This window comes from Pezoporus flaviventris, unplaced genomic scaffold (assembly GCF_033815535.1).
Source record: "Pezoporus flaviventris isolate CSIRO_AGI_PZ_B2104156 unplaced genomic scaffold, CSIRO_AGI_Pfla_v1 ptg000013l, whole genome shotgun sequence".
Classification (NCBI taxonomy): domain Eukaryota; kingdom Metazoa; phylum Chordata; class Aves; order Psittaciformes; family Psittacidae; genus Pezoporus; species Pezoporus flaviventris.
In genome coordinates this window covers 26,944,368-27,078,538 of record NW_026892561.1, presented here as the reverse complement: position 1 = coordinate 27,078,538, position 134,171 = coordinate 26,944,368, and the positions used below count along the sequence as shown (strand labels likewise).

At 40.5% G+C, this 134,171-nt stretch overlaps 4 protein-coding genes across 7 annotated transcripts; 3 read left to right on the top strand and 1 right to left on the bottom strand.

The window, feature by feature from the left end:
• Positions 1-49,410: 49,410 nt before the first annotated feature.
• On the top strand, positions 49,411-58,408 carry ACTL6A (actin like 6A). Of its 3 annotated transcripts, none has more exons than XM_061452433.1 (14): positions 49,411-49,499; positions 50,438-50,514; positions 50,709-50,883; positions 51,252-51,352; positions 52,678-52,775; positions 53,468-53,562; positions 53,798-53,904; positions 53,988-54,077; positions 54,249-54,310; positions 54,631-54,745; positions 55,145-55,225; positions 56,207-56,302; positions 57,355-57,441; positions 57,973-58,408. In XM_061452433.1, the coding sequence occupies exons 1-14, from the start codon at positions 49,475-49,477 to the stop codon at positions 58,051-58,053; spliced, it is 1,290 nt and encodes a 429-aa protein (XP_061308417.1). In that variant the 5' UTR covers positions 49,411-49,474; the 3' UTR covers positions 58,054-58,408. The 3 variants fall into 3 exon arrangements, with proteins under 3 accessions (XP_061308417.1, XP_061308418.1, XP_061308419.1); XM_061452435.1 differs by lacking the exon at positions 49,411-49,499 and adding an exon at positions 49,984-50,091; XM_061452434.1 differs by lacking the exon at positions 50,438-50,514 and having other exon boundaries at positions 49,429-49,499.
• Positions 58,409-60,527: 2,119 nt separating this feature from the next.
• MRPL47 (mitochondrial ribosomal protein L47) lies at positions 60,528-67,490 on the bottom strand. Its single transcript, XM_061452431.1, has 7 exons — positions 67,390-67,490; positions 66,703-66,848; positions 66,056-66,116; positions 64,792-64,888; positions 63,088-63,218; positions 61,214-61,309; positions 60,528-60,825 (listed from the first exon to the last, which is right to left on the bottom strand). The coding sequence occupies exons 1-7, from the start codon at positions 67,488-67,490 to the stop codon at positions 60,708-60,710; spliced, it is 750 nt and encodes a 249-aa protein (XP_061308415.1). The 3' UTR covers positions 60,528-60,707.
• A 61-nt stretch (positions 67,491-67,551) lies between these two features.
• NDUFB5 (NADH:ubiquinone oxidoreductase subunit B5) lies at positions 67,552-72,677 on the top strand. The gene is made up of 6 exons (XM_061452432.1): positions 67,552-67,776; positions 68,373-68,461; positions 69,362-69,428; positions 70,150-70,211; positions 71,224-71,330; positions 72,218-72,677. The coding sequence occupies exons 1-6, from the start codon at positions 67,650-67,652 to the stop codon at positions 72,336-72,338; spliced, it is 573 nt and encodes a 190-aa protein (XP_061308416.1). The 5' UTR covers positions 67,552-67,649; the 3' UTR covers positions 72,339-72,677.
• Positions 72,678-75,404: 2,727 nt separating this feature from the next.
• USP13 (ubiquitin specific peptidase 13) lies at positions 75,405-133,622 on the top strand. 2 transcript variants are annotated; one of them, XM_061452454.1, is made up of 21 exons: positions 75,409-75,797; positions 87,419-87,544; positions 91,953-92,013; positions 100,099-100,220; positions 100,634-100,776; positions 100,975-101,159; positions 105,039-105,133; positions 108,049-108,236; positions 110,302-110,373; positions 110,631-110,724; positions 115,306-115,431; positions 116,727-116,880; positions 121,370-121,544; positions 123,507-123,595; positions 123,968-124,090; positions 126,346-126,372; positions 127,135-127,278; positions 128,249-128,415; positions 128,933-129,092; positions 130,682-130,766; positions 131,407-133,622. In XM_061452454.1, the coding sequence occupies exons 1-21, from the start codon at positions 75,645-75,647 to the stop codon at positions 131,498-131,500; spliced, it is 2,583 nt and encodes an 860-aa protein (XP_061308438.1). In that variant the 5' UTR covers positions 75,409-75,644; the 3' UTR covers positions 131,501-133,622. The 2 variants fall into 2 exon arrangements, with proteins under 2 accessions (XP_061308439.1, XP_061308438.1); XM_061452455.1 differs by lacking the exons at positions 128,933-129,092; positions 130,682-130,766; positions 131,407-133,622 and adding an exon at positions 127,561-127,599 and having other exon boundaries at positions 75,405-75,797.
• The last annotated feature ends 549 nt before the right edge of the window (positions 133,623-134,171 follow it).

Here is a 134,171-nt window from a genome sequence, read left to right as displayed (position 1 = left end):
GAGTGCAAGGCAGGGCTGGGAACAAGCTGGCGGAGCAAACGGCATCCCGCGGGGCGGCGGCTGGCCCACGGGTGTCCGCCGGATCGGCAATCAGCTGCGACCAGAACGGCTCCTTCCCTTCGGCACATGGGGAACACACGTTTTCCATAAAGCCCTCAACCCCCCGAGCACTCAGCGCGTTTTTCTACAGCGGCCCCCGATACTCGGTGGCCACATCGCCTCGCTTCGCTGCATTGACCTGGGAGGAGCGGGAGGACCTGACCAAGCCTGGCCGGGACGGGACGGGAGGTGTAGCCCGGGGCTGCAGGGACCCCGTGAGCTGCTCACCGGTGTCAGGAAGCGGCACTGGCTGAGTCCCCAAACTCCACGTTTTCATTACCTCCTCGTGAGCAGCCCTGACCTCGGTGGGCATGATCAATAAAAGTCATATCTCGCCTTTTGTGCCCAGTAGGGCACGTGTTTCTCCTTGGTTAGTAGCAAGGAGTAAGTCCACTGACCTTTGCAGGGCAGTTAGAAGGTAGAAGTGATGTGTGTGAACGGGTACTCAAATCTCATGTATTCCTCTCAACACTGCAATGCTGCATCCCTTAATCGTGCACTCAAACATGCATGTGGGAAGCAGAAAGACCTTTAGGTACCGCCTGCCAAGGGTGTATCAGTCCTGGTGTGTCTGTCTCCCCTTCCACATCTGATGCTCAAATTGCAGTCAAACTGCCAAACTACACTCACAGCCGACATGAGCCCTAAGAACATATGGAATAGCTAACTTGTGGATGCTGTGGCCATGCTGGAACACACAGTACGTACTACAGTGAAACAGCTCATTGCTCACCTTAAATCAGTTGTACAGAACATGTATGCACTTCCCTTAACTGACTCAAACCTACTATTTTAATAGCTTTGTCCTGGTTGCAAAGTCTGCTTTGTGCTCTCCTGCACTGCAATACATCTGTCCTCTGTTTATTCAAAGGACGGCTGTCATTCAGCAATGTGTTTACTTTGCATTTAATGAGTGATCACATAGCAAAAATCAACAAGGAACGGATTTGATTTTGTTGACCATACCTGAAGAAGAAAAAAACAGCTCTCTCAGAGTCACTATATCACTGTATAAGTTGGTTAACTTATTATAAAAGGAGAAATTTGCACAAGGATAGTGTTACCTTATATATTTCTTAATTCAATCTTCAGAACTCTTGAGGAGTGATTACTGACAAGATACAGCCCCAGAATAAGCACATAATTTCTCATCTTATGTTTTGAAACAGCTCTGGAAAATAGCAGGCAGTAAGCAAAGCACCAGAAAAGTTCAGATGGTATTTAGGATGATATTTAGGTAGTTACATATTATGTAATTATCAGTCTTTGTCCTTCCAGTGCAGCAAATTAAAACATTTTATAAAAATTACATCATTTATCCTCATGACTCATTTGGAAGTCAAGGAAGTTCCCGCAGTTGCAGACTGGGAAAATAAAGCACACAGGACATGGTTCTCAGCAAGGGAACTCATCTTGCAGGGGTGGCATTGCTGCCACCACAGTGGTCCAAGGCTAATAGCAAAGCTGAGTTTGCAAGGAGCAGCATCTTTTCTTAGGCCAACAATACAAATAAAAGTAATTGCCTCTCCTTATAAAACTCATCTTACCCATTGTGTAGTCTGTCTAGTCATTTATTACACAAAGAAGTTATGAATTCCTACTCCAACAGAAATCACCAGTCTGGCTACTGGCAATATTTTACAACCAGTTTTTACCCAGTTCTGCTTCTGATCACTGGTTTCATATGCGCCAAACCCCACTCTGCAAAATCAGAGCTACCTCTAATAGAGCTATTCTTATGCCAATTCAGCAATATGCTTTGTATTATTTTAGAATTTATATAAGGAATCCATTTGTTCTGCAGGGAAAGAGAAATGCTGAGATACAGTGCCAGACGAGTTTTTAAAATCAATATCTAGATCAGTTTCTCTAACATGTTCTCTTTGAATTATGAGTTACTGCAGCCAACACAGCAACTTTGGTTTCTGATAGATTAAATGTTACTGGAGGCCTCCAGAGCCTGGATTCCTGCCCGATGAGTCTGAAACATCTCCAAAGAGAAGGTAGAGGAAGGGAACCTGTTAGGAGGTTGTACTGATTTCACTGTAACTGCAAACCTTAGCCAGGTGCACCATAAACACCCTTTGGATTTCGGATAGAAATTTTGTGAATCACTACATGTCAGAACAGTGAATGGGTAAGAGGAAGTAAGGAGATACTTGCTAAAAAACTCCCCTGTCCTGGCAAAGTCTGAGACCAAAAGGCATAAAGACGGACAGCACACATATAATCTCAATGGCTAAAAATACCACTAAACTTTATGCATGTCTTTTCTTGGTTCAAGAGAAATGCAGAGTTCATTGTCAGACCGGTACTTTCCATGTTCCAGAAAGCCCCTACATTTCATCAGCTCATTATCTAATCACTTCCCAAAACACTTCAGGATCACGTTGTTCAGGAGACAAGTTAAAGTGAAAATAAACCCAATGAACCAACAGACAAACCAGGTAACTATGAGACAAAGATCCAGAGGGAATCCCCTCCACTGGTGTGACTGAATCACACCACCCCTTTGACTGGCTTTAGTATAACAAAAGAAAAACATAAATTGCTCATTCAGACTTCAGAATTAATTTATCAGTGTGGCAATCCACTTTCTTGACACCTCTGTAGTGGCAACACTGGTTTTCTTTCATGATTATTTTTTTTCACTGATTAAATCAGACCCTTCGGCAGTACATACACTTCTGTTTTGTTTTATCGTCATTCTTTGTTTATGTCTGACAGCATTTCTGCTGCTGTAATCCACACAGATATTTGGGTGAGGTGCTAATCTACATAATTTTCCCCTTGCCTTTCCATTAAAAATTAAAATGATACCCCTTACTAATAAATGAGGAATCTCACATCTTTCTTTATTCAAGTTTTATGAAGAGACAGAGACTTGAAAGTTCATTTAATTTACTGATATATTTTAGTTACTGTGCTAAGCAGGATTACACATATTATCTTCATATCCCATTATCCATGATGGGAAAACATATGCACATTCAGATACCCCTTCCTGAATTCATTCCTAAATATGAAAGCAAATATTTTACTGCTTTACCTTCAATCTGCTGGTTTTATTCTTAATCAAGTCCAACATTCACTTATTCCAGGACCCCCCAACTTGATCAGCTGCATGACTGAAGCATGAGAGATCACCTTTTGTCATTCTGTCAGTGGCCTGCTTACATATGGACAACCTTTCACAGCACAAAGCAGCAGTGATCTCTGCACACCAGCTGATGCTCTACATGAAATGCATCTAAGGCAGCAGTTTAGTTCACATTGCGTACGTGTCTCTCCAGAAGTCCAAGAATGAATGCATACAGCAACTGCACTAGCTGCTCACCACCGGCTATGGTCTGTGGATCACTCTTTAACTGGGCAGCTGGAGGAGAGTATCCTCACTGTGTTTTACTAGTATCTACTAAGAAACAGTGAGCTTTAGTTTCTAGGGCTGCCAATCCAGCATAATTCAGTTCCTTTTATTTCCATATGCTAATTCTCTAATACTTAATTCAAAGGAAAAAAAAGAACAAGCAAAAAGAATATCAGGAGAAACAGTAGTCATATTTTTCTTGTTTATTTAGAAGATTGAAGAAACAGTGGGTTTCAGAGAGTACATTTACTTTCTGAGGTCCAGTAAAATAACTGATGAAGCTACACAGTTGGATTGTTGTGCAGCTACAGCTTTGAGTCTAGAGTCCTGATTCCAGAATGAGCCAGGTGATTCATCCTTTGAAGAAAATTGAACAATCAGTGAACACTATTCAAACAGGAGAAAGGGGAGTGCGCATGTATGCAAATATGCTTTATGTATGGCCTTATGTATGAGTGTATTTATGAATAATATATTAATATTTCTTTCAGGCAAAATGATGAAGGATACTCGTGGAACTGCTGCAAATGCTCATCATAGAAAAACGGTAACAACAATCAAACAGGCTGAAAAAGACATCTGATCTACACTGTTCCCTTCAAAGGCCAGTTGCAACATTGAGATCAGTAGCAGGTTTCATGCACTTACGGTAATTTGCAGGGTATTTCACCAGTGTTTAAGATCACTAAGTGAGGCAGAGGAAGGAGAATCTGTATTTAAGACCTACATAGAAAAAATTAAGAGTCTGCCTACAAATCCCAGACTCAGAGGATGAAGCCTCACATCAGCTGTAATTCTCTGGCAATGATTTTGCTTGAAATGGCCAGGGAGAAGGCTCCTTTCTACCAAGGGTGTGGGTGTGGAATTGTAATAGACGCTTCCATAAACTGCTGTCTGCTCAAATGTCATGATGTTGGCTTTCTGCCTCATTTTCAGCTGCAGAGAACAGCAGATGGGAGGGGCAGAAACAATGAAGATCCCTTTTTAACTCTCAATTTGACAGATCTCCCAACCCTTTTCATCCAAATAGCTCTTCTCCAAACTATTAGGAATGGTATTTTCTAGATCCTGCTTTGGAAATTACAATTACTTTACTGTATTCCTAGCCTGATCTTAAACCCCAAGAATTTTACAGTGTTGGCAATAGGGAGCAAACAAGGATTAATTAACTGCACATAGAACAGCAAGTGATCAGTTTTGGTGAGTTTTCAGTTACTTCAACAAATAAAGAGCAGAATGTACATTAAAGTTGTGTTCCAGGTACTAAGTGGTATGAACAGAGACAAAAGAGAAAATGAGAATAGTCATGAAAGAATCTTAATAAAGGATTCAGTAAGTGACATGGGCAGTAAAATACTGTAGAATTAGGAAGAAAGAAGTATTGAAGAAGTGTTATTCTGTTCAGTCTGTCCAGAGATTGTTTGGCCCTTTTATGGAACAAGACAGGAAGCCAAGCGAAGAAGCATGATCAGATCCACTAATTAGCTTTAGAACTTCTTACAGATGTAAGCTACTTTTCAATCACAACAAAACCTACTGTTTCACATTTTAAATGACAGATTCTTGCATTCCACTGCTACCCAGCATCTTAGAAAATAATGGTGTAACAATTTTTTAGTGTATGTATTCACATAGTGCCACGAACAAATGAAAGCACTTACAGAGCCAAACCCCCCTGTATTGTCCCACTGAGCACAGATAAATGTTGCTAATTGCAGACTGCACAATACCGAGCTATTGGGTGTCATACTGCAAATGCTTTGAAGATCAGTAAACTGTGAGTTGCAGTTGCATTACTGTCAAGATGGCAAAAGCTGCTTATTCTTCAGTTTTGGAACCTAAGCTAACCTCCAGGTGTAGCACAGCAAGAAATTTTCACTACAGTTGGTGTTGCATATTAGAAGGATTACAGATATATTTCATCTTCTTCTGAACTTCGAGTCTTAGCTTATGCTGAGATGTCAGGGGTATTATTCAAGCTGGGTAAATTTTAAGTTTTGCCATTTAACTTACAGAATTTTTGGTACCAGAAGAGTTTTATGGTCATGAATGAAGAGATCTGATAAAACAGGCTGGGTTTCCAGGTCTACAGAGGGACAGAAACAATTACTAGTAGTCTTTTCAGCATACTGCTGCTGCTGGCTCTTAACCTGCATCAGCGTTGTTGCTATGACCCCAGCCTTTCCTGAGGGAACAGTGTTTCAGTTATAGTGACTTAACAATACTGGAAATGGCACCGGGACCTAGGCAGAGAAACGACACTGTTTCTGTTGTTATCTGCAACAGTTTAAAAGACTGTAATACAAAATTATACAGCAATACATACTCTGTGCAGTGCGAATTCAGATCTGTACTGTAACTGTGTTTCACTAGCTACTAAGATTTGCTATTTGCAGGTCACACCTGTTAAATGGGCTGGAGGATCTGGAACATTTTTGACTTTTTACGGTTTGAAAACTAAGGTGTCTGTGGTGGTTTGGATGTGTACACTGATGATGACTCAACATTTAGACCTAATTCAGGAAAGGAAAATGAAGAGCAGAGTCTGGGTTTAATCAACTCACTCTTTAAGGAGCAAATGGAATAAAATAATTGGTTTCATTTCTGTTTTCCTTCAGTAAATAGAACTCATAGATGCATAGATTTCTCTTTTGTCAAAGATTTTAAACTGTTCTTCAACTATGAGTCTCTTTCTGTGGGGAAGTAAGGCACAGAGTGGTGTAAAAAGCCTGCCAAGCAACCAGGGGCAGAGCCAAAGTCATAATTCAGATTGCCTGCCCACCTGCATTCCTTCTACTCTTGCTGCTGAGCAAGTTACCAAATATGAGAGCTGTACAGATGGAAGAACAAACGAGGAAACAAAGGAGTGTAATTAATTATGAGCAAAGTGAACAGGACCAGTACAAGAGTCTGAATAACAAAAATGTTAAATGAAAAAGAAACAGAAAAAAAAAAAATTACAGTAAAGAAGTAATTTTTAACACGACTGCTAATGGTGTGCTAATGATTTTCCTCATATACACAGGGCTTCGGTGCAAAACTCTGAATGAAACCATTCATAGTCTTCTGTGTATTGTTTACCAGAAGGTATCAGTGCTCCTTAGCTGAGGCGCTCCTTATTTTTGTTCATTTTGCTTGCCTGTTTTCACTGTGTGTCATTTCAACGCTGGGGAAAGCATCAGCTTGACAGCTTCGCAGGCTAATGTTCTTTCTTCACAGAGAAGGGAAAGATGTGGAGGAAGCTGGCTACAACAGCACTCAGCTGCATGCCTCAGCTCAGCTCTGCCCTGAATGAACCCACTGGCAAGGCTCCGGCCCCCTTTGCTTGCAGAGAGAGTCAGTTAGGGACAATGGCAATACTGGTTTCTGTGATGTTTTTCCTGCTAGAAACTGGACTCCAGCACAGTTCACATCATCCATCAGACTGTGTTAACGTGGTAACAGTTTCTAGTCACTAATGACCTGGGCTAGATTTGACTGGGCAACAGGCCACAATAAGAAAGCCTCTGTTACCCATTACCAGCTCCTCTGAACCATTCAAACCTCTGTAATGCTAGCAACAAAAGAGGCACTTTTTAAAACAAAGCTTCTCACAACTGACAGAGATGCAGTCGCCCCCACACACACCTTTTTCACTCACTGCACTGAACTGGCATTCCTTCAAGAGTTGGGAAGGGCCCAGAGCTGCTGATTCAAAGACATTTTGAACAATTGAAGGCTTTTGTGCCTTCCTGGCTTCTTGCTTCTTTCCTTGGCCTGCTCTGCCTGCCCATGCTGAACGTCAATCAGCAGAGCAGTAGCACCTTTGCAAAGAAGTCCCTAGAATCTTAGCAAGTACATTAACAAGCATGTTGAAAAAAACCAAGGTTTCCACTACTTCAGAGAATAAAAGGCTGGTTTAGAGTGATGGAGCTAAGCAACAGACAGGGTCAAAGGGCTAGGGGGTCGATAAAGTTATATAACCTTGTCTAAACTACAGCAGACACAGAGGTGCATCTTTCAGAAAAGACTTCTGAATGACCCACGTAGTGTGCCCACAGCCTATTTTCAGAGACATCTGCTTACGTCAAATACCCCTGGAAAAACTGTCACAAGGAAATTGCCAGAATCAGTTGCTATTTGCACTTGCAGAGAACTGCATCTTATGTCAAAGTGGTTGTGATCAAGCCAAAGCATTTCTCAAAAAAGGCAGTTGCATCTTTATTCAAGTCTCTGCAGTCTTACAGCTGATGGGTATTTGATGTTCAGTGCCATCTTGGAATGAGTAACAGCTCAAACGTTTATTATGAATTAGTTATGAAGCTGTGGTTAGGACCAGCCTAAGTGAGCAAACAGAAAAAAAATGATTTGAATTCAACAAATTCAAGTCTCCCTCTTTGCTGGTCTGATTAAACTGGATCATCTCAATCTTTTGTAACTACTGAATAGCTGAGAATCTGTTTCTTTTGCAACCTGTCAGTTCGACAGCTACATTTAAAAAAGGAGCTGTTTTCCTGATGATTACCATGTGAAGCTCTAAATGACTGAGCATATCATCTTTCCATTTTAGAAAGCAAATGTTGTATTTACTGTTTAATAACACTTTCAAGGTCAATATAACAGGATATTCCCTGCAATTGTTTTAAATAAATATAAAATTTTAAATTGAAAATAATGGTTTTAAGGTGGCTAGTGAAATTCTGAGGCTACATTGATTAAAATCCCAAACAATTCCATTCATTTCATAAAATTCATTGCAGTTTCAAGTAACATGGAAGAGAATTTACTTTTTTTACGCATCGCTAAAACAAAAAAGAGAACACAAGAGCACTCTGTAGTGCTAATAGGAACCAAATACTGTCTCCATTTGGATGAGGCATACTACAATAAAAATATATTTAATTTTTTAAGCCTAAATCATGTTCAACTATCCCTGTTCAATAGGCATGGTAAGCCTCTCAGAGCAACTATGAAAAGAGATTTGACTGTTCCTTGGATTTCTTCAAGTTTCCTGCTAGATCCCACCGCAACAGGAAACTGGGGAGTTGAGTGATAGACCTGGCACAATGACCTCATTGATCTCTCAATTATTTCTGCTTGAAGAAAAAAAAATAAAGATAGCAAAAGGAACCGGAGAAAGAGGGATATACTGGCTTGTGTGCGCACTGTAGAAATTATTAGCTGAAGAATATCAAATGGGATAATGTCCCTGCATGATTATCTTCAGACTACTCTGATTAGTGACAAATAGCAGAGGGCTGGAGATCTATACAAATGTCATTAGACCAAGGGTTGTAATATAATTTAGTGACATGGCTACAGTGATAGCTGGTTCCCTTTGCACAGCAAAACATACAGTGTTTTAGCACTGTAGATTCACTACTGTGTGCATCTAACTACTGCAGCTGTGTGCATTCACTACTGCAAGCATCCAACACAAATGTGTGGTTGTACAAGCAGGCAAGCAAGGGGTTGATGCTTATTTGCATTACTGTGTATTAAACTGATGACTTAAATTGGCAGTGAGTCAGGTCCTAGGACAAAACGTACTTCCAAACACTGCAACAGTGAAATGCGGTTTGATCTTTCCAGCACACAAAGATTAATTCCTTTTCCCACTACTCCCATTCACCTTGCTTCATCTTTGACTCTCACAGGCCAGGCTGTCACTGGCTTCTTTAGGTGGCACCTGCTGGGGATGCTTTCTGCAGCAGCAGCAGGCAGAGTCTCTGCTGCAGTCTTGTTTCAGGGAATCACCAATGACAAGCATATCGGTTGGGCTCCAGCTGCCCATGCTAGTTCTCAGATTGCTTTTTCTGGGTATCTATTGAACAGTTCTCCTCCCACAATAGGGCAATTTTTAACTCTTCTCTCTAGAGAAGTAGTGAGAAATGAAACTTCTTTGGGATAATGAAAGATAATATTGCTTGTAATCCCATAAAACTTTTGGGGTTGTTTTTGTAATCTTAATTATATCCTGGTTAACTTAACCCAGTGGTCTATGTGAGATAGCAGCATCTCATCTATTTCAGGGCATCACACCAGGAAAGCCAGAAAAAAGTCTGTAGGAAATTGCCCCAGTCCTTTTCTACTCTTCCACCAGTAAAGAAGGACAGATCCTTTTTGATGACTGGAGGATAGGAGTCTGGGTATGTTCAGTGCAGCAATCTAAATGCATTCATAAGCAAATGAGTATTTGTTATTAAATGATACAGTTTTATGAATAACTGTATGTTAGACAATCATTTCCAACTAATTTCCAACCACCAATAAAATCAACCCCAAAAGGCATTCTTAGTAAGTATATAGGACAGAATGAAGTTAACTATTTGAAGTCTTGGTTTTCAAATTCATATTGGTGATTAGGTTCTTTGTAGACTAATTGCAGCTGATCTCTTTTTTAGCGTTTTAAAGTATGCCTGTCATTGTTAATCTACAAAGCATGTGAACGCAATTTTCGGTTTTACAGCCCTGATTTAATCTCATTTGTAAACTCTAGAAAACAAACTTAGCAGTACCATAAAACTGATGAGCAGGGCCCTGAAATATAGTGCACAAAACCATATTCCCTCTAACTTATATCTGTCTTCTGAAGGACATAATGCAGTTACTGTTTGCCTTCTTTCATGGTCATATTGTTCATACCAGTGGGAGGACGCTCGCTTGTGACATATGACTGGCAAAACATCAGCATGCGTTGAAAACAGATACTCTGCAACAGTCTTCAGACACTCTGCATCTAAGCAGAGATGAATAGAATGAAAATATTCTTAGCTTAAGATAGGAAAGGGGGGAGATGTCTCATAGGCTGAAGCACTTCCTTGAAGGCCTTCACAACATAAATAGTAAATTGTGTAACTGATACACTTGAACAGATTGACAAAGCAAGGAACTAAATCCTCAGCACTAGTTTTGAGTGATCATTTAACAAAATGCTATTTCTGTGAACATGTTGTTTTTTTTTTTTCTACAGTATTTGTAAATTCACAAGGGAAAGAGAGAGTTTATGCACAGAAGACAGTACCATGCTTTCTGTTTATTCTGGACACAAAATAAGACCCAGAGCTTCCTCTAAGAGCCTGCTGAGAACATAGACTAAAAGAAAGCCTCCAAGAGGAAGTACTGAAAAGCAAATGGGCAGTGCAGGCAAAGCAGGAGACTCATGACAGAAAGTCAGTCAGTGCGTCAAGAGTTTTGGTTAGTACCTTGAACATATAAATTAAACTCTTTGTCTTTTTTCCTTTTTGATAAAGAGGAAATAATTCATTTCCAGGAATATAAATGGCTTTAATTCACTTGGATCAAGCCTCTTTCTTTTTTCTTTTCCCCTCTGATTCAGTGCTTGACTCAGAACTGTCGTTCTTACAGCTTTTGTCATACTATACCACACTTCCCGGTGGTTTTTACTCCTGCAGTCTGGAGGCACTCTTTGTTCTTATAGTCCCAGTGCCTACTAAGGCTTTTCTTTTCATGTCCTTTGACATTTATTCCCTTGTGTCTTACACATGAGCCAAATCTCCCAATGAATTTGCAAACATGCAGGATCAGCAACTAAAACAGTTTATTTGTTCTTCAGGGTTCTCTGTGTTCACAGGGAAAAGGATGCCTATAGGCAAACACTGCGCTGCTAGGTTTCATCTTCACAAAAAGGAAGCTTAGAGAGGAAAGAAGGCACAAGAGTGCAAAGTTAAAGATTAAAAAACAAAAAAATAGCCTGAGAGACTGGTGGTTACAGATGGAGTTACAGGACACTGAACTTACACGTTTCTTGAAATACATCAAAAGACTCCTTCACTGGGTTGGCAGAGTGTCAACACGAATAACTGATTCCAGCATGTTGTCAGAATAATATGTATCTTTGGATGTATTTTTGAGACATCTTTCAACTTGGATATCTATGCTACATCTACACTTAGGAACCTGAATTGTCTAATGTCCTGGCACCTCAGGCTGGAAAGCACTGCCTGTTCCCATTTACTTCAGCTTTGGTATCTGCATCAGAGAATGCTGTCCTGGCATGATAGAAAATGTAATGTATTCAATTTATGTCCTGCATAAAAGCTGGGATCAGCATCAATGAATAGACCAAATCTGAAGCTTTAATTCAAACCAAAAGCACTGCTGACTATTTCTCTGGATTAGGACTCTATCTTACAAACTTACGTATTAGACGATCTTCAAACTTCACGTTAATGCAGATGTCCCTTTTCTGATGTCAGAAATGTCATGGCAAGTATTCTTGGTGATGAGGAAGGATTTGACATGATCTAACAATCTTATCATTAAAATTAATGGTGGGACAGTGCTGTTAATATATTCTTATCCAGCAGAATGGAAATCTCCTCTTGTTTTCTATCTGCTGTGCACATATAGGACAGAGCTATTGCTATAGATGCATGTATTTTCCAGCCAGATAGATTATTCTAATCTTTTAGTCTGATATTTTAGAGCAATAGTCAACCATGTTCCCTAAGTAGTTCATATATCAGATCCTTTAACTTGTCAGTGTTAATTTGAATTCCATGTGTGAAGACAAGCCCTCGATTACTGTGCATGTGAAACATCACGTTTCTCGTCTAGATATGCTAATGTTTAATGACCCACACTAACAGGCATCGTATGCTTCATTTCCAGTCTGAATCTATCTCGACTCAGCTTCCTGCTATTGGACCTTAATACTTTCCAGGCACATATTTTGTTGAATTGTCCATTGTTTCAGTGTGATCTAGCTTGGGTTATGTAAAACTGATAAATATGTAATTCCGCAAGTGTTTTATTAAGACTTTTACCCTAATTTTATTGATTATTTAAGTCCACCACCCTTAGATTTTTCACAAAAATCCAAAGAGTAGATCCATTCATAGTCATTTACATAGTACATTTTTCTACCTTGCTACTACTTACAGTGAGACAACTTCCATAGACAGTAGGTCCATTTGCACACAAGAAGCATTGCACAAGGGTTTGAAGGCTCAGCTAAAGTCAGAAGACCTAAGGCTCAGGTAGATCTACCTCTCAGTGAGAGTTATTTTGTACACGCCTTTGTTTAACCTTGAAAACAGAACATGCAAGCTGGTGCCACCACCTACATATGATGCAGTAAGTATATGCCACATCAGCACCACTTTGCAAACATTCCAACAGGAAATTATATTCTGTAGAGGATATTTACTCTATTGCCATTATAATCAGTGATGTACTGGTGAAAGCATTAAGCAGACAGAGTCTGCCAGAAGATCACAGTTGTCCGTGCTTTTGCATGTGCCTTTATCCCTGATGGTATCCCCCAAACCAAGAGATAATAATATTTTTATGAATAAATCACTCTACATTCAGATGAATGCATGCTAGAGTAGTGAGATGCTCTGGGATACTGAAACAGCTTGTGAATGAAAAATCATTCACTAGTACAAAATAAGGGCGTTGCTGCATTGTCTGCAGGAGATAACAAAATTCAGCCTTCTGGAAGATATAGCAAAGAAAATTTGATGCAGCAGGGAATCTTTCTAAACAAGAAGTTGGCCATCTGCTAAAAACTGTATACATTTTATGTTGTAAAAACTTCTCTGTATTTTTATTTCTTCAGATGCTACTCCTTCAGGTAGTTTTAAGGAGATACCTAAAAACACTCCTCTTCCTAAAAAAACAAAATAAATAAAACTTAATCTCACAAAAACTGTATAGATGAAAAATTTATCAATAAAAGGTTTTTATTATGTTATGTTATATTCTACTACATTTTGCCACTCCAGCCACCACCACTGAATACAGAATTTCTTCAGTTTTTTTTCCTTTTTTTTTGTGCCTGTTTTGCAGACTGAAGAAAATGACTGTAAATCAGTTTGCATTCAAAACACCACACCCGCAACTAAAAGGACAGGATATTATACCATTAAAAATAAGATTCAGTACAATGGTAAAAATTCTGTGACTGACAGCAGAACACCTTTTGAGTCATAAATTCTCATTTTTAAAGGACAAAAGGGACTGTCACAATCACAGTCTGAATTCCTACATAGAAGAGACAACGTAATTTCACAAAACAATTACCTACAACAGTCCCCTGCCTTCTGATCTGCAAAAAATCTTCTGCTTTACATGTAACACCCCATAAGCAAAGGACTCAGGGATTCTTCAGCTATACTCATGACAATTATCAGATTTACAAAAAGCATTATCAGCAAAAAGGCAGAATCAAATCCTTGGCTCCAAACAACCTCAAACACAGATGAATCAGCACAAGGAAATAATGATGGGATGGAAATATCTTTTAGAGACATCTTCTTTTACAGGATGAACACAGGGTAAAATCAAACTATTTTATACTTCACAAAGTTCCTGTAATTGGATCTTGTAAAATGGATAATTACTGTAATGGATCTGTTGCTTCCTTAGCATGCACTCTGATAACCTGCAGTACAACATCCATCAAGCAATTCATTCCCTGTGGGGAAGGCTCCTGCAAGTGGTTTACAGAGACATGAGTCAGGCTCTGTAGGATCAGCAGACTTGTGTTTATAGCTTGTGTACTGGCTGCAAAGAGGATACCAGGCAGTTTGGGCCCAGGGTGCAAAAGCTGGAGGGAGAACAGGCTGTTCTCCCTGATAAGGGACAAGTGCTAGTTACAAGTGATTTCTGATGTTTCTGAATCACCATAAAGCTGAGTCCAAAGACGTGAGGAAAAGATTATACTTTGGCCTATTTGATTAGCATTTGCAGCTTGAAATAAGAATCTCTGCCACTTGTCGGGAAGAGTCACAACTTCATATTTCTACCCCTGCCTGCTCTAAGACAGTAAGTTAAGAAGTATAGAAAAGACCGTTATGAGTAGATCAGGTTAGAAAACCATCTCACAGCACTGATATGCCTAGTTGAACATTTCTGTCCATGGCCTAATTAGTATAAACAACCCAGGATGAGATGTTTTCCAAGGCTGTGAGACGCCTTGTCCAACCTTAATCTTAACTTCCATGTTATATTGCTTTTGTATTTATATGTGTTTTCCTTATTAGATAAGCTTTTATTTGGAGCAGTTTAGTATCTGAAGCACCTTGCTAGTACCACAGAACCGTTAAACAGAAATACATTACAGAACTGGAATTAAGATAAAGCCTGAAAATGTGACTTTTGTCTTCAATCCTGTCTTAGCTCTTAGATCATGGCCTAAAGGTCATAACTGGTGACAAAAGAATTTGCACCAAATAGCCCCAAAACACATGCAGAGCAGGATACTTTCCTGAACTTGGAGACTAGAGGCACCATTTACACCTGCATATAGCTTTTAGTGTACATTATTTCTTAGCCTTTGAACACTTCATTTTACAATATGAATATTGCTTTGTGTTTTTTAGTTGAACAGTGATTATACTGGCAGTAACACTGACATCCTCATGCTATGAATCCCACAGCTACACTTACATTAAGAACTGCAAAACACAGATTACTCAGATCAGATAACCTAACCAGTGGGAAATAAACACAAAAAAGCTCACTTACCATGACAGTTTTGGAATTGCACCAGGGATGAACTTGTCTCCGTGGGCTCTCCCAGCTCACGAGTCCTTAAGGCATCATCTGCAACATTTGCCACGATCGCAGCCCAGTGTCATCCTTGCATTCAAATAAAAGAGGCCCTCGCCTGAGCTCTATCTCTTTACCTTCCCATTCACCGGTGGTTTAAACAGACATTTGATTTTTCTATTCTATGCTTGCCTGTATCTATTTTTAGCAGATAATAACTGACACCCTAGGGAGCATGATGTCATCACACTTCGCACTTATGGAGCTCTCGAAAGTCAAAACCAGACAGCAGCAGCTGTCATCATGGTGAGCTGGCTCATTAGGCAAGGGTGAGGGAGTGACACCACCAGATCTGAGTTCAAAAGACCAAACAGAAGGAAGTTCAGTAAGATCTCAAAAAAATAAGTAACTGTAAGTAATCTGCAGATCAGATTTGAAACACGGCATGTATTTTCTAAGGCTGCTGAATACTTTTGATGGTACTACAACAACCACAACCACCCCATGCAATGCTACAGGCCTGGGGAAGAGTGGCTGGAAAGCTGCTCCGTGGAAAAGGATCCAGGCATGCTGATTGATGGAGTTGAATATGAGCCAGCTTATGCTCAGGCAGCCAAGAAGGCCAGTGGCATTCTGACCTGTATCAGAAACTGGGGGGCCAGCAGGGCCAGGAAAGTGATCATCCCCCTGAGCAGCACTGGGCACTGGTGAGTCTACACTTTGAATCCTGTGTTCCGTTCTGAGCCCCTCATTACAAGAGAGACATTGAGGTGCTGAAGCAAGTCCAAAGAAGGGCAATGGAGCTGGTGAAGGGCCTGAAGCACAAGTGTTATGAGGAACAGCTGAGGGATCTGTGGTTGCCCAGCCTGGAGAGAGAAGGCTGCGTAGAGACCTCATAGCAGCCTTCCAGTATCTGAAGGGGCTTACAAGGATGCTGGAGAAGTACTCTTCATCAGCAACTGTAGCAATAGGACAAGGGGTAATGAGTTTAAACTTAAGCATATAGGTTAGCTATAAGGAAGAAGTTCTTTCCTGTGAGGGTAGTGAGGCACTGGAACAGGTTGCCTGAAGAAGTGGTAAATGCTCCATCCGTGGCAGTGTTCAAGGCCAGGTTGGACAGAGCCTTGGGCGACATGGTCTAGGCTGAGGTGTGGGGGTCGAGCTCTCCTTCCAAGTCATAAGTGATAGGACATGAGGTAATGGCCTCAAGCTGCGCCAGGGGAGGCTCAGATTGGATATTAGGAAAAATCTCTTTGTAGAGAGGGTGATCAGGCATTGAAACAGGCTTCCCAGGGAAGTGGTGGAATCACCATCCCTGCTCAAAATCAGTGTAGATGAGGCCCTTAGTGACATGGGTTAGTGGTGGACTTGGCAGTCCTGGGGTAAAGGTTGGACTTGATAGTCTGAAAGGTCTTTTCCAACCTGGTTGATTCTATGATTGCATAATAAAAATACAGTCTTACTGGCAAACACCTTGTCAGTGTTACGTGGAAATTGTGTTTTGCAGATTTCTGGAATTAACACCAGTTGACTATCCCCATCACAAAAGAAAACTTCTGAACATGTCTTGAACAGTTGACATGGAACCTATCTATTTACCAATATTTGCTCTCAGTATATTTTAGTTCATTGCCCTGGAAAACTCCATTTGGTTGGGTATATGAGGCATTTCTAATTTCCCTTCAAAATATGGAGCTTCATTCCCTTTCTCATCCTGTAGCTCTCTTATTTGTCTCAAGATGGCTAAACACAACTGTAGAAATACTCCAGAGGAGTCAACATGCCGTGTAAGATGGTATTTTCTTCTACCTGTGAAAAAAACTTGCACTTTCCAGGACTGCATTATCTTTTCTACCATTATTATGTTCCATTTTCTAAACTTATTCATTCTTCCACTTACAAGTACACTCAGATTTATTTCCACCTCTGTTAATTGCAGTTCATAAACCCCCAACTTATAGATGAAATTACTGAACTCAAAGTGTATGGCTTCATACAGTATGCTACTTATATGACATTACCAGCAAGTTAGTAAAGAAGTTAGTCTAATTCTTTTTGAACAAAACCCTGTCCTCCTCAGAATTGGCAGTACCTCACAACTTCTCTTACCTAGGGATTTCACCTCAACACACCAGTAAATGTATTAAATACAACAGGTCCCCAGACTAACCCCAGAGAAACACCACTAGTAATGTTTGTCCAGCCTTGTCACTTTCTTTTGAATATTACTTTTAGTCAGCACTTTAGCCAGCTCACAATTCCTGTGTTCACCACCATAATTCCCAAATTCAAGAACAGTTTCCTGTGGGATATCAGTTACTGGAATCTAAGTGGACGAAGATCACTTTAATTGCTCCTTAAAAAACCCATTATCATATTGAAATATATTGAGCATTATGATCTACCTTTGATAAAACAATGTTTTGATTTATTCTAAAATAGGTCCACACTTAGAGCAGCCAACATGGCTTTACCAAGGGGAGATCATGTTTGACCAACCTTATAGCCTTCTATGAGCAAGTAACTAGGTGGATGGATGATGGTAGAGCAGTAGATGTGGTTTTTCTTGATTTCAGTAAGGCATTTGATACTATCTCCCACAGCATCCTCATAGATAAGCTAAGGAAGTGTGGGCTTGATGATCAGGTGGTGAGGTGGATCAAGAACTGGTTGGAAGGAAGAAGGCAGAGAGTTGTGGTCAATGGGGCAGAATCTAGCTGGAGGTCTGTGACTAGTGCAGTCCCTCAGGGGTCGGTGCTGGGACCAGTGCTGTTTAACATTTTCATCAACGACCTGGATGAGGGAACTGAATGTACCCTCAGCAAGTTCGCTGATGATACTGAACTGGGAGGAGTGGCTGACACACCAGAGGGCTGTGTTGCCATTCAGCGAGACCTGGACAGGCTGGAGAGTTGAGCAGGGAGAAACTTGATGAAATTCAACAGAGCCAAGTGTAGATACTTGCATCTGGGGAAGAACAACCCCACGTGCCAGTACAGGCTGGGGGCTGACCTGCTGGACAGTAGCGAAGGGGAAAGGGACCTGGGGGTCCTGGTGGATAGGAGGATGACCATGAGCCAGCAATGTGCCCTTGTGGCCAAGAAGGCCAATGGCATCCTAGGGTGCATTAGAAAGGGTGTGGTTAGATCAAGAGAAGTTCTCCTCCCCCTCTACTTTGCCTTGGTGAGGCCGCATCTGGATTATTGTGTCCAGTTCTGGGCCCCTCAGTTCAAGAAGGACAGGGAATTGCTTGAAAGAGTCCAGCGCAGAGCCACAAAGATGATTAAGGGAATGGAACATCTCCCTTATGAGGAGAGGCTGAGGGAGCTGGGTCTTTTTAGCTTGGAGAAGAGGAGACTGAGGGGTGACCTCATCAATGTTTACAGATATGTAAAGGGTGAGTGTCAGGATGATGGAGCTAGGTTTTTTTTCAGTGATGTCCAGTGATAGGACAAGGGGCAATGGGTGTAAACTGGAGCATAGGAGGTTCCATGTGAACATCAGGAAAAATTTCTTTACTGTGAGAGTGACAGAGCACTGGAACGGGTTGCCCAGGGGGGTTGTGGAGTCTCCTACATTGGAGATATTCAAGGCCCGCCTGGACAAGTTCCTGTGTGATGTACTCTAGGTTACCCTGCTCTTACAGGGGGGGTTGGACTAGATGATCTTTTGAGGTCCCTTCCAACCCTTAGGATTCTGTGATTCTGTGACTTGCCAGACATAGGAAAAAAACCACAACAAACTAACTTCCCAAAGAAGCCCAACAAAACAAAACAAAACAAAAACCCAGACTCACTACAAACCTCACATTACTGCAGTTTCATCAGCATTCTGGAAATTACCTGCATCACCTGAATTTGTTTTACCAAGAAGCTTTGCTGCCATGCCAGCAGCTGTAATTTACACATATGTATCATCATAATTTGCATGACAGAATTATCATAGATCTCATCAACTATACTAAAAACTGAGACTTAAAATTCATTTGATATGTGGGTCATAGCTACCAAACTGTTAATCTGTATCCTGGCCTTTGTATGAGGTGTCCCACTTCCTTCTTACTTGACACCAAATCTACATTTTATATGCATACAATACACCTTCTTTTGTATGTGTACACAAGTTGTAACAGTTTCTTTACGCAAAAGACAAGTACCAATACAGTGACCAAACCAGGAATATCAATTACTAATGAAATTGTGTGTGTTATTTTCATTTATGAATATCCTTTCATTAACACTTATCTTTTTTCTCGCTTTACACACTTGACACCTTGAGCACCTGGAATCTCACCCACATGGCTGAAATTAATGTGAAGCATTTTCTTCTCCATGAAGAATTAAACACTTAGAATTTATGTTGGATTTTGTTCATTCTTAACTACTGGACAGTAATCTCCAAAGGCAAAAAAAAATCTAAGCAAGGATGTTCTAAATCTCCTTAGCATGTTGGGCGCAGTCTCTCAAAGCCCAAGATTGAAAGGGCCTTTTCAAGTATCAAAAATGATGTCCCCTAGAGAATCATGCTGTGCTTCTTTTGCCCATTCTTTTGAAAGGCTGTACCAGGAAACCTCCTGTTATCAGTCACATGAAAAACACCAACTAGACCTCAAAGCTGAGCTGATGTCAGAGGGACATTTAAAGGGTCTGTCTAAATGCAGCTGAAAGGCTTGCTACAAGCCACAGTATAGGCGCACTCACATCAGACAAGAACAGGGGAATTGCTGGCACCAGAAATAATGGGATGACACAGCAGTAGGCCTAGAGATGTGGAAGCATGATGCTCAGCAAGAGTTTTGCCCAGAGAACATGTTTGTAACTACGATTACTTATTCTCTACTCAGTCAAAAAGTACAAAAAAAATATAAAAATAGACTTAAAAGAATAGTAAAGCTTAACAAAGGTGCAACGAGTAGACTTATAAGTGTGTCTGTCTTCTTTGGCATTGGAAGAGTTTAGCATCAACACAGATAAGTTGCATGAATTTAAGGACTTGGATTAATTCATTGTTTATAGATATACATCAGGGAAACAGAAATTTTCTCTCTACAAAACACGCATCCATGTTAGTGCTAGTGTTAGTGTATTTTTCCATTGAATTCACGGCATTTCTCAGCCACAAGGTTGAAGATATTTTGTGTGTCTACTTATAATTTTCCAGAATCATTTATTAAAGTAGTTGCATTTAGAAGTTAAAGTCTACTTTCTAGAATTTTAAAATGCATTTCCCTTTAGCTGTCTTTGTTACCATAAAGTCTACTTTCTAGAATTTTAAAATGCATTTCCCTTTAGCTGTCTTTGTTACCACTTTGTTCATTTCTTACAAATGCTTGAGTGGTTCACTGAACAAGTCTTGCTTTACATATTTAAATAATTTCTTTGTTTGTCCTTGTGCCCTTCCCCTGACATTTTCTTTTAGTCCAATTTTTTTAATACATATTTACCTTTAATTACATATTCAAGAAAATAATACTCAGATTTCTAATACCAAAAACTTGTCTTCATTCTTTTGTCATCTCCAAGGCTGAATTACCATACAGCTCTAAAGTCTGTTTCTTTGTTCAATTCCTAATTTTTCAGTTTAGGGGAATATACCCACTCTGATTTTGCTATTCCATGCTAAGTATGTGTCGTGGTTTAAACCCAGTCAGGTAACTCGTTCACTCACTCCTCCCCTCTTCTTTCCCTCCCCCTACTCCCTGAGGGACGGAGAGGAGAATCGAAAAGAATGCAACTCCCACGGGTTGAGATAAGAACAGTTTAGTAACTAAGGTATAACACAAATCACTACTGCTACCACCAATGATAATAATGATAAAGGAAATAACAAGGGAACAGAATACAACACCTCACCACCCGCTGACCGATAACTCGCCCCCCAAGCCCGACCAAGCTCCGACCGATACCTCCTCCAACCCTGCAGTCTCCCAGCCCTTCCGGGTAACTCCCAGTTACATCCTGGGCACGACGTGCTGTGGTATGGAATACCTCTTTGGTCAGTTTGGGTCAGGTGTCCTGTCTCTGCTTCCTCCTGGCTTCCCCTCCTCCCTGGCAGAGCATGAGGCTCACAAAGTCCTTGGCCAAACCAAAACATCTCTATCAGCTCTGTTCCCGAGCTGAAAGTCAAAACACTGCACTGCACCAGCTACCAAGGAGGAGAAACATGACTGCTACTGCTGAACCCAGGACATTATCCACCCCTTATTCCATACCACTCATGTCATGCTCAGATCCCACATTTTCAATATACCATCACTCTTATCTTAATGCATGGACCAGTCCCTATAAAGCTGCTGAGTCCATCTGGTCCATGATGCCAGGCTCCATCTCTTGTAAGTCTTTCAGAGCAGGAGAGACTGTGTGCAGTGCTCACTCTTGTGAATAATCTGGGCAATAGTGTCCATTGCTAAGTCCACCCCTCGATCATGAGTCCATCTCTATGTTGCATCTGTACCCTGTTGGCCTGACGTGCCACGGGCCCACCAGGCTTAAAATAATTCACTGTCCCCTTAAGCAGTTTCTGCAGCTTGTTGCTGGGGACTCCATACAGCTGCCTTCCATCTCCGATGCTTCCAAAGCACTGGAGGGGCCCAGTGGACTAGATACTTGCCCATACTGTCCCACATGCCCTGCCACTCATGACTGTCCAGCCTTGGAGAAAACCTCTTCGTCCCCCTATATCGTTGTCTAACCCCAGACAAGACCCAAACCTGACTTGGCTTAACTTCTGAGATCAGACAAAATGGTTGTGGGTAGAACACAGCCTGTATGTGTGCCAACATGCTGATCCCCATCACAATCAGCAGGCAGGTCCCAAGGATACCCAAAGGCCATTCAAAACCTTCAGAACTCTCAGTTGATGCTGCTGTACTTGTCACTGGGGCTGGTGTAGCTGCTGTGCTTGCCGGCTCTCCCACCACCGGCTTCTCTTTTCCTGAGTCCAGCTCTTCCTCCTCTGCCTTGCTGGGAAATGCTGCGTGGTCTCCTGCATCCTCCTGGGGCTCGGCTGGCGGCTTCCGGGAAACGCTCTCGGACGCCGCGGGGCTCGGCTCCTCCGCCGCCTTCTCCCCCTGCTCGGCAGCCGCCTCCTTCCGCTCCTCGACCGCCCCGGCCTCCTCCACCGGCAGCCGTCCCCTCGCTGCATCCGGCCCCGCTCCCGCCGCCGGTTGCTCCCCGGGGCCGCTCTCCCGGGCCGCTTCAGCAGCCGCCGGCTCCCGGGGCCGCTCCCCCTCGGCTCCCCGCAGCCTCACAAAGATGGAGGCGAGGGCGAGGGCCAGGACGGTGAAGAGCAGCCGGACGGCCAGGTACGAGTCCACGGCCACGTCCGTCCCGCCCTGCTGCTGGAGCCCGCCCGTATTACAAGTCATTGCCATAAAATACAGTGAGACAAGAGCCTTAGCCCAAGCCCCACACTTGATAAACACTAACACAGCAAATACCGGCTCTAACAGAAAGTTACAACATTCTGAAGCTGTGAGATCAAGGGGAACAACTCTGAGAGCCAATAAATCAGCATTGTGACGAATGACTATTAATCCAGTCAAATCTGTCGTTATCTCAACCCTTCGTGCCCCACGTTGGGCGCCAAAAAGAACTGTCGTGGTTTAAACCCAGTCAGGTAACTCGTTCACTCACTCCTCCCCTCTTCTTTCCCTCCCCCTACTCCCTGAGGGACGGAGAGGAGAATCGAAAAGAATGCAACTCCCACGGGTTGAGATAAGAACAGTTTAGTAACTAAGGTATAACACAAATCACTACTGCTACCACCAATGATAATAATGATAAAGGAAATAACAAGGGAACAGAATACAACACCTCACCACCCGCTGACCGATAACTCGCCCCCCAAGCCCGACCAAGCTCCGACCGATACCTCCTCCAACCCTGCAGTCTCCCAGCCCTTCCGGCTAACTCCCAGTTACATCCTGGGCACGACGTGCTGTGGTATGGAATACCTCTTTGGTCAGTTTGGGTCAGGTGTCCTGTCTCTGCTTCCTCCTGGCTTCCCCTCCTCCCTGGCAGAGCATGAGGCTCACAAAGTCCTTGGCCAAACCAAAACATCTCTATCAGCTCTGTTCCCGAGCTGAAAGTCAAAACACTGCACTGCACCAGCTACCAAGGAGGAGAAACATGACTGCTACTGCTGAACCCAGGACAGTATGAGTGATTTCATTTCCTAATTTTCTGGTTGAGGGCAACTCTGCTCAGTGTTTCTATATTTTTACTTCAACTGAAATGATTTCTCTCTGCTCTGTATCATGGAATACTGTAAGGCCACAGATGGTCTGTTTAATCAACTGACCTTACAACCAAAACTGACAATGAGAAACGACCTGACCACACAAGAACTAAACATGAAATCTAAAAAAAGTTACAGAAAATAATTAACATATTCCTATTTCGTCCTTCAGCTAATGTGAAATTGTTAACATACATTACATATTTTCTGTCCAGTAACTGGCCTTTCACTAAGCCATTTTAGAGAGTCAGTCTAGCAACAGGGTTTCATAATGGCTTTGTGGTGTTCAGCACATAAAATTCTTTCTCAGATTCTCTCCCATAACTCTTAATCTAACACTGACCATATACTGGCAAAATCTCTAACCAATGGGTCTGTGCTTAATTCTGTCATAGGACCAAACTAAAATTCGTAACACCATTTCCGAGGCAAACTGACACTTTTTTCTTCTGTAGCAGTATCATAACAATACCAGGTTGGAAGGGACCTCAAAGATCATCTGGTCCAGACTTTCTTGGCAAAAGCACAGTCTAGAAAGGTGGCTCAGCTCCCTGTCCAGCTGAATCTTAGGTGTCCAATGTTGGGAAATCCACAACTTCCCTGGGAAGATTATTCCAGTGGTTGATTACTCTTGCTGTGAAAAATTTTCCTTGTGTCCAGCTAGAATCTCTCTGTAACTTGTACCCATTACCCCTTGTCTTTCCTTGTGAAAACAGCCTCCAGCTTCTTTGTAGCCACCCTTTGAATACTGGAACATGGTGGTCAGATCTCCCCTGAGCCTTCTTTTCTCTAGGCTGAACAAACTCAGTTACCTCAGTCTTTCCTCATATGCAAGCTTCTCAGTCCTTTTATAATCTTTGTGCCCCTTTTCTGGACCCTCTTCAGCCTTTTTTCCAGAGCAGAGGCCAAAAAACTGAACACAGTATTCCAGGTGTGGCCTGACAAATGCTGAGTGGGATGCTGACTTCTTTATCTTTGCTTTCTCTCTTTACCTTTGATGCAACCCAGCATCCTGTTGGCTTTCTTTGCCACAGCAGTGCACTGTTCACTCATATTGAGCTTGCTGTACACCAGGATCCCTAGGTTCCCTCCCCCAGCCGCGTAGATCCCAGCCTGTGCTGCACTCCTAGATCAGGCGCAAGACCCTACGCTAGACCTTGTTGAACTTTATAAGGTTATTTTTAGCTGACTACTCCAGCCTATCCAGGCCTTCCTGCAGGGCAGCTCTTCCTTACAAAATGTCCACTTACCCACTCAGTTTGGTATCACCAGCAAACTTCACCAGGGTACACTTGATCCCATCATCTGGATCACTTATGAAGATATTGAACAGTGTTGGGCCCAGTATCAATCCCTGGGGGACCCCACTTGTGACAAGTTGCCAGTTTGAAGAGGAGCTATTCACCACCACCCTCCTGTCAGCCAGTTGCCCCTCACTAGGCAGACCACTTGTTTAGACCATATCATATCAGTTTCTCCAGGAGAAGGCTGTAGGAAATCATACTGAAAGCCTTGGAGAAATTCAGGTAGACAATGTCCACCACTCACCTCACATTAACTGAGTAGGTTACTTTGTTGGAAGGTAATCAGTTTGTCAAACATAATTTGCCCTTGGTGAATACATGATGGCCCTTCCCAATCACATGCTTCATTTGACTTGTGATAGCCCTCAGGCAGAACTAGCCTTCCCAGGAACTAAAATAAGACTAACGGGCCTATAATTTCCTGGGTCCTCCTTTGAGCCCTTCTTGTAGATGTGGGTGAAATTAGCATTCTTCCAGTCTTCTAGGACGTCCCCCGTGTCCATGACTTCTCAAAGGTTATGAAGAGTGGCCTCACAAATGACATCAGCCAGGTCTTTTAACACCTAAAGCAGATATTGTCAGGGCCCACCAATCTGTTAGGGTCAAGCTCCTGCAGTGGTTCATACACCAACTCTTCCTTCCTTGATGGTGGGCCAGTGTTTGCATCAACCAGGATTTTTGTTCCCAGCGCCTAGGGCCCAACAGTGCTGGTAAGGACAGAGGTGAAGAAAGTGTTGAGAACCTCTGCCTTTTCAGCATATTCGGTGACTAATTCATCTCTCCTGCTTAACAGTGGGCCAATATTTGCCTTCTGTTTCTGCTTGTTGTTTACATACCTGAAGAACCCTTTCTTGTAGTTTTTGACATCTCTGGCAAATTTCAATTCAAGTTGAGCTTTTGCTTTTCTAACTGCATCTCTGCAAGCCCTGGCAGTGCCCTTGTAGTCCTCAATGGTTATTTGTCCGCTTTTCCATCTCTAGTATGCTTCTCCTTTGGTTTTGAAAAGATTCAGAAGCCCACAGTTAAGCCAAGGGGGTGTCTTGCTCTGTGTACTTCCCTTACCTTTAATGGGGATGAATTGGTTTTGTGATTCCAGGAGAGCGTTTTTGGAAATCCCCCAGCACTCCTACTGCACAAACTGTGGCGCTTTCTCCAAGGCTGTTTGTGATGCTTCTGGCTGCTTGCACTCCCCAGGACCATTTCAATCCCCTGCAGTTGCTCCTGGTTGTGCCCAAGCTGCATCAGCCTCTCTTGCAAGGCCAGCCAGCACCTGGCAGGGCTCTCAGCTTTTCCTCTGGGTCCCCTGGCTGCAGGAACCCCCAGGATACCTCCATGTAGCACCCAGCAACATGACCTACCACTGGTACCACAGCACGCTTGCCCAGCAGAGTTATTTACACTACCAGCTGGATTTTAAACATTGTGCATACTTCCTGGTGACATTATTAGCTAAATTCGATCTTCTCTGTATAAAGGGCCACTTAATAGGAGGAGGAAGTTTCCTCTTACTACTTTATATGCTATGATGAATGCTCATGCAAGAACTGGTGATTAGTGTCGACCAAAATGAAGAAATCCTTTCTTGCTCCATGAAACATATTAATGTCACTGTCCCCATGCTTCATTTAGGCTAAAAATAATTTATTTTTTCTTATAATTTTCTTAAATCAGAACAGGCATTTTTATGGAGATATATACAGGAAAAAAGATGGCGTTTATATTTTTAAGTCCTGGCTGCAGCAGTAAGTAAAACACACAGTGTGTATCAGGATCAAATAGTAGCATCTGTCTGTAAAGATTTGTTGGTATAGAGCTGTCACCCACATGGCTTCTTGTCTTGTATTAAACAAGACAAGTGCAACAAGGAAACATGAAAAGTGTTGATAGTGCTGCAAGTCAGATGCAAAGGACAGAGAATTCAACAGATCTTCTGAAGCTAGGCCTTGGATGCAAAATTTTCAGAAACAACTTTTTGTTTCTTTTTTTTTAAAGCATTTTTAACCATAAATAAAAAAATTAATCCTTTTTGAATTAAAAAAACATCCATTTTAATGAAAAGCCAAGTTTTATGTATATTGCTTTTCAATACATGATGCTTTCTTACTAAATCAGATATGGCACAAAAAGTATTGCTCTTGTTCTGAGTACAAACTTTTCTCTATTTTCAGAGATCTTATTGAACTAAACAGCACAATTTACACTTTTGCCAGGGACTTTTACAAAAGTCAATTCTATCTAGAGAAATAACCTCCCATCTCTAGGAAGGAACACAGAAGAGGAGAGTCCTTGAGTCTGTCTGACTTTAGATTCGGTTACAGATGCAATGCGCAGATCTAAGGTACTCTCTTACATTGACTTTGTCTTTCAGACAAACTATACAGCCTTCACATACGTGATCTGAATGTCATATAAAGAACAGAAAGTCTTATGGGAAAATTGAAGTTTCCCAAGGCGATGATACAAGGAAAGAATATTATCAGTATTAGGTTTGTAGCCCTGGGTACAAAGTTGCTTTTGCAGTGACTCTACATGGACTGGGTTTTTACTACTGCGTGAGTTTAATACCTAACTCAGGGGCTTAAGGTGGTTAGTTAGTTTAACTAAGTCTTCAACATAATGAGTGAGGAGTGTCAGGCTCCTTCAGAGGTGCTTCAGAGCAGAAGTAGTACTTGTGGATTCTGAATTACTTTTGTAATTCAGAACATCCTCTGCATTTAATCTTCCAATAGCCAGGAAAACTTATCTTCCTCATTGCCCTGGGTTCAGCAGTAGCAGACATTTTTTCTCCTTCTTAGTAGCTGGTGCAGTGCTGTGTTTTTGACTTTCAGCCTGGGAACAGCGCTGATAACACCGATGTTTTTAGTTGGTGCTCAGTAATGTTTAGTCTGACCAAGGACATGCTCTGCCAGGGAGGAGGGGAAGCCAGGAGGAAGCAGAGACAGGACACCTGACCCAAACTGACCAAAGAGGTATACCATACCACAGCACGTCATGCCCACTATATAAACTGGAACTGGAGGCAGCTATCCGGAAGGGTTAGATCACTGCTCGGGTCGGGCTGGGTATCGGTTGGCGGGTGGTGAGAGGGTGTATTCTCTTCCCTTGTTACTCCCCTCATCATTATTATTATTGGTGGTAGCAGCAGTGGTTTGTGTTATACCTTAGTTACAGGACTGTTCTTATCTCAACCTGTGGGAGTTACATTCTTTCGATTCTCCTTCCCATCCCTCCTGGAGCTGGGGGGAGGAAGGGGGGGGGAGTGAGAGATAGGCTCAGTGGTTCTGATTTATGGCTGGGCTTAAACCACGACACTCATTTAGGCACTTACGTTAGGCATGTAAGATTAGGCAATGGAAACTGCTTTACACATCTCTTTCCCTGTGTTTCTGTACTCCATTTCTGTGCCACAATTTTTGCTGAAGCTAGAAGCAGCAGATTTTATCAGTGCAGTAACTGGTTCAACCACACTCTTTCCTGCTCTAATATTTCTGGTTGTTTGCATGTCTAAACATCATCTGGATCTTTGATCCCCTCTATGGAGTGTGCACTCTTAAATTTGACTATTTTTAGTATCTCACCCATGACTATCTTCTCCAAGATGAAAGATGTCCCTATCTATATAACACAGGACGATGCCGCCTACGTGTGTTTGTGAACAGCTTACTTACTGATTGTGAAAATCCCTATGCAGGCATAGCATATTGCATTTTTATAATTAGATACACAGTATGACTGTTTCAGTCTTCTGTATTCACCTGAATATCAATTTACTTCTTGTAATTTGTCACACTTCGAGAAAATCAATTTTCCATTTCTGAGAAGACAGCATTCTGATTAACAGAAACTCAGTCCACTGCACGTCCTCCCTCCCGTGTTTCGTGGACATGGAAAATACTAACATGTTTTCTTTGACGAGTGAAAAAAATTCTGTGACAAGTGATACAGAAGAGGAGGCTTGAATTTTTTTAAACACAAAATTATAATAAAATTCTTATGGAAAGGCCAGTACATTAAGCATGTGATTCCCTGACAACAGAAGTAAGTATACACAGATTATATAGACAGAGAGCAAAAGTGTAATGACTGGTTTGGGATCAGGCAGAGATACAAGTCAGGAGGCTTCAGAGGTCTTGTTCCACCTCTCCCAGAGTCCCTGGATGGGGTCTGAATCCAGCCTGCAGGTTATAGCACGGAACACTACCACATCTTTTAAAAGTAGCCCAGTCTCAGTAGCTGGTAGCTACCTAGAGGAGGAAAGGCAGAGTAAACCAGGCTTGCTTTACTGTGGAGCAAATGTCAGTATCTCTCAGGGAAATCAGAGATGTAAATGGCTGCAGAAAATATTTCCAGCTCCACAGCAGTCACTTTACAACAGGAAATGTGAATTGTCATGCTAAGAGTTTATAAAAGGGTAAAGACACAGAATATACAGAGTACCATATATTCAGGAATCTGCATCTCTGTCCTTCTGGGGACAAAGTTAAGAATTTGTATGTTAGTGAAAAGTCTTAGGGGGCTGCTCATGAAACCCTGTGGGTATTCTATCCAGCCATCCTCCTATGTAGGAATTTTTTAGCAGGGTAGTACCTGAATGCCTGCTTGGATTACTGATGTTTCTGGAACACAAATCTATCTGGACATTCAGGCAGAAATCTTGTAGGAAACTCTGAGGTAGGAAAATCCAAGCCTGGGTGCTGTTTGGTTTGGGTTTTTGAATTTCCTTTCTCAATTATAACATCACCATCCGAAACTACTAGAAATCCAAGTCAAAACCATGATAAAGCTGGCTTCAGATTCCAAGATGAAAATATAAATACTGCTTTGGTTTGATAGATGGGGAGAACATAAAACCTGGGCCTGGGTTATAAGATGTGGGTCTGTTCTTAAGCCTGTTACCAAGCTGCTCATCAATCTTAGGTACTCACTTCCTCTTTCTGTGCTTTCATTTCTATAAAACAAGGCCATGATATTGACAGTCATTATAAACCACTTAGAGATCTGTGGATGCAAACTACTAAATAAGAAGGAATTATTATCATTAGGTTGGATACAGAAACAAAAGTCATCAGTTTTCTAATTCAGCCTTACTAGTGATTGTAATTATAATCTCATCAGAAGAGTTTGGCCTGAAATGGCAGGAATCTCATAAGGATAAATCAGAGTATTTTATCACTGTTCTATTAGAAACCCTAGCTTTGCTTGAAACTCAAGTCTCAAAGTCTAGCCTTACTTAAGCCTCATCATCTGTGCGTCACCTTAATTCTTCATAGCTGCATTGTGCTAGTAAAGTGTTAGAATGCCTGAAAACAGAACTACTACTTGCTCTCAAAATAGTTTTTTCCTCTGTACTACAAGCTAAATGAAAACACAGCAGATACAAATGGACAGTTACCATTTTAAGCCAATTAGATTTTATAAAGCCATTCAGAAAATTATTTTCAAAATATCCTGTGTGTCTTTAAGACCAAAATTATTACCCACAATTCCATAAAATTTCAGTTTTTTTCTTGACAACCCCACTACTCCTTTTGGATGGTTTTTAGTCTTTTTTTTAAACCTCTTTAACAGGCAAACTGTATCCTGCCCCTTGTCAGCATGCTAACATACCTAGCCAAGTACGTGTGTTGAAAGTTTCTTTTGCTGCAAGGTTCAGATCATGCCTTTGATAAGAAAAACACATTCTCTTTTTAAAGTTGAAACACTTCAGCAAATAGTGGTGCAATATATCTGCTTTATTATAAAGAAAATCCTCTTTAAGAAAGGGCTTTGGATTTATATTCCCAGTCCAAACTGTGCATCACACACTGAATTTCATAGTCTGATAGCACTAGTAAAACACCTCCCAGAGACTAAATTCATCATTAATTCAGGTTTTTCTGGCCAGCAGAGAATTAACAAAATCCCACTGCAGAGTCTAATGCCTCTAACAGCTTCTTTGCTAAATCCCATATTCCCTCCACATAGTAAGTAGCTGGGGAAAATAGCATTCCTAAAAAACAGATGTTTAAGAGGAAGATGAGAGAATACCCATCCAAAGTGGGCAATTCAGGAGCAGTCCAGCTCTACATGCTATTTATTTTTAACCTCCATTGAACATTAATGAATATAAGTCTAAATTTCGAACTTGATTTATGATGTTCTTACTACATTACCTCATGCTATCCTGTGCATAAAACAATGGAATCAAAGGCCCCAATTTTAGCTGTCATAAGTTAAAGAATAAATGGCAGCAGAAGCTTTCACTTATAAGTGCAGGATTTTAGGTAACTACAGAAAAAGTGATCTTTTCTGTATGTGAACAAACGCTCAACCGTTTAAGCAAAATTTCAGAAATGGTGAGAAGTTGTATGCGCTTAAGAGTTAACAGTGAAGGTGTCACTATGCTCAGAAATAGAGCCGACTTCCATGTCACATTCAGCTTATTAGTAACCAAGTTATTTCTGTTGCAATGGCACATGTCTCTCTCTGCTTTTTGTTATTGTTATGCAACTAGAATAGCTTTCAGAATCACTTTTGGCTGAGCTGGAAGAGGTAAATTACAAAATTCAGCTAGACTAAGTTTTATGCTGAAATGCCACTGCAATTCAATAGATGAATGTTGAGTGACATAGAGTATGTAATTATGCAAGAAGACTGTTTGCAACAAGCCATCTTGGAAGTACTTCCATTTGTAAGAGGATTTTTCCATATTCTGAATCTGAATATATTAAAAAGCCTGTAATCAATTAATAGAGTAAAATCTGCAATTCTTAATTCTGAGTATCTTCTGTAACAAGATGAGCTTCTCTATTCTCATGATTAACGTGGAAACAAAGCCAAATACAAGAAGCTGGTTCCCAAAAATCAATGCAGGGAATCAGTGCCAGTTTTCTCATAAATATTTCTCCTTAGAAACCACTGAAATTTACACTTCCTTTATCATGTGTTGTATATAACTATATGCAATTACAACACTTCCTACATAAAATAATGCAGATCTTGGTAAGATCTTGCACAAATGGATATAAAAATTATATGCAACATTATGACAAATTGCCAAAGTGGCCCTTATGCTTACAAAATAGTGCATCAATCTGATCTAATCTCTGTGTTTATACACGTATGACAATTTTGCTGGAAATCTGCTTTGTTTAGCTATGTATCTTCATGACCTTGCAGCTCAGGATAATGTATTTTTTATTCTACTCAGTATCTTCACACAAGGATATCTACAGTCATTGTAAAAAAATTTCCAGTTGGAGGAGTAGGGAAAAAAAAGGAACTTCAACTGCTCAGTTTCTAAATTAAGCTACATCTGAAGTTAAAAATAGCCCTTCCGCCTGAAGATGCTATGCTGCCTGACTTTAAATAGCCTGTTTCTTTCCCTGACAGATAGCATTTATTGTGCTCACTGCTACAGCAAAAAAAAAAATGCCTTCTATAAGGAGGCTACCTCTTTTTTTTCCACCTAAGGCTACCTTTCACTTCACCTAAGATGACAGAATAGCCAGCGTTCTAGCCAGGATATGTATCAATTTTCTCATTGATAAATTTCTCAAATTTTACCAAATAGACCTAAAGATATGCATTTGTGTATGTGTGACTTTCCCTAGCTCTTTCTGCAGATTTCTCTGGGAAGATCTATGGTAAGAATATATTGCATGAAATGCAATCAGATTTCTACAGTACATGTCCTAAAAGTGCTTATGCCCATTTCTAGTACCTCTTTTGTTTTCATTTACTTTCATATATATGTTTCTAGACATTTCTTTGCTGTATTAAATGCAATTATACACGCTATATGTGAAATGGTTTACTCACTGTTTTCCCCCAAAGCACTGAATGGAAAAGAGTAGAAACTGTATTCCATTTCTTTCTGGGGCCAACACAGAGCCAGCATAAGTGTATCATCTGTCCTACCCATATTCCTACTGTGACCACAGGCTGGTCAGAATTAAGTTACACGAGGCCTGCTTGTGCTACTCATGTAGAGTATCTCAGGCACTGATTTTACCTTGCATCCACATTAGAAAGATGGAAATTCTATTAAGCCATCCAGCCCCTTCTTGCCAAAGCAGGTTATCTCTTTCTGCTAATATTTCTAGTGCTACAACCAGTGTAGTTTTAAAATTTCAAGAACTGTATCCTGCTTACCCCTGGGAAACTGTTAATTTTCCTCAATATTCATTCTAAATTTACTGTGCCTTAATTTCATCATTTTATGAGAATTGAAATTAATCAGATTCACTTCTACATTTTAGGCAGGAAAATAAGAAAGGCATACTTCTAATGTGCAGAAATGAAACTTGAATCTTGCTATACTGAGACAACTCTACTTTTCCCCTCTTTGTTAAATTGCGTATTTTATATGAGCACTCCCAAAGGAATAGCACAGAAAGACTCAGGAATAAGTAAATGAAAGATGAGATGGATATAAGTACTTTTAGCCTCAAGCAAGACTTTCGCATTGCAGTCAATTTGTGGACTAAAAGCCTGAAAGATCCCTGAAAGCTTTATAAGCATCACTAATATTTGCAATGATGTAAGCCAAAGGCAATGATCTAAATTCTGCAGTCCCTAATTGATTAAAACACCTATCGAAGTCAACAGAAATTGCACTCAATTAAGCTGTTCAGTATTTCAGGTCTGTAGCATTTTACATAACATTACCACATAGAACTTAACGAGTAGTTTTATTTGCATAGGGCAATGTTTGTGGATGCAAGCCTGTGTGAAAGAAGGCAGAACTGTAACATCCATATGTATTTCAGTTGAACTGAACTGCAGTCACCGATCAGCAGCACATTAAGGTAGGATGCTTGTTCATTTGTCCAGGTGAGGCTATAAGGCTCCTTTGATTTGTAGGCCTGAAATAGCAAGGTCAATCATGTTACAGGGAGACTGAATTTAACTCAAATCTTAGATAAAACGGGAAGTAAAATTAAGTCTTTGTGAAATCTGATGTGCATGTCCATAGCCCATAATACTCAGAGAATATAATTTCTCTAAACAAATTAATCTATAGTCTCAGCTGTTATATACTTACCAATGAACAGATATGTGTGTGTCAGAGTCTTATGAGGATCATAAAATCATAGAATCATAGAATAGTTAGGACTGGAAAGGACTTTAAGATCATCAAGTTCCAATTGCCCTGCCATGGGCAGGGACACCTCGTACTAGACCATGTTGCCCCAGGCTCTGTCCAATGATGCAGAATAGCTTGTACAAGGCAACCTGTGTCAGGACTTACAAGGTCTGGGACTTCAGCAGTGGTTAAGAGTCCTTATCTGTTACACCCCCTACTCAGCTTTATTACCAAGCATGTGAAATGAGAGTCACATGTGTTGCCATTGAGGAATCAGACAGGAATGAGAGTCAGTCTATAGCACTGGCATTGCAGATGGTTTGGTATCACTTCTGCTTCTGGGAAGACAGGATCATGGTTGCCAGAAACCATTTGCATTGCACTGTGTCAGAGTGCTTCTCAAAAGCATGTAATAATGCATGTAATGAGTCTCCAGAATCACATTTGTGAGGCCTGGAGGATGTTTCTCTTTCCAAATGTGAGCTACTGAGTCACCCTGTTCATGTGAGACAGACTGTATTCTCTTCCCAGAGAGCTCCTTTGAGTCACTATTACCACCAGATAACAGATGTTGCTCTCCAGGAAAGTTTTTCATACAAGCTCTTATACGGATTATTTCAATGTGACCCTGTAACTACAATAGAAATATAGGATGAACTAGGGGATGTCAGAGGGCTGTGCATATCTAAGTATTGAGGCCCTGAACAGCATGACTACTCAAAACACTACACAAAGAATAACATATAACGTCCATAGTCTCACAAGGTTCAAACGCATCTATGTCTCTTTGAAACTTAGAGCCTACAGATGTGCAATGAAACTCAAGTTATATAATTTGAAAAGATGACTGAAATTATGAATTGGAAGCTTTTAATAAAGTGCTTTAAAATGCCCATCTTCTGGCAACCACTTCTGTTGTAAACCATGGGTCACATTCTCTAAAATTACTTCTTTAAAGTAAACCTGAACATGGACTTTAAAAGAGGTACTGAAAAGATCTGTAATACCTACTAATTTTCAGTCTTTCCTAACTATGCATACTTCTGGTCAAGTATCAGTAACTTTCCTCCTGTATGCCTTTATTATGTTCCCGGATTGCAACTTTGGATGATAAAGCATATTTTCACCACTTTTTTTTTCAAAAATGCCAATAACTGGTAATATAAAAATCAGACATTTATATCACAACTATTTCGGTGTTTTCTGGTGCCACTTTAACTAAGTCCATGCAATTATATTTTTTATCTAATGCCCTGAATACATGTGTTCCATGATTTCACATCAGAGTTTGGGAGTTATGTCACCATATCCCAGAAGTAATAGAGCTATGATTATTCATAACAGAGAACAGTCAGGCCCAGGTAATGCAGTAATAGTTTGGACTCCAAACAACAGCAACAAAAAACACAGAACCACAGGGCTTTGGTTAGATAAAAATGAATTAGTAAATTTTTCATCAGATGGTCTCATTAATTACTACAGTCATGAACTCAAACTCACAGTATTCCTTTAAGAGAGATACTGTTCATTAAATAAACGCCAAAAAAACAACCAACAAAAAAGATAAACCAAATCATATATGCCACCTATAAGATAAAATAATACATCAGGTCTCAGGAGAAGTAACCTCTAGCAGCAACCACCAAAGCTTAGGCTGAGCCATCTAGTGCAGCGATAGTACTAAGACTTGTATCAGTAACGATCTGCTTTGTCATACACTTTGTTCAGAAATTATTGTTCACCTGATTATTATTCACTTTCATTTATTTTTCTGCCTTCTGTTTCTCAAAGGATGAGAAGTTTGGGCTACTGATTTTTATATATTCTTGCACTTATCCAGCATGTCTCAGTCTTTCTAGGATAACCACTGCTTCTTTTGTCATTCTAACTTATCTTCCCATTCATGAGTTATCTCCTCATTTTTTAGCCTCTGCCATACTCTTCCACCCTGCTATAAAGCCTGACTTTTTGTCAGTGTATCAGTTTGTGCTGTTAATTCTTCCTCTTCTTTCCTATGTATTCAAAAGTAAAAGATAAAGAAACAACTGTAATTTGCCATTCCAAATTTTCTAGCAATAGATATTGTGACTGCAATGGCATTAAAAGGGTCAAATTGTTCAAACAGCACTTACACTGTGTCGTGGGTGAATACTGTACCTCAGACTTGAGTGTCTGTCTCTAGCCAACCTACCCTCTCCAGCTTAATCACCCCAAAGCTTGTATACCAGCTTCATCGAGATGCTTCAGGAGCCCTGTGTCTTCCTAGTCTGCTCCCTGGAGCTCTCTACAACTTGGTTAGTTTACTGCACTCCCAGTATGAGCACTGCTAAACCCACTTAGTTTCACCTAACTTGAGAGCTATCCTTCATTACTCCCAGTCTGTTTGACTCCCAATTTCTGAGACTTGTTGCTGCAAAACTGCCTGTCTCCTCCATTACTCCTCAGAGCCCAAATACCTTTCCTAATTGTTGACATTCTACTGTGAACAACTCACAATGCAGACTTCATCCCCTTCTCCTCCTTTCAGCTGTCTCTCTGTGCCACTGTGAAAGTAGATGCTGTTCTCTGTATAATACAGTTACAGAGCATTTTCAAGTTGGAAAGAGAGATGGAGAAGCAGATGGAAAACGTTGAACAGAAAGATAAAGACTGGGGCTTGCTATCCACCATCTCCTCCAGAAAGGTTTACCTCTGAATCTCTCATTTGAAAACCACTTTACTAATTAACATGCCTTACCTAGTGGTCATCATGTTATTTTTCTCTCATTAGACACCACCAAGGATAATACAAAGTGATCTTTTTGTGCTTTTGCTTCCCAGATTATTAAAAATGGTGAAATCACATGGAATGCTGATAAACTAGGAACATTAGATAATGATTTTCTTTGAGCTTACTGATTTTTTTTCCTCCAGTCTAAGCATTTAACTATTATTTATATCTTAAACTGCTTAAAAGTGATATCCAGAACAGAGCTGTCAAAAAAAATAACAATTTTTAAAAAGAGGAAAAATAATACTTTCTGAAAAAACACACTATTTTCTCAAAAGCATGATGAAAAGATCATTTTTACCTCAGACTAAAATTGTCACTCTCAGTGTTCTCTCATATATACTCATCAACAGTTACTGCTGTGCTTCTGTTGTTCTGATAATGTGAAGCTATTGCAAACCTATCTCAATACACAGTAACATCCAAAATTTATCAACTGGAATTTACCATGCTAAATTAAACACTCCAAACATATTTTTCCACAGGGGAAAAGTGCGAGTCAAACTCACACTCTATATGCATATGCAATAAGCAGAAAATACAAGTGAAAAATATATGCGCTTTATTCTGGTCAGTTTATGTTGTGCCCTTCACAACATGTTAAGACTGCCAGGATGAAAAGCACAACACACAGGTACAAATATATTAAGCTGTAAATAGTAATTTTGGTGAGACACTATTTTGAACTCTGATGCCTCAGCAATTCTACAGTAGAAAAATACAACCACTTTGTCATTCTTTTTCTCCCAGGACACCAGGTCACAAACAGCAGACTCTACCAACAAATGTGATCTTGCCTTGAAGTTATTCCAATGTGGGTCAAAACAACCCACCCCAAACAGCCACTTCAGTCATATGTGTCATAACCCAGATCACATGTAAATACTTCACATAAACTTCTAAAGTCATTTGGAACTTCTGAATGATTTTTTTAAACTCGTTTCCTATGCAGTGTTTATGTGTCCTCGCAGAAGAACAAAATATGGGCTCATTCTGCAAGGCACTTCTCACCACCAGCTTCCACTGATGGGATCTGTTCCAGAAAATAATCTGGAGACTCTGTTTTCTAATTGCCTACAGGTGAGCAAAGAGTTTGCCTATGAGCCTGCAAGTGTCTATTTAATAGGCAAAATTTAAAAAACAACACGTCTTCAACATCTTATAGGATAGGGCTCAACTCTAGATTTTCAGTTTCCAGTTAATGTGGCCTATTATGTACATACAGTACAATGAAGACTATTCAGAACTTCCCATTTGCCTTAGAGGCAACCACAGTTAATGCTCTGTAATCTGCATTACAACACACTGTGGGGTTTTTTGTTTTTAATTAATTCTTCTGAAAATATTTTTGGGATGAGTGGATGCATATGATGAATGTAGTCGTGAGAAAGGCTGTGGGATTCATAATTACAAAAAGAATAAAAACCTGACCTGCTGTATGTGCAGCACTACTAAGATTTCATTGTTCAAATTAAGCAAAACCTCTCAGCTATTACTAATTTCAAGGTCAGCAACACGTATAGCGAATAAAACTGGTAATGATGCTTAGTGTTTTGAGTAAGTCCAGACAGAGCTGTTACTAACATAAAAAAGGAAAAATCTCACTTACCTTAATAGTTGTAAGCTGTTATTTCATACTCTGCAAACTTTCACTCCCTCCAAACTAGACAAAAGTTCTGCAATCTTGGTATTAGAATAGCTCTCAAATACATACTGCAGATTACCAAAAAAGAGAAAGCCTATGTTGTCTTTACTAGCAGGCACCTCTCCAGGGATGATTGGTCATTACCCTGGCAACCCTCACAAATGGCATATGACGTAAAGAGAGTGGGAAAAAAGCCACTGAGAGCAGAAAGCACTATATGCATTATAGATAGTTCTGAGAACCCATGCTCATATATGCATTAAATGGCTTCAGAGGAGCACAAGGGACCTTCCATTTTGCAGAGATGCCTGCCCAGGTGAATAGAAACTTTCTAAATTTTTTCTTAATCAAAGCATTGGGAGCATCTTTATGTTTTTAATTGAAGCAAATTGGTTTCTGATTATTTTAATAATTCACACACTGGGCGTTTCTTTGTTTTTTTTTGTTTCAATTATGTTAAAATTTCCCATTAAAATAGCTCACAGTGCTAGTCAGACAAGAGTGGATGCATTTTTCATTATTCCCATTCACTTCATTTATTGTTACATAAAGTTACTTATTGTTTTATTTATTCATATTAGGTCTCACATCCTCATTTTTCCCTAACAGTGCATTTATACAATTTGTGCAAGAGTCCTTATGCTTATGTCATTAGAAATAAACACATTAGCAGTTGTATTTAGTGTTACGGATAACTATACTTGGCCTAAAGAAGGCATATTAGAGAACAAAGAAGAAATATTAGAGAACAAATGCAAAAATAACAAAATGATTTTTAAAAGTGTGATCACAGTGATTTGACCACACTGTGACATGTACATCACCGAGCTAGAGAAATTTAGGTGTGGTTAATTCTTCTACAATTAGGTGGAAAAAAAAAATGCAAGTAAGATGAAAAGGAAATGTGCTTTGAGATTCTTTAGCATCTGTACCACTCTTCTTCACGCAACTAAGTAAAACTGAAGGAATTCTGTGTACAAAACCCAAGAGGAGCATCTTCTAGCCCTGCTTGCATATGTTACCAATTACAGTTTAGGATCAGGCATCCTTTTACTTGCTCTTCCTTAGACCTCAGGATTTTTGGATTCCTAAATGCACGAGCCAACTTTCAAAGAGCATAGTGGAAAGCATTAGCACTCAGATCATTTTATAACCTACAGGAAAGGGCACAATTCTCAGAGATGAAATAAGAAGAGCTGAGGAAGTAAGTGAACTGAGGTAGCTGCTCTAACTACTTAGCTATTATGTAAAAGTTGGATAGGAATGGCTCTACCATGACAACTGAATATTGCGCTGAATTCCTTATGAAAACACATAAGATGATGTATTTGAACTCTGCCCCACTTCAAACCTGAAATGAAACATAAGTAACCAGCAGCTGCAACTAGGTTATTTCTGAACCTAGCTGCCTAAATTCAATTAGTTATAACTTTCTGGAGTAAAATTTAGCACTCATTGAAATTTAGATGCATTCAAATTCAGGTGTTCTTGAAGAAGGGGCTAAACAGGCTTTAGAAGCCCAGCTTGCTCAACAAGAATAAAGGTAAGAAACTTTGTCCACACCTCAATTAAAAAATTATATCCAGGTCCTTCAAGAAGACTCGGCATTCTAAATGCAGCATATACATTTCTACCAAATAAATCCTGTTGAAAATGTGGCTTTCTAAGTGTAACAGAAGGACGTCTCTGAAATGATAATTGCACAGGGAAATACATGCAATACTTCACCAAATAATGGAGTTGACATGAAAAAAAAGTCTTTATCAGAACAGTTGCTGTGGAATAGCGAGATTTCCTCACAGGCATAGCAACATGCCCAGCCCTCCATTCCAAGGTGTGACAAAGGCATGGACAAGCTGCACTGTCACTCTGCACCTGGAAACAGCCTCCTGACATGAGGCATGAATGAGCCTTACCCTCCAGCTGCTGGTGGTCAGACTGGAGATTTGATTAAATCTTTTCAGCTCCAAAATTTGGAAGCAGATAACAAGGGGAAGACAAGCACCTTTGCTCCTTTTTTCACTTGTTTCTAGTCAAGATTAGATCTATACACAATCACCATCTACATGAGACAAAATGTAACCAAATGAGCAGAAGGTCCCCTGATTGTCCTCGTGAATAAGGCAGAATAAGGCAGTGAGCTAAGATTTAAGGAGACCCAAGTTAACTCAAGCTCTACTACTACCTTGTTGGGTTAAGTTCTACAAAATATTTCCCCAGCTGTAAAATATGAATAAAGATTCTAAATCCTTTAAAAAGAGCTTTCAGTGCTATCACTGAAAAGGTTTATATAAGAAAGGGTTTCATTTTTATTATTTTTAGAATGTACTATCCCCCTGCTATCAGGAAAAAGGCAGTATACTTGTACTATGACCATCTTCCAAAAGACTGAACGAGCCATTCCAAGTGACTGAAATTTATGACAAAACACATAATGAACAGAAGGGTTATTCAAAAGATAATGCTCCATTAGGTGTACTCTACTTATTTGCTGATAACAACAGATTTTTAATTATTTAAACGCTGGCAATATCATACTAGCAAATGGTTCTGCTGGGTTATAATTGACAGAAATATTGTGAACTGAGCAAAGTGAAGCCTCACTGTAACTACCTCTGATTCTACATTCTCCTGACAGGAGGACAGCAAGCGCTGTTTTGCACTTTCTGTGGTTTCTAAACACGGCCAATGTGCGCTCTATGCTTCCCATAAGTCTACTCTTTGATGATCGAAATCTAAGCTGGTAATTTTTTCCTAATTACTGTTTGCAGAAATTTAGATCCAACAACAGACTTTCCACCTACCTTATACTCACCACAACTGAACAAAACTCTTACCGACAGTGTTCTCAAACTTGCCTTTTTAAGAACAAATGCGATCTGTCATGGACATATTTTGTGTGAAATGTTGTTATATATAAGACCAGAAAGTATTTTTAAATATACAGCAAATTTATGTGTTTTTTGCAAATAGTTAGTCTTAAAAAAACAGTAATCTTTCTTTATTCTATCCAACCCTACTAACTTGCTTTTGTCTCAGCATGTGAGATTAGTATGGGACTGTTCTGGGCAGCACAACAGGGACAAATCCAGTCAATGAATGGGGAGAAAGGGAAGATACTGATGCAGAGGTGCAGTCAGGGAACAAGGCTTCTGATGGAGTCTTAAGAAGAGGCACAATGACAGAATCGTACATGCATTTTGTGACACTGTGCCAGCCATGCTGCTGAATCTAGCATATGCAATACCTGATGAAAAACTGGGTTGCCAATCCCTAAAGAATCCTTTCCATACACTGCCAAAATTTGTAAATGCATTAGGAAGTTAAATTAAAAATTGGTCAGTATATTAAAAAAAGACTGGAGACGGGAATCATCCAGTAAGTAATTTATTACTGATTTTATTCTAAGTGATTAATCCCAGAAAAGGATCAGCTCACTCAAGTCAGTAGAAGATAAAAATCTTCAGCATTGCTCTGGACCAACAATTCAAATGCTTGTGAAATGCAGCATGTTGCAGAATCCAGCCATTTAAACATGCCTATAGTCACATGTTGTAAAAGACAATCACACAGGGTCTTCTCCATACTTTTGAAGGTCTGTCATTCCTCTTAGGTGTGTCTACGCCAATCTGCTTTTTAGCTGGAGAAAATGAGCTCACGGTTTAGCAGGCCTAATGCACTACACACCAGAAAGTCAAAATAAATTAAAAAAAAAAACAACTGTAAGAACATATTATGTCTATAAAGGCCCTTACACCATTATATATAAAAAAAATAATCAAAGGAGTCAGTAACTATTTTTGTTTCCTAAGCTCTGAATATGTTCTGAACAATACACTGTTCAGTAAATAAAATATCTTTTTCGTTTGCTGTCCTTCTAGAGGACAGATATGTCCCGCGTCAGACGATGCCAAACCCATCATTAGTGTCCTTGCGCTTCTCCATTAGTGATATTGCAGATGGAGTAGCTGATGTCAAGGATGTCTGTGTTGAAAGATAAGAACATTCCTTAGTAGCAGAAACTATGAGCTTTCAGCATTCTTTGGCCTTCCCATGGTTTGGCTTTAACTGGGAATATTATTACAGTGAAATTTAGTGAGATAAACTAAGGAATAGAGAGTACTGGCATTCAGAAAATAAAACATCTGAATATGAATACATTGCTATTAGCATCCTTTAGTACTCAATTTTAATGAAATTCGTAGATAAAGTCTGCTCTTTAACACAGTTGCACCCAAATCCAGCAATTCATTACTCTCATTTCATCTTTTTTTCCAGTTCCAGCATTTGTTGTCTAGCACCTTTGAAACTCAGAGCTCCTGATCTCCCAGACTATCTGCCAGAATATTCCAGTAGGTGAAAACAACCTCAGCTGGGGAACCCTGGGGCAGGAAAATTGAAGTAGCTCTGACAAGAGAGCACAGTGGCAAGTCCAACCATTCCAACACAAGTCACAGGTCATATGGACCACCAGTGATGGTGACATCTGCAGTCTCTGCTGACTTACTTTCAGGGCTGGTAGTACAGGTTAACCATCGGCTGCCAAGTCAACCAAGCCACACTTCGGTTGCCAGGATGCACACAGCACTGGAACTTCTAAGTTCCCACGACTGACTATCCCTGTGCTAGCACTAGTGAGCATGAAAGCACTAGTATAGGCAGAGAATTGTGCTTATAACTTTAAGGCAGATCTAAATAAGCCATTGAAAATAAACAGCTTCTGAGAAATACAGCTTAAAAGGCCTGGTTCCCTCCAGTTGGGTTTCATGTTTGGTTTTTTTTCGTGTATCTCAAAAAGCAAAAATTTCTGATCAAAGCTCTTATTAGGATAAATATATTTATGCAGTCTATGCTTCTAGATGTTGTCAGCTAATATAATATATCTTATGCTGCAACCTTACCACCTGTGTAAACAACCAAAATGTAGCATAAACCCAGTTTCCTAGTTTACTAGTTTTTAGTACTAGTTTAAAAATACCTGAGACTTCTTGCTGACATTAGATCTCCCCTGCCACAAGGATCCCACAGAGCTAGTTTTCCATCTCTATTTTTTTTTTTGATTGTTCAGAGAAAACAAGTATCATGAATGATAATAAAACTCTCCCTCTAAAAGCCTTGTATAGGTAAAAGGTTCAAGAAATTAAGGAATATAAAATAACAAGACTGTTACAGAGTGGTGCTTTTACATGCTGCTTATGTCCCATGAGAAAGAACACCCCTGACCACCCTCCTAGCCAGTATTCCCTATGCCAAAGCTAATTTTCATATAAAGGAGAAAATAATGAAGACTACCCACACAGGTAAGGTGATATATCAGAACTCTAGGAAAGCTCATCCTCTGCAAATGTCAAGTTCTGCTCTGTACCACATCTTTTCCTAACAATACTTGAAAACACTTATTCCTCTCCATTTCACTTGTAAGAAAGATGTCTTGGGCCTGATGAACCTCTTGGCTACAATTCTGCTGCACTGAAATAAAAGACACAGTGCCAGTGGAAAAGTGGCGAGAGAGAAAAATCTGACTCTATGATAATCTATGAAGAAAAAGGGATTACAAATTTGCATGTGATATAAAAAACAGAATTACAATAGTTATTAAAAATGGTATGAACTTATCTGCTATGGAAATTTAAATGATCATGCAAAGATCTTATCAACCACCCTAATGACTTAAATATGTAGTATATTAATACAGATGTGTGCTGATGCTGTGATTTAGCAGCTGATACTTTTGAACAGTAGTAGCATAACTGCCCCAAAAAACAGATTTTCTGTGAATAAGTATTCAGATAAAACATTGCAATCCTAAGCTTTCCTGTGTAAATGTCTCCTGAATAAAAGCACACCCTTTTCCGCATCAGACTTCTTGCTCCAGTGCAATTGCATTGCTTTACATACTCAATTTGGATGATAAAATATGTACTTGTCACAGTAATGACCCGAATTAATTCAGGAAAAAAGTGACTATCTCTTTGCAATCATGCCTATCCAGCAAATACACCATTATTTTTCCTCACTACAGTTTAATAATTGTTTATAACAATCTCTTTCTTTTTTTTTGGTGATACAATAATAAATCTAGAAAAATCAAGTCAATACCTTGTCCCAGGAGGACTCTAGCTTGTATTCCAAAACCTGCTACACTGATGTTGATTGCCATGTGTCTGCCTCTGCTCTGCCTATGCCCTCTCCTGGTGGTATAATCTGCACAGAATAGACATGGTTACACCAAAACCTCCCCTTCACAGCAAACATTTCCAGATGCCAAGTGAAAACAGCTTTCTATAGTAAACCAGGCCAAGATTCCAAGCCTAACAGTGTTCCAAAAAAGTAATGTAAAGTGTCATGACTCTTATAAGATCATTCATTAGCACACCTGTACAGCAATACTCCCCAAACTGCCTTATTTTATTCAGTAAAGTATGCATTTGAAAAAACAGGGACTCAGGCCTCTTTTCTCTCAGAGAAGTAGGTGTCCTGGGTTCAGCAGTAGCAGACATGTTTTTTTTCCTTTTGGATTCCTTACCTGTGGCTGCACAGAACCATGATTCTTAGCCGCATGGTATCACAGTTTCAGACTGCTAGCAAGGCAACTCCCCTTCCTGGGAAAGTTAGGAATAGGAATTTGAATCTTGCAAGTTGAAGACAGAGCATTTGACCAAGAAACAGGAGATCTGTACTCCATGCTACTTGCTCAGCTATTATAACCAAATTTCCACTCTAGCAGTGGGAAGTGCAAGGGATCAAAATGCCTCATATAATGGTAAGGTTCAGCTGGCACAAAGATCTTCTGGTTATCAGACTAAGCTGGCTTCCCAGCTGTAGGTAGCTTTGTTTCTACAGATGACAGGTACTGAGCCAGGTCATGTTTGGCCCAGCTGCCAAGCAAATAAGCCCTGCAAGAATCCAAAGTGACTACAGACCAAGCACTAAGCCTGAAACAGTAAGTTCTGCCAGATCTGAGCCAAATGAGACACATGTGCACAAGAAGCTCATTTCAGAAGGGCAATACAGGCATACTTAAGTTCTGACCAGGGCTGGCCTTAGTCCAGCAGACCTATTAATTACCTGAGAACCAGTTCCAGGCAAATGTTGCACTTTCACACCTAATCTGGCTCTGTGAATTCACACTATGCTTGAGCTAGAAAAGCAAGTGGTTCACAGTCCTCCAATTTTGTTTCACAGGATCCACTTATGGTTCAGAACAATAAGGCAGCACTAATACAATGAGGGGTTTTTCCCCATTCTCCAGTGTATCCAAGACACTATTATTCCAGCCAGTCAGATGGAATCTCAAAATGCATTCTTTTTTTTTTTTTTTCCATTCCTTTCTCTAAAAACTAGTCACCCCATGATGCAAAGTTGACTGTATAATAACAATAAGCACCATGTCTTCTTCCTCCTAGCATGTTCTAAAATAAGAGTGAGTCATGGGTCTTTTACAAAAGGTCCAGTTAAACACACCAGCTCCAAAAGAAGACTCTGGAACATATATCCCCCTGACTGCCTTGCTGGAGTCACAGACAGATTTCAGACAGATTTCCTCTCCTCTTCACCATTTTCAATTGCTAAGCCTAAACATACTGTGCAGTGGTTATAATGTAACACATCCAGGTTTAAGATCTATGTTTTTAGTACATTTTATATGAACCATAAATCAGTATCTGGATTCCAGCCCGAGGTAAAAACCCTGTCAGGTGTGGCCCCTTAGCACTTACCTTGTGTTCTAGCACTTTCTCTGCAGGAGGAGGATGACAGAGTAGTTATACTCACAGCACCCCAGTAGGGAAGGAAAGTATTAAAATTGACCAAGTATCCAAGTACTTCAGCAAAGAAAGTGGAATGTTGAGCGGTCATAACAAAGCTCTTGACTGAATGAGTGTTAAAGACTATTTTGCTCTCCATCTACATACACTTTTTTTAGTTCACATAAACATTTAAGACCTCTTCTGAAAACAGGAAAAATAAAACCTTTAACATGAACTTTGCAATCAAGAAACAATAAGGAATACAGATGTTATGAATAACCCACTGTCACAACCAGTCTGCTGCCACATCCAAAAGCTGGCATTGCAGTCTGGGAGATTGCCTGGCAGTTGTATAGTAATGTTGAAAAGCAACAGGCCATCAGCCACCCAATGGGGAAGTGTGGCTTGTTGAGAAACAGAAGATCATTCTGTTAAATTTTGGCTTGACATACACATCACTTTCCACAATGCTTTATATTACCAAAAGGTGAATGTACTTGCTTGAAAAAATTACGTCTTAATGAAGTTTTAAAGACCTCAAAGAAATAATTAGGAAGCTTCAGATTCTTCAGACTATCACGCATTAATTTTTACTTACTAGTACACATAATTATTTGGTGTCTTGATTCGTGCCTCACTTTTACAGTGAGGCCTCTGTTTATTCCTATTGACAATTTATATTAGTATATGGCTCTAGAGTTATATATAATGAAACATGGAGAAAAGCAGTATGTGATATTCCCATGAAAAGCATGTAGTTCACATTATACCTACACTTGCAACTCCTGCCAAGGTGCTATAGCCATTTGTACCGGTATGGGAACCCAAATAAAATACATTCACTGTTTCTATCTACTTTGATTTTATAATTCTTGCTTCTGAGAAACTAAGCAAAAACAGTTAAAAAAACCCCAACCAAACCAAAGCATTTGAGTATACTGCAGACAGTGGTGGCAAAGCTCTAGATTTCATGTGCTCTTATACAAACATAGGATGATGTGCAGGAATTATTCACTGAAATAACCTAGATTTGCAGCACTAAGAAAGATTGGACTCTGCTGAAAAAAGATGCCTGGTGTCTATTTCTCTTGTTCACTGAACTTTGTGTGGTTATTCCCATTGCTGTAAAGCAACGTCACTGTAAAATGTTATCAAACAACACATTTTCCACTGATATAAATGCCTATGAAAGTGTGAGGCAAAGAAAAGACCTAGAGAGTTGTCAGCCTAAATTTCCTTTCCTTTATCCTTCAGGCTTCTTGAAGATTACACAAATTTGACTTTATTTCCCTATACTTGTCAAATCCCGAAGCTTCTAGATATCAGAATGGTTTCCAGTGCACATTACCTTACAGTTCCATCCAGATCAGCCACTGGAGCAGTAAAGATGATCTTTACAGGCTCACTCTCTCTCCATGCCTCGCACAGCCACAAGCCTTTTTACCCTGGCACACGTTTTCCGATGGCATCACTGGGAATTCTTCTGTGTTGAAGAAATACTGAAGAAAAATAAAGCAGCAGAATGCTGTATTTGTTTCCAGCTTGCAGAGCAATCACAAGCAGCTCTTGTGCAGACAGCAGGATCTGGCTTAAAAGTGTCAATTATCATATGAATACAGTGAATAATTACTACAAAATAAAGTATAAGCAGGAGCTAAATGAAGATCATCTGGCACTGTAATTCCAAATTTTCCGAACAGCTTTTTCCATCTGCAATTAATTCCTCCTCCTCAAACAACTCTACCTTGAGTATTAGTGCCACATACTGGATATAGTGTTAACAAATTAACTTCAACAGATTTCACAATACAAAATCGGGACGCACTGACTTTGAGGTATAGTTAGTCAAAGAGCAGTATTTATCTTTCTAATGATAGCATGTAAATTTTGTAGTTATTTTATCAAGCTTATGTAAAAACTTCACATTTTTTAATTGCATGATAAAATTATGAAGTCTGCTCATTAAAGAAACAGAAAATCAAACTGTGTGCCAAATTAAATTCCCTGTCCTGGAGAGTTAGTAAGTCCAGACAGCTCCTGGTATTCTCATAATTATGCTTAAAACCCCCTTACTGTTGGATTTTACTGTTTTTTGTACGTTCTGATTCAGGATGAGACTTAAGGGGGAAGCAGCCTGACATTAACTACAGCATCTCAAGAGCTTTAGTCCAAACACACACATACACACACGGGCTGCTTTTCCCCTTCACTAGCACAATGGTTGCTGAAATTGGTCATAATCCGTTCTAGTCACAACAGTTTTACAAACTTCCTGGAAAAAAAAAACCAACACCCTACTGGGTACACCAAATGTAAATTTCACCTCTCCTTACCTGATTACATTCAGTGTAAATAAGATATCACTGAAACTTAAGTCACAACTTAGAAAAAAACAAACCCACCCCTTTGTAGGAAGTTCTGAACTTTCTATCAAAATAAGACAAAATGAGACTCATACCACTAAATTTTGTCTTACGGTGAAAATATGAGACACTTTTTTACCATATACAGTCTAATAATTAGTTGCTATTAATGGCACTTGTTATTCTAACACTTTATAGGTAAATGTAAATGTAATAAAATTATCTTATGCTGACTAAATCTAATCATTTGGAGATCCTTACTATAGTATTACATAAATAAGCTATATATCTTACGTGAACTTGAAAAGAACACTCATAACGTCTTATAGCAGGCCACACACAACCAAACCAGCTCCCGTCCCCTCCAAAAAAAAAACCCTCATATAGGAATTCAAAAAGGTGCGCACCAGGTGTGCTTGCACCTTATTCTCAAATTCGAATTTTACTCTTCTCTAATATTAGCTCTTAATATTAGAAGTATCTCTATGATACACCTCTTTCTTCCATTTCCTTTAATTCCTACAACTTTATGTTTTCCCCTCTCTGGATACTCTGGCTGAACACCAAGCTTAGCCAAGAACTCTAACTCTAATGCTGTACAAGGCAATCTGAAATCCTATTCACAAATTCAACTACTAAACTGGCAACGGATCTGGCAAATTAAGACTGCCCAGTAAGCCAGGCAAGCTAGCCTCAGGGATCGAAGTCAGAGGTTCAAAGGAGTGTCCTAAGCCAGAATAGCACACCACAAGGCTGGAATATCAATATATACTTTAATCACGTTTAATTTTCAGTTCAAGAGCCCAAAGGAACAGCGGCGGTAGCAGGGGAAGGACTCATGGAAGGCCCAGCTACAGCAACTGTAGCACCTTTCCACAACCAGCCTCTCTCCCCAGAAGCTCTTTACTCACCCCATTCCTCTGCACCCATGAGGCGGCACCAAACCCACCCTACCAGCCCTCAGGATTCCAGAGCTACCTTTCCCCACTCCACCGAACGCAGCAGCCTTCCCCTGAACCCTCCCCTACTTAGCCTGCATTCCCGCCGCTCTCCCCACACCTCACTGACCCCCTACACCACCACTCCCACACGCTACGCCAACGCCTACTCGTTTACCAGCCCGCCCCCCACTTCCTGCCTCATGATTGGCTATCCGCGCCATGACTCCGCCTTCTGCCCATCGCGATTGGCTCTTGTGCCGAGAGGCGGAGGGAGGGCCAGTGGCACGGGCGTTGCTATTGGCGGGAAGGCGACGGCCTGCAGGTTAGGCAGTGGCGCCGGCGGAGAGCGAGGTGAAGGCGCTATTGTTGGTTGGGTTTGTGAGAAGAGGAGCCGGCAGGTACCGGGGCTCGCTGCTCGGGCCCAGTGGCAGCCATGAGCGGCGGCGTGTATGGGGGAGGTGAGTCTGGCGCCGCCTCGCTTATCCGCCCTCCCCTCCCCCCCGCGACCGTTGAGCGCGGCGTCGTCCCGTGAGGCGGCGCGTGAGAGCCTCTCCCGGGCGCTTTCCGCCTCCCTGCGGTTCCTTCAGGCCCGGGCTCGGGGGCCCGCGGCCCCTTTTCTCCGCCACGGAGCCGGAGCCCTCCCCGTTCTTCCGTGAACTAGGCGGGGGGTGGTAGCGTGCATGAGGAGGAGGCGGCGGCGGCGGGCGGCCTTGTGTCTCTGCCGGCGTCGTTTCGCTGCGATGCTTCCTCCGGACCCCCGTTAAGCTGTGGTCTTTGGCTGAATTAGCACTTACTCGGGTGCCGAGTGGAGCGGGAAGGCCCCGCGCTTTGGAAACGGGGATGTAGTTTCTTCCCAGAGGACTTCTGCAGACTTCTCCGTGAGAATGAAAGCCCCGGTATTTTGTTTCAGGCTTTGGTTTTCTTCAGGACGTGCAGAGCAGCCCAGTGAGGATCGGGGCCCACGAGGATGAGGGTGCTTCATGTGACAGCTTTCACTTACAGACGTGGTGTTTTCAGGCCCCCCTTTCTAATTCTGATCACCTCCGGGAGGTCTGGGCTCACCTGGCTTCCTCTTGCTGTTATGCTAGCACTTTCTGAAAGTTTTACCTTGTAATCTATTTGGAGGCAACTATGTTCTCCCTCTTATGTTTAAATTTACCTTTTACGTATGCTAATGGAAGATACTGCAATGTCTCAGTTAAAATTTATCTGCAATCTTCTAATAGCTCTCAGCTAATTAGAATTCTGTATAGAGAATTTTTTTCTTTGCCTGGAAAAAGCTGCCTTGACTTGTTTTTCTTCTTTTGCAAGCAAAACAGGCAATGGGTACAGAAAGGTCAGGATTGTAGCAGAGTATAATAACCATTCACAACCTCTCCATTAACAATCTTTTCAGATGAAGTTGGAGCTCTTGTATTTGACATTGGCTCGTACACAGTGAGAGCAGGCTATGCGGGTGAAGATTGTCCAAAGGTGAGGATCTCGTGACTTAATGAAAGTGCAACATGAATTTATGCCTTAAGTCTTGTTGTTTAGTTATGAGTTCTCAGAATATGTTGGGGTTTGTTCTGACTGTGTTGTATAAGGAAAGCTCTGAATTAATGAACAAAAACGCCACCCCAGACATTCATTTAATTCTCATATATTGCTTACCTTTTGCCTTACAGGTTGATTTTCCAACTGCCATTGGTGTGGTGCTAGAAAGGGATAATGGCAGTACTCTGATGGAGATAGATGGTGACAAAGGCAAACAAGGCGGCCCAACTTACTACATAGACACCAATGCCCTGAGAGTTCCAAGGGAAAATATGGAGGCAATTTCACCTTTAAAAAATGGAATGAGTATGGTCCTCTGTCATGTTGTATCTGTTTGTGAAATAGCATTGCTAGGCAGCAAAATGTCATAGCTTTTATTTAAACAGGCTATGTATGGCAGCAGAAGCTATAAGAATGGATACCTGACTTACAAATAGCATGAAGTATGATTGGTTTACAACTTTCAAACTTTCAACAGAATTCTTGAAGTGTTATGATGATGATGATTACAGAATGAGAGAATTCTGTAGGGCTGCAAAGAAGTTTGTGTCTGCTGAGGGTATCTTTTAGCTAAAGAGCTGTACTCAAAAAAAAGCTTTGGAAAACTTCTATCCATTTATGAAATGGAACAAAACTCAGAAGTAACTAATCCACTCACTTCAATGTTGTTACAGTTGAAGACTGGGATAGTTTCCAGGCAATTTTGGATCACACTTACAAGATGCATATTAAATCTGAAGCAAGCCTGCATCCTGTCCTTATGTCCGAAGCACCAGTGAGTAAAAAGCAGCTTTGCATTTCGATAAGTCTTGACTGTATCTTCTTGCTGACTCTATAAACATTAGCGTGGGACAAGTCTGGCACAGGCTTGTAGGTTTCAAGTGTTAAAAGTTATCTACAAAAATAGCAGTTTTAAAATATTTTGCCAGGTTTGGGGAAGTAATCTGTTTAAGAACATGTCTAGGAAAAAAAAAAAGAAACACCAAAGGCCAAACCCAATTTGAAATAGTTTGTGTAGTTATATTAGAAAGTATTAGGAAGTATTAGAAAGTGTTATTGTTTTTCACATATTGAAAAGAAGTAAAAATTAAATATACTCTTACTTTACTGCCTAGAGTAAAAGCAAAAAGTTGTTTGGATGTCTAAATATGTACTAAATTACACTTAATAAAGTGCCATTGAAAATCTGTCACTTTATTCAGCCTTCTGACAAATACTACATGACAGAGAATAATGGAGAAGTTTTCATTTTTCTGTCTTCATTTCTGTAAATGGCCCTTTGAGTAAGTGAAGTGGATGTAAAGAAATTTCTGGGAAAATGTATGGACAAGGTTTCTGTTGTTTAATACTGTGCAGCATATGAAGGACAGATCTTAATGTCAGAATACAGAGGATAGCCGTACAAAATTTATGCCTTTCTTTAATAAAATCTTATGAAAAGAATTTTCTTCTTCATTATTCCCTTGCATTGAATTGCAGTGTGTGGGGTATGGTTAAATTTGCAATGGCTATATCATGTTTGATACCTCATTGTGTGTCTGAATAGAGGATCCTATTAACAGTCTCCTTAGAGAGCTAACCTTTACTTTAATGTATTGGCTTGGAAAAAGCTTCATGTTTTCGGTAATATGTAGAATATTTATATATGTATATCTCCTGGTTTAATCTCTGGTACAGTAGAACTGTATGAAAATACCTTGGAAACATGAAAATCTGGATTTCTTTCAACTAGGCAAGTTACTTGTATCTTTCCCCTTATAAAATAGGCATGTTGCTTGGTTTATAGAATTCTTTGAGAGACTGAGACTTAGAAAGCTGTAGGAGTGTAAAGAAATCTGTTGTAACAGTGAAAATATGTATCATTTCTGTGTGATAGATAAGTAGTAATGTAGTAGAATTGGAATAAAGGTTCTGAAGAAGTAAATTGCTAGAAATCTGTCTCTATGAATTTTGGTATGATTTGAAAACATGGCTATAATAATTCTAACTACTAGGGAAATATGTTATCATTCTTTTAGTGTACTCTAATTGTCCTCAAGATAAACATATCTTCCCTTTGATTGTTTATTTGTGGTTTGGTATGTTTTTTTTTTCTTCTAGTGGAATACTAGAGCAAAGCGTGAAAAACTGACTGAATTGATGTTTGAACACTACAACATCCCTGCTTTTTTCTTGTGTAAAACTGCTGTTCTAACAGCGTATCCTTTGGAATGTTTCACTGCTTCTTCCTTCCACCTACCCCAGGAAATTACAGTAAACTTCTTACAGGCAATTCCTAGTGTAACAGCACATCTAACTTTTCTTCTTTCAAATTAATTTTTCCATAAACATCTAAGGAGGAAATAAGTAAATTCCATTTATGAATTTTAAAGCTGCTGAGCTCACTTTTGAAATGCTCCCAATCTGACTGTTTTGCTTGGAGGCAATGTCTTTTTATTTTTACTAGTTCTCTCTTATAGTTTTTTCCTATTGTATACCATGGGTAAGAACATTACAGACCTAAAATGGTGTTGTCCAGACTACTGAATACAGTAATTACAGCTTGAAGTTCCCATAGCCTTAAGATTAATATTTGTAATTATTTTAAACTAATAACATGTTTTCAGCTTCAGACTCCAAATTAGTTGAATGTGCTTAGAGCTTGTTGCATAGTACTGACGTGAAGTCTCACCTTTGTACATCCAGAGCTCAAGTCAGTTCACAGCTGAAAGTTAAATGCCATTCATGCTGAGGTTGTGCACTTTGTAGACAAATGATGCACACTGGAAAACGGCAAATCCTTTTGTAGATCCAAGGAATAACACCCTGGGGTCCTAGTTATGCTGAGGTTGTAGACAACTTTTTTTCCTAAAGTGAAAATGACAATATTTTCCATAATCATTTTGGCTAGTTTTGCTAATGGGAGATCTACAGGTCTCATTTTGGATAGTGGAGCAACACACACCACTGCTATTCCAGTGCATGATGGATATGTACTTCAGCAAGGTAAAAAAAATCTTATGGCTGATAGCATTGTAGTGCCAAGGTTGAATTAGCTTGCTTTCTGCTTTTTTTTTTTGTTACTGTCTTTAAATCTGTGCAACCCATAAAATGGGGAGGGGGGGACGACCCCAAAACATTCTAATGGTGTTCACTGGCAAATGGTTTGTTAGGAGAGTTTATTCATGATTTCGGTTCTTTCAAGGTGATGGGTTTTTTTGGTTCTCTTTTTGTCTTCGAGGTATTGTGAAGTCACCACTTGCAGGAGACTTTATAACTATGCAATGCCGAGAATTGTTTCAGGAAATGAACATAGAGATAATTCCTCCATATATGATTGCTTCAAAGGTGGGAAAGTAATTTATTAATAAGCTTTTTCTTGAGGAGAGGTTTAAATGATTAACTGATGATCATGTTTTTTACAATCTCAGGAGGCAGTTCGTGAGGGGTCACCAGCAAATTGGAAGAGAAAAGAGAAGTTACCCCAGGTCACTAGGTCTTGGCACAACTACATGTGTAATGTAAGTAGACCATTTCTCCCACTATCAGACTCCCCTAGCTGACCCGTAAAGAAGTTTTGTTTGCAAGTATATCAGGTTTTTTTCTTGAAGAGCTAAATTCTTTAAGAAGTCAGTATTTATATAAAATCGAAGACTGAAATTCTTTTAACCATATTCTTCTTAACTCCATAGTGTGTCATTCAGGACTTCCAGGCTTCCGTCCTCCAAGTATCAGATTCAACCTATGATGAACAGTATGTCACTGTTTTCATTCTTGCAAAATTAATTATCAGTTGTGCATGGGGTGCTTAGATTGTTCGTTGCTGTTGGCTGGTTTTGTCACAGAGGTATTTTTTGGATATGTTTGTTTCTGAAAGTAGAAATACAGTGTACATACAGGTGATAGCTTTTTATTTGATATTCCAAGATGCATGACTTCACAATAAATATTGGAAGTATAAGTCATATAAATCACAATATTCCCATTTAAACCTTAGTTTATAATGCTAATTGGATAACTTAACATCCTGTTTACATAGCATTTTAATGTGTTACTTTCCGGCTGACGCTCCAGGGTAGCAGCGCAGATGCCGACAGTTCATTATGAGTTCCCTAATGGCTATAACTGTGACTTTGGTGCTGAGCGTCTAAAAATCCCTGAAGGATTGTTTGACCCTTCTAATGTAAAGGTAAAACAACTATGCTGTGTAGGAATTGGAAGGCTGTAAATTGCTAGATTTACACATGGCTTCCTTTTGTATGATGCTCTTAATTTCATAATTTGTATGTGTGTATTTACAGTGTGCAGTTCTGCAGGAAGAATTTGCCTGTGTTTTATTAAGGTTGGACAAGCGAAGAATAAAATGTCATTTAAACCGGGTGATGATGAGCTGAATGGGGGAATAGGGTTGTTTGGGTGGTTTTTTTTTTGGTTTGGGTGTTTTTTTTGTTTTTTTGTTTTTTTTGTTTTTTTTTACCTTCCGTAACAATGCCTATCTAGTCATACTTGTAAATTGAACTCATTTGGGGCTTTTATATGTCTTGCTCTTTTGAAGTGATGATGTATAGATTACTAATTTTAATTCTAGGGTTTATCTGGTAACACGATGTTGGGCGTGAGCCACGTTGTCACAACAAGTGTTGGAATGTGTGATATAGACATCAGGCCGGTAAGTGTTAGTCAGACCTGTATTGTTATAAGGCATAGATAGTTTTGTGCTGATAAAATTTTTTGGGACTAGAACACTGTTGATGAAGAAATGCGATTTCCTAGGATAATGATAAACACATGAGAATAATTCTCTAAGTATTACTTACACATTTGTATATAGGAATATGTACAATTACTGTTTTGTGTTACAGAATGCTAAATCAGGATTTATTTACCTAGTGTTTCTATCAGTATTTAAGTAGCTACTGTCCAGATCTTGTGGCTGGCACTGCATAGGGTGCGTGGTATTTGCTTCAGATGAGCATTTGGTGCTCATAACTGTGAGTGCCATCCTTGGACTTCTGGGCATGGCAGTTATACTTCCTAAATGTAACCAATCTTATGGAACTTTCTGTAGAGAGTAGAAGGAAGAAATGAGATTTTTAAAGGAAAACTTTATTCTTAAAACTATGTTCTAGCTTTCTCAATTTGAAAATATTCAAGTTTGATACATACTGCATGGGGGTTGTTTCAGAAACTTTTCCTCTTAACTGGCGTGGCAGGCAGGCTTAGCAGGCAAGGACATGGTTTGTGTTCACCAGCTGCAGCATTAGTGAGACTGAAAACTGTTGCAGTGCTGTGGGGCTTTCCTTTGTGGTTGGAACAAATCAGCTGTAAGAAAACAATTTGGATACAGGAGGTATCTGTAGGTGTAGGGTTTCCTATATTAGAAAATATTCTGTGAAATCATCTAGAATTGGTAATCATGTGGCTTCTGTCTTCCTTGTATAGTTCAATATTAAGCTGTCTTGAAACTTTTTTCAAGTGATTAAAAAGTAATTGGACTGGGAGAGGTAGTATTGTTGCCAAGTGTGTCACACAACTGATGTATTATTGCTGTTGGTTAAGATATACCTATGTGCTGTTCCTCTATTTTGTGAAACAGTTTTTTCAGTTTGATTTCAGAGTTAACATTGTAGGTTGATTATTCTCTTTTTAGGGCCTCTATGGCAGTGTGATTGTAGCGGGAGGAAACACTCTAATACAGAGTTTCACAGACAGATTGAACAGAGAGCTGTCCCAGAAGACTCCACCGGTAAAACAGCTCTTTAAATTACTGCATTGAGTTACTTATTATTTTGGGGGTTTGCCACATAAATACACGACCATGTGTTGTAACCCTGACTTTGTTAGGATCCCAACAGCTGGAGAAATTTCTCTGGGTAAGAAATCTCCTCTAAAGAAAAGAAAGAAGTCTTGAAAAAGTCTTGTATGACATGAATTTCAGCAGCTAACAGCTTTCTGAATATTTTACTTCTCTATTCCTGCTTTCAGATTGTGATTTTAAGTTCTGTAATTGTCCCTAAGCAAGTCTCCCCTTGGTGGCCTCTCTTCTGAAGTGTTGCTGACTAACTTGAGGCACATTCAGTCATTCTGCCTGAGGTCTTGTCACTTTGTCACAGGGATTCTAGAGAGAACTTGACCTACTCATAGATAAAACCTTGTGATTTGACATACTTGTTTTATTTTTTATCACTTGATGTCAAAGAAAATATTAATACCTTACATGAGTGTTCTTGAGAGCACATATAGCGTATGAAATTTCTTGAGTATTCTGAAAATATTCTACTCACAGTAACTCTTAAATCATAAATGTTATGAGAAACAGGGAGGTAGTTACCTGCTGCTGCTGCTTATAATAGCTGAAGAGGAGCCCATTGAAATTTGAAGATTTTATTACAGTAAGGCATTTTGAAAGCAAAAGGAATGAATGGGTCCTGAAAGGACCAGCTGAACTGGAGCAATGTTAGAAATTTTAGTTCCAGTGCACATTTTAATTAGCCCAGTGTTATAGATAATGATACATGCTGTATTATTGCTCTCTGCCTGGTCTGTTTCTAGCCTTAAGCATTTGTTGCTGCTTCCTTTTGAGAAGCAATATAAAAGCTACAGATTCTGTTCCACTGTGGCTATTCTTGAATTCTAAGTACAGGGCAAATGAGCATTATTGCAAGTTTAACAAAAATGACCTTTTCACTTTCATGTTAGTATATACACTGAGGTCTTTGTGTTTGCCTTTGCTTGTCCGTAAAGGTCACTAGCGTACTAGTTGTCTGATTTGTTCTTTCATTTACCTTCTCTATTCAGAGCATGCGTCTGAAGTTGATAGCAAACAACACAACAGTTGAGCGAAGGTTCAGCTCGTGGATTGGTGGTTCGATTTTGGCTTCTTTGGTTAGTAAACCTGTGTTACTGTGTTGCTTGTCCAAAAACCTAATTCTGCGTAAGCGTGCATTGCAGAGTTTGTGCTAACATGGCAGTCATTATCAATTTAAAGAACAAGACAACATGAGCATTCCCAATCAAAAAGTAACTCGCTGTGTTCTCCCATTTTTAATGGCAAGGCACAGGATTGAAATATGATAGGTAAACATGTCATTTATACAGTATATCTTGAAAGTAGCGAACTTGTAGAATGAAGCTCAGGAATATAATGCAGAAATAAGTTACTGAATACCAAAATGGTTTGTGGGGATTTAACATAGCAGTGAAAAGGGAGACTGAAATTGGCTTTTGGTACTGCAACTTCCTGCCTTTTGTTTAATTGCTAGCAATATAAATCTCCAAAGAAAAGATAAGCAGGTCAAGTCCTCTTAGCTTGTTTAAGACTTGCTTGGTTTTCCTCCTAGCAAAAGCTAAGCATGTTTCACTTAACTTTCATTTGTTTTGTTTTTTATTTATTGAGTTGTTTTGTTTTTCTTGTAGGGTACTTTTCAACAGATGTGGATTTCTAAACAAGAATATGAAGAAGGAGGGAAACAGTGTGTAGAAAGAAAATGTCCTTAAACCTCTTACTGTGAAAACTGCTGCCTGCTCAGTGCTCCTTCTGTTTTATAGCTTTAGCATACTCAGGAATGGGATGGACTTTTTTTGTAGAAAGTTTATATTGGATTTTTTGCATAATTCAAGTTCCATTTTAACAAACCTTAGAAATTTTGAGACCTAATTGGTACTATCATAGAAAAAGGATGTTTACATCCCTTGTAAAGCAATAATTTACATAACAAGCATTTTATAATTTTGTATAAATGTCTATTTTCTCTAGCATTTTTTCCTGGGAACAGCTTTACAGGTTAGCTGATAGAGGCATAACCTTGCAAATACCTGTGCAAATCTATTAAAAATCTCTTGTCTACTTTCATATACTGGTCTTCCTTGCTGGTACTTTGGCCTTAAATTGCTCTTATTTCTCTCTTCAGAAGCAAAATTTGGCTTTGTGCATACTTGAAGAGAAAGTTACTCTTCTTTAAAAAGGGAGTTTGTTTAGTACTGTATTATAGGTGAATCAGTTCAGTGTGAGCTTTTACTGTCTTGTGAAATTGCTACATTCCATGTAGTGAATGTTACATTAAGCACTGATTTGCTAATTTTTTTATTATGGAGCATTTCCATTTCAGTAAACAATTGGTGCTCTCCACGTGATTCCTTAGAATGTATATAATGTCTTTGTAATGTAGGCAAGAAGCAAAACTTGGTTTAGCCAGGGAAGTTAAAGTAAAGAATTGTCTCTGCAAGACTAGGAGGATAGTCTTAGAAGACCTCAGGATGTGGCTTGAAATTTTTACAGGAAGCTGTAACTCAAAGGGGCTATTTGCTACTTGTTTGTTGTTGGTATAGCTCCGCAGCTGACTCACACTAGGGTCAGTAAGTGCCTGTTTTGGAGGAAGAGTGTGCACTCAGGGTCAGCAAGTAACATGATTTTTAATTTTTTGGAGGGCAGGAACTGGCTGTCAAGACGCAGATCTATGTTGCTGTTAAATTTGCTTTAATTTACAACAGTGTGATGTTCTGTACTGGGACACAATGAAGTTTTGCTCCTTATCTTCAAAGTTGTGGAAAACCAAATACCGTTTAAATGACTTAAAAAAATAATGTCGACAGTACTGCGACATTTTTCTATCCTAAAAATTTTGTGGGTAAATAATGGTGAGGCCTCTAGTTGAAAATTTTCACATTACCTTCAGACAATAAAGTAATTTATCAAAACAGCCTGCTTTTGTCTTATCACGATAACCATTAGTTGCTTGAGACAAAGTTGATTGTTTCAGATATTCTCAGCTATTGACAAACCATATTTCTCTCACAAAATGAGGCAAACTTAAGTCAGCTACAGTAGGTGATACGTCACCAGATAGTGTTGTCAGACTGGAAGACAAGACTCAGTCTGGTTTGCATGGAAGTAGAATGTGGAATGTCAGTTGAACATGTATCCCAGTACGCTGCAGGGAGTAATGCTTTATAAAGTTAGTGTGGCATTGGTGAAGCATTGAGTGACTGAACAGCTCATAGCTAGAGGTGAAGATACAAAGTAGGCTTTTTTTGTTTCTCTTCAGGAATTGGCTGTGCATTTGAAACTTTTCTTCTGTGTCATGTGCTTAGAAGATAAAGGTTGATTATCTTCTTGACAGAATTGCAATGCCATGGTAGTATCTCTGAATGTCGTATCACTATACTGGAGAGCAAAACACATTGTGTTTTTCTCACCACTGTAGAGAGTTCCTGTTTAAATGGGTATTTTCTGTGACACAGAGGAGTAACTGTTGATGATGGAGACAGACTCATCTATCTCCTACAGTTTTGGCTTCCTTGGAGTTTACAGTGTTTCATCAGGTTGTACTGTATAGCACATTTGTTTCCTAAAAGACTTCATTCAAAAATCCTACATCACCTCAGCAGAAAGTTAAAAGCTTTCCTGAGTAGGTGTTCACCATCAACTGAGAGCAGCACCAGTACCTTTCTACTTCAGTTTTACAAGTATTACTATCTTCCTTCAACTATTCTGCACACTGAAAAAAAAAAAAAACAAAAAAACAGCCATCCCAAAACACTGCAATGATGTTTGAATTTGTCATAGCTATCTAGAAATCTAGATAGAAAGAAAGACTGCACAGGTAGAAGTTCACATACTAAATATTTCAGACTTTCTAATGAGCCAGGCTTAAAGCATGGGAAGTTTCTCTAGCAGACTGAAAGCATGGTTTCCTATGCTTTTATGCAGAAAGCATGTGTAACTTAAGTGAGGCATCTGCAACTCAGATGGTCAAGGAACAAAGCTTTGTATGTGAGTTTCAGAGACACTTAGGTCTCTCCTTTCAAAGTGTGTTTGTTAAACTAAACCAGGTAACTATGTCTACACTTCATACTTTCATCTGGCAGTCAGTTGCTGCTCTTCACTCTTAATGATGCCTGTCTCACTATTATAAAAGTGACTTAAGTCATTTTTCAAGTGTTTCTGGGAACAGCTGTTAGGATTAGAGGTATGCACTGAAGCTGCTTTTAATTCCCAATCACAAATTTAATTTAGATCAAGCATGGGGAAAAAAAAAAACAAACAAAAAGGAGACTCGGGAATGCTCAGTCAAGTTGTTCACTGGTTTCAGAATTGTTTCATGTTCCAGTAACAAAGACACTTGGCCAATTGCTTGCCATGCTTCAGTGTGTTACTGACTCTGAGATTTTATAGCAAGGTGAGGGAACTTCCTTTCCAAGAGCTTCTGCTTTGTTTTCTCCAGGCTTTGCCTTCTTGCCCTTGTGCGTAAAGATTGTTCAAGTCTGAGCCTGAAATAAAGAAGTCAGTGTGGTTAATTTCTAGATTGCTTCTAAGAACTTTCATGAGCTCAGTATTCATTTACTTTCAATAAGCTAAAATGCCTTCAACGGAAATTATTTTTTTTCTTCTGCTTTTGAATGCAACAAAAATTCAACCTTAGGTAGCCTGCATGTGAAGTTACTTTTACACTGCAACTTCACAGGTAACCAAGCCTCTTAATAATTAAGATGGGAACTACAAAAAACAGAGCAAGCTGTTATTCTAAAAAAAGCCTTATTTTCCATCTACCAACTGTAAAATAGGAAAACTACTATTTTTTTTTCCTTGTAAAGTGGAATAAAGAGGACCGAGGAAGGGATCAGAAAAATATTTAAAATGTCAAAACCATCTTTTTACCTGATAAAGCGTTCCACGTGAGGTAAGTAATAAAATTTCCTCTTCTTGTATTTCTTGTTCAAGTACCATGGTATTGGCCATTCTTTATAAGAGTACCTGTTAAAGACAGATAAAACTTGTTACAGAATGTATACTTACTGTCTTCATTCTTGGATTCTACTAGGTACACGTGGTCACAGCACAGTGACAAAGGGGTCTGACTGGTAAATCATGGAATTTGCCTGTGGGTGTTTACGTGCTATTGCTGGCCTGGTTTGTAACTACAGCTCATATCTAACTCGGGTCTCTCAGTGTAGAAAGCAGCGTTGCTTTAAAAATTGGAAGTTTGAAGGGAGGGCCCAGTATAGATTGTGATTCTTTACACTTACATTTTAAAGTTACTCCTCCATAAGAAAACTCTCAAAAGCTGATGTGAACAAACTGTGTGTGAAGAATTTTGTTTCTACTATAATTTTCTTTTAAAATACCAGTGTTGGAGTATCACGTCAAGTTGATATCTACCTGAATGTCTTTACCTCTAAATATAGACTCTTATTATGTCTGCCTGGGGTTCCTCCTGTGTATGGGCTGCACAGATGGCTTCTGCAGACTCCTGTGCATCAAGATTGTGTCAGACCTACTGCTATATACTGCAGAGTTTCTCCATGTGCATAAAAAGACTCCATGGTGTCTGCCCCTTTCCCCTGCTTTAACTGGGGACTGGACTTTCAAATAAATGGGTAAATTCTTTGTGGACAATTTTTCCAAGCAGAAAGGTATCTTAGAATGGCTTGGGTTGGAAGGGACCTTAAAGACCATCCATTTCCACCCCCCTGTCATGGGTAGGGACACCTTCCACTAGACCAGACTGCACAAAGGCCTGTCATGGGGCAGCCACAGATTCTATGGGCAACCTGTGCCAGTATTTCACCACTCTCACAGTGAAGAATTTCTTCCTAATCCAGTTCTAAATCTACCTTCTTTCAATTCAAAGTCATTCCCCCTTGTCCTATCCACAACACCAGACTACAGTCAAGCACAACAGGATCTTTTCCCCCACTGATTTCCACCAAGTCCCTTCTCTTGGCTGTGGCTTCACTGGCTAGTAGGTAGGGACAGGAGTAATCTTGTTTATCCATTCCTGCATCTTGCTAATTAGATGATGAGGTACTTGGCTACCTTAAGAGAGTCACAGATACAGAAAGAAGTCTCACCCCTAGAGATCTAATCTAGTCATTGGTGCATTTAGTACTATGCCGATTTGTATTTTATGGGTAAACAAATGCAACCTTCTTTATCTGCACTGTTACTACCAATCTTAATACTGTAATTAGTGCATCAAATGCCAATATGATGAGGGTAAAATGCTGGTTGATGAAATAGCAGGTCCTGCCAGAGCCTTCAGTATCATCACCTGAAGTTACAGATTACTGAAAGCATCTGCACAGTAAATAATTCTTAGAAGCTTCTAAGTTAACTATCTGCCAAGAGTAGCAGGGAATTCCAAGGGACATTTAGGTGGTCTCATGCAACACTTTGGGTAGTTGTCTCTCAGTATGTGGATTTTGCATTAGAACCAGAGAAATCCAAGTGATTCAACTTGAGCAGTACTCCCTAGTTCATCTGTGTGCTGCAGAATAGCTATAGCGCAGAAATCAGTTGCATGGAACTAATTTTATTAGAATTAATGGTAAAGCTTGCTATTGAATTGTAACCGCATCAAAAAACCCATAGAAATAACAAAAATCAAACAGGACATGAATACTAATCAGAAAACGTTTCTTTCTATAAACCACATGCATGCTTTCCTGATTAGAGAAGGATTTCATTTAAAGAGACTTTTCCACAAGCAAAAGTCACATAAGAATTAGAAGAAAAGGTTCTTTTTCTCATACCAGTAGGTGCGTCCTAGGAAGTCATGTCTCCACTCGCCAGGTACTGGCTTTTCATGGCCAGTTTGTAGAAGCCTCAAAGCAATTTCTCTTTCTCTGACAACCAAATCTATATTTTTCATAGACTCTTCTACCTGACAATAGGAAACAGTTTAAAAATGGGCCAACAAAACACAATACCAACAAATTAAAAGATCTTGAAGATATAAGACAAAATCTAAACAAAAAGCAAATGTTGAACACTCTGGGAATTCTGTCATCAGTAATCTCACACTTGTGGAGTGAGTGAAACAGCTGAATTGGTCCTGTGTTAGAACAGTAAAGAACCAGTGCTTTAAAAACTTAACTTACAAGCAGAAGAGAGATGAAATAACTGATGGTCTATTTCATTAAGTAATAGATGGATAATACACAACGCTAGATCTAATGCTGATGCCCAGCTCGGAGGCAGGTGTGGGGAGGAAGTAGAAGCGGCAGCAGGTATTTTATGTATTTCTGTCAGATGGTTTGTACTGTCTGTTAATCTAGTTTTAACTTTGGAGTTGGGTCACAGCCTCAATAACGCCTACTGGCTGATTAGAAAGCTGCCTCGACTAAATCATGCCACTTGCATTGAAGTGTTTTAGTCAGATCTGTCCCATATTACTGTAACACACATTACATATGGCAACATGTTAAATGCATGGGAACCTGCTAGAGCTAATTCTAATAAGCAGATTGCTGTATTTTATCTCAATGCAATCATAGTATTTAACTGGTGCTTGATTTCTAGTTTTCTTGGGCTACAGGGAATTAGTAAGATTTGATTTTTAAAGCGTTAGGGCCACTTAGTTAAGTTCCCTCCCAAAACAAGTTCTGTTGTGATTTGTAATTGCTGAATAGGGATGTGTAGAGGTGGGTCTAAGTCAAAAATGCTGTTCAGACTGGGAATCACAAAATACAGTTAAGAAACTGTATTGCAATACATTAGAAAAAGATACACTGAGATCCAGTTTTATATTGGGTCTTCCCTAATTTACAAGTACAGCAATTAAATGACGAGGAGGAAACCAAATCATTCCATGTCTGACACAAAACAGAGAAATCGTAATGCAGTTACAGATATATGTAATGGCAAATAACAGTTGAATTATTAAACATACAAATAAATTCAAATTAACAATGTAAAAGCTTTTCCCAAATTAATTTGGATGCATAGGGGGATATCTGAGAATATCTCTCAAGTCAAACAGCTGGATTATTTAACTAGCCAGTGAAGGTGTAGGTTTCCATCTGCGAGACATAAGCATAGAGATGGCAGTGGATTTACAAGTAAATGATGATTCCAATAGTAAAGATACTGAGGAAAGAATTCAGTAAATTTGCAGCAGAACTGCAATAATGCAAGAGAAGGTGGGAATGTGAGGACAGCAAAGAACTAAAGAGCAAAAGTTTGGAGACAACAATGTCAGAGGCAAGAAGTTGGCAACAGTGGAGGGTAAGGAGAGAGAGCATACTGAAGTTTTAGCACAAAGAAAACAAAATATTCCTTAATGTTAGAGAAACCTTTCCCACCGTGTTGACTGAGCAGTGTTTATGCACATACTAAAATCAGGGAAATAATATATTTTAAGAAAAAAAAGAAAAAAAAAGTCATTAAGTTTAAAAACACTTCCTCTTTCACTCAGCTATTTTAGTCATACTTTTAGCTATGTATGAAAATGTTACCTTTTCTAATCGTTCTGGACTTGGCATAGGCTTGAGTTGTCGTTTTGATTCTAGCTCTAAAGTTAAAAGCATGTTTTTTTCCTTCAGTAGGACATACCTAGATCAGAAAGCACAGTACTTCAGAAATAATTTCTGGATCTATTAGCAATTATTCAGTCACTAACCTGCTGGACGGAGCAGAGTTGTTCAACCTCTAATCTCATATCCCATGCCTTCTAGCTCCATATGAAGAGGCGAAGGTACTAACTGCAGAAAGCCCAGCAGAGGTGGGGAAGGCTGACACACAGAATCATAGAACAGTTTGGCTTGGAAAGAATCTTAAAGCTCATACAGTTCCGACCAGCCTGCCGCGTGCAGGGACACCTTCCACCAGACCAAGCTGCTCAAAGCCCCATCGAACCTGGCCTTGAACACTGCCAGGGATGAGGCAGCTACAGCTTCTCTGGACAACCTGTGCCAGGGCTTCATGACCTTCTCTGTAGAGAGTTTCTTTCTATTATCTAATCTAAATCTTCCCTCTTTCAGTTTTAAGCCATTCCCCCTTGTTCTAGCCTATGCGCCCTTGTAAAAGCCCCTCTCCAGCTTTCTTGTTGGCCCCTTCAGGTAGGTACTGGAACGCTGCTCTAAGGTCTCCCCCGAGCCTTCTCTTCCCCAGGCTGAACAAGAACATATGAGCAGAGGCTGAGGAATAAAGGTTTACTTAACCTGGAATAAAGGCGGCTAAGAAGGGAAGAGGTTAATGCTAAGTAGTCTTCCACTGCCTGGACAGAGCCAGACTCTTACAGGTACACAGCAAGAAGAATATACAGCAAGAAGAATATATAACAAGACAAAAACCATTCACAGTAATAACTAAATACTAACTATCTTAGACCTGGCACAGGTTGCCTAGAGTGGTGACGCAATCTCTAACCTCAAAGACTTTGGTACCAGCATAAGATTCAGAGCTGAGGAACATAATCTAATGTAATGGTCAGCCTCCCCAAGTGTCCTGCAGTTCAAGCAACCTCCAAAGGGCCCGGACACAGCCTTTTCATACCAAACCTGATCCTTTTGCATGGGGCACAGCTATCACATAGCCACCTGCTTTATAGCTTGTGCATGCTGAGGGTACCTAAACTTGGGCTGTTAAAAGCATGGGGAGCAATATGGCAGGCTGCTGCATTAGGTAAATGTGCTGACTAGTAAGTTCACTAGCCACATTTTAATAAAACATCCAGAGCTGCTCTGAAACAAGACAGGTACTTCACTAAAACATACTTACCAAAGCTTGTGTAAGTCCTCACTACTTTTGGCCCTCAGTTGCTTTATATTCCATGCATCCCCTGTGAAAAGGGAAGCAAAAAAAATCGTCAATAGAACAAAGTTCTCGTATTCCAACAGAAAAAATGAGAAATGCTTCCATTAGCAGGCTCGGAAGTATTACAGAACAAGGGCCACTTTTTAGAAAAAGAGCTGTCCTTTGAAAGCAGTCCTTGTGGATACTCAGCTTTGCTTTGCACATACACACACCTTAAAAAGGCAATTACATGCTCTTTTATTTGTGTCTGTAAGAGGCTGGGAACAGGGAAAGATGAAAAATGAATCTTTACATTGAAATATTTTTCTTCCACAGTACCGTATATTTTATCAAAGAACATTTCTTCTGTGATACACTGTCGCTTAAGAGCAAGGCAGAGGATTTACAGTAAAATATTTTGCTGCGTAATAGCTATTTGCTTTCATAAACACAGAATACGCACAGGAAAATAAAATTAACAGGTATAAAGATGCAAAAGTACTGTGTACATATACACGTTAAAAATGTTTTGTGTACCTATGAATGCTTCCTAGAATGCAGAGGATGTCAGATTTCAGCTGACCACAAGTGGCTCAAAGATCTCTATTAGAAATTATAAAAGTAAAACTCACCGGACTTTACACTTTTTTCTCCCCAGTTTACTGGATCATCAAAAAACTCCTCCAGACCTTTCCGAGACAAAGTAGTGTGCAGAAACTTCAACTGATGGAGAAGCTCAACTTTTGCTTGGCTCTTGAGAAAGAGATTTGGTGTCAACCTGCATAAAAATTACAAGAAAAACCATATATGATAAGAAAAAATATAATAATATAAATGCAAATGTTGTTCTACAGAGAGATGAATGCCACAGTCCAGGGAGAAAAGGCATAGGTTCAATTCTTCATAAAACTGTCATCTCAGTGGTGTTTTCTCCTCCCCTCGTCTCATCTAATTATCACTTATGTATACTCAGAAATAAGTAAGTTTGAAATTTAAAAGAAAGAGTAAGTCTGAGCTACGCAGTCTAAGAACACATCCTCCGACGCTGACTTCAGCTAAACGGCAAAAGCGGTTAACACACGGCGTAAGCACAAAACCCACGCCGCAGTGATGCATGACAACAAAAAAGTAACACGCAAAAAGCAGCGCTTCACGCTTACACAACGCCTCACACAGCATAAGCCACTCGCAACACTCAGACGTGGTTTCAGAGGCCAGGCCACCTGGACAGCCCGCCTCCCACCAAGGGCGGCTCTCCTTCCTCCCGACGACGCGCCCGCGCCCACCCCAGCCACTTCCTGAGCCTGTGCAGTGCCCACCCAGGGATGCCAGCAGCCATCAAACTCGGGCGCGCTCCTGACAACCGCAGTGAGCCCATGAGGCGCCGGCACAAGGCGGACATTCCCGCGGCGGCCGCCATGACGCGCTCCGCCCCACAAAGCCTGGCTCCGCGGACGGCGGCCCGCAAGGGCGCCGGAAGGGGAGAGAAGACTTTGCCATTTTCCAAGATGGCGGCTGATTAGCTTCATCCCGCCGAGGAAAACAGCGCCAGCGGCCCCGCCCTTTACCAGTTCCCGCAATGGCGGCCATGAGCGTGATTCTCCGGGCAGCGGCTGCCTGGGGTGCCCGGAGGGCGGCGAGCGGCGCAGCGGGGGGCGCTCACCTGCCCTGGCTCGGCGGAGCCTCCCGCCTCCCCGGCACTGTCGGTAGGGCCTCGGCGGCGGGAATGGGGGGAGCGGCTGTGCCAGGGGCGAGGTGACCTTGGGGAGCGTGGGAGAGCTGCTCTCCTGAGGATGAGGGGCCGCCCGTCCTTTCCCTACTGCACTGGCAGTGGGGTAGGAGAGGGTTGCTGTGCTGTACGGTTACCGTTGCTTCCGCTCTTGTTTGTGTAGGTGTAAACGCGTTCGACGTGAAGAAAATCCCGTGAGGGGGTGCAACGTGTGTCATCATTTCCCTCAGAAATTGCATTTCTGGGATAGAAATTGGGTCAAAATTGGCGGGAGGCCAAACTTACCCATCTGTGAATTTACCTGGCCCCATATGATGACATTTGGTGATTTCTTTGTTGGGACTTGCAGGTAGAAATAGACCTATGTTGGAAGTTAGAAGAAAAATAGGTTCATCCTAGCAAAATAAGAAATAGACAGACCTGTGGGTACATTGATATCCCCTAGAAAACCAGCTTGTAACTATTCAGATGATGTTGTATACTCTTTGTTTGTTTTCCACATGTGTTGTTGACCTTGTCCTGGCACAGTCACCAAAGGGAGAAAAACACATAATACTTTGGTTCAATTTTCAGCTCCTGTACGACATAGCAGCAGCCATGGGAAAAGAATGTTCATTATCAAGGCAACAAAATTTTATGATACTCGATTTCTGAACTTGTTGGTGAGTTAAAACTGAATTTACTATATTCACTATAACACATCCTTTGCAAATGGTGTAAAAATGTCTAAGATACAGTTTTCTCTATTGTTTACATGAGAACGTCTAAAATGTGGCTGGCACTACTGACATAAGAATTTCCAGTCCTCCTTCTAAATATTTTTTTTTGTCATGTGTTGTAAAATCAGGGCCAGATGAAGTAAAAAGAATGGCTGAATGGCAAAAATTGTGATAGGTACTTAAAGCTGTAGTAGCATTCTTAAATTATGTGCATGTGTTATATATGCATAACCTACAAATGCTTTGTACTATAGCCTCCTTTTAATAATGTATTAGGTTACTCTTCTGCAGGGTTTGGCTTCAGTTACCCAAATCCCTAAGCACCAGAGATGAGACTTTGGAAGCCTGACCTGAATTTGACCCCTAAAAAGCTATAGGTTTCAGGTAAAGCCTGTTACAGCCGGTAACAGTCAACTTGATATAACCCCCTTTGTGCACTCAGGCTTCCTTTATCTGTCTTCCACAGTTACCAAAGCCAGCACTGGTTGTATTTATGATGGATTACATTACATTGGTATTAGCGCCTTGGTATGGTTAAATGCTGAAGCTGGTCATCACAAGATGCTGAGACAGCATTCAGGGAAAGCATTGCTGCCTGCTTCTACGAGACTGAGAGATGGGAAGCTGAACTAAATAGGCTCCTGGACTGACACAGCATCACCGTTTCTGTGTTCTAATTAAGTAATTTTAAGCAGCAATATGTCTTTACATACAGCATCCTTATCTAAGATATGAATGCAAATCTGTTGGCTCTTACATCATTGTCAGACTAACCTCATTTAAATGTTGTCAGGCTTCTGAGTTTCCCATACTGTTTCTTTTTTTCTTTTATTCCCTGTACAGCGATTCTATGTACTTCTGACGGGAATACCAGTGGCAATATTTATAACATATGTCAACATCTTCATTGGTGAGTGCTCTGTCGTGACTAAGCTAAATACACTGTCAAAAATTATCAACTGGAAACTAAGCGTACTAGATAGAAACAAGTGATCTCTTAAGGTTTGATCTTTGGGAGACCATGAAATAGGCCTAACAGTTATGGCAATCTTGTAAGTACATGGAATATGTTCCCAGTATTTTTATTTTTCTGTAGTTGTTGCTTTTTTAAAAGAAGGTTACCACATTTTTAAAAATGGAAGAATTCCATCTTTTTTACAGTCTTTCAAACATCGGTGAGGTTTAGAGAACAGTTCTGTGTTCAGATGAGGAGTCTGTATTACCTTGTTTGGCATACTTTAAAAAGGCTGCATACACTGCAACTGTCGCTTTTATCTGGCAATAAAATTTTGCTTGGCAATACTTGTTTTACGTCTACTACAGTAATAATATAGAATTGATTTAATAAAGAAATTAGGAAAAATCCATGCTTTCAGCTCATATGCTTTAAAGGGCATTTGTGCAGACTTGATCATAGTTATTTCTTATGTATAGCAGCTAATTTCACACTTTTTTGTGTGGCTAAATCTATGAGCTAGATACACACTGTGTGAAGTGTCTGGAAATATTTCTGAATAGAGCTCAGACTGAGGAATTAAGTACCCTCCCAATTTTCCCAATATGCAAAGTAGAATATAAAGTACATAAAGGAAAAATATGTGAATTAAATGTTCCTCCCTTTTCCTTGTCAGGTGAAGCTGAACTTGCAGAGATTCCTGAAGGTTATGTTCCAGAGTACTGGGAATACTACAAAGTGAGTGTAACGTGTAAAAGGGTGGCATGTTTATCAACAACCTTCCTCTTGATGACACTTTTGGGAGTAAAATGTGTGGAATATGATAATGAGGATGGCCTTTGGGTATTGGTGTAACAGAACTCAAATTCTGCAATTATGATTTTGGTAAACTTGCTTTTTTCAGCTTTATGGAACATGCATGTTGCTGTAGGAGGTCTGTTTATTGACAAAAGTAGATATGAATGGTCTGTAACTATATGCAAATAAACTGCTGAAGCTGTATGTCAAGAATTTTTTATAATATTCCTAAGTAGTAAGAACAGTCTTCTGTTCTCTTTATTCCCTACATGCAGTTTTTGTCTTTTATTTCTTGCTCTGGAACTACAGCACCTTAAGATACTGGAGTTTAAAGTGACATTACTTTCTTTTGTACTGTTTGCTACTGTCATTTCAAAGTCCAGCACTACACAGGCTTTTATATCTAGAACTGGAGATTTTTATATTCAGAAACTCTCAGTTACACTTTTTTCATTTTATTTTCTTAAAATTAGTTTGTGGCTTCTTGCTGCAAGCACATTTTTGGTAGGAAGTAATTGAAGTCAGTGATTCTATTATGACTGTTTCAACACACTTAGACTTCTGTTCCTAGTGAAATGACTTCTATGTGGAAGCAAAACTTTAAAATGTCACTGAATATGGTAAGAGTTTTGGAGTCCATTTCTGTAATTACGGTGGAAGTTTTTACTTCAACAGAAAGAAAATAATTCACGTCTTCCATTAGCCTTTAATTTTGCTACAGAATAGTCGTCTGCTGGTTATCTTGGCATCAAAAATGTCAAAAGAAATATTTGAGAGTTCTGATCTTACAAATAGTTGAGCGTGTTTTTAACTTTACTATTACGGTTTGAGTGATTAGCACTCATAGCGTTGATGACATGTTTTCAGGACCAGGAACATGCAAAATGGTTTAGTTATGATGACATTTCTACTTGTAAATTGCAGGAATAATCTCTGCTTTTGTATTTTCCAGCACCCTATAAGTCGCTGGATAGCCCGTTACCTCCTTGACCCCCCTGAAAAGAACTATGAAAAGGAGATGGCTGTACTTCATATTGAAGCGAAGAAAACTCAAATGAGGTATGTTATATAGCTCAGGGATTAAAAAAACATTCATACTGTAGTTGACCATTTTGCTTAACTTACAAAGTTGAATGCTGATGTAACATGCTTACTTCTGTATCACTTGACTCTGAATGCTTGCTGCACTGGCTGATGCGAAAGTGGAAGTTAGGGTATCTGTAGTCTCTGCCTTCTCAGTATTACCAGAACTGGAAGGATCCAAGGGCAGTCTTGTAAAACAACAGTGACTCTTCAGAACAGTTGGTATTTATAAAGGTATAGCTCTGTCTTCCTGAGTCAGCAGATGGACAGCTCTTTTTGCCTCTGCTAATGCTCATCACTTAATTGGGCAACTAAGTGACAATTTACAGGATTGATACTGTTCGTTGTTGCTGTTGAAAATTTTGTGGGCAGGAATGACATTGTACTGAGTTTGTTCTGCACTTACTCAGAGTAAATGGTGGTGATGGAAGAAAGTCTGAGTTCCACGAACTGTTGCCACTTAGACCAAGACAGCATAACTCCTTCTACTATCACATTTACTCCTGATTTTCTTACTTCTATGTATTCTTAGTTTAAAGCTGTATCAAAACTGTCTAGCCCCTTACCAGGCAAGAAGCTGTGGCAGAACTGCAAATATTTTTATTACTTTTCTATGACTTGCTGAAAAAAAAAGATTGAAATAGAAGGCTGTAATAGCTCATGTTTTAGTTGAGCCCTTCATATTTTGGTATTGTCTATGTTTCAGTAGTATTAACCATATTTAGCATACTTAGTATCTTTAGCATACTTAGCATCTATTTATTAACCATAGATGCTAAACTCATTGCTGACATTGATATACGTATGATCAAACCCAATAAACTTCATGTTGAGTGTGTTCATTGGTTTGGTTGTTTTTGTAGGCTGATGGAGTTGGAGGCACGCAGACTGATGAGACAGAGGGGCGATGGACCTTGGTATCATTACGAAACACCTGATAAAAATCTTGTTGACAATTCTATGAAATCCACACCTGACAATTAAACAGTTTTAAGACTGTATGCATGGTCTTAAATGCATACCAACAGATTGTGGCTGAGCTATGTAATACACATCCTGCTGTTAACTGATGGAAATCAATAAACCGTGTTTTTGTTGATTCCCATAATTTGAAAGAAACTGTGTGGTAGTTAAGCTCATATAGCTGTTAAAGCTGTTAATCAGAGAAAATGCCATGTATCAGTTGCCAACAATTATTCCTTTTCTCTAGAACACAGGTGTAGAGTGGGCTTTGTGACCTAATATATATGAAACAAGTTGATGTTATTAGTGTTCATTGTGTGAATTCCAGTCTTAAAAATTTTCAATGAAAGGTGCGGGAAACTGCAAGGCTTTCTTGTGCAAAGCGTTCCCAGGTAATTTGTGGAAGATTAACTAAGTAAGAAAAATATCTTCAGATCTTCAGAATATTGGGATTATATCTACCCCTTTAGGCAAATAGTTTCTTTCTCATTACTTGTAGTTGAATTCATCTCTCACTATTTTTTCCCAACTTGCATATTGTTCAACAATGTGCTGTCATTTTCTCTGCATGATTTCATACATTTCTCTCTTTAAAGAACTGTTAATAGCCTTCATCCCTGATAGTGTCACCCATGCTGTTCTTCCTTTATTATTGCCACCAGCTCTAAACTTTTTTCTTCTTGTATATGTATCATTTATGCTTCTCTACTTTCATTTTCTCCAGTCTCACCTCCTATATATAGTCTATGTCTGTAAAAGACTTTGTAAACACTCTTAAAAAGGCAAACCAAAGTGTCTCCCCCCCCCAAAAAAAAAAAACAAACCAACAAACAAAAAAACAAACTTTGGACTAGGCAATTCTCTATGTAGATCATCCAGAAATTGTTGTCTGTTGAACATATTTCTCCATGGTTCTGGGGGTTTTTGGTTGGTTGTTTTTTCAGTGGGTTGGTTTTAAATAAGGCTTAAAAGTGTAACAGGTACTTTTGCTTCATACTCTAAATGGTAATATATCTAAAACAGAGCTACATACTCCCTTTGTGGCAGAAAAGATTTTCAGTGATGAAAACACATTGCAAGGTAATACATTAATATTTCTCTTAGTGAGAGATACATACCAATGTCACGTAACTTTCATGTTATTAAATATTTATCTGGCGACATGAAGAATCACATGTAGTTGTGGGGAGGATAGTCTTTACTAGGTGTTTTTCTACACTTCTAACAATTATGTAGGGATAACAGAGGGTATTCTTTACCTGGCCGACTTTTGCCACTAGAGGGGTGTGTTTCCTCGGAGGCTGTGGTACTCCTCCACTTTAAATGCCTCAAGAGATTGATGGATTGATGCCTCTGACACTTTGTGACATTGAACTATCTGTCCAATTCAAAATTTCTCCTTTTTAAGGATATAAGCCAAAATAACCCCTGGCCATGTTGTGGTTTGAAGCTGTTAAAACATAAATTTATGTGAAGCAACATTACACAGACCATTTTCAGCAAAGACTGCCTTGTTTGCTGTTTCCCAGTACTGCCAAACATTAGAAAGACTCAGACTGATTTTTATATCAGTGCAATGACTTTCCTTTTTGTTTGAGACAATCTTTCAGGTTAGACAGCTTGTATGTCTTACTGTGGCTCTCATAAATGCTGAGTTAATAATGAGGGAAGCCATTGTAAAAGCACAAAGTTTTCTCAGGTAAAGTAAATCTATCTGGTGACTCTATCGATTTGGGTTTTATTCAGCATCCAACGAGGCTCACAAGTTTTTGATGCAATGTCTGTTCTTCAACTAAGCCTAAGGCCATTCATTCTACTGATACCATAATTTGGCCCTAGTATTTCACGCTGTTCCCAGCACTTGAAACACTTCTTTCAAGATAGAAAGAATGCTGAGAACAGACTGCAGTGGTCTCACTCTCACAGCCTATTTCGTTGTAGCTGGATACAAAGTTAATATTCAAGTCTGTTGTTAGTTGGGATTTTACTAGAATCACCTTTTGAAATTTAATTTTTTGAGGTAAACAGTGGTTCTAGCAAAGGTCACATCACCTGCTTGGATTGAATCCTTAGATATAATGTGGACTGTAGATGGAAGGCTATTCATCTACATTACAGACCTTAAATTGAAGTGATTGGTCATTTCTTTAATCCTGCTGCTGTCAGGCATCTGTAATAGTTATTAGATATCAAGGGGGAGGGGGGAAGAAAAGTAACTTTTTCCCAGAAACCTTTTCTCCTACCCTCAGCTGTATTATTTCAAAATGAAAAGCAAAGAGAAACACAGCAAATGCAGGGGAAAAAAAAAAGAAAAAAAAAACAACAGGGAAAAAAAAAGGAATTTTAAGCTAAACGTCCCATCTCTCAAGACATGGGGTTTAGTTGCTGGTGCTGCAGCAGGCTTCCTAGGAGACCTCGGGCTGAGTCTCCCTGCCCTGCATGCCAGCAGCCCCCTCCTCTGTGCCAGCCCGTTCCGCTTGCTCTGGCAGGTTACACACCACTGGGTCGCCAGCGCTGTCCAGGGCGGGGCCGCCACGCTCGCCCCGCGTACCCAGTGGTCGCGGCACCTTTGCCGTGAACTGCAGGGCGTGTCTGAAAGCTTACTTTTGGCATGTAAAGTTAGTAGATCCTTGCAGCTGAGAATTAATGTACACTTAGTATTCGCTTGCTCAAAAATAAATAAAGCCTCCTGTAGCAGAGCATTACGGCTCAAAGGCAAACCTCCTCTGAGCTACCCAGGGAGACCTGGAGACCAAGCCTCCGTTCTCTCATAGAGCCACAGAATGGTTTGGGTTGGAAGGGACCTTAAAGACCATCTAGTTCCACCCCCCTCTGCCATGGGCAGGGACACCTTCCACCAGTCCGGGTTGCTCCAAGCCCCGGACAACCTGGCCTTGAACGACGACAGGGAGGGAGCCGACCCCTCCGGGAGCCGCCGCGGGTCTCGGCGGGTGCGCAGCGCGGCCGCGCGCCGCCGGCTGCCACCTAACGGTGGTCCGAGGCACGCGCGCGGGGGCGGGAATCACCTCAGGGGAGCGTCCCGCACCGCCCCCGCGGGCGGTACCTCCCGGCGTCCGCCGGAGCCCGCTCCGCCCCTGCCGCCCTGCCCCTCCCTCTCGCCCTCCCGCGCTGGGACCCCCGAGTGCCGCCGCTGCAGCTGGTGCTGTTCCCGCCGCCACTGGATTAAAAATAGCATCTTCCCTCCCCCTTTCCTCCTGCAGGCACGGCTCGCCCCCGCCGCGCCCTGCCCTGGGCCCGGCTACTATCCGCCCCTATTGCCCTCGCACTGGCTGCTCGTCGTCTGCCGACCGGTGGGAGTGAAGGAACATGCAGCGGGCCGCGCTCTTCAGCGGCGGTGATGCGCAGATGGCCGCCGGGGACCTGGGCGAGCTGCTTGTCCCCTACATGCCCACGATCCGGGTGCCCAAGTCAGGGGACCGGGTCTACAAGACGGAGTGTGCCTTCTCCTACGACTCGCCTGTGAGTGCAGCGAAGCCGCCCCGGCTGCCTTCGCTCCCCCTCCCCGCCGGCGCCCGACCTGCCCTCAACCGGCGCTGTACGGGAAACGTGACCCTCCCGCGGCCCGTTCTCCATCGCACCCCGTTCGGGGAACAGCCTGTCTCTCCCGGGGTCGCTGCTTCTTCCGCAGGCTTCATAACCTCGGCTGTTCCTTCCGTTACCAGCTCGCCCGCCTCCACCTGCCGTGGCTTACTCCGCAGCCAGGCTTCCCTTCGCTTCCCTCCCACCCCCCGCCGAGCTGCCGGGCTTCCCCCGCCACGCGTGGGAATAGCGGTGGGTAGAGGCCCAGCCCTGCCCCGTCCTGTGCCCGCGGGCTGCTGCACCGGGGCGTCTCTCGGCACATCGCTGCTGGCTCGTACGCTGTCGCCGTGCTTGTTCGTGTATTTCCCTTTCTACTTAAAGCGGTCCGAAGTGGTTGCTTAAACGTGGGGTTTTTGCAGATTTGGGGAAACTTTCCTGCCTGGGAAGTGGCCTTCAGTGGTCCGGGGTCTGTCCGCTCCCGTAGGGAGATTTGTGTTTGCTTTCACACGGGCCGTAAAAAAGGGCAGTAGCTGGCATGTTTCTGCTAGTAGATGCCGATCGTTTTGCTTTTCTGCTGTGTCGGTGCTCATTGTTCTTTTTGCAGTCTTGGGAGAAAGCTTCCAAAGTAAAGGCTGTTCCTGAAAATCAGTGTGAACACCCTTCTGAAACACTCTCTCCTAAGGTTTCAGTTTTGTCACTGGGCTTCAATGAACTTGTAGCGTTTCCCCACTAGCTTGCTTAGTTTGCTGTCAAATGAATGCTTGATGTACAGGAAACTTTCTGTGGTGTTACAGCTGTCTTGCAAAACACCCACAAGCTCCACAGATTGTACGTGTTCAGCAGCAGTTTGGGGCCTGACTAATTCTTAAGTTTGCTGATAGTGCTGGAAGCCGTCATTAATAGGAATGATAAGTGCTTTGTAAGAAACAGGTGCTTAGAAATTACACTTTTTAAATGGAGCTGAAATTTTAATAAGTGTCTTCTATACATGAAGTTGACGTTTTTCAGAGGTGGTTGAGCCCTCTGTGTTGATGTTAAGCCAATGGCAGCAAGGAAAAGGAAGCTCAGAGTTTACATTACAGAATATTCAATGAAAGATACATTTCAGACAGATTTTTTAATTCTTTAACTCCCTCTTTTTGATAATACTTTCTAATTCAGAAAATTAAAATTGGTTTAAAGGTGACTCAGCTGTCTGGTGTTCATCATGTCTTGTTGAACAGAGGTTATTTTTACCCACACTCTTCAGATCTCAAGTGTCACCCATCAGCCCCGACTGTTCTGGGAGGGATTCAGATTAAAACTGCCAAAGCAGACTGCTGAAGAGGTGCTAATTGCATTATATATTTAATAAAGTTGTGTGTTTTTTTGTTGGGAGGGAAATCAGTGTACAGCAATTTTCCTTTAAATTTCTGCTTGGATGAGCACATGGTTGATTTTTTTAGCAATACTTTCATTCGTATTCAGAATTGTGGTTTATAAAAGTTGCTGTTAACAAGTAGGAAGGGATATTAAATACTGCTGCGGATTGAAAAAGCAATCACATCCGCCAACAAGCCTCAAGTAAACACCACAAAAGCTGTGTGTAGCAAAACAATGTGTTTGAACAGGACATAACATTTGAGAAAAACTCAACAGACGCTCTGTGTAAAACTAGCAAAAGGAGTGGGAATTGCCATATGTGATTTCATTTTTTTTATTTCTCCCCAAAATGTTTCAGCCCTTTGATCTTATTGGAAAGAGATTTCAGATTTTGGACAATGTTGTTCTCTGTTGTTGAAGCTTTTTGTTAAAATTGCATTATAGGCATTCACTGAGCAAAAGGCTTAGCGGAACCTGTGCAGTACCAGTAAAAATGAAACTAGTATCAGTTTCGATTGTTTTCCATGGCTTTTCAAGCCCATGCCACTCTGCACCTTAGCTGAGCAAAGACTTACCTCGGATTTTATTTTTTTCTTCCTGTATAACCTAATGAATACTGAGTATTGTTTATAGGATGACAGTTCTAAAGAGCAAGTGTGTGCATTCTTGGGTTAAACAATGTTATTTTCAAATTGAAAATAGCAGAAAACTTTTTTCAGTCTTTTGTTCAGGAGGAAGGTGATGGGATACAGACAGGTTGTTGCCTTGGCTAATGGGAGATGTTTGTGCTTTGTATTAGATTAGTTTTGCAATTTATTTTCTCAGGTCAGCTATGTATAACCCAAGCAAGCCTCTTCCTATTGGGGTGTCTGCCTCTTTTTGGAAGAAGATACACACTTTGCTTATTTTGTTAAATACTAAAGCAAATGATCAGTGTTTAAAAAAATGCATTCTTGGTTTTATGTTCCATGGTAAAATTCCAAATTACTTTTTTGATGGCAGAGGTGTTTTCTCTTGTAAGCTTCTTTCTCAGTGTTCTTCACATCATCTCATTTTGCCATTTTAAATATGTTCCTTGTTACAGTTTAACTTCAGCATGTCTCTAGAGTCAGCTTCATGAGAGATGTTTTATTCTGTCACTTTTCTTCAGTACCAGATCTTTAGTAGTTTCTTTAATTAATGCTGTAAAATTGTCTCTCAAGCTTTACCCTTTTTAGTTGTTTATTTTGTGTTTTGTTTGGGTTTTTTGTGAGTTTTTCATTTGGTTGTTTGGTTTGTTTGTTTTTTTTCTTCTCCAAAGTGAATTTCCTGACAGAGAAGTAAATTTTCTGAGTGTTTGTCTATGTCTTTAAAGTGTTGTATCCAGTCACGCAGCAACTCCATACTCAAGTTTTTTACATTGATTGTGTATTATTACATTTCCTGTAAGGAAGTCTTGTGATCCTTAAAATACACTAACCATCAGACATGTGAGCATTAAGGTACAAAGTAGTATTATATTTATAAATAAAAGATTCTGCAGCAGTTTTGAAAAGGACCAAGAAGGGTGGGATGGTCAAAACCAGAGCTATTTGTGTCAGGGGGTGCCAAAGAAAATGAGGTACTGGGTGTGAGGCTCCACCTTTAACTTTCGGTTGTGCAAAGCTTAAAGTGGCTGGGAGACCTTGCTTTGTCATTCTATCATTGTGTCCCCTTGTCCAGATTTGAGCGGTGTAGCATCACTGAGATTGGTGTTCCAGTGGATATGGGCAGCTTCACTCATTGTTCTCAAATTGGTTGAGGTTCCTTTTCCATGAGCTGGAAATCTTACTTCCTGGGGTGAAGATCTGAGAACAGTGGTACTTTTGTGCTGCAAAGAGAGTTGTTAGTTCAGATCAAAAGTGTGAGGTAGGAGAGGTACAAGAGGATATTCATTGTATTTTTTTTTTCCATGTGGATTAACTGTAGCGTGATGGTCTTGTTAGTAAGGTAGTATTGTTAGAAAGACAACTAGAAAGATGAGAAATTCATGTCCTTAGATTTGGCCTATTTCCAGCAACATACTGGAGTTGGTTTCTAGGAAAGCTGGCAGAAACGGGGCAAATTTCTGTGTGCTTAAGAGCCTTAGTGACACTTTTTAGTTTGCTTGTCTCATAAGATTAGAAAAGGTACTTTTTTAAGAGTTAATTTTTAATGACTTCTTTCCTGTGTTGGTTGGTGGTTGGGTGGTTGGTTGTGGGTTGGTTTTTTTTTTTTGCTTTTTTTTTTGTTTTTTGTGGCTTCTAGAAAAAACTTTATCTAATGAGGACTCCTACTCCAGATAACCATTGATTATTTATACAGGAATTGAGTGACTGGCCCAGCAGCTAGCTATTGTAGTCTAGTACCACTTCCTTGTTTCCAACTTGGCTGATGAAGTCCTGTACCTCTCATTTTTCAGATTTGACACATGGTTGTCCCTCCTGGTGACTTTTTCTGTGTCTGTGCCCCTGTCATGGAGATTTCCTGTCTCCGATTTCCTGTCTCCACTGTGACATCTTTTGTCACATCTTTTGGCAGATGAGCCAGACTTTGTATTCAGTACAATGCAGGAGGCAAAAAGACTGTGTTGTATAATCTTTTGTTTTAGTATTATTTCTATAGAAGTATAGCATTCAGCTGGAAATTCTGTCTGGGATCCTTGTCTCAAAGGCCTCCAGTCATTTTGGACAAGATACATCTGAGGGAGAGGCAGCTGCTACAAATACGATACCAACTGGAACATAAGAAAGGTTTGCATTCAGGCTGTATATGTTTAAATGGATATGCTTTGAAAGCTTCTTCATGAAGGGCATTGTTTTACAACCACAGCACAGGTTATGAGCCCGATACAGTGACAGGACCAAACTGGTTCTGTAGGTTGCAGAACTGTTTGATTGAGCAGCCTACAGCTTGGCTTCACTCTGCTGGAACACCTTGCAGCTTCTAACGGCTTCCTCTGTGAATCTTGCTGACTTAATTTTTGTGACTAGGGGACTCTGTAGTGGTTATGTTAGGACAGCTCACAGAAGCTAGACTATTCTGAAGCTCTGCTGTTTATAAGACAGCCGAGCTAGGACTGAAAATCCTTAAGAGTTTGCAGTGTATAATGGGTGTCGGTGACCATGCTGCATAAATGTTTCTAGAAATAAGCACCTCTCATCTGGCTTTTCTTTTGGTCAATATTCATTGAAGAAAATTAGTCACTGGGGCCACTGTCTGGGAGGGGTAGCCTGGTATCTTGTTTCTATTGATGGGACAGGAGCAGCAGTGAGGAAACAAGTAAGGTGACTGAATACACCAAGACAAATCGAATATTCCAGACAAAGGATTTTAGCCTAGATGCAAAATTATATCCAGATTATTGAGGGAGTGAATTGCCTGGTAGTGGGTGATCACTCTGAAAAATCAAAGCAGTGTTGTACGGTTGCATCACAGGGCAGTACCAAAGCTGTCCCATGGGTGAGTGTTTTGCTGGCTGGGTGCGCACCAGGACACCAAGGTTAACAAAATGGTCTTCCAAAGCTGGAGAATGGTAAAATCAGTAAGGGCTGTGCCTGCAGTGTCTCACAAATGTGAGAAGTAACTGTGGATTTGGAGAAAAAACATTGTGTGTGTGTGCATTGTACATTTCTGTGTGTTTGATCTAAATTTGGGTCTTACTAGCCTTCCCCTCTATAGCCATGACTGACCAAACATTAGTTATCCTGTTATCCAGAGCAATGATGGGCTGGAATATTATGGGTAGCAGAGAGACTTTGATTGGAAGTTACCTGGAGTGATAGAGGATAAACACAGAAATGCAGATGAATGGACAACCCTGCACCTCTGCTGAATCACTGTGGAGCCATTAGGTTTCCGCTCAGCTCTTCCCCATGTTTTCTGTTCTGGAAGCACTGTCTTTGTGACCAACAGAATTGTATGGCTAGAGCTCTGCACAAACCAAAAATCATCAGGCTTTCTCTAAGCTGCCATGGAAGCAGTATGAGTGGCACTGCTAGAGCTGGGAAGTAAACCTTCATGGGATCTCTGTCAGTGGCTCATGCAATCTGCACCTGGGTAATATGACCTCAAACAGTCTTGATTGATGGGTGGAAGTTCTGTGTTCCTTGTTGCAGATTAGAAGTACCTAATGATAGTTTTACCATTATTATCTGCTCACCTACCACGAAGCCTTGATCCTGCCTGTGAATGTGACTTGTGAATACTGCTTTGGAATTATGTATGCCCTGTTCTGGAGTCTGCCTGTGATTTATGCATGTGAGTGAGTAGTCAATCCACCTTTTGGAATGGTGGTTTGGTTTCATTTTAGTGACTGGCTGCCTGAACAGCTTTTTTTTTTTCTTGCCAGGGCATACAAGTGCTGCACTTGATTGGCCTTGTCCGTGTGCCCATCTAGAAGCTCCAATGAAGACAAGACATCTTTGTCAAGCAATTGCAGAATAATCTGTTAGTAGGGAAATACCCAGTGCCATCCTTACTACTTGGCATTTAGCCCAGAACATGATGAATTGTAAACTTTTCAGAATGGTAATATATTTGCTGTTACAAGTTCATCTGGCTGTCCACATGATATCAGGACCCCAGAGACTGGATATGTTTTTTATTTTGGTTATGCATCATTTGTTCAGTATTTTGCATGTTGTTATTGCAAAGTGTGACAAAACAGTAAATAGTAACTTACATATTTGGTTTTTTTTTGTTTGTTTGGTTTTTGTTTGGTGTTTGTTTGTTTTGATGGGAAGGTGTGGGAAGGATTTCTTTAGCACTTGGAGCTACCAGTCCAGTTACTAGAAATCCTGTACTTTATTTCAGATCATTTGTCCTTTCTTTCTCTGCCCAATCCAGCTCTTCTTTTTCCTCCCATCTCTTTTGCCTTTTACCAGTTCCAGTAGTACATGCCTTCTCTTCACTGCTTGTGTATGTTTTCACATTAATGCTTATGTATGTCTGTGTCATTCCATTCCTTTTCTGTTGCTTTTCCCTCTCCTCCTCTTTACCAGATGTCAAATTTTACCCTCTTATTATTCCTTTTCTGCTGTAATTTAGTTACACTATTGTGAGATTCAATGTGATGTGTATGACGGTCCTGTACGTTTTCTAAATATATTCAGGATTGGATTGCAGTTATGCAGCAAAGGTCTTGTGACCACAGCCAAATTAATTTTGGTGATTGCTGATGAATAAACAGTCTGAATAGAGCCTGTAACAGTTCTGTATGGTCGTGGGTTTTGTAGTGAAATGCTCTCATGGAAACCATGACCAAATGCACAGAGGAGCCAGTGACCCTTTGTCATAACTGGCACTTTTTACTTTATATGTGATAACATAAGCAAACTTCTCTTTATATTTAGGTATGAAGACTTGTAAAGACTTGAGGTGCCATTTTGCCCTCTTTTCTCATACCTGTATTAGCAATATTCATCATGTTCTAGTGGACCTAAAGAAAATAGCTGTGTAGTAGATTTGCCTGAGTATGTAACTCTTTGCTGCGTTAGTAGATCACCACAGCAGCTGTGGTTTTATAAATTCATTATTGTCTAAAATTGCTAAACCCTAGATTTCCCTGAGGGGTTTAAATGGTTTGGGGTTTGGTAATGAGATACGGGCCATTAGTTCAAATCCTGATCAGGTTAGTAGTGTTGGAAAGCTGTTAGTCTGTGGTGTCATAAGCATATGTGAAGTGAGGTGGTATTCTCTCTGTTTCCTCGTGGACTGGAGTTTGTGTTGGCCAGACCTCTTGTCCACCAGCTTTCTTGCTCTGTTTTTCAGGCCTGAGAGGGGGTAAGTCTGTTGCAGTTTAGCTCTTTTTCCTTCCTCCTCTGCGAAACATGAATATCTAAATAAGTAAGAAGACCTTTTTTAAAAAACAAAGCATAACTTATCTCCTTGGTGTGGACTGTGCCTCCCTTTGTATCTGTAAAGCACCTGGTATATTGTGGCTTAACTAGGGGCAAATTGTGCCTGACAAATTTGATCACCTGCTATGACAGGGTTACAGTGTTTGTGGATAAGGGGTGAGCAACTGACATCATCTGCCTGGACTTGTACAAGGCATTTGATACTATCCTTGCATGACATTCTCTAAGCTGGAGAGTTGTGGATTTGATGAATGGCCCACTTAGTGAATAAAGAACTTGCTTAATGGTCTCACACTTGAAGAGCTGCAGTCTGTCTTGATGTCTGGGTGCAGACCAATGATGAGTGTTATCCCTTGGGGGTCAGCACTGGGACAGGCGCTGTTCAACATCTTTGTTGGTGACATGGACAACAGGATTAAGTGTACCCTCAGAAAGCTTGCTGACGACACCAAGCTGTGTGATGTGGTCAACACGCTGGAGAGAAGGGATGCCATCCAGAGGGACCTTGACAAGTTGAAGAACTGGAGGCCTGTGCAAAACTTGTGAAGGTCAACAAATGCAAGTTCCTGCATGTGGGTCAGGGCTGTCCTAGGCACAGGTACAGGCTGAGTGGAGAATGGCTTGAGAACAGCCCTGAGCAGCAGGATTTTGGGGTGTTCGTTGATGAGAAGCTCCACATGACCTGGCACTGTGAGCTTGTAGCCAAATATTTGCTGGGCTGCTTCACAAAGAAGCATGATCAGCAGGTGAAGGGAGGTGATTATCCCTCTCTGCTCTGGTGACACCCCCACCCGGAGTACAGCATTCAGGTCTGGAGCCCCTGTACAAGAAGGACATGGACCCGTTGGAGAGAGGCCAGAGGAGGTCACGAAGATGATCAGAGGGCTGGAGCACATCTCCTGTGAAGAGGCTCAGAGACCTAGGGTTGTTCAGCCTGGGGAAGAGAAGGCTCTTGGGAGACCTTAGAGCAGCCTTCTGGTACCTAAAGGGGCTCTTCAAGAAGAGGGAAGATCTACGTTAGGTATTAGGGAAAAATTCTTCACTATGAGGGAGGTGAGGCCCTGACACAGGTTGCCCATAGAAGCTGTGGCTGCCCCATCCATGGCAGTGTTCAGTGGGGCCTTTGAGCAACCTGATCTAGTGGAAGGTGTCTTTGCCCATGGCAGGGGTGTTGAAACTACATGATCCTTAAGGTCCCTTCCAACCCAAACCATTCTGTGATTCTGCTATGACCATCTTAGCTTTGATTCTTGAGACAAGCTATATTCTTCTGGTGTAAGATAATTGTCTTCAGTACTTTAGATATGTTTCCTTTCTCCAGTGTAAACTTTCACACATATGTAAAATGACTGTTGGTTGCAAAGATTTGTATGCCACAGGGTATGTAAAATACTATTCCTTCCAGAACTGGTTGTGTGCTCAGTAGGGTTCTCCAGCATAAAGCTTGTCTTAGATCACAGTCAGGTGTTCTTTAAGCACCAAGTAGGGGCCTAATCCTTTATACAGCCTTCTGCAAAGGTGGCTTTTTCACACATCCCTGTTTTGCTGTGACCTTTTAGGCTTTTGAACAGTCTGTCCAATTCTTTCCAAATTGTGAGAGAATAGCATGCCTGTGTTCTCCAGGAGAAATTACTGTTTTGTTAGTAACCACAACCAACTTACTCAGATTCTACATTTAGCTCATAGACTGGAAGTGTCAGATTGTTGTCATAGGCAGCTTATCAGAGCGGTTCAGTGGTCTCTTGGATTCCCTCCAGAAAAAGAGAAAATGGTCTCCAAGAAAACAAATTTGTAAACAAAGTTCCTGAGACCCTAGAGTAACAACACTATATATTTTTATTTAGGCTGGGTGCCTATAGTCCTCTCTTGTAGAGGACACATGCATGACTTTCTCACGGAAGATAATACAGGATGAAAGAGTAGACAGCATAGGTATAAAATGGGCCTTAAATAGATAAATCTGTGAAAGAGTAGTGTAAATTAAAATTAATTAAATTAATATAATTACAGTTTTAAATGCAACTGTATTTTAATACTATTTTGAGTTTTAACTACTTTATTACTTTTGAGCACAATCTTAACTGTCCGCCGTGTTCTCAAAGCTGTGAACATGTCAGATTTAAGGAGCTGTATGGTTATTTTATTTTATTTTTAATACAATCTCAGGTAGGTGTTATGTGGATTAGAAATTAGATGACTAAATAGTTTACTGTTTACTCTGCAGAGATAATCATTGTGGTATCTAGATGCTGAAAAAATGACTTCCTGGTATATATTAAGTGTGAATGGCAGATAGTTTAAATCCTTATGCTTCAGATTGATTGGAATGCTCAGAGCAATTTTTTGTCCTTTAGTTAAAGCAACAGCTGTATACATCATTACATGTTTATCTTTTGCTAAACCTGAGTTGCTGAAGCTTGTAAGTGTTGCTCCACATGAAGAAAAGCGGAAGAGACTTTTTCTAAAGTCTTGGGGTAAATCATCCTTCTCTGGTCTCTCTTTATGGTGTGTTTCTCAGCTCCATGGTTGTGTTGCGCACTGCGGAAGTACCGATATGAGTTGGTGTCTGAGGCAGTTCTTCAATTCTTGCGTTGTATTGATTCAAACAAACATGCTTGAAGGTGTAGCATAGAGGTATGCATGACAGTTGTAGGTTAACTGGAACTTTTCGTTCCTTCAAGACCTTAGAAATACTCAGTGCCAGTCTTTGAAAGAGACTGGGAAGAAATAACTGTGTTTAGAGTGGAACATTCAAGCCTGGTTTTCTTTCATAGTGAGAGGAGAGAGACTTACAAGGGTCTTATCTGGTCTGTGCCAGGTATCAAATGAGCAACAACTGTTCAACACTATTAGCCCTTCAGCTTCTTTTTTCTGGAAGAGAATAAGGTATATTAATCTAGTGCAAATAGGTGAATACTGGAGATCAGCTACGATTTCTGTCAGACTTGCGCTCTGCTGCTTGTTTGAGTGCACTGAACTGGAAAGAGCCTAACTGGTACAGTGGCTGTCTGGTGCAGCATGATGGACAACTTTGTGTTCGCTCTGAGAGAGGGGCCTGCTAGGGCTTGGAGGTGGAGTACAGGTTCTTGCCTGGCAGAGCACTGAAGAGAGGCAAGCTGGGCAGGAGAGAGTTTCATTTTATTGCACTGAATATATTTCAGGTGTGGCACTATCAGGTGGTATCCTGTCAAAGCAATTGTTGATGTAACAATTCTCAATACATGATTATGTGCATGTATGTGCCTAAGGTGACTTTTTTTTTTAATTTTCTGGATGTAAGGATTTTTATTTATTTATTTACTTAATTTCTTTTCAAGTTGCCTATGGTTTGGCTCATGTTCTTTGAGGAATATAGTGTGAGCTTTTCTGTGCCTGTGTTTGTGCTCCAATAGCACAAACACCTTCACAATAGAAGGAAGGTCACAGTGCTTCTGAAAGGCTCAATCTTTGTTATGCACCATCTACTCAAAACAATACATGTTGGAGAGGGCTTAAAAAATTGATCCAACACCAAGGAACCAGATGACTGAAAGTCCTTCTGGGAGTCTGAATATATAAGAGAGATCTAGGAGTAGTGTTAAAATGGACCAAGACCCCAGTAACAGTCAGCATCAACACCCAGCTTTTGGGAGAGCAGAAAGTGACAAGACTCCTGCCAGGTTATGTCAGCATTTGTGATCAGTACCAGGAATATATATCTTTGTATTTCCTTTCAGTACCCTTGTCTCCAAGCACTCTAATTGTATGAATAGAGAGAATCCCTGATAGGCACTGAAGAATTTTCACAAAACACTTGAGGATTTTCTTGTTAGCCAGTTTTGAGCTGTAAGATCACTTGAGATCTGTTTTTCTCAGACAAGATTCTGATCAACAGTAGAAGTTGTGGCTGAATCCCTGGACTATGAGCTCTGCCACGCTTCTGATTTGGAATGTTGTTCTTGCAATCAAACATCCAAAAGAGTTCCATTTTAAACGGCTGTGCTTGATTATTTCTGGGCTTTACAAATTTCTGCACCTATAAATCTCTGGGGATCAGGCACTTAAATGGAATTTTTCAAGACTAACTTGTAGACCTCCAATTTGGACAGTTGCTAATCTGTAGTTTTAAAGTGATCCATTCCAGTGACTTTCTAAAGGCTATGATAGGGTGTGGAATTTTTAGAGGATGACTGATGTAAACACCATAATGAGCTATGAAAGGTGTATTTTAAGTGCTTGCCCAATAACAGAGTCTGCCATTTTTTAAAATTAATTAATTAATTTATTTATTCCTGCTTGCTAGGTGCTTTCTGTCCTGCTCTGTTCCTTCTGTGCTATAACTATTTTTGTCATTTGTTTTAGGATTCAGAAGGAGGTCTCTATGTGTGCATGAACACATTTCTGGGATTTGGAAGGGAACACATTGAGAGGCATTACCGGAAAACAGGACAGTGTGTATATTTGCATCTGAAGCGACGTGTGATAGAGGTGAGACCTGTGGCTTCCCAACTAACTACCCCAGTATTTCTTGGGTCTCATTTAAATAATGCATTGGGGACATAGACCAAATCTTGAATGACAGAGATGAGCATGTTCAGATTTGAGGCTTGGATGTCAAATTCAGGTGCTTAGATCCCAGCCAATCCCATAACTTCAGTTCTGCAGTGAATCAAAGACCCTAAAGAATCAGAACTTCAAGGCAGCCAGTTGCCTGGCTTCCGCTGATCTTTTTCACTACATGCTTCTGCCTATCCCATGCATATTTTCTGCATATTATGTGCATACTGTAGTTAACCAAATACTTTTCTGAAGCTTTGGTAGAATACTTGTTGGTTTTGTTTTTGTTTTAATATGAGGTATTATCTCAGGGTAGTGGGACTTTTCATCCTAAGATTTCTGTATAATTAAACCACAAGCCTTAATCCTGACCTGGGATCTAAAGCTTAGCTTAAATTAATGATAGATTCTAGAGCCATACGCTGCCCTCATTGAGTCTTAACACCCACACATATACGGATGTATACATACAAACTTCATGTTCACTGTTCTTCCATAATATCACTGCCTATCTACAGTAACTTGTAACATTTTCTTTATGACATCTGTTTGTGTGTGGTTGGTCTGGTATCTCTAAAGGGCTGTTAATGACTTCTGGTTGGAGCTGTATGGAAGGCACTGGGTGTGCTTACAGCTCACTCTGCCATAAGCTCTGTCCCCTTCAGCAAGATAGAGGGCCTAAAATAGCTGCTTGGAATGGGATAGAATACTTTGTTTCCCATGGGTGATGAAGGCCCTGAGATATGTAGAGTGCCCTTACCACTTATTTTATTTCCAGTAGATGGCTATTCATATTTTATCTGAATTACAGTGAGGTGGATTGCATGTCTCCAGTTTGAGGTTCTCAATGATGTTTGTTAGACTTCAGAATTGTTTTTCCTTGCAAGAGTGATAGCAATATTTTCCTTCACACTCTTAACTGAGTTTTTGGAGGGCCTCATCTAGTTCTAGCAACAGTTCTTACAAGTGAATTTAACACTCCTGAAAGATGATATCTAGGACTAGAGACAGGTGGGCAGAAATCCTGTCACCTTTCCTTGTATGTAACTTTTTTCCCAGCATATGACCAGGGATTTTTCAATATTAAGCTAAACTGGGATTAAAATAAGGCCTCAGAAATTCCTTTCCTGGGTAAAGATTAGGCTGCAGAACTCCAAAAGGGAACCAATATATCAACTGCTGCTTGATGCTCTTCAGCTGATCTAGTTTGGTGGTTCCTGTTTTTTTCCCCTGTGAATCATAATGTAGCAGAGGGGCCTGGTATCTGTGTTTGAAGGTGGTGACACACTGGTGCACTGGAGCCTGTGGTAGGAAAGAGTGTTTGACTCTACAGTACAGGTGAAGATTGTGTCATCTGACATAGCTCATAGATAAGATTCCTCATAGATTAGCTGTGGATTTTGTTTACAATGAGTGTTTGCTTCTTATGTGCCATCCATGTTTTCCTTTAGGCAATATGAAACATCAGGCCTTCACTGGTACAATTCTATGAAGCGTCTGGCACATGCTACATTGTGGGTTTTGGTTTTCTTGGGTGTGGTTTTTTTAAGCCAATCTTTTGATGATGTGGGATACAGTAAAGCCAAAACATTGAATATGCTATCTTAGGACTCTTAGTGAGGCTGCTATTCTTGCCTGTGCTTTCCTTGGCATCCTGCTTGCAGAATGCACTGCGTTGCTGCAGAAATTCCTGTTTGCTTCCAGAGGTGTTTGGAATAAGTATGAGTTGTGTATCTTGTCACAAATCAGTTAGAAAATAATGGTCAGATCTTCAGCCTATTGGCTTAAGTGGATCTGCAATATCTGCCAGTAGCAGATCAGCACCAGCCGCATCTGCTGAATCATCAGAAATGTGCACAAGTGCAAGTTACAAAGCACCCTCTGGTAAAATTCTTAGATAAGTTTTTATATATATTTTTTTTTCTTTTCACAGAGGTTCACTCTTCAGAATTTTTAAATCAGCCACTTTGCTGTAGTATATGATGTGTATACAACTGCCTGGGTAGTATTCAGCCCCAGGAGGACCTTTAGCTTGATGATATAGTAATACCTCAGCCCTATTGAAAACACCGAGTAGAGAAGCATGAAATTTCCTGCAGTAATGGATTATTATATTATTCAGTGATTGTGCTGTTAAAAAATGTGGCAATGGTGCAGTTAAAGAGAATAGGCTACACTCTCATCTTGTATGAGAAACATCACTAATGGAATTTAATCCCACTGCTGATGGATTGTGTGGACTCCCATTTGCTGTGTATGTCACTTCTGTTAGAAGCCAAAATAGTTTTGTAAATGGGGAATGTTTTCAGTGATTCCTGACAGGTGGAGAAACAAGGTAAAAACCCCTGTCAGTTTCTGTTTTTTTCAGGACTGCTGAGCATCCGCAATTCCAGTTCAAATGTATTCAGCAGTTTGGAAAATCGGGCTGACATATTTAATGTCAGGCTGGCAGATAAACACTCCATGCAAATTATTCCTCTTTGAAATCTCTAGTCTTAATGACTTTCACAATATCCCACTTGGTGGCATAAGAATTCAATTGGAGCTTCCTAGTATTGGTAACTTTTTTTTTTTTTTTTAGTTCTGAAGCTATAATCTTTGGAGTATGGTATTTATTTATTCATTATTTATTTATATTTTTTATAAGTAATTTATTCATACTCAAATATGCATTCATAGTATATTTGTAATTGGATTATTATGGAATCTTAGAATGGTTTGGGTTGGAAAGGACTTTAAGATCATCTAGTTCCAAGTGACAGGGACGCATCACATTAGATCACATTGCCCAAGGCTCTGTCCAGCCTGGCCTGGAACGCTGCCAGGGATGGAGCATTGACCACTTCTTTGGGCAGCCTGTTCCAGTGCCTCACCACCTTCACAGTAAAGAACTTTTTCCTTATATCTAACCTGAACTTCTCTTATTGAAGTTTAACATGTCGTATCTTGCTGCTGCTTTCTAAAAATAGATTTGGATTATTGGCAACTTCCTTTCCACTGCTTAAATTCCAGTAGTATTAAGGGGAAAAAGAAAAAAGTTCTGTTCATTATTTTCACTTCATTGAGGACTTTTTTTTTTTCCTAAATGGTGGAGTTGTGACTCTAACTCCACTGTGCTAGGAGTTGTATATATGCATAATAGGTTCCATTCCTAAGTGCAGCCAATGAGTGTTAGTTGACATCTGCTCTTTCTAAGAATGGAAAACTTTCCTATGATGTATAAGACTTCACTGATGATTTCAGCAGTAGCTTTGGTCAAAGCTTTATTTACATGGTGAAGGGAACCACCCAAAATATGTGACCCTTTCACTTATGAAGGAGCAGAGGTACACATGAACTTTCCCTAGGCTGACAGGTTCTTGGCTAGTTTCTCTCCACCTGTTGTATCCCAATATTACTATTAAAAAAGGAAAAAAGTTACTCAGCAACCTCACCATTTACACTAACATTATATACTACGTAATACATCATGTTAGCATTATAGCCACAGAGGCTTATTTATCTTGATTTGATTTAATGATGGCTGTTCATAAACAGCTTAAGAAGCAAGTGCATTGACTTTCACATTTCCTTGGCTTCTAGTGTTTTCCCTATTATGAGGTGTTTTGAACTGGGGAAATAGTTTTTGAAATGGAATGTCACTTGGAAGTTTACTATTCTCAGCTGTGGAACTTACTTAAATTATAAAATAAAAATAAATAAAAATCCTTCTAAAACAATTGCTTGGGTGTGGTCAGGTTTTCCTCCATACTTTCTAATATTAAGAAAGCATGGTGGTAACTTTGATCTTAATGGAAGCAGGCATGGATCCTATTGGAAAGGGCATTTTTTCTGGATAGAAGAAAATTAGCTGAACTAATAGATCACAGTAAAGTGTTCATACTGGAATTGGTTATGAAGGATTGAATCTTTTATGTGCATAATAGCCTTTTCTTCCCCTCTCTAATTCAGCTTTAGTATTAAGAAATACTATAAGGGATCAAGTGGTGATAGGTCTGAGTGATGGTAGGTGCTTCTGTTTGTGGACAGAACAGCAGTCACCCATGATGACCATGAGTCATGCTCTGTTTAATTATGAACAGAGTGAAGTATGAAAGATTCAGATGGTGGCTTTCTCACTCCGTGAGGGTAGTAAGCAATGATGAGTTGAGTCTTCTTGTCAGAGGTGAATGAAGAGGATTTACATGCTTGCTCAGCAAGGACTGCGATTTAATAGTAGGACGATGAACAGATAGAGGTGTGTTGGAAGTGGTGATGGTATGGGATTATTGCTGGTTTACTCTTGTCTCAATTGATAGATTTTTTTTTTTTTTCAAACTGTTTCTTTCTCTCTTTCCAGAAGGTACCAGGGGCATCTGGTGGAGCTTTACCAAAGAGGAGGAATGCTAAGCTATTTTTAGGTATTGTTAACAGCTGTTTTCACACAGTCCTTTTCTGACCCTGTCTGCATGTAAACTTGTGTTTTGTCCACCATATTGTCTGGCTTTGGAGCTCTTTGTGGCTTTTCTTTTTGGTTGGTTGTTATTTTGGGGGGGGGGGGAAGGGGGGTTGGGGAAGAGGATTGGGTTGATTGTTTGGATGATTTTTGTTTGGTTTTGATTGTATTGGGTTGTTGTGGTTTTTCGTTTGAAAAAGTAGGCCCTCAATTATTCTCACAACAGCTTTTTTTTTTTTTTTTTTACAGTTAGCGGCTCTTATGGCTAAAGCGAAACAATAGCATGACCTCCCTTTGGAATTACTTTGATCTGTGGAATGTGTCTTTAAGAGGACTTTGCAGATTGTGTTCCATTAAATTGTTGCTGTTAATGTTTGGAGTAAGATTTCAAAGGAGGGCTTAGAGAAATGAAAAATAAAATCTAAAGATGAGTCATAAAGAAATGAAAATTCTTTTGTAGGAGTTAAGTCAGTTAAGGAGTTAATTTGCAGATGCTGTTCTAAATGCCATTTACTGGATGCTTGTAAAATAATAGGTTCAGCAACAAAGCTGGTTGTGGTGCAGCAAAGGTTGTACAGTGTTAGCAATGTGAGTGTAAATAAGTACAAAAGCATGGTCTAATTTTATTCTTGCTGATCTACTGCCTGCATTTTGAGGCTCCTGTCATTATGGTATTCTGGCACACAGCATATGTAGCATATTTCCTCTGCTGTGCCATGTTGGAGTCTTCAAATTCCATCCTTGCACGTGAGCATTTTGTTCCCACTGAATAAATCTGGTGCAGCAGTTCCAAGTGTCCCAGGAGACTTATGAAGGTGGTGTAGTTCCACTGGGGTGGATTTAACACATGAACTATCACCATTTAATCCAACATTCTGGCATCTAATGTACTTTTGAAAATGTACCTCATCTGGTCTCTTCTGCAGTCTTCTTTGCAGCCCCTGCTGGCTGGGAGTAAAATGGTATCAATTCTGATCTTTCCTGTGCATCCAAATGCATTATATTCACTTCTTTGGCTCAGCAGATTTTATTATTTTTTGGTCATACTTAAAGAAAACAACAAATAATTATTCCTGTCCTTGTTCATAGCTGAGGAAATCAAAGCACAGAGAGGCCAGCTGATTGCATGTGACAGCAGTAGAGATGGTTAGCCAAATTTGGCATTTTATCTCTTAATCCAGCATCTTCCTCATTGGTTCATTGCTGCTGGACTTCTAATGTTACCAGGCCATTTTAGTTCTGACTTTCTCATTGTGGTGAACTTAAGGCACTTATGGTAGAGGTTTGCATAAAGCTGGCTGTTATCGGCCTGCAATTAAGGGCTTACCCTGTCAAACAGGAATAGATAATTATCGATGGATAGCTCTAACATCATGGTGTTTCTAGGTGTCTTTGAAGAATTCTCTGAAGACCCAGTTTGTGTACAAACCGGTCCAGTTTGGGCATTTGTTACATTGCTTCTTATAATCATCTCTGATGTAAAGCTATTAAAGATACTAAACCTTTCTCAATCTCCACAGTATTAGGACAACATCTTTTGGATACTTACTGGTAACTTTCTAGCACTGCTGGTATCCAGTAAATGCAATGGAAACACAGACTGGTTGGGTCAGTCAGCTGGAAGGTTAAAAGATCTGTGACAAAGTGTGTGTGCATAATAACAAAATTGGGTTTTGAGATTACTCTGTTTTGTTTATCTTCTGGAGAAGGTTGGACGGTGTTGTCTGTGAGTATTCTATGTAATCAGGAAGACGAATAAAACATTGTGCATTGAAATGGATGAGCTGCCTTTAGGTTATTTAGGTGTTCCTAGGCAGTGTAGATATGGTTACTTCAGCTCAGATGTGCAAGCTTCAGGGCATTTGGGGTGGTATTTAGGGCAGACTGTGTCATGATGCATGGAATAGTATCCTTACTGCATTGTTAGCTAGGCTAGCAAGATTGAAGATACGTTGTGCTTGTCAATATTTGTGGCTTTCCCACAAAGAGGTTTTAGATCCAGTCTGTAAAATTAATTGATTGGACAAGATGGTAGCTCCCCATGACTTCACAAGGTTCTCAGATAAGAATCAGCTGCATCGTTGTTTTTGGTATGCACAGTCTTGTTTAAATCAGCCGCAGTGTGGTAAATGTGATAGCAGGTATAGGGGGAAAACAAACAAAAAAAAGGACATGATGGGACAAGAAAAGTACCATCACTAAATTTGATTTTCATATTTGCACGTCTGGAAGGAAACAAATGGATGAGAACTGAGAGAAAGTTGTATAAATATGCTGTAACAGATAAGAACCATTATGGATTTTCCAAAGTGAAGCAATGGTTCTGGGCCTAAGAATATTCTGTGACTGCGTGTAGTAGGCTCCCTACGTATTCGGTGATTATGTGAATAAGAGCAATTTGGTTAACAGGATGTACTGTGATCTTCCTTATGAGACCCTGGTCAAAAGGAGTAGTAGAATAAGGGGGAAGATCCTTGTGTTAAAAAGATTGGAGGCCCAGTTCTTACAGCAGAGTTATCAGCGGAGTCCTTTATAATGTTCTGATGAATTAATGCGATCATAAGTGGCTTGAGAAGATACTGGAAAATGAGGAAATAGAGTTTGGTGGTTGATTTAAAATCTTAAAGTGATTCTTAAATGTGCTAATAACTAAACTATAGATGAAGTAAATGTTGGAAAATGCAAGGAAGACGAGAAGTGCTTTAACTATGTGTACATAGTGATGTCTAAATTAGCTATAGCTGTTCAGAAAGGTAGTTCTGAGAGAGATGGTGTGAGTGGTTCTCTGAAAATGTCAGCTCAGTTGTCAGCAGCAGGGAGAGTTAAGTGAAACATCAGGAGTAGAGCAGCATTTTATATTTTGTTCTCTATTATTTTGCTTTATAAATAAGTGAACCTCTCTTTTCGAATAGAGAAACCACAGCTGCATGCAGTATCTCCCCTGTCTCTCGAAACCAACCAGGCAAGCACACTCCTCACTGCCCCAGCAAACAAAACTCCCTAGATAGTTATCTGGAAGGGAGGAGGTATATCTTGCAGGAGGAATCACTGCAGTTTTGCCCTGTTCTGGTATCCTCTTCTAGGCGCCTGTTGGTCCCTGCCAAAGTCTGGACTCTAGGTTAAACAGAGCTGACAGAGGGGCTGTCGTAAAACTTGTCCATAGACATCCTCTTCCAGATCAGTTACCACAGCAGGATCTGCCAGTGCAGCAAGTTGCGTGCGCTCTGTTCAGAGCAAAGTCAGAGCTAACTCAGACCGTCAATTAAAAGTGTTTTGAAGTTCTCAAATGAACAGCTCTGTCAGCAGATCTGTGAGGATGGTAATTGCTTGTGAGTCTCAGTGAGGAGCTGTATCCATGACACACAGCTGGTCTCAGAGGCGGCCTTGGAAAGGAAGACCAAACTTCCACTTAAGAGTTTCTGGGGAACATATAAACTTGTTGGGCTTTTCCTGGGTGGCATCTGCCTGCCTGTGGCAGTGAATGTAGTTATGACTACTGTTTCTAACTGTAAAGACCATTCATAAGAGTGGCCATGCTGCATTTCAGCACAGCTTCACTTAACTTTCCTAGATCTCATAGCACGGAGTAGCAGAACCCAATTTTCAGTATGGATGCTTTTGTTTGGTAAGCTTTTGAAGAGGACTTTTTACTACCAGTGGTTTAAGTTTGTATTTATTCAAGTAAGTACTGAAATAGTATGCATCTATGAGTGGAAAGCTTGATTTAGGAGGATTTGAGGGTGTTCCAGCAATATTTTTAAATTTTAGAGCAGTAAAGTTGTGTGAACTCACCAGCAGTAGCAGTGGAACTGATTAGACCATAGCAAGCAATTTTAATGTTATTTTACAGATAGCGAATTATCTAAATGATCTTAGTGCAAAGTTTTGCTTTTCCTTTTGCCACAAAGGAGACTGGAGACTGTCATTACTAAAGAGGGTTTTTTTGTTTGTTTTTTTCTGTTCTTTTTTTTTTTTAATAGTTCATCTGGTGAGGTCAGTGTTTCAGATATGCCTGAAGACAAATGAATTGAATAGCCTTTATTTTGCAAAGTGCTGTTGCTGCAATACATTATTATTTAGAGGCTTCAGGAAGAAATATTTTGATTTAAAGACTCAGTCCTCCACTTCCAAGTCAATACAAATTTGTCTGTTGCTTTTCAGTGAGAGAGCAGGGTCAAGCCCAGATTCCTAAGATGTCTTTCTAGGGTTTCAAAATTAGTTGTAGGCTTACTAGTTAACATTCTCATTCAATTTTTGTGTTTGTGTTCCCATTCCTATGACACAGATACATCCATATGCACAGGAAATACTGTTTAGGGGTCCTGGCTGGAGTCTCCTTATACCACTATTATTAGTGCAGTCTGTTGGTAACCTGTCTAAATTTGATCTGAGCACCTCCACTCCTTCCCCTCCAGTGGGTTGGTTTACAGTACTGTCTTCCACTTCCAGCTGCTGTTTTCAGTCAGCTCAGCAGCAGTGAATTTCTCACCGTCACTAAAGTTATGCCTATGAGCTGCAGTAAATTTATTCTACTGACTACTTGCCCAAAATAATGTCAGTCGAGCTTCTGTTTGTTATTTTGCTTTGCCTGTCATCCTGGCCTCCCAACACCACACTTATGACCTATCGACACTGTTTTAGTGACCACAGAGTTTAACTGGGGCCCTGAGGAGACACCATAAAGCTGTTACTCCACGATGTCATATGGGCATTCCCCATCAAGTTGTCGGCTCTTTAAAAATATTAGGATGGTTGGTTGTCTTGTGCGTCAGTCTTGGAACTGAGTAAAGCCTTTCTTTTTCCTCAGAAGTTCTTCCTGTCTGAAGTATAGTGCTTGAAGGTTCATATTTTTCAGTGCCTTTAGTACTACAGTAATTTTTAGTCAAATAATGCTGCATTTGGAAGTCAGTTTCCCCCAGCTCCTCTTTCATGCAGTTACTCTTATTCCTCTCTGAAAGTCTGCTCTAGTATTAAAATCTAAGTTCAAAGCTGCCTACAGACTGCACATTGTGCCTGCTGGCTACAGGGTCAACCTCTGCCCTCATTTAGTGTGGCTCTGTTGCCTTCTAAAGTAATAATTGTCTGTTTCTATTATATCTATGCTCATACTTTCTTAGCTGTGTTGGCTCTTGCACAGGCATGGAAAATATAATGCAGGTAGAACTTCTTACTGAACTTCGCAACTATGGCTCTCAGCGCATACAAGCCAAGGTGTGAAAGGATGAGTAGTCATTTGAGGGTTTTCTGCTGGACATCATTAAGGGGCCCGTCTGACAGTCAACAGAAGGGATAAGTTTATATGGTCATCTGCTGCAGCAAGGGATTTCAGTCATTGACCTTAGAAGGCTTTTCCACTCTTATGTACTGGATCTGAATCCTGAGAAACTGTCTTCAGAGTCATAATTGCCAGAAAGTACTGACAGTACTTAATTCCTGTTCAGAGGGAGTAGGAGTGTGGAGTAGAAGTCTACCAGCTTTACATGGTCACCTTCAAAAGTGATTTGAATCGCCAGTTAAATCCTCTTTTTTTTTTTTTCCTGTTATGAAGTTGCACATATCTTTCTTTAAAATAGGAAGTATGATGCTGCCATATCAGTGTGTTGGATATCCAGAATGCCATGCTGACAGGACATGGTTTTCTGCTTTTCTGGTAATGTGAACTGTATGAGACCCACGAAGGTAAAAAGGATCTTTCATTCCCTACCCACTGGACACAAAAGGCTGATGCTTCTAAGTGTGTGATGTCCGGTGGCAGTGGATCACTGCTAATAGGGTTTTCCGTCTTTTATCCCTGGATCACTAGTTCAAATGCAGGTCAGGTCAGCAGCAGTAAAGTTAGTACTGGCTGGCTGTTGTCTGGCTTGTGAGATGAGCTGGAGTGGGTCTGAATTTTGAATCCAGGTAACTGTATCATTGCTGTTTCTATACAGCGGATTTTAAATACCATAAGCTTAATGTCAGTGTCGCAAGGAAATGAAAATACCAGCCCATCTCACACATGTCTACAGATAATAGCAGTTGACGTGAGTTGTCCTTAGGTTCCCTCTGGTGGCTGAGCGAGGTGTATGACTGCAGGCCCTGGAAGAGGCGTTTGCTGTCCTTAAAGCTGGCTGAAGATACACGCAGTTTTCATAGTTTCTGAGGAACCTCTGTCATATATAGGAGATGATCAGTGCTTCTGGTTTTGCTATCTTGGTCACCATCAAATTTCAGGGCACTAAATCTCTTATCCTTTGCTTGTGTCAGCTTGGAGATACTAAGTTTCTTTGCTTCAGAGAGTGAAAAATCTTAATGTTACAGACCATGTCTGTTGAGATTCACTCCTTTATTAAAACACAGGATTGTAATACAAGATGGGAAAGAAGCCCAGAGTGAAGTGAGGTCATTGGTTATCTCTTATGCTGTAGTAATGGAAGGGATCCTTCTGAAAATAATGTGATTTGGGGAATTAGTAACAAATTAATATTTTCTTTATAAATGTCATTCAGTATAAGAAGAAGTCCTTGCTTTTGGGTCTATATTCAGCTGATAAGAAGGGGCATTTGTTTGTTACTGCTAAGAAAGAGGTCATGCTGCTGGAAGTCTCTGACAGTGGGGGTTGCCACCCCTCAGGACTGGCTGGTGAGCAGGTGAGCCAAGAATTGAATGGAAACTGGATTATGCTGTTCTCAAGAAGTGATCTTTCCAGGTCAAGTTAAAATATCTTTTGATACTTGTTTTATCACTTAGGATTTCAGGCTGTTACTGCTCACTGGATAAACAGAGTTTAGTTTTCTGAATCTGGCTTCTGCCATTCTCACCTCTCTGCCAAATATACATTTGAGATTTCAGTCATTCCCTGGGTGCAGTGGTTGCTGCCAATGCTCGTTTAGTATTGAGTGAGCCATTAAGCATATGCATGTACTTAGAGTGAAAATAAGAGCCAGCTTTAGCTACTGCTAATGTATCTTCTTTCTTGGTTGAACCTTATTCTGTCAGTGACTGTCTGGTACATTGGAATATAGTCGATCCAGCATCTCAGATGGGAGAAGAATGCAGAACATTCCATCCTTGCCTAGGCTACTCTTGCAATTGAATCTTGTGAAATGTCAGACAGCTTGCACATGTTTGGTCTTAACTTTTTCAGTTGTCCTGGAAAGAGCTGAGCAAGATTTGAACTGTCTTGTCACTATGGGATAATTATGTTTTTGATGAAGCTAGAGATAAAAATACTAGTGATTTAGCTACTTATATACCCTCCTGGCTTATCTCTGGGTCCGCTTATTTCTGGATGAGTGTTTTAGCTGAAGGCACATTTTTAAGCAAAAAAGTCATCCTTACACTGGAATAAGAGGATACACAAACACTATGGAAGACTTTATCTTCAAAGGAAAGCTTTATTAGTAAGTGTTTTCTAAACACTTAGCTAGTTACAGAGTGGAGTTTGCAATAGAGGGATAATGCTGTTATAACTGTACTTGATATAGCTGTTTGGGAGTATGAACGAGATGCGTGAATACTTCCAGCCTTGGACATCTTCATGAGCAGAAAGGCCAGAAGCTCATGATGGATGAGAATCATAGCACGTTTCAGCCAGTCCTGTCTGGAAAATATGGGGGGGTGAAACAGAGGTGCATTATTCCTGCTCTGCAATTTGGACATGGGTAGTGTGACCTGGTCTCTATATTGTATAGCATTTCAAGATCCTGGGTGAAAGACATGAACAGTGTTACATCCTGTTTTTGTCCAAAATGAGCAGTATTTTATTAGCTGCTTCCCAGAATGTGATGTCTGCAACAAAGCACTGCTTGGAGAGAGGCCAAATCAGCTTTGACTGGGGATGAGATTAAGATGGAAATCTTTGCCCTCAGAGCATTCTCTTGTAGGATGGTTAGATTTCAGTTTAGATCAGGATTTCACAAACATTTATAGCCAGAAGAAACTACTTACTTGACAGTATCAACTTGCTGGCTGATGCCAGGCGAGGAATGCTTCATAATGGTACCCATGCCACAATTTAGGAACCTTGATCTCGGGACAGTATCCTAACATTCCCCATCTTGTTTTCCAGATCTAGAGATAAACAGTGATCTGAACAGTGATGACTTTGAATATGAAGATGAAGCAAAACTCGTTTTATTTCCTGATCACTATGAAATCCCATTGCCTAATATAGAAGAGCTACCAGCACTGGTCAGTGAGTGTGTGGAAGCTGTGATAGGAATTGTCTTCTACTTCAGTTTTTATCAAGATGGTGCTTTGTTTTCTCATGTGTGGTGCTTGGTTTTACATAAAGATCTTTTTTAATCAGCTGTAATAGAAATTTTTAAAACTCTGATTTGTCTTTGTTTCTTGCATTTCATTTTTACCTCCTGTATTCCTTCGCTTATTATGATGCCAGATTGTCCCAGGGAAACTCACTTAATACATGTGTCTGTTTTTACGCTAAAATAAAACTGCAATCCAGAAGATTACATGCACATTTAAGTATATAAATAGTGTTACTGATATCCAGTTCTGTAAGTGGTTGGCAGTGGGCTGAATGCCAAGTTCTGTCTAGTCACTGAATCATGTTAGGTTTTGATTGATGTACATTTGTCTTCCAGGTGACGATAGCTTGTGATGCACTCCTCAGTGCAAAATCACCCTACAGGAAGCAGGACCCTGACTCCTGGGAAGAAGAACTACAGGCATCTAAACATGCCAAAACACTTGTACAGTTAGACAATGGTGTTAGAATTCCCCCCAGGTAAGGGTAATAAGGTTGGTTTGTTGTAGATTCTCTAATAATGTCCAGAGGAACAGAATTAAAGCCAGCAACTCAGCCAACAGTTCTGCATGACTCTGGTCTGGGTGTGTATGCTTGGTTTTATCCACCATAACTGGAAATACAGGACTAGTTCCTGACTTACTTAGTTCTGTAATTTCTTCCTGTTTTCTCTTGCAGTGGTTGGAAATGCTCAAAATGTGACCTGCGGGAGAATCTGTGGCTGAACTTGACAGATGGTTCTGTGCTTTGTGGAAAGTGGTTCTTTGATGGCAGTGGGGGGAACGGGCATGCAATGGAGCACTACAAGGAGACAGGTTATCCCCTAGCAGTGAAGTTGGGAACCATCACTCCTGATGGAGCAGGTCAGCTGCCTAGCAGGCTCTGAGATGAGCTATCTTTTGTGCATGTGTATATCTATTACAAAGTGCGTTTGTACTTCTAGTATAAATCTTTCTGAGAGTGTGATATGCAAAGGAAGCCCTGTGAGTCTGTGAATCTTGATTGGGATAGGGAGGACCAACACACACTCCGTTTGGAGAAAGCCCTTACCTTTTTTATCTGCTCTGCTCCTGTTTCATATTTAGTGTAAATAGGTTTTTTGGGTTTGTATAATAGTAGATATGTAATAGAAGAACGGTATTATTTTGAGACAGTAGAATCCAGAGTAACAGTGGTTTTCAGTTCTACATTTGCTAGGGCATATGGTTCAATCTTATGTACATAGAAACAATAACAGGGAAATTATTTTTAAGTCAGAAAAGCCTGTTATTAACAGCATGTATGTTGTTTTTTTTTATACTGGAAACTGTGCTGGTTTTCCTTACTGTTTTGGTAACATTTGGTTCAGTCTAATGAGCACCCATCTTCATGGAGCTGCTGTGATGCACATTTGCAAAATGCCTCATGATCTTGAGAGGGGGAAGAAGGCTATAGAGGTATCTTTGTCACACTTGGAGAATATGCAAACATTCTGCATTGTTGCTGTGGAGGGTTATGGTGTGTGAGGATTAAATGGAGTAAATTCTTGAAGCTGAAAAAGTCATAAACAAAGCAATCCTTTGCTGTAGCAGTATGGAGAAATAAAAATGGCAGAACACGTAGCATAATTACATTTTGGGCTTAATGCTTATGACCATGTGGGGAAAGACAGCTGTTTAGAGCAGCCCCCTTTTTAACACATCAGTTGATTTTTTTTTTTTTATTTTTTTCATCTTTTTCCCATCTTTTCCTCCTATTCAGTGTCAAGGAAAGGAGACTGTAGTCAGATTCAGCCAGTGCTGCCTAAGAAACACTTGAGCAAAATTCATTCTTTTCTCTCCCAGATGGAATATTGTTTCCTTGCGTGAGTCTGGTCTTGGATGTTTTCCGTTTGAATCTCTGAATTATTGAAGGTGTTTAGGGTTTGCTCAGTTGTAGATTTCAACTGCATCTACAAAATAAACAAAATACTCTTTAATGGGTTTTGTGTTTGGGATAACAATGGACAGGCTGTCGTCCTTCCCTCTGAAAGAGGGGTACCAGCTGTTCTCCACAGACCTTTGCTCCTCTGGATGGTGTTTACTTGGTTTCCCTATAGAAAGGATGTCCTTCCCCAAACCCTCCTTGTTTCTTTTCCAGTAATTATTCTCTCTCTGATGTGTATTGCTGTGTTAATCATAACCTCTCAATAGGGCTGGATGACAGGTGAGGTTTGGGAAAGAGGGCTCCATGACTGATTGTGATGCGGAGTCTGTCTGGTTTCTGATTCCCTGGGCTGGAGGTGAAGAGGTGATGGTAGAGGAGTAATAAGCATTTAGTCCCTCTGCTGATATAACTTACTCCATTTTCACAACAGTAAGAGGAGAAAGACGTGGTGCCAGTATTCCACTTACACTTTTCCTGTGTATGAACAGAGGGAGCAGAGGAGAGCTGCTCGTGTAGGAAATGTATCTTATATACATTATGAAAGATTTCTGGAGCATTAGCCTTTTGTAGCATTCTGACAACAAATACATCTGAGATCAGTGCAGAAATTGAACCAGACTTCTGTCTTCTGCTCTTGGACCTTGGACAGGATGCACAAGTGTCAGAAATGTTGCTTGCTTCAATAGGTTGAGTAACTACTCTGCAGACTATGCAATGTGTTGCCTCTCTCGACAATGCCATTAGATTTCATTTCAAGACATTCTGAGATTGCGTGTTTAAAACTGCCTTGAGGAATGGGATGGGGATTTGACACTGGAAGCCATATCTGACAGATACTTGAATGAGTTACTTTGTGGATGCCAGTCTTGGCAATTGTCAGATACTTCTTTGGGGATCCTGAGCAATTTTTCTCTCCAGGGACAGTGTTGCCATTGGCTGTTATCCTTTAAGTAGGAAGGAGGGATGTCTATGCAGCCAGAACTTATATGAATAATAATGATTTTTTTCTCTTTAATAGCATTGTTATCTACCTCAGATTTTTCTTTTTTGTTTGTTTTGTTTTTTTGTTTTTGGTTTTGTTTTTTCTTTCTTTTTGTCCCCCTCCCTCCCTTTTTCCTCCTTTCTCACTTTAAGGATACCAGCTTTTGTGTGTCACATTTACCAACTTGTTTACATTTCTTGTCTACATTTGTCCATGTAACAACATTACAGACCTGTGTTTGTGGGATCTCATCCTCTTTTTAGGATTTGTTGCTGTTTGATTTTGATTTTATTTCTATTTTTTTTAAAGTGAATTATATCTCTCTCACATGAATTTAAGTTGAAAAGTACTAAAGCAGAAAGTATAAAGTATATGACACAAGCTGGGCTTGAGCAAAAGATTGTGGTTTTGTGTTCCATTTTTGCTGCTCTGGGTCAGTAGTCCCAGATGGCTGCTTTCTCTTCAGTTGCCAGAGCAGAGGAAAAACAAAATCAAACCTTCCACGTCGAAAATATTCACCCAAAATCAACTGATGTGTAGTCTCACTCCATTTAAATTTGAACTTTTCATGATCTGTTGGTTGCACCGTGACCTCACCAGAAGACTATGAGAATGTTGTGATGTCTTGTATGTGGATGAACAGTTGTATCTTCTGGGTATGGTTGCTACCACACAGTGGTATTCCAGCAGATGGGCAGCTACAGCCAGAGGCATGCCACAGAGGTCATCAGGATCAGTAATAGAGAGTCTGATGGCTATTCAGCAGCTGGCAGCACAACTGAAAAGTTCAATTCCTTGTTTTGAGAGTGTTTGTTTTTCATAGGGCTGATAAATTTAAAAAGTTGCATTAGATCTGTGAGCTCTTGGCTGACCTTCAGCTTATAATTTTAGTGTGAGTTTGGTACTATCAGTCTTCAAGGAAGCTGCCTTTTTGTTAGAAGTCTTACATACAGGATGGGCTGCATCAGAGCCAGGGTCTGTAGCTGCAAGGAGAGGGCAGGGTAAGGACATTTTAGAAGTTATATTTGTGCTGCAGACAGCTGTTATGTGGGTTCCTGCTCTCTTCTGGGTTTGTTTTATCTTTCCTCTGGCTAAGTTTTCTCTGTTAGCCTACATCTGGTCAAATGGGGAAAGGTCATTGTGAGAAAATGCTTGACATGAAGACGTGGCTGAGAAGCACAGCCAGACTGGCAGAGGGATTCTGGATTTTGGTATGAGTAGGGACCGAAGGAGGGAAGTAGTCATTCACTACAGAGGAAGAGGCCAATCCAGTGGTGTGCAATCCAATAAACACCTCTTTATTTCTAATGCAGAATTTCTCAGTTCTTTCTGCATCCCTGTGGGAAAAGGGCATAGATGGATTCCTTGAATTGTACTAGATATTAAAGTACCATTGGCAGTAGTCAGTTGGGCCTGTATACTCACAGTTTTGATGTGTCTGCCTGTATCTAATAGCTCCACAAAAATTCAGAATCTCTTGTTGTCATGTTCAAAATGCGGACTGGCCTCGTATCTGAGAATTTTGCATACCCTCGTGCTCTATTTCTTGTTTTTCCTACAAATTTCTCCTTTTTGGGAGGGAAATACTATAATACTATAAATGTTCTTAGGTTTTAATACTGTGAGCCATGTAATTTCTTCTGAGGAGAGTGGTTGAGGTGATTGTGTTGAGAACATTGAAGATATTTACTGAGCTATATGGATGTCTATGCATTTTTCTGCATTTTTCATAACCAAATTTGGTGAATATGACTGAGGCACGTTGTATAGGCAGTCCTGTACTGAGATTGAAATGTTGGTAAACAAAGAGAAGGAATAACATTTGATACTCATTGGTTTCTCTCTGCTTTCATAGATGTCTATTCCTTTGATGAAGAGGAGCCAGTTTTAGACCCACATATAGCAAAACATTTGGCACACTTTGGAATTGATATGCTGCAGATGCAAGTGGTAGGAAATCTGTCTTTTGTTTATTTTGCTTTTTACTTGTCTTAGCTGGGGGTGGGAGAGAAATGGGAGAATGATACTGGTAGTTTATATTTGTGTGATCTTTCAGACTGTTCTGATAGTATTTAATTTTGTAAAGCCAGACATTTCATGTTTAATTTTCTGAGGTCTGAGTGAATCATTACTCTTATCTAGTGGTCTTCCCTGGAAACCTATTTTACTCAGCAACATTGAAAACTTAGTCTTAGCTGTTGTAAAGGTTTCATCTCTGTTCTTCAGACCAGTCTGCAATTCTTAGTGAAGTAATGGAGTAGTGCCAGCAGTAAATGACAGTATAGTGATCCATACCTACAAGCTGTGAACAATTGATGTGTCTGAATGCTGAGCTGTAAAGGGGAGAAACTTCAGTGTCATAAATTCTGGCTTTTCCCATTTGAAAGAAGGGCATAATTCTTGGATATGCAGCTTTTTGTGTGGTTTGTTTGCTGGGATCAGCTTCTACAGCAGTTATTCCTGTTCATTAGAAGTGGAATATGAAACCTGAAATAATGCAGTGTTTTGATGAGGTCAGAGCCCTGTGTCGTGGTTTAAACCCAGTCAGGTAATTCATTCGCTCACTTCCCCCCCTTTCTTGCCCTCCCCCTGCTCTCGGAGGGACGGAGAGGAGAATCAAAAGAATGCAACTCCCACGGGTTGAGATAAGAACAGTTTAGTAACTAAGGTATAACACAAATCACTACTGCTACCACCAATGATAATAATGATAAAGGAAATAACAAGGGAACAGAATACAACACCTCACCACCCGCTGACCGATAACTCGCCCCCCAAGCCCGACCAAGCTCCGACCGATACCTCCTCCAACCCTGCAGTCTCCCAGCCCTTCCGGCTAACTCCCAGTTACATCCTGGGCATGACGTGCTGTGGTATGGAATAGCTCTTTGGTCAGTTTGGGTCAGGTGTCCTGTCTCTGCTTCCTCCCAGCTTCCCCTCCTCCCTGGCAGAGCATGAGGCTCACAAAGTCCTTGGCCAAACCAAAACATCTCTATCAGCTCTGTTCCCGAGCCGAAAGTCAAAACACTGCACTGCACCAGCTACCAAGGAGGAGAAACATGACTGCTACTGCTGAACCCAGGACATTATCCACCCCTTATTCCATACCATTCACGTCATGCTCAGATCCCACATTTTCAATATACCATCACTCTTATCTCGGTGCACTCTTATCTTAGTGCATGGACCAGTCCCTATAAAGCTGCTGCGTCCATCTGGTCCATGTCAGGCTCCATCTCTTGTAACAGTCTTCCAGAGCAGGAGAGACTGTGTGCAGTGTTCACACTCGTGAATAACCTGGGCAATAGTGTCCATTGCTAAGTCCACCCCTCGATCATGAGTCCATCTCTGTGTTGCATCTCTGCTCTGATGGCCTGAAGTGCCATGGGCCCACCAGGCTTAAAATAATTCACTGTCCCCTTAAGCAGTTTCTGCAGCTTGTTGCTGGGGACTCCATACAGCTGCCTTCCATCTATGACGCTTCCAAAGCACTGGAGGGGCCCAGTGGACTAGATACTTGCCCATACTGTCCCACACACCCTGCCACTCATGACTCTCCAGCCTTGGGGAAAATCTCTTGGTCCCCCTATATTGTTGTCTAACCCCAGACAAGACCCAAACCTGACTCTGCTTAACTTTTGAGATCAGACAAAACGGTTGTGGGTAGAACACAGCCTGTGTGTGTGCCAACATGCTGATCCCCATCACAATCAGCAGGCAGGTCCCAAGGATACCCAAAGGCCATTCAGAGCCTTCAGAACTCTCAAACGATGCTGCTGTGCTTGTCACTGGGGCTGGTGTAGCTGCTGTGCTTGCCGGCTCTCCCACCACCGGCTTCTCTTTTCCTGAGTCCAGCTCTTCCTCCTCTGCCTTGCTGGGAAGTGCTGCGTGGTCTCCTGCATCCTCCTGAGGCTCGGCGGGTGGCTGCCGGGGAATGCTCTCGGCCGTCGCGGGGCTCGGCTCCTCCGCGGGGCTCGGCTCTTCCGCGGGGCTCGGCTCCTCCGCCGCCTTCTCCCGCTGCTCGGCAGCCGCTTCCTTCTGCTCCTCGACCGCCCCGGCCTCCTCCACCGGCAGCCGTCCCCTGGCGGCCTCCGGCCCCGCTCCCGCCGCCGCTTGGTCCCCGGGGCCGCTCTCCCGGGCCGCTTCAGCAGCCGCCGCCTCCCGGGGCCGCTCCCCCTCGGCTCCCCGCAGCCTCACGAAGATGGAGAGTAGGGTGAGGGCCAGGACGGTGAAGAGCAGCCGGACGGCCAGGTACAAGTCCACGGCCACGTCCGTCCCGCCCTGCTGCTGGAGCCCGCCCGTATTACAAGCCATTGCCATAAAGCACAGTGAGACAAGAACCTTAGCCCAGGCCCCACACTTGATAAACACTAACACAGCAAATACCGGCTCTACATAAGTTACAACGGTCTGAAGCTGTGAGATCAAGAAGAACAACTCTGATACCCCCTGGCAGAGCATGAGGCTCACAAAGTCCTTGGCCAAACCAAAACATCTCTATCAGCTCTGTTCCCGAGCCGAAAGTCAAAACACTGCACTGCACCAGCTACCAAGGAGGAGAAACATGACTGCTACTGCTGAACCCAGGACACCCTGGTAGAAGTGAAGCTCCCAGCTGGGTTTGAGGTCACAACTAGGAACACTCAGCCAGTAGTCTGTGGTAAAGAGCTAAGATGTATATTAGCAGAAGAAGCTGCTAGTGTTCTGACCCCGATTTCCTCCGCTATGTGCAGGATTTACCTCTTTGCCTATTCGCTTGGCTCTTCTTTTCTAGAGTATAGATCTCAAGGCTGGTGATGATGGCAGCAGCATGATTCTTGCAGAAGTTAAACAGATGAGAAAAAAAATCATCTTCTTCCTTTCAGACAGAGAATGGGTTAAGAGATAATGATATAAAACCAAGAGTCTCTGAATGGGAAGTGATTCAGGAAGCTGGTGTGAAACTCAAGCCCATGTATGGCCCAGGATACACTGGCATGAAGAACCTGGGAAATAGCTGCTACCTCAATGCTGTCATGCAAGCTATTTTCAGCATCCCAGAGTTCCAGCGAGCGTAAGTAGCTTCAAACTAGTTCTTGTCACCAGCTGCTGCATTCCTCAATCTCTTTTTCTAAGAAAAAGGTATTTTCATTTTTGTCTCACCTGCAGACAGGTCTCTTTCAGTCAGTTCAGTGGCTTCTTAGAGGATTTAGTGATTGTATTCTGTTCTGGAAAATGCTGGAATACAAAACCCAATCTGCCTTTGAAATCAGAACTTCTTAACTTAGCTTAGTGGTGGGAGATAATATGCCACCTTGTAAATTTGATTGATCTGTCAGAAAACCACAGGCTGTCCCTGTTTTTCATATATGTATGTATAGATATCAGTATATATGTATCATCAGTAACACATTAAGGTTTTTTATAGTGGCCCATGCCTCTAAAGGTGCAAGAATCATTCTATTGCTCCAGTGTCATTTGTGCAAAAAAAATGTACTGGCACAAACATGCTAATATTGATCCATGCTAATGTAAAGCAGTGCACCTTTTATGTGCAGGTCTGGCTAAAAAGAAGGAAACTATCAGAGGCATTTTAAAATTAATGTTATTATTAAAAAAATTAATCTCATTTCATGAAAAGGGTACTGTGAGCATCTTCTTCCACTGAATTTTGGGGCTGTTCAGCCTGCAGAAGAGAAGGCTGAGTGGAGACCTAATAGCAGCCTTCCAGTATCTGAAGGAGGCCTATAGGGATGCTGGAGGGGGGCTCTTCATTAGAGACTGTAGTGATAGGACAAGGGGTAACGGGTTAAAACTTAAACAGGGGAAGTCTAGATTGGATATAAGAAGGAAATTCTTCCTGTTAGGGTGGTGAGGCACTGGAATGGGTTGCCCAGGGAGGTTGTGAATGCTCCATCCCTGGCAGTGTTCAAGACCAGGTTGGACGAGGCCTTGGGTGATATGATTTAGCGTAAGGTGTCCCTGCCCATGGCAGGGGGATTGGAACTAGATGATCTTAAGGTCCCTTCCAACCCTAACTATTCTATGATTCTATGAATTAAAAGAGTAAAAGGACAAAAGCACAACAGAGGACTATGAAATATTCGTGACTGTTCAAAGCTGATCACAACCTTCCAAGGAGGGCAGCCTTTTTATAAGGGACCATCTATGGTTTGCAATAAAATTCAGAATGCTCTTTCATTCCACAGCAGTAGTAGAGTGTGTGCTGGAGTAAAGCTTTTAGATTTTGGAAAGCCTTCCAGATTTTCATGTAGCAATTGCCTTCTGGAGAAGAAGAGGGAGAAGATGTATAGTTGTTTTTTTTTAATTGCTTTTTCTTTTTTTTTTTTAGCCATATGGAGTACAGTCTGTAGGTTGTAGTCTGCCAGTTTTTCTACCTCCATTTTCAAGACATACTAAAATGGGCTTTAAAGGGAGATTGTTTTCCCACAGCATGGTCCTTGGAGTTACCTGGAGCACTTCTCATCAACCAAGTAGTGAAGATCTTTGATGAAAGAGGGACTAGGAAGAAAGGAGATGTGTTCTTTCAACTTGGCTGTACCTACCTACCCTGTTTTTTCTTGTGCTCAAGGGAAGCAGTGCTCAGATAGCATAGTACTGAATGTCTCACTGTCCAACAAACTGTCTATAATAATGTATACCTCAGCATTTACTGTCGAGTTAGCTTTTGTTTCTCTGAAAAACGTCATAGAAACATTCTTTTTACATGTTTTCTTCCTGATACAAATTTGGAATTTATTTGCTGATGTTGATTAAGAATAAAAAGTACATTGATTCTCAACCCAGCTCTGTTTTGACATCAAAACATAACACCATCCTGAAGCTATTTCAGGATCACAGAATAGAATTTAAATTCCAGATGGCCACCAACCACCATATCTTTTATAGCTAGAAACATCTAAGCAAAACCTGAATGTCCATTTCCTAATTTCTTTATTACTCTTTTTCCATGACAGAAGCACTCACAAAGGATAGATTAAGTCACTGCTATGATGCAAAAGTTGACGTGTTAGCGCAGGGGAAGCCTGCTAATGTATCATGCTGAGGATCTGCTAGGATATTCTTCAGTAAATCTAACTGCGTTATTTAAATGTTTCTGCTTTGTTCTTGCTGCCCAGGTATGTAGGAAACCTTCCACGAATATTTGACTACTCCCCTCTTGATCCAACGCAAGATTTTAGCACTCAGATGTAAGTGACGCTTCTCAGTGATTTACTTGGTCAAGTTAAATAGAATCTAAACAATTTAATGACAGAGTGAAAAAACACCTCTGTGTGGGCTTGAAAGTGAGATATGGCACAAGGTAGAACGGGAAGATTTGCCCACTTAGTTGCAGGTGATGATCTTTCAGCAGGGGGTCAAAGACAGTAAACTTCTGCTTGGAATAAAATTTCTTTTTTTTGTTTTTCTCACATTTGTTTCTACCCCATCACTCTTTTCCCTACAGGGCTAAACTGGGACATGGCCTCCTTTCAGGCCAGTACTCTAAGCCTCCCATGAAATCTGAGCTTATTGAGCAGGTGATGAAAGAAGAACACAAGGTATTTGCCTGAGTTTGTACAGCCTGGTAACTAGGTAAAAGTGATATCCTGAGAAAAGGGAACAGGTGCTGGGCATTGAAGAGCATGTGTGGATCTGTCATGGGATGCTTAGCAAGGTGGAATGTGCAGGATTTCAGTCAGGAATATATTAGTCAGGGGCTATTTGTGCAAAGCATCAAAGTAACCACTGGTTCTGCTAATAAAGTATGCTGCTGCTCCAGTGATGAGTGCAAAAGTTCATAAAACTTCCAACTTACGTTTATCTTCTCTGAGGAACAAAATAAAAAAGTTATCTAGAGAATACTGTGAATTTGGAAGCAAATTTCTAAACCCTCTTTAATTTCAGAAAGAATTACAAAGAGCTAAACAGTTGTTTCCAGGATGTGTCTGACAGAATTCCGCCTGATTACAGGAGAAGCTGTCTGGGTAATGCAAGATTAAGTGGTTGGAAGCCTTCATGTAGATGAAGGAAGGACCATGCAGAGTCTTGTCTGCTGGGGCTTTACTCAGGTTATTTCATGGTACAAAAATCACTCAGAAACATGTCTGTACCAGTGTGATCTATACTGAGAACAGCAGTGCGTGTGGGTTTTGATATAAATTGAAACTCTAATTGCCAGACAACCAAGGGAGAAGAATGTATGTATCCTGATTTATAATAATTCACAATAGAGAAAAATATTGGAATCAGCTTTTCTCAGAATAGGCAATTTCAGAACAAAGGAATACTGAGGGGCAAGAACATCCTAGATGCGAAAGAGAGGAACTGGAGGATAAAACAACCTTTTCTCTCATGTTTACATAATACAGAATTTTATTTCTCTGTCATTGTGTTACCAGTGGGAGACTGTCCTTTTATTTTTACTGTAATTTGCAATAATTTTTGCAGCAAAGCAGATACTTAGCTCACTATATCTAGCTAGTATCTAGCTTTGAGAACTCCATTATTGTTCTGTAATCTTCATATTGCCTTTGTGGTGGTCTGTCAGCAACAAGAAAGTTGCTTGTTTCTCTTATGCTTCAAAAATCATTAAGGCATGTCTTGGCATTGTAATATCCATGGACCCATGTCTTCATCTGTTTGTGCTTTTCTCCTTCTCCAGCAATGAGTAAATTCACTCATAGTCATCAGAAAGCCACTTCATATTCTTTGTCCAGCAGCCTTTTGGTTTCAGCAGTAAGGATGATCTTTGAAGGTCTTACTGATTTCTTTGTATTAACAAGGTTAATGGGCATTGCCTGATTCACTGGATTATTTTTTTTGCTTGTTCTTGCTTGATGTTGTGAAGTAATCACAGTAGCTTAGTGGTGAGATGGAAAAACTCTTCTCTTTTTGTCAGTTGGCTTAAGCTTAACATCACCCTTTGGAGAGTGAGATCAGTTCAGGTTTTGCTGTTCTGCTTAAACTCTACTGGCTTCGAAATTGCCTTTGTTTTCCCTGGAGTCATCCAATTAACAGCTGTCTTAAGCAAAATACTGGTTATTGGGACTATGTTATCTGCCCAGGCAAACATGTTGGTTTGGGTTTGTTTTATTACTCAAGCATCTGGTTTAGAGTGGTACTGGGAACACTGGACTTAGAATGTTTGTATCCCTACAAGCCTCCCGTTATTGTGACCCCAAGCAGCATATGGAGTCAACCCACAGACTCCTTTGATGGGATATTTATAAATAAAAGGTCAACTAATAACCAGTACTGAAAATGCTACCTGTAGAAAGAGCTGTCTTTACGGAGAAAGAATCTCTGATGCCAAGTTGTAGTTTTCTACACAGTAGAAATCATGCACACTTCTGTCACAGAAGCTTGGTGTGAGTTCCCCTGGTAATAGATATTTTCCTCTACCAGTTGCTGATACAGGAATTCCTCCTGAAATCAGAATACCAAGGAGATTTTGGACAAAGAGCATCTGGTACAGAGTAGTTTGCAAGATCTGAAATCCTGAGTAGTTGCTTTGTATAGTAGCTATTCAGTGTTTTGAAACAATGAATGAATCTTGTTTGTTTTCTTTAAATGGTTTAAAACTTAATCAGTTGCATCACTGTGACTAAGGAATAGTGGAGTAATTTCAACAGACTTATTTGCTTTCTTAAATGCACACAAGATATGAATGAAGAATAACGTGCTGAAGTTCAGGGATTTGAACTGTTTGAATGAAGTGTCTCTTTCATGTTTAGCCCAGCAGCCACTACTAGCAATGAGATACTAAGATTTTTTTAATTACAGATGGTATCAAACTCTGTCAGGAAGTAGTAGCCATCTGCTGGCATTTCACAATACTTGTGTTGTTCATAAGTTCAATTTAATAAAGTAGTAGTTACATGTGGCATCAGATGACTTCCTTAACTAATTCATAGCATGTATTAGGATTTGAAACAGCTTTTACTGATTTTGTTCTTTGTATTGTAGATTTATTTTAAAAGAAAAATCAAGTGTAGATATTTTCTCCATTCCCTTGCTCTGGGCATAGAAATCTGTTTTTGTCAGTCTGGTGTGCTTTTTTGTTTGTTGTATTTCCCCTTCCCCCAGTAATACTGGTGTGTGTACAGCTAGTATTTTCTCATCCAGAGAGTTGTATTGATATTTATAATAAATATAATTGCATAGGATTTTAGGCCTTCAGTGGTTTCAAGCGTTTCTGCTTTCTGTCTATAAAATCAATTATTAATTTTATTTTCTTTTTTTTCACTTTTTTTTCTCACCTCTCCTACATCCAAAGTTCTCTAGTTTTCTGGGTCTTTGGAATTCATCCAGAGTTATGGGGGGTTGTTGCCTGTAAAAGCATTCGTATGAGATCTCCAGTGGTCCAGCACAGTCTATATTTAGCTGATCTGTTCTGCAACTGTTGATGGGGAAAGTATGCTAGGTATTCTATAAATATTCATGGTACTGTGCAGCTAAAATTTTTAACTGGGGGATTTTAGTCTGGAGATGGCAGGAGTTTTCTTGTACCCACTTTAACATTAAAAACAAGCTGAAAGCCTAAAGAGTTGTCAGCTAGGACCTGAATTTCTACTTAGAGCTTTGCCATTTCTTTTGTTATTTCACTTGAAGTAGAATGGGTTTAGAGGGCAGGGCCCAGTCCTCTTCTAAAGACTGTCATGCTTGACATGTTTCTCTTCTCCCTGCTCAAATGGCTGAGTAAGTGGTGTATGGGTGGAAGCAGGCCTTGATTCCAAACTTACTCCATTATACATCAGGGCAAATGTGCCACATTGCCATATTTTTGCTTCTGATGTACAAGGAAGCCTGATATATAGTAATTTGAGCTGGTTTATGCATTCTTCTTCCTACTCCTAGCTTTGATGAATGGCAGATGAGGACTCTGAAGCTATATATATGTGTGTGTGTGTGTATATATATATATGTATATGTGTATATATATGTATATGTGTATATATATGTATATGTGTATATATATGTATATGTGTATATATATATGTATATGTGTGTATATATATATGTGTGTATATATATATGTATCCCAAGATTCAGAAATCACTAGAATATCTCTTTGTTCAAGCAATACTGATACTGTCTCTCTATGAGAGCCTTTAAAGAGCATTTGAGCCTAATGTGGTTGCTGGTGTACTGCCAGAAATTGAAAAAGCATTAAAATCGAGAACCTACTTTTGAATTCAGTGGATCTAGGAATACCTGGTGAAACCAAGAGTAAAATTTTGCTCTTCTAGTGTGTGTTTTATGTGCCTTCCATTTTATGCTGCTTTTTCTATTTTCATATTGCTGTGGTAGCACAACTGTAGTAAAGAATGAGGTTGGCCAAGTTTTTAACAGCTTCTAATATCCTAAAGGCTGGACTTCTGGTTGGTTTGTCTTGAAAATTATTTGGTGTCATGGAGGATGAGGGCAAATTTGAGTAAGAGATTCTGACCCTTTCAACTGTGTTATTTAAAAGGCTTAATAGCTAGTTATGTCTTTAGGATGCCATTTGGGGTGGTTCAAAGGCTTCTTGAAATGGTATAGAGGGTGAGAAAGTAAAAACTAGGACTTGGAAACTAAAGATTTTCTAGTTCAGGGTAGTTTCCTACTGAAACTAAAGCAGTATGTTATGGTCCTTCAACATGGCCAACACTTGCAAATTCTTATCCCTTCTTAACAGGCCATCTGGGAAGGCATGCTGCACACATTAGTTGTTCCCTGCTTGATTCTGTAGAGATCTCTGGAAAGGTTATGTCCTGAGTAAAGCTGCTAGCTGACATACCAAAGTGCTTCATGCCCACATATATTTAGGTGGAACAGGGTTCTGAAAAAAAAGTCAGGTTTTAGAAAACAGTGCAAGCCTTTAGCCTTCTGGAAACTACTAACCTTTAGGAAACCTTGAGTAATCTCTTTTAACCTGCAAATGCCATAGAAAAATCAGATAGAGTGAATGTTGTAGGAGCTATGTTATAATACATACTCTAAACTCTCAGATCATGTTTATTAAAATGGAAAACCTGATGAAACCAAAACTATCATTTCTACAGTGGCAGAAATGGGTCCTAGATAGATCTAGTTGAGTAACTTTGGGATATTTGGTCCAGGAATTAATGTTTTAAAAGGTTTCTCTTTCTTCTGTTTAGGCTCAGCACAATGGAATAGCTCCTCAGATGTTTAAGGCTTTTATAAGTAAAGGCCACCCAGAATTTTCCTCTAATAGACAACAAGATGCACTGGAATTTTTCCTACATCTTATAAATCTAGTAGAGGTGAGAACCTGAATTACTTGTTTTCCCTGTTTATGTTAGACAATGAGGATAGAGCTGAGTGGCTCAGGTTTTTTGTTATACTTTTTTAGCTTGGGTACCTAGAAAATGGCACTGATTGAAAAGTATTTTGGTTTATAAACACTTGTTTCTTTAATACTTCCTTCTCTTTACTTCAGACCCTTCTCTGTGTGACCACACGCAATGCTAGTGCTACTGATAACAACAGCTAGAGATATAGAAAGGTCAAGCATTACTGTACAGGCTATAAGATTTATAAACATACATGACTGTCCTTTTAAATTGCTGTTCATTTTATGATTACATACTACATTGAAGTCTGTCTTGGAATATTAATGAATTGGCTATTATTATTATTACAAATTTATATCATAGTTGGGAGTGAACTAATTACCATGTCCAGTTCTCTTACAAGTCCCAGCTCTACATCAGTGGGTCATTATGGGAGGAAGGACATCTCCCACAGCAAAGTGACTCTTTGTCAGTTGAATATTTCTGTATAAAATTACAGTATAAAATCTGTTAGTTCCACTGAGCTCCAACTCAATGCTGTGTGTAGAATAGTCAGTACTGTGCATGTTAATGATGTCTTTCTGAAAAGCAAATTTACAAATATATGTGGCTTTGATTTAAAGCACTTTTCTTGCCCATCCTTCCACCCTCTTCTTCCCTTTTCCCCCAAGAATTGAGGGTATTTATTGACGTTTTACAGTCTAGATGAAGTTATTCACATTTGCATGCATTGTGTTCCATATCCCAAAATACATGTACTGATTATAGGATGGTTAGAAGACATTTTCTGGCTTTTGCCTGATAAGACATTCACTTGAACAATAAAGAGGAGGTATATTATTTGTATGACATTCCCATCTGGACAGTGAACAAGTTGCTTGTTCTGTTTCAGTGCAGATTGAGAGTGGTAGGATAAATTCTGTTTGCTGAAAGGATGCTCCATGTTGTTTACCTGAGCTTTCTATCTTTATTGTAACCTGCCACCTTTGTATCTTCTTTTGTTCACCTTGACTCATTCAGATTTATTAGGACACACTCTGAAAGTTACTATGTGTAGAGAGATACCGCTGTGTATTGCGGACTTCTCTGTGGATGTAAGAGTTCTACATGCAGTAAAATCGATGTAGAATCACAGCAGCATGAGCTGCCAGATCTAGTGCGAGATTGTTGTCTTTGTGCTTGCCATAAAACAATCAGGAGCCTTTGGCTTCTCTGGTCATTTTAATGATTGTCACTTAAATGATCTGATCTGATTTTCCTTTCAGAGGAACCCTGTAGGATCAGAAAACCCTAGTGATGTTTTCAGGTTTCTGGTGGAAGAACGCACACAATGCTGCCAGTCTAGAAAGGTCCGCTACACGGAGAGGGTGGACTATATCATGCAGTTACCTGTTGCCATGGAGGCAGCAACAAACAAAGGTAAGGAAAGCAACTAGTTTATTGACTGACCTTCTGGTGACACTCAGTCATGAGGGAATGAAGTTCTCACCAGTGTATGATCTCTTTCCATGGATAGAATGGTTCAAGGCCATGTGGCAAATCACACCAATGAACTGATTGGGGAAGTTACTTGATTTAGTTTTTTTTAAAGAAGATTTTACCCACGCATCAGTTTGTGGCTATACCGTTCCTGCTTATATTATTAGGGAAGGAGGATTCTACCTAGATGCTCTTGGCAAGTTTTCAGACAGATTTCTCCTCAAGCTGTGTGTCCTGGGTTCAGCAGTAGCAGTCATTTTTCCCCTTCTTGGTAGCTGGTGCAGTGCAGTGTTTTGACTTTCAGCTCAGGAATAGAGCTGATAACGATGTTTTGGTTTGGCCAAGGACTTTGTGAGCCTCATGCTCTGCCAGGGAGGGAGGGGAAGCTGTGAGGAAGCAGAGACAGGACACCTGACCCAAACTGACCAAAGAGGTATTCCATACCACAGCACGTCATGCCCAGGATGTAACTGGGAGTTAGCCGGAAGGGCTGGGAGACTGCAGGGTTGGAGGAGGTATGGGTCGGTGCTTGGTCGGGCTGAGGGGGGGCAAGTTATCGGTCGGCTGGTGGTGAGGTGTTGTATTCTCTTCCCTTGTTATTTCCTTTATCATTATTATCATTGGTAGTAGCAGTAGTGATTTGTGTTATACCTTAGTTACTAAAAGTTCTTATCTCAACCCGTGGGAGTTGCATTCTTTTCGATTCTCCTCTCCGTCCCTCCGAGAGCAGGGGGAGGGCAAGAAAGGGGGGGAAGTGAGTGAACGAATTACCTGACTGGGTTTAAACCACGACAGTTCTTTTTGGCGCCCAACGTGGGGCACGAAGGGTTGAGATAACGACAGATCTGTCCGGATTAATAGTCACTCATCACAATGACGATTTATTGGCTCTCAGAGTTGTTTCTCTTTATCTCACAGCTTCAGAATGTTGTAACTTACGTAGAGCCGGTATTTGCTGTGTTGGTGTTTATCAAGTGTGGGGCCTGGGCTAAGGTTCTTGTCTCACTGTGCTTTATGGCAATGGCTTGTAATACGGGTGGGCTTCAGCAGCAGGACGGGACGGACGTGGCCGTGGACTTGTACCTGGCCGTCCGGCTGCTCTTCACCGGCCTGGTCCTCACCCTATTCTCCATCTTCGTGAGGCTGCGGGAAGCCGAGGGGGAGCGGCCCCGGGAGCTGGCGGCTGCTGAAGAGGCCCGGGAGAGCGGCCCCGGGAACCAAGCGGCGGCGGGAGCGGGGCCGGAGGCCGCGAGGGGACGGCTGCCGGTGGAGGAGGTCGGGGCGGTCGAGGAGCAGAAGGAAGCGGCTGCCGAGCAGCGGGAGAAGGCGGCGGAGGAGCCGAGCCCCGCGGAGGAGCTGAGCCCCGCGGCCGAGCCGAGCCCCGCGGAGGAGCCCAGCTCCGCGACGGCCGAGAGCATTCCCCGGAAGCCGCCTGCCGAGCCCCAGGAGGATGCAGGAGACCACGCAGCATTTCCCAGCAAGGCAGAGGAGGAAGAGCTGGACTCAGGAAAAGAGAAGCCGGCGGTGGGAGAGCCGGCAAACACAGCAGCTACACCAGCCCCAGTGACAAGCACAGCAGCTACACCAGCCCCAGTGACAAGCACAGCAGCTACACCAGCCCCAGTGACAAGTACAGCAGCATCAACTGAGAGTTCTGGAGGTTTTGAATGGCCTTTGGGTATCCTTGGGACCTGCCTGCTGATTGTGATGGGGATCAGCATGTTGGCACACACACAGGCTGTGTTCTACCCACAACCATTTTGTCTGATCTCAAAAGTTAAGCAGAGTCAGGTTTGGGTCTTGTCTGGGGTTAGACGACGATATAGGGTGACCAAGAGATTTTCCTCAAAGCTGGACAGCCATGAGTGGCAGGGCATGTGGGACAGTATGGGCAAGTATCTAGTCCACTGGGCCCCTCCAGTGCTTTGGAAGCGTCGGAGATGGAAGGCAGCTGTATGGAGTACCCAGCAACAAGCTGCAGAAACTGCTGAAGGGGACTGTGAATTATTTTAAGCCTGGTGGGCCCATGGCACTTCAGGCCATCAGAGCAGAGATGCAACATAGTGATGGACTCATGATCGAGGGGTGGACTTAGCAGTGGACACTATTGCCCAGGTTATTCACGAGTGTGAGCACTGCACACAGTCCTGCTCTGGAAGACTGTTACAAGAGATGAAGCCTGACATCATGGACCAGATGGACACAGCAGCTTTATAGGGACTGGTCCGTGCACTAAGATAAGAGTGCGCCGAGATAAGAGTGATGGTATATTGAAAATGTGGGATCTGAGCATGACATGAATGGTATGGAATAAGGGGTGGATAATGTCCTGGGTTCAGCAGTAGCAGTCATTTTTCCCCTTCTTGGTAGCTGGTGCAGTGCAGTGTTTTGACTTTCAGCTTGGGAACAGAGCTGATAGCGATGTTTTGGTTTGGCCAAGGACTTTGTGAGCCTCATGCCCTGCCAGGGAGGAGGGGAAGCTGTGAGGAAGCAGAGACAGGACACCTGACCCAAACTGACCAAAGAGCTATTCCATACCACAGCACGTCATGCCCAGGATGTAACTGGGAGTTAGCCGGAAGGGCTGGGAGACTGCAGGGTTGGAGGAGGTATGGGTCGGTGCTTGGTCGGGCTGAGGGGGGGCAAGTTATCGGTCGGCTGGTGCTGAGGTGTTGTATTCTCTTCCCTTGTTATTTCCTTTATCATTATTATCATTGGTGGTAGCAGTAGTGATTTGTGTTATACCTTAGTTACTAAACAGTTCTTATCTCAACCCATGGGAGTTGCATTCTTTTCGATTCTCCTCTCCGTCCCTCCGGGAGCAGGGGGAGGGCAAGAAAGGGGGGGGAAGTGAGTGAACGAGTTACCTGACTGGGTTTAAACCACGACACTGTGGGACCACCATTAAGTGTCACCACTCAGCAATATATCACAGAGAATGGCAGCAGTTTATTTGATAAAGATGTCAGTGATTTATGATTTAAGACCTTAACCTGGATTTGACTCAGGGATGTGCCACACCACTCGTACTACAATTTATTTACCCTTGTTTTTTTTTTGCATATGTGTGCCCAAAGATTGTCATCAGGATTGGATTTCTTTTGTTCTGGACAGTGAACTAGTATATAAAAATTTCTTAATTCTAAAAAAGGAATCAAATATACTAGGCAATAAGTATCTTGTGAAAACAAGCATGTACTCACAAAACCCAACCAAGCAAAAAAAAAAAAACCCACACCAAAAACTAACCAAACACCCCCCCAAAAAAAAAAAACAAACAAAAAACCCAACACAAAACTCCCCCCACATTGGCTTTGTATTTATTAGCAGCAGATGATAAGGCCTAACACGATGATAAAGAATAGGGTTATAAGGCAGTTTGTTGTCTATTATGCCAAAATACACAATTTGGATATCTAGAGCTTTAGGAGAGGTGGGAAGGAGGATGAAGTGGCGGACGTTAGTTTAATATACAGGGGTGTTTTTTTCATGTCTGTGAGCTGCCTGAAACTGCATACTTTTTTTTTAAAGGAGAAAATGTCTGAGGAGGCTAGAGGACTTGGAAGCAGGAGAGAGGTACTGACACATCTTGGTTGCCCTGCAGTCAGTGGTGAAGAGTGTTGTAGGTTAACAAAATAAACATATGCCTGAGGTGGAAGTGAAGGGCACATCACAGGTGCATGAGAAGGGGGATCTTCCTCTGGTTTCCTGCATAATCTCAAAATGAAAAAAATATTTTAAAGCCAGAAGGAGCTATCCTGGTTATTTGATCTGATCCTTTGAAATAGCACAAAACACAGTTCCACCTACTGCTTTCTACCTAGCACACAGGTTCTTGAATGGGACAGTGTTTTAAAATGACCATTTTGACTTGAAAATCTAAGGTTTGTAGAACTTTACATTCTTTGTTCATCAGTTTCAGTGATAATTCTGTGCTTATAAAATGGCATGTTATTTTCAGGCAACGGCTCAGGAGGTATATTAGATTTTGAATTTAACAAACAGTGCTGCTCAGCTTGCCAGTATTAGGATTCTTTCTGTATTGTATATAATCCTGTCCTGTCTAGAAAGTCAGATGTCACAAACAGCAATAATTTTCCAAGTCATATTGAGCTGATAAAGCAGGTAGTTGGTGTTCTCATTAACACAGGATTCTCACTATCATGGCAAGATTTTAATTGCCTGTTGCCCAGTATTACCAGTTCTATGTTGTCACCATGAACAGAAGCCTTCAAAAAACAGGTGTGGTTGTGAGTGTGGCTCCTGACCCCAATGCAGACAAAAAGATTTGATACCTAGTTAAAGCCATAGAGTGTTTTATTGATAAGTGGGGTTTTGCATTTCTAAAACATTTAAAAATAAGACTGGTGAGGGACATTATAACCATGACAATGTTCATTTAGCTATTACTGTGATATGTATTTCTCAGATGAATTAATTGCCTATGAATTGAAGAGGCAAGAAGCAGAAGCTACAAGGAGACCTCTACCAGAGCTTGTCCGTGCCAAGATCCCATTCAGTGCGTGTCTGCAGGCCTTTTCTGAGCCAAGCAATGTAGAGGACTTCTGGAGCAGTGCCCTTCAAGCAAAATCTGCAGGAGTGAAGTAAGTGTGTGTCTGGCTGCCTATGAAAAATATGTATGGTAGTGCTGTGTGGTTATTTTGGTACCTGGATATGATGCAGAGAGAAACAGACAAAGGCATAGCGGGCTTCGGTATTATATTAGTGTTGGAGTTCACAAATGTAATGTGTAGATCAAGCCTGATGGGAGTTGTAATGACCAACTGAGCAGGAAAGAAATTTTTCTCGTCAGACTTCAGGAAGTGATGTGTTCTGGTTGTTAATAGTTTGAACTTTAAATGCTTGTACCTTAATTGTCTGCCCATGTTTTAAAATTGGATCCTATGTATCACATAGTCATAGAGCTCTGTACTGTGTGGTAGGAGATACAGTCTGTATCTCTGTGCTTAGTCTCTTAATGTCTCATTTCACTAAGGATGCTGAGGGGCATTGTATGACAACAAAACAGGGTGAAGCAAACAAAAGTGTTTTCTTCTGAGAAAGTTCTTTAGATAAATGGAAACTTTTGCATTTGTGAAGTGATGAAAACTTTGGGTTTATTATGTTGTCATATTTTATATTATTGTTTGCATTTGGATTTCAACCCATCTCCTTTGTATGCTACAGTGTTTGGTTGCATCTGATAAGTTTGCTGTAGCTTACATGGGGCCATGGTACAAAGTGGACATATTAAACAAGGAAACCCTGTGTGTTTATAATGAGGTAGATAAAAGAACCAAAACCATCTTGGGCTTAAAAAAGCATTAAGAAGAAATAGTACGGCAGACAGAGATAAGTGCAATTCTCAGGGGCAGTATTTCTTGCTGAGAACAAGAGTTTAGTCTCTCATCTGGCTTCATTTTTATGTCAGCAGCAAGGAGTGGTTGAAAATTACGCTCTGCAACTGGTTTGCTAAGTGACTAGGTAGGTTATATTTTTAGATCACTTAGCATACCAATGACTCATTGCTGTCTTAGGATATAGTTTCAGTGACTTTGTATTGAAAATTGGGAGACAAGTGTACTTGGTGAAGAGAAATTCAACAATCTAAAGGGCTTTTGTATTAACCATGAACATATTGGAAGAACATTCTAGTCTTTAAGTATATCCAAGGTTAATTTGTAATATAGCTGTTCTTCATCCTCTAGGTCTTTACAAATACTGAAAGATGAAGAATAATTTGCTATTTAAAATTATAATTTTTCATGCTGCAGATGAGAAAGTTACTAAAATTGTAAGGTGGTGCTCTGAAGAATTTAGAAAGTAGTTACTTATTGTATGGTAAGAAGACCTTATATTTAGGATGCATTTACTGTACTTGACCCAGAGAGGAAAAGAATGGTGGTACATATAATGTTACACTGTGTTCAGGTTAAACTTTTTGTTAATTGGGTAAATATCAGGGATGCCCTTAAACTTGAGTCATCCTCTATTTTGATAAATATTACAGTAGCTGAGTAAGAATATCGTAAGATTTTTTTTTTTTATGCAGCACTTCCATGTGAAAAACTACAAATGACAGCTTTTTCAATCTTTGCTAAATAAAATGCCTTATGGGTGGACTGATACATCATGGGCAATGCTACTGCTACTAGAAAGGGAGTGAATAAAATGCAGATTGAATTTTACTCTATTCTGTCCAAGATGTGTTTTGAGCCTGTGCCCTGATGTTCTAGTCAAGTGTCATTCAGAAATTATTTCCTCACATTCAGCTTCAAAACACCTTGAGTGAGCAAGTTTAATACTACTTTTAATTGTTTTCTATAGTCTTCCTAGAAGCTGAATTGTCTGCAAGGGTTTGAGCTGACATTCAGGGTATGGATGTATAGAAAGGTATTGCCATACTTCTCCACTGCACTTGGAAATGTCTTTGTGAAGTTTGTTTATAAAATCCATCACTTGATCTCACTCAGGGCTCAAGTTATTCATCTCAGTGTGCATGAAGTACTGAAATCTGTGCTGCCTGTGATTTTGTTTCAATGAATTGTGTTTCTTGTGCTTCCCAGGACTTCTCGGTTTGCTTCATTTCCTGAATACTTAGTGGTGCAGATAAAGAAATTCACCTTTGGCCTTGACTGGATACCCAAAAAGCTTGGTATGTGCTTTTTAGATTTACCTTTTTCTCATTCTGCCCAAAGTAATCTGCAAGATTACAAAGTACACACTTTGGTCTATAATGAGAACCTGGATTGAGTCTTGGGTTTACACTGTAAAGATCCTAGCTGAATCTTCTTTCCCCCAAACTAATCTGTCAGGTCTGTGGAGTTAAAATACAGTTCATATAGTCTGGCTTCCTAGATAAAGTGTACTTTAGTGTTCTGACTTTCTCAAATAACTGTTTTCAGGAGGGCAATCCTGGCTGTGTTTGTACTTTGAGTACCAGAGTCTGCGTCTCTGAAGCGGTAGGTTGCACCATGAGGTCATTTCACTGGATTCATAAACTTGGACTGTTTCTCTACTTTTGTAGATGTTTCTATAGACATGCCAGATTTCCTAGATATCAACCACCTTCGGGCCAGGGGTCTCCAGCCCGGAGAAGAGGAACTTCCAGACATTGCTCCTCCCATTATCATTCCTGATGACCCAAAAGGTATTTACTGACTTTCTCTCTTCTTATTCTCTCCTATAGTCCTCTTTGCCTCTAGCACATACTGATTCTCTTTAATCTTCATCTTTTGGAGCTAGGAACAATAAAGCAGCCCTTGTGCTTTTATAATTGAAGACTCTTACAACACCCCACAGCTTTTTGTTTTCCTCTCTACTAGACAACTCTAGATCCTTCCAGCTTTTCTGCTTGGATGTTTTCAGGATTTATGATTGTTGCTGTTGTTCTGGACTATCTCAAAATAATTCGCTCATAGATGGATGCTCTATTTTGTGAAATAGATTATTTCACTTACTTTACTGGTTATAGTCTTGTATACCCTGCTGTGTGGTGGTTGCCTCTTTTGCCGTAGTGTAGTGCTGCTCAGTGGAGCGATCTCTTCATCTGTACTAGCAGAATTGTTTCATGTCTTCCATATGCATGGGTAATCATCCTTAGTTAAGAATAAAGTCCTTGTGCTCATCTTCACTGAATGTTCATTGATATGTAAGACTTAAAGGAATAGAGGAGTGTGTGAACACCTCTAGACTTGTGAAAATCAGCTAAATGTAGGGAACATCTTCTGACCATTCATTGACCTTCAGTGCATGTTCGTCACTCCCTTTCAGTAAAGTCACTGTGCACTTCCCAGGGCTTGGTGTGAAGGACTTGGTCTCAGACCAATAAGCTGAGTCTCATGACAGGTGTTGTAAGTGGGGTGGCGTGTTAATCCACTCATTTCTTACATTTTCATAAAAAGAGGTGTTACTAAACTGCTGTTACCTTCTAAGTACTTTTGTACTAACTTTTGTCTGAAACCTGGTGATAAAGTGGGACTGTAGCTAAATCAATCTGTCAGTTCTTGTGTGTACAGTGAATGGTCCACCCTAATTGGAAGGAATTTTAAAATCTGTCAGTTACTATGATTATTCGCTGTAGGATTTTAGTGTTGTGGTTCTGAGAAGATGGTTTTCTGTTTAGTCATATGGCTTACTTTAATAACTTGAAACACTTTGGTTCAAGGTGAAACAACAAACACGCCATGTCTGCAGAATAGATTCATTCACAGTACAGTGATACTTAAACCACAAAGGACTACAGTTTAAGAAAACCTCTTTACAGGGATAGATTAAGACTCAAAATCTTACTAATTTTTAAATTTCAAGATTTGTTAGGTTGCAGCAGACCCTAGCAGCTGTGCAGGCATGCATAGTCCACTTCTCCGGATGTATGTGGGCTGTACAGGCCATTAAAAGGGGCTCTGTCTCAAGCAGCTGATGTCAAATTGCTGACTAAAATATCTGTAGAGCAGAAAGAGTGTGATTAACATGCTATGCTGCTTTTTTTTTTTTTTTCTTTTAGTACTGTTTCTTTCTCCCTGATATTCAGAAACAAGAATATTAGACTATCCCCCTTCCTCATTCCCTGGCTTTCTCTGGAGGATTAAATGGTTTATAGCAAGTAAAATCTTGGTTTTATAGTGTGACCTTAGACCCAGGTTGCTGCAATTTCCTCCAGATGTCTTAAGCTTGGGTGCTTCGGTATTTAATAGGAAACCAGTAATGCAACTATTCCCATGACATGACTGCCCCATTTGCTTGGATATTTGTACTAGTGGTGGTATAATATCAAGCTGTACATACGTGAAAGGAAGCTTGTACTTGAAATTGTGTGTCAGAGCAAAGGCTATGGAAAAATTGAGTTCTCAAGTTTTTGATTTTGTCCCTTATCTGTAGGATCCTTATCAAGGCTTACTTTTTTTTTTATCCTCTTGCTCAGTGGGCTAACCTAAATTTAGTGTAAATGTATGGGTGATCTACCTGGTTTTTAACAAAACAGATTCTTGCTTAAAATTGGTTTAGGTCAGCCATCAGCTATATTTCTTACCAGTTTATAATACCAGTGACACTTCGCTCTGAGGTTAGTTAGGGAAATTACTAGGCAGAAAACATCCCTGGTTTAATTCATAGCAAAAACATCAGGGATGTGAGGATGAACATGCCTTGCCTGCGTGAGGCATAGAAACATCATATTTTTCTATGATGTCATATATGACATTTCTATGACGACATTTCTATGACATCATTTCTATGACATCATAGAAAAATATGATGTGAGGCATAGAAAACATCAATTGTTTCTGTGACTTTAAAAACATGGATTTGTTTTTCCCATATGAATCTACTTTGCTTTAATATTAAGTTTTTTCCTGTTTGTTTGTTTGTTTTTTGTGTTTTTTTTATTTCTTTCTTAATTTTCAGGTCACATGATGAACAATGTCATGGAGTGTACGTATCTCATTTTTCTGAGACTGGTACTTAAGTGGCTTAAAAAATTTTCATGCTTTTGCTCAGCTAATGGCTTCTCTGTTCTCATAGAGATGCATGAAGTATTGCCCGGCATGCTGATTTTTGTACCTGTTCAGCATTTACTTCCATGTGTGCAGGATTCTTTAACAGTCTGTAGCAACATCAGCATAGCCAGAATATGAGCTGCCCGTGTCTGCTGCTCGTCAGGGGGATCTTGCAGTTCTCAGGGTCACAGCTGCCTGATCCTGTCTCCCTCTGGACTCTAATCTCAGCTGAAGCTGTCAAGCCCTGACATTCAGAGATGAAGTTCAACTGGAGACTGCTAGATCCAGCAGCTGCTGTTTCTCTGACCTGCAAGATCCTGGCTTTAAGAAAGGTGATTGCTTTGGCTGCCATCTCTTGCTAAGCACAGCACCTAATTTCTTCACCCCTTGAAATCCAGTGGTGAGTGCTTTTAGCAAATAAAGTCCTGTAGGAATTTGTAAATGTTTAAGGATCTAATGTAGATTATGGTGACAAAAGATTACCAGTAAGTCCATAATAAATACTATAAAAAATGTCCGTAACAAATGATTTATACAAGGCTGTTTTCTAATGGGTGTGGGCTTATTGTAGTACTAAAACAAATCCAAGTGATATGTGTTGTGATTTGTGTTGTAATATGTGGCACCATGAATAATAAGAAATACTGTATAATGGATAAAATTAGACTTTTATATTTTAGAAGGTCCTTTCTTTTAGCTCTAGATATTGATGAGTGTTCAGTTATGCAACTGGCAGAGATGGGTTTTCCTTTGGAAGCATGTCGTAAAGCTGTGTACTATACAGGCAACCTGGGTGCTGAAGTTGCTTTCAACTGGATCATTGCACACATGGAAGAACCAGGTTAGTGATTGGAAGGTGTAAGTTAAACTCAACTCTTGATTGTATATTTTGGCAGTCAGTAGAAATTTTATAATGGGTGACAGAGAAACAACAGGCACCTTCCCCACCCCAGGAAACCTGAAGGTGTGAGTGGACTTTCCTAAGATGTTCCTGGGATATGCAGATCTTTACCATTGTGTGGCATCCTCTGCCTAGAAGACAACAAATATAAGCTACACCAGAAGTACTCTCCTGTCCTACTGATCATGTGGGCCAGCTCTCTGTTTTCTGCCCTTTGCTTAGGTCCGTGCTGCTAAGGGGGAAGCTGACTTGTGATCAAGTGTAAGTACAAAGAACCCTGTGGTCCAGATGCTTTTCTTCCATATCGGCCTCCTCTAGCTCAGGCTAGAGCATTCATGATATACTTAGAACCTCGGCTATCTAATGGTGGACAGGGCTGCTAGATGTTCTCCACTTCCTGTGTTTCATCCATGCAAAGTCTGGACTCATGATTCAGTGCTGAGTATATCTGAGCACTTCCTTGCCAGGAAACTCGATTTGGTTGAGTTCACTCTTCACGATGGGCTTTTGTGTTGCTTATGTAAACGGGATGAGTTTCACTGGGGCTTAACTGATGTATTTCAGCTATGGAATCAATTGATTTTACAGCTATATGTATATCATCTGAGTGTCGACTTCGGTGCCATCATTGCTTCCATACTCTGCTACTTTCCTGTAGTTTTTTCACTTCTGTGATGTGCCAAGTTGTTACAGATGGCTCAGTATGAGTTTGTCCAGCTAGATATTTTGTAATATGCATGTTTGTTTTGTTGTTTTTAAGGCTTTCCAGGCATCTAAATCCCAAGTGGTCCAATGAAATAAACTTACGTTGATTTCGGGACTGCTTTTGAGGTCCTATTTGTTGTTTGTTGATTTTCCATTTCAGTGGGGCAAAAGAACAAACTGATGAATGTCTCTTTCTTTGTTCCAGACTTTGCTGAGCCATTGGTCATACCTGCATATGGAGAAGTTGCTTCCAATGGAGCAGCTGCATTTGGAACTGTTGGGCTAGATAACCAACCTCCTGAAGAGATGGTTGCAATTATAATTTCCATGGGCTTCCAAAGGAATCTGGCAATTCAAGCACTGAAGGCAACAGTGAGTTCCAGGAGTTAGTTACTGGTAGCACTTGGATTTCATTTCATGTTATGTGCTTTGTTACATGTGCATGCTCAGATGCCTTTGAAATGTGTATAAAAATCCAGTTAATGGGTGATGCACATAGAACTATTCTGCCAAAGCATGGGATGCCTGACTTGACTGGGTTAGAGTAAGGAAGGTGGTTTGTATTTCACATGAATGTTGAAGTGTGGAGGAGAGTGAGAAAAACTCAGCTTCTTTTACCATCTTTTGAGAAACAACCTGGATGCCTGGACTGTGCATCTTCAAGATGAGAACCTGGGGGTCACAGGGATTAGTTGTGGGAGGATTTCTTCTCCATCTGTCAAGCTTCTGCAGAGTGACTGTTGAATACTGTATTCAAGAAAGTAGAGTATGTATCTTACAAATTGTACATGCTATTGAACATGAACCTTCCTCTCTTCAAAGAACAATTAGCAGTAGCATGATGCTAGAGATTTTATTAAAGGCTGCTCTTTTGCTTGTTAATTCACAGAACAATAATTTGGAGCGTGGACTGGAATGGATCTTCAGCCACCCTGAACTCGAGGAAGAAAGTGAGCCTGCTTTGGACATGATGGATATGGACAACAATGCTAATGCCATTATTGCAGAGGCGGGGTCGGAGGGACCCACGGTCAAAGATGGGTCTGGAAGTAAGTTGTTCTTCAGTGTAGAACTGGCTATCATGTTGTTGTGTCAAACCTATGCCATTCATAGAGCTCCTTTCTGTTTTGAAAGTAGTTATTGTGGGGTTTTTGGATGCGATCCAGGCAATTTACTTCAATCTTGCTTGTAGGTCTGAGTCCAGCTCTGTGGCGCTGCAAGATTCTGTGGGTTGCATTTGCTCAGAAAACTCCCTGGACTCACTGAATAACCTGAGTCAAAGTTTCTTGTTGCCACAGCATATAAGTCTCTGTTGGCCTAGCTTTATTTTTTGTTTTATTGCTCTAAGATAAAAAGACAAAATAAAACTAGGTTGTTTAAATCCTCAGAAGCTGAGCACCCTAAAGATAATATTGCTGTTACAGTTCACCTGAGTTTTTGTCCTCTTGTGGTCTGATGGGAGATTTGATAATTCCTTCAGCAAAGTTCCTTAATCTAAATACAGCAGGTATAGTTGGTATCCTGCATGTACTGTTCAGCTATTTTCTTTTGTTTCTTTTTGTTTGGTTTTGTTTGTTTTTCTTTGAGATTCTCAGTCATACAACTACTGAATAAACCACAAGATGGGGCTAATGTATGGCAAAGTTGTGAAGTAGGTAAAGAGCCTCTTTTAAGTGTAAAAGCATTAGAGTATCAAAGCTCAGTGATGGTTCTAAAATAAGTATATCGCATGATGATTTTTGAAGTGTTTTAGTGACCAGTTCAAGCAACAGAGCATGCTCTAAACTTGTACCTCTGACCTTGATTGCAATGGTCTTACAAGGAAAAAAAAAAAATTAACAGCCAATTTGAGTTTTATTTCTGTGGTTGCTGTTCTTATACAAGAATATTTATTTCTTTGGTCTTTATAACATTAAAAACAATCTTAAGTCTCTTGGAGACATTGGAAACATTGATTATCATAAGGTTAAAAAAAAGATATGGAATAATAATTTTTTGTGGTACTTAGCCTTTATAGACTGAGACCATTTACTGAGTGCCTGAAATCGTGATAACCAACATGATACTGTAAAATGGCTCCAGAAAGCCCTCTCCACCAAAATCCAGGCCCTTGTCCTTATGCAATATCCTGAAAGAAGGTACCCTTTTACTTTTGGTGGTAATTTGGGTGAATGGCATGAATGGGTGGGGAGAAAGAACCAATGTTGAGCTCTCCAGAGACATTAACCACAAAATTTTTCTTCACGTAAAAGGAAGAGGGGTCTGTGATCACACTTGCAGATGTAGCTAATTTGTGTGCAGAGTGAATGCCGTACCTGGCGCTTTCTGTGGTGCTCTCTGTGAACTGGAAATAAATCTGCTGTTTTCTTTCCTAGTAGGGACTGTGATCACAGCCCTGCTGTATATGCACAGATCTATGTGGGTTTGATTTGAATTGTTTTGATTTTTGACAGTGAAACTGGCTGCTAGTTAAAGCGAGAATATGCTGCAGTCTTAACAGAAACTGTGTTTGGGGATGCAGTATCTAAGTTAGGAGTGCTTAGCTGTTTCTCCAGTGTTAGAAAGAAAGCTTCCCCTCGAGTTATATTGTAACTTTAGTAATAAGAGATTTATGGTCCCATTTGTATTTCTTAAACAGGATACGAGCTGTTTGGGTTCATCAGCCACATGGGAACATCCACAATGAGTGGCCACTATGTTTGTCATCTCAAAAAAGAAGGAAGGTGAGTGGAATTGGGAGAGACACAAAAGGATGAACAAATGTTTTCGTTGAAGCGTACATCTCTACAGAGCAGGGTGGCAGGCAAACATTAATGTTGTTACCAGGTATACATTTCCCACCAAAGAAATGGATATTGTTACAGATTGTAGGTGTGATGAGTCAGTTGTGATACTGCCGAGGTCTGTGCTGAAATGTACCATCAACTCTACTGTACTTGCTGTTCCAAATCTGTTCATTTTGGGGCCTCAGTTCTGTATCTGGCTTCATTGATCTGAGCTTCCCCCAGCTTCTTTTCATTCCCCATCAGTAGAAACCCATCAAACTATGGGCTAATATTAATACTGCTAGTACTGCAATACTGATCTTGGCTGTGAATTTTATATGCTGCTATTACTTGGCATTGGGAATATCTGATTTTCCTTCACTTGAACTGCAACTACACATTCCTCTGTATGTCTGTCATCCTTTCCAGTTCCTGACTATGCCAGTAATCCAACTTTGGCTATTTCTCTGATCTTTTGTTCTTATGGCAGTACCTAATTTTAGATTTTAAGCTCTTGCAGTCTGGGTCAGAGAAGTTCCTGATAAATTGTGATGATTTTTATACACATGGAATGTAATCAATCTTGTTTCCCTTTCAGATGGGTGATCTACAATGACCTTAGAGTCTGTGCCTCAGAACGACCTCCCAAAGACCTGGGATACATTTATTTTTACCACAGGATACCAAGTTAGGCCTGAAATCTCTTACTTGGCCTTAAAAAGCCGTAAGCCTTTTTAACCAGCCCCAAGCCCCATACAATAAAAAAGAAAATCTAAACCCCACAGAGCACCCCTAGCCCTTGAACTGCCAAAAAGCAAAGGACATCATGGGATATTTAGTTTATTTAAAAAGTCATTTGATGCTGCCTTAAGTGTTAGATGGCAAATTTCTATTAGGTGATGTACATTGTTTTAATTTTGTACATGTTAAAGGATACCTTAAGACCATGCAGATTAGTGGTGGAGTTTGCAGCTAGTATACGGAGAAAACAGAAGTTTCAGGGTTGAACAAAAATAGCCCATCAACTGGGGTTCAGCCCAGCTCCTGCCTGTTCTGACCATGCATCTGTTGAAGACCACAAAGAAATACTTGCACCTTTGGTAAGTGGGAACCAGTGTTTTCAACCAGAGTCAAGACCACTTAGATAAATCATGTCGCGTATAGAAATGGAGTGGGTATGTGAGTGTAATTCAGAATAGAATGTTTTATTTGAGATTATTTTTGATGTAGTGAGAAAATTCCAACAGATACAACTAGAGTCATATCTGTTGTAACCCAGCTTTATATTATTTTGGTTTGCCTTTTTGATGCATAAACCTAAGAAATAAATGGAGATGGAAGCAATCTCCTGCCAGCGCCCTGCACATTTTCTTAGAAAGAGAAATGATAGATTTTACTTTTGCAGATGCAGGTTTCTTCATCTTCTCTTGAATGTTTCTTTTGCAAGTTCTTCCAACAGATTCAGGATTACAGATGGCTAAAGGAAGCAGACTTTCTGACTATAAAATTAAATTCATACCCTTAGGAAAGCTAAGGGTGTTATTTAAATTTTATCTTCTTATGAAGGAGGTAAAGGAGGTGTTAATGTCCCATTATATTTATTTCAGGGAAATTTTCATCTTGACCACTCACATTCCATCTGAAATCAACTTGACAAAGCACTCACAGTGCAATTCTGCTTTCTGCCAAAGATTGCTTAAATACTTAGTTCCATCCATGAGTGGGGGAAATGGCTTAGTAAGATTGCTCATTTATTGATTTGCCTCTCTCTCCTTCCTCCCTTAGAAAATCCCAAACCATCAAAACCAAAACCAAACAACAAAAAAATCTCACCTTGAAGTGTTTCAGCTTTAAGACTTGCAAACACACCAATAATCTGATCTCTTTAACAGACACATTCTGAAGGGGTTTTTATATTTTTGGCAGGTATAAAGGTAAGGGCTGGCTTTTCCTGCCTTTCTTGTGAGAGGGGGAGTAGTGGTGTTATTTCAGTTTGTGTCACAGGTGCAGGCAAGAATATGTATGTGGGGTTTTAAACTGTTTGAGAATACTAGTTCTAGAAAAAGTAAATGGTGAGTGTGAAACCTTTAATGATTCCAAAAAACCCTCAAATGTTCACGGTGTTGGCCACTGCTTAGAGGCTGTTGCTGAAGTTGCTTCATATAATCTTACTGAGCCCTGAAAATAAATTGAAACAGTCAAAAATGAAATAAAAAATAAAATTCTCCTTACAGAGTTCAAGAGAAGCAGGGAGGTATAATTACATTTTCTTTTCAGTTAGTGCCTGCAAGTTTAATAGCAAAATTCAGGCAGCTACATGCTACAGAAGAGAATCCAAATTAAAAGTGATGTTATGAGTAGGGCATTTTATTTTTTCCAGTATAGTTTTTCCTGTAGTCATATAGCCTAATGCAGAGCCAAACCCCACTGCTGGGTGGGTGTTTTTTGTTTTTTGTTTTTTTTTTAATCAGTTTGTGATCTTACAAGATTATGAGAGAAATTCTAGTGCAGTAATTCTGTAGAGTCTAAATGGTGCCAAACTGCTGGGAAAGCTTCCTGCACTTTGTGCTCTTATTGACACAGAAGAGTGACATCCCAGCACATTAATAAGTGGCTTCTCAGATTCAGCTGCCTTGTCATTATTGAGCCACCAGTTCTGGACAAAAAAAAAAACGCTGTCAGTAATTTTTTTGCTTCTTCCGGGTTTTAAATATTTGTGTATTTCACCAGAAAGGGACAGATTTGAAAATGAGATCACGAATTTATTCAGTGATGCACCATCTATTTAAAGTGAAAGAATAAAACTTCCATGTATGTTTGTGCTCTTTCATTTTGGCAGTAGGAAAAGGACAAAAGGCTTCTACCCCTTTGCTTCTATTTTTATTTTTATTAATTTTTTTTTTCAATGCCCAGTTACATTCTGAGGAAGCTCAACAGCAGCTTCCCTCTCACCTCATGAACTTAAAGGGCTGTTTTATAAACTAAACAGATCTGGTGGCCACTACATTTTTAGTTAGAAGCATTGGGTAAATGAAGGTCAACAGAGTAGTTCCTATGTTTGTTACTAAACTGGAAACGTGGCTGGTCTCGTGGGGTTAAGGATGGAGTTTGGACGCTTGCAAACCATTTGTCTGGTACGTCCTGAAACTGGGGTGCTGTGGTTAATGGGAGGCACACTTAGGAAGCTGGCACATGAAAAAGGGGAGAGCTGTTCACTGGTTGTGATAGGTGAACCGTAGCAGCTAAGCTTCTGAAATTCCTTGCAGTTCATCACTCTTGCATACTGCCTGCCTACCAGTGGGTCAGAAATGCAGGGAGCAGCTTAGAGGAGAGGCTTATGGGTTGTCTAAAATACAGCACTTG

What these genes read in the sequence shown, in the direction of transcription:
- ACTL6A (XM_061452433.1), top strand. Translation starts at nt 49,475, where the DNA reads ATGAGCGGCGGCGTGTATGGGGGAG. An exon ending in CGGGTGAAGATTGTCCAAAG is followed by an intron (nt 50,515 to 50,708) that starts GTGAGGATCTCG and finishes TTTGCCTTACAG; the next exon opens with GTTGATTTTCCAACTGCCAT. An exon ending in TGTCCCAGAAGACTCCACCG is followed by an intron (nt 56,303 to 57,354) that starts GTAAAACAGCTC and finishes TTCTCTATTCAG; the next exon opens with AGCATGCGTCTGAAGTTGAT.
- NDUFB5 (XM_061452432.1), top strand. Translation starts at nt 67,650, where the DNA reads ATGGCGGCCATGAGCGTGATTCTCCGGGCAGCGGCTGCCTGGGGTGCC. An exon ending in ATATGTCAACATCTTCATTG is followed by an intron (nt 69,429 to 70,149) that starts GTGAGTGCTCTG and finishes TTTCCTTGTCAG; the next exon opens with GTGAAGCTGAACTTGCAGAG. An exon ending in AGTACTGGGAATACTACAAA is followed by an intron (nt 70,212 to 71,223) that starts GTGAGTGTAACG and finishes TGTATTTTCCAG; the next exon opens with CACCCTATAAGTCGCTGGAT.
- USP13 (XM_061452454.1), top strand. Translation starts at nt 75,645, where the DNA reads ATGCAGCGGGCCGCGCTCTTCAGCGGCGGTGATGCGCAGATGGCCGCC. An exon ending in GGAGGCAGCAACAAACAAAG is followed by an intron (nt 116,881 to 121,369) that starts GTAAGGAAAGCA and finishes TGTATTTCTCAG; the next exon opens with ATGAATTAATTGCCTATGAA. An exon ending in CATCTCAAAAAAGAAGGAAG is followed by an intron (nt 130,767 to 131,406) that starts GTGAGTGGAATT and finishes TTTCCCTTTCAG; the next exon opens with ATGGGTGATCTACAATGACC.
- MRPL47 (XM_061452431.1), bottom strand. Translation starts at nt 67,490, where the DNA reads ATGGCGGCCGCCGCGGGAATGTCCGCCTTGTGCCGGCGCCTCATGGGC. An exon ending in AGAAAAAAGTGTAAAGTCCG is followed by an intron (nt 66,117 to 66,702) that starts GTGAGTTTTACT and finishes CCCTTTTCACAG; the next exon opens with GGGATGCATGGAATATAAAG. An exon ending in GTCCAGAACGATTAGAAAAG is followed by an intron (nt 63,219 to 64,791) that starts GTAACATTTTCA and finishes TCCTATTGTCAG; the next exon opens with GTAGAAGAGTCTATGAAAAA.